The sequence below is a fragment of the Notechis scutatus genome, chromosome 3 (genome assembly GCF_049901735.1).
Source record: "Notechis scutatus isolate UNSWTSFEM ecotype Mainland chromosome 3, rNotScu1.2, whole genome shotgun sequence".
NCBI classification, from domain to species: domain Eukaryota; kingdom Metazoa; phylum Chordata; class Lepidosauria; order Squamata; family Elapidae; genus Notechis; species Notechis scutatus.
The window spans coordinates 145565442-145709620 of record NC_142011.1 but is presented as its reverse complement, the minus strand read 5'-3'; the positions used below and the strand labels follow the sequence as shown (position 1 = coordinate 145709620).

At 38.8% G+C, this 144179-nt stretch overlaps 5 protein-coding genes across 11 annotated transcripts in view; 3 read left to right on the top strand and 2 right to left on the bottom strand.

Annotated features, from left to right (window-relative positions):
- The window catches only part of RNF144B (ring finger protein 144B), a 52371-nt gene extending 6849 nt beyond the window's left edge, over positions 1 to 45522 (bottom strand). The window contains exons 1-4 of one of the 2 annotated variants that reach the window (XM_026669988.2): positions 44941 to 45522; positions 22745 to 22932; positions 12473 to 12577; positions 1 to 16 (exon numbers count right to left, since the gene is read on the bottom strand). The exon at positions 1 to 16 is cut by the window's left edge and continues 45 nt beyond it. In XM_026669988.2, the coding sequence (XP_026525773.1) occupies positions 1 to 16; positions 12473 to 12577; positions 22745 to 22909 (286 nt within the window). In that variant the 5' untranslated portion in view covers positions 22910 to 22932; positions 44941 to 45522. Of the gene's footprint in view, positions 17 to 12472; positions 12578 to 22744; positions 22933 to 31306; positions 31500 to 44940 lie in introns of those variants that run through there. The other variant, XM_087961382.1, reaches the window with a different exon arrangement.
- A 21414-nt stretch (positions 45523 to 66936) lies between these two features.
- Positions 66937 to 85013, top strand: DEK (DEK proto-oncogene). 3 transcript variants are annotated; one of them, XM_026669993.2, is made up of 11 exons: positions 66937 to 67180; positions 71444 to 71589; positions 75627 to 75728; positions 76001 to 76110; positions 78159 to 78253; positions 79237 to 79357; positions 80782 to 80967; positions 81436 to 81571; positions 82775 to 82923; positions 83114 to 83182; positions 83586 to 85013. In XM_026669993.2, exons 2-11 carry the CDS (start codon positions 71457 to 71459, stop codon positions 83595 to 83597), a joined length of 1113 nt encoding a protein of 370 aa, XP_026525778.1. In that variant the 5' UTR covers positions 66937 to 67180; positions 71444 to 71456; the 3' UTR covers positions 83598 to 85013. The 3 variants fall into 3 exon arrangements, with proteins under 3 accessions (XP_026525778.1, XP_087817506.1, XP_026525779.1); XM_087961380.1 differs by having other exon boundaries at positions 83505 to 85013; XM_026669994.2 differs by lacking the exon at positions 83586 to 85013 and having other exon boundaries at positions 83114 to 83209.
- A 2016-nt stretch (positions 85014 to 87029) lies between these two features.
- On the bottom strand, positions 87030 to 122832 carry KDM1B (lysine demethylase 1B). Of its 4 annotated transcripts, none has more exons than XM_026669992.2 (22): positions 122720 to 122807; positions 121958 to 122002; positions 119849 to 119942; positions 117608 to 117732; positions 115511 to 115600; positions 113548 to 113659; positions 112935 to 113051; positions 111703 to 111741; positions 107826 to 108030; positions 107351 to 107529; positions 106114 to 106290; positions 105706 to 105780; positions 104841 to 104978; positions 103762 to 103933; positions 100269 to 100396; positions 98644 to 98775; positions 97029 to 97103; positions 92652 to 92768; positions 91851 to 91976; positions 91234 to 91356; positions 89941 to 90093; positions 87030 to 87553 (listed from the first exon to the last, which is right to left on the bottom strand). In XM_026669992.2, the coding sequence occupies exons 3-22, from the start codon at positions 119936 to 119938 to the stop codon at positions 87470 to 87472; spliced, it is 2457 nt and encodes an 818-aa protein (XP_026525777.1). In that variant the 5' UTR covers positions 119939 to 119942; positions 121958 to 122002; positions 122720 to 122807; the 3' UTR covers positions 87030 to 87469. The 4 variants fall into 4 exon arrangements, with proteins under 4 accessions (XP_026525777.1, XP_087817505.1, XP_087817504.1 ...); XM_087961379.1 differs by having other exon boundaries at positions 104781 to 104978; positions 122720 to 122788; XM_087961378.1 differs by lacking the exon at positions 121958 to 122002 and having other exon boundaries at positions 104781 to 104978; positions 122720 to 122832.
- Positions 122833 to 122845: 13 nt separating this feature from the next.
- On the top strand, positions 122846 to 137036 carry TPMT (thiopurine S-methyltransferase). The gene is made up of 9 exons (XM_087961381.1): positions 122846 to 122981; positions 125559 to 125710; positions 127393 to 127485; positions 129541 to 129673; positions 130338 to 130390; positions 131843 to 131917; positions 133573 to 133658; positions 134637 to 134681; positions 136702 to 137036. Exons 2-9 carry the CDS (start codon positions 125571 to 125573, stop codon positions 136821 to 136823), a joined length of 747 nt encoding a protein of 248 aa, XP_087817507.1. The 5' UTR covers positions 122846 to 122981; positions 125559 to 125570; the 3' UTR covers positions 136824 to 137036.
- A 4848-nt stretch (positions 137037 to 141884) lies between these two features.
- Positions 141885 to 143593, top strand: NHLRC1 (NHL repeat containing E3 ubiquitin protein ligase 1). The gene has a single exon (XM_026669898.2). The coding sequence runs from the start codon at positions 141970 to 141972 to the stop codon at positions 143170 to 143172; it is 1203 nt and encodes a 400-aa protein (XP_026525683.1). The 5' UTR covers positions 141885 to 141969; the 3' UTR covers positions 143173 to 143593.
- Positions 143594 to 144179: the final 586 nt, after the last annotated feature.

The window sequence follows — 144179 nt, the reverse complement described above, 5'->3', positions numbered from 1 at the left end:
ACACCAAGCTGGCTATCTGGAATGAAGAACACAACAACAAAATGTTAAAAAGAAAATATAGATTACCATTCATTTTTAAAAAGATTTTAGAATCAAGATTCTCCCCGAAAAATTGCAACACTAGTGACTGAGGTGTATTTAAAAATAAAATATGCAATGCAATTGAAAGCAATTATTAGTAAATACTCTCAAAATATCAGTGAATACTTTTTTAAAAAAAACATGTTTCTCTTTATCAAATTCACTCCAGAGGACCACATGGATTTATTCATATTGTTTTCTTAGCAAAAATATGAATTTTTTTGAATTTTACATCTAGTTTCCTGCTCTGATTCTTTTTTATGATTATCCAAAAACTAACCAGGTTTATGCTTTTGAAGATTATTCAGTCAGCCAGATGCTGCTATCTATACTAAGCCAGAAATGGTAACACTAGGAATTTGATCTATAAGAGAGAGGGCGGGTCAACAATTTCCCATTAAACTGGGGTTATTTTCATTAGTTTGCTTTAATAAAATGTGTGCAACTGAGGATGGGGGAACACCGGAAAGAGGGATTAACAATTAAATATCAACCCTTTAATCAAAAAGCAGAAAGACCATAATATCTGAAGGAATTATATATCTCAAAATGTGTACAGAGTCCCAAACAAATCTCTAGGTCATTCACATTTAAATAATGTTAAGACACCTACTTCAGGTCTAGCTATGTAGAATCTCTTCTGAAAGCTTTGAAAGACAAACCACATTTTTCAGTATTCAGTATAATTTGCTTTGGTTTTTTTTTCCTGTTGACAGTAACAACTCTAAGGTGATGACTGACTGTGTGCCAGTATAGAAGATTCAAATGACCAGAACTGCCACATGATAATGATCATAATAACTAAAACATCACTTGCTGAATATACTCAGATTATTCCCCTGTGCAAGATTCTAATCATTCCAGCACTCAGCTCTTTTCTTATGCAGAGCAAATGTATCCCTAGGCAAAACGGATTTATTATCAGACAGAAAGGGCCCTGTTAGCATCTCCCGCTGATATTAATCATTTGGACTCTATTCTGCTTTCCATGGCAGCAGTAATAACATATGTGATTATCCTAAATTGAAACACTGTTCTAAGGCATACCCTTTGATTCTGACATCTGAGGATCAGGAATTGTAGTTATTTTATGTGTCAGATTTTTATTCCGCCCATGTGGGTATAATTTAAAAACCAGATATTTGGACTTACTTGGTGTGGGTAATTTAATGTAACAATAGCAACATACATACATACATATACATATACATATACATATACATATACATATACATATACATATACATATACATATACATATACATATACATATACATATACATATATATATATATATATATATATATATATATACAGCCCCCAAAAAAAAAACCTACTCCAAAGAAGGAAATGGGACAAAGATTACAAGATAGTATTGTAGTAAAAACCCTGCTGCTATCTGCCACCATATACTTCAAAAGGGAACAGGATATACTAAAATTGCCTCAACCCCTACCCATATATACATGCCATTAACTTCTTTAACTCTCACAGGAATAGCTAGTTTGAGCATTCTTGTTGTTTGAAAAATTGTAGCTCGCGTCTAATAAAAGTGCCTCATCAAAATGCTTCTCTCCAGAAAATAATGTTAGATAGTAGTATTCCTATCTTACTCTTTTACTGTTTTATTACTGAAACAACTTCAAAATATTTTCTCAGGAACATTCAGTTTCTCTTGAACGTGAATATGTAGTAGACAAACACAACTGCCTACAGATAAGTCACCTAAAGCAATCCTAATTTAAATGTGAATAATAAGTAATGGATGCAAGGCAATGAATGCTATTGACACTGTGATTCCAGAATCATGTTTCTGCAAATCAGGATGACAGATTTAATGTGCTTTTTCTCTTACTCTTTCTTATATCACTCCTATTTTTGGTTTCCAGTGGATGTCAATTTATTGCTACCCCTACTCTAGCAAGAGAGTGCATGTTATTCCTATCATAAAATATTCATTTCTGTTCATTAAATACCTCCCTCGTCATCTCATACAAGACTTTTAGGAGCAGCAGAAAGAAAAATGAAATAATTGGGTATAAAATGCAAACATCTTTGAGCAGTGTTTCTCCTTTTTGCTATGGAATATAAAAATAAAACAAGTCCAAATCAAAACAATGGAATGGTGGAGAGCTATCACACAAGACAGTATTGTGTTGTTATTAATAATAAAGAGTTTGCTGAAGTACATACCCAGAGGAGGAGATTGGTCTTCCCCAGGCAATGAGGTTATATAATGCAAAATTTTATAGCAGTCATTGGAAAGCAGGTGTTTATTGTCAGATCATATTTGTTGCGATAGGAAATAAATGCACAACTCTCCCAAACAAAGCCATTTATCTTCCAAAGATCTCTCATTACAATACCATTACCATTGCTCTCAGAAAAAAAAGACAGCTAATGACAGGTCACTGGGAAGTAAATATATAACTAAATTAAGATGGTGTTTCCTTGTTACCCTATTCTCTAAGCCCAGGACAAAGGCTTTTCAATGTCTCAAGCTTCTTCCCTCTTGAACCTGCACAAATCTTACTTGCTAACAAGGCTTGTGAATGGTTCTGTTTTAAACTTTTACTGCAGGACAATTTGAAGGAAATGATGGGTAAACTTCCCACGTTTCGATTGCTTTCTCACCCAACATCACAAGCCAACAGAGAAGGAAAAAAAAACCATCAGCAATTGACGTCAGCGGCAGGTCTGAGCAGAACGGTTAAGTCAGCATTTTTCAAGCTGAGCAACGTTAAGATATATGTGGTCTTCAACTCCCAGGATTCTCTGGCCAGCATGTTGGGTAACAAGTGAGCTAGGTGCCTGGGATGGAAACTACAGCCATGTTTCAAGTTCCCTGTGCAAGAAGTTGTCACATCAAAAGTGTTCCATGAAGTAATTATTACTTGAATTCTTGTATAAACATGGGCCTATTGGTCTTCTGGAAAACCAGTCAATCTGTCTCCAAAAATAGTCCATCTGATAGGTTGGTGGGGCAAAGAACAATTGTAAAATTGGAGAAAATTCACTCAGCACATTGAGGGAGCTTCTCATGCTTCACCCTGAGCCTCCTCCCTTTCTTACCTCTGTCCCTTTCCTTTTATCAGATGAACTAATTTTGGACAGAATTTTACCAATCTTCCAGAGAAGTTACTTCACTTTTAGTAGTAGCCTGGATAATAGGTCACAGGCTGTGAGGGCATGGCTCATGGGCCCTGGGAAAGCTGAAGAGGAAACAGGACTTTGCACAAGAAACACCATAGCAAGGGGAGGGGGAAGCATGAGTAACTCTGGCTTAATTATGCTCGGTATAACCTAAGCAGGAGAATTGCTTTGACAGGCTTTCAAGATCCTGTTATATTACCTTACTAGCAATACACATCTTTTCAGAAACCTAACTGCTTCTCATTTGTTTCCCCTTTAGAAAGGGAAAGTGGCTAAACGTTAATTTAATATCCTCCAGCACTGATGGTGTTACCTAGTTTGGTAAGGAAATGTCTGCAAGAAGAGCAGAGAGCACCAGGGACCCTCACAGTTAATCCCAACTTCCAAAGGCACTAGTGGAAATGAGTAGTTGCAGAAAGCAGCATCTTAAAGTATTCTATGGAGAATGTAAAATGTATGTGTGTAAGAGTAGAGTAGAGTAGAGTAGAGTAGACTAGACTAGACTAGACTAGACTAGACTAGACTAGAATAGAATAGAATAGAATAGAATAGAATAGAATAGAATAGAATAGAATAGAATAGAATAGAATAACAGAGTTGGAAGGGACCTTGGAGGTCTTCTAATCCAACCCCCTGCCTTAGGCATGAAACCCTATATACCATTTCAGACAAATGGTTATCTAATCTCTTCTTAAAAACTTCCAGTATTGGAACATTCACAACTTCTGGAGGCAAGTTGTACCACTGATTAATTGTTCTGTCAGGAAATTTCTCCTTAGTCCTAGGTTGCTTCTCTCCTTGATTAGTTTCCATCCATTGCTTCTTGTCCTGCCCTCAGGTGCTTTGGAGAATAGCTTGACCCCCTCTTCTTTGTGGCAGCCCCTGAGATATTGGAACACTGCTATCATGTCATCCCTAAAATGTAAAATGGAATGGCCAAATTTATTTATTTATCTATTTTAATTCTGCCTTTATTATTTTCAAAAATAACTCAAGGCAGCAAACATATACAATACACTTTCCTTTTATTTTCCCCACAACAACAACAACCCTGTGAGGTAAGTTGTGTTGAGAGACAGTTTGTGGCCCACAGTCACCCAGCTGACTTTCGTGGCTAAGGCAGAACTAGAACTCAGAGTCCCTCTGTTTTAACCAAATTGATGTTGCCTTAACCAAATTGATGTTCTCCCCACCTGAAAACAATAAAAACAGTATAAAGTATAGCTACACAAAAGCCCTTGTTGGCTAAGTAGTGGAAAACTTGTACAGGTAATCCTTGACTTACAATAGTTCGTTTAGTGACCATTCAAATTACCATTATTCACACTTATGATTGTTGCAGCATCCCCACAGTCGCATGATATACATTCAGATGCTTGACAATGACTTACATTTATGATGGTTGCAGTGTCCTGGGGTCAGGCCAGTGCCCCTTTTGTGACCTTCTGACAAGCAAAGACCATGTGGAAACCAGATTCACTTAAGAACCGTGTTACTAATTTAACAACTGCAGTGATTCACTTAACAAATGTAAGAAAAGTCATAAAATGGGGTAAAACTCACCTAACAAATTTCTCACTTAGCAACATAAATTTAGGGCTCAATTGTGGTTGCAAATTGAGAACTACCTGTACTACCAATTTGAGGCAAAACCTACAACACACATCTGAAAAAAAACAGTTTTTTCCCAGTTTAAAATGACCTTACGTTCAGGGAAATACTATTTTAAGTTGGTTATATTCATTCTAATTTAGAAATAATTGTTTCGTTGCCTTCCGTTTCCTCTTGTGGTGACAACAATTGTTACCTAATGAATTCAAGTCAAATATTTTGTTTTCACAAATATTATTTTATGCTTCCTTTGAACTACAGAACTCTTGAAAAAGGAAACACATATTCAAAACAAGTTAGGCAATACCATAACATTTGGCTTAAGCCCCATGAAGACATTTTCCCTGGTTGTCCCTGTTAGATATTAAAAACCTGACTTAGGAAGTGAAATGCTATTTGTTATACTCAGGGGTGGGATTCTACCAGTTCTCACCTTTTTGCTAGAACCAGTTGTTAACATTCTAAGCAGTTCAGAGAATCTGTTGTTAGAAGAAATTACTGGCCTAATCCTGTAAGGAAGGCAGGAAGGAAACATTCTGGTGTTGCTTACAGTAACTGCCTCTCCGTTAACCCTTATTACATTCTTGGCAGGACTAGACTTCCTGTCTCAGGAATGTCTCTGGAGTTTTTTTCCCCTCCTTTACTGGTACTTTGCTTGTGTGGATCATTCAAAGTTACAATGGCACTGAAAAAAGTGACTTATGACCATTTTTCACACTTATGTCTGTTGCAGCATCCCCACAGTCATGAGAGGCCAGGCGAGGAGATGTGTGCCTCGATGTGAGTGATATTGAGTTGGCCACACCCAGCCAATACCATGACCACCAAGCCATGCCCACCAACTAAGCCACGCCCATAGAACCAGTTGTTTAAAATTTGAATCCCACCCCTGGTTATAATTCATGCAGTAAAATGTGCTGAATGATATCTACCTGGCAACCAAAAGGAGAGAGTTTTCTATAAGATTTTCATCTTTCAATTTCAGCATCCATCAGAGTTCCATTATAAATTATTGTGATTTTTCCACAGAAGCATTAGTTTTGCAGTGCATCTACTATTTCTGCTTTTATTCAATACAACAGAGGAGTATGGAGCAATTGTAATTTGAAGATAGATTTCTTTTTAGAAACATTATGAAATATTGACAAGGCTAGATTTGGTTTCTGGATTGTTTTTTTAAGTGTTTACTATTTTACAATAAAGACAGGTAGCTAATGTTGCTGTCTCTAGGTCCACACTTCTATATGTGGCACTGAAATTATGACAAAAAATATCCCCTCCTGATTGCCATTCCCCATCTTTGGTATGGTGCAAGCGAGTTCTATGTGGCAAAGGAAGATATACAAAAGGAAGAGAAAAGAAAAAAGTTCCTTACTGAATGTTTAAATGATTTGCACACTTGCTGGAGAAACAATTGCAGCATCTTTGTGCTTGAAATATAAATGGCTGTGCAATAGCTTTGTAGCAATTCTTCATAAAATATAATGGACTATACCACCATTCTGGGTTTATATTGTGGAATTTAGATGTCCATTAAGCTTTATTGGGCATATCTCTTCAGTTTATGTATTAGTATTTAGTAATTGGTTGTCCATAGTTGCCAACTGTTACATCCTTCAGTCAATATAATTGGATTCATATGTTGCTGTAAGGCTGGGTTGTTAAAATGATATGTTGCTATTATATTAATATTGTCCTTTGATATGTGCCATGCTCTTTGCCCCACCTGGTTTTTTACATTTTAAAAAATATATTATTTTCAAACAGAGAGCTACAAAGTCCCAGTCCCCTTCATCAGCTTTATTTCCAAAAATGCACCCTCTATGTTTTTATGGAAAATAGAAATAATGTACGCCTATAGCCCTGTTCTTCCCTCCAAAATATAGAGTTACCCAGAAAAAGGATAGAGATATGCAGTTGTCATTCTGTAAGAGTTGATGCTAGAGGAGAAGGCAGGTGGCCTCCTGATAAATCGGCACTTTTTCAGCTTAGCGTATTTTGTGAACTCAGTTATTGTGGTTTATAAACTTTGGTTTTAGGGATTAGTACAATGTGTGAACCAAGCCAATCAGGGGTTTTCTACAAATCATGAGGAAGCCAATTATGGTTTACCACAATATGTAAACAAGATCATTTTTCATCCTGTTTTTTTTTCTCCTTCTACAGGTTCCTTGGATTATTTGAATAGTTCAATCTTAAATTGTCTATTGCTTCACACTGCTCTACCCATCTATCCTTTCGGTGCAACTTGCCAAATAAAGTTGTATTCAGTTGAAGGCAACAAGATGTTAGTCATGTAAGAATAAGCTCCCCTGTTCTATACTTACAATTGCCAGCTCTTTGCCTGCTGCTCAACCAAGGCAGCATCAAAGTAAATGTTCAAGAGAGCCATTGCAGACACTTCATTCCTTCCTAGCACTGTGTTGAGGTAATTCCCCGTTAGGAGAATGAGCGCATACAGGGAGACGTATTTGAGAGAAGTGTTTGAATAATACACACAGAGTACACAGATACACTGTACAGTAAATGTAGGTTTTTATTTCCAGAAAGGTTTAAGCAAAGTCCAAAATAAGCAATCCAAAATCATTCACAGGTAAATCAGTCAGTTTTTCAATCCAAGGATAATCCAAATATCAAAGTCCAGTGTCAAAAACAGTTCAGTAGTAGACTTACATTAAACCCAGTAATATCAGTCAATTAGAAGAAATGGAGCAACGGCAATACTTTCCAACAGAAGGAAACAGAGATACTCACTCAGACACACTCTCTTCTGAGACTAAGACTAAGACAATCCAGGTTTCTGGCTCCATCTTATGGCTGTTTGAAAAACCACACCCAATTGCAGTTTTTGCAATCTCTTAAAGACATAGTACTAAAATGTTTATCCTGGTTTATATATTTCCAACCCAAATACCTGTTAGGTGACTTATATTCCTAACACACTGCCAACAAATCTTTTAAAAATGTACTCAAAAATAAAGGTAGAAAAAACAATCAAGCTTGTCTTTTAAATGTCACCCATCATTCACTTGCTGTCTCATTTCCCTTCCACACAATTATCCTCCTACTTCTAATTCCTATTATCCCCTCAAATTTAAAAGAAAATGAACAGGGCTCAAGAGGAGCCTTAATCACCTGGCTGTGTTCTATGAAAAGACAGGATAAGCAAACTAAATAGGAGTTGTGTTACTATTTTTAGGCACTGAGTACTATTCAAATCTTGCTTCAGTTGCCATGGAAGTGTTCCAAAGGCTTATTATAGTTGTTTTTGAACAGAATTTATTCCAAGAAAACCTATGTAACCAATTTCAGGTTTCAGGTAAATGGATATGGAGGGGAAAGTGTTTTTCTGCTCTAATGGGTAATGTGGAAAGACACTCAAAACAATGTTATTCTTGTTGACCGATTTGTTCCAGGATACCAAATGGGACTTGCAAAGGTATGTCAAATAGACTACTTCCAATTCACTCCTCACAATATACTTGGAGTACATATATAAAAACATCTTGTAGGTCTCTGCAGCTAACAAATTACTTCAGACAAGAAGGGATTTTAAAAGCTTAGATTATCAAGTGGAAATCTGGGGTTTTAAGACCCACACCATAAAGTTGCACTGCATACTTTTCCATAGCAATTTGTATTTATCATTTGGGCACCGGATAGTGCACGTTTTGTGGAATATGCAGACATGACTTCCCCCCTCCCCCAAAAAAAAAGTTATTAAAGGACCATAAGGATAATAACCATGCAACCAGATTAGAAGCTACAACTAGTTTGACTACTTCCATCATTCCTAGTCATTTACTGTCTTGGGCTATTCTTTCTGGAGTTACCTAGAAAGTAAGTTAAAATGGTTTATATTCCCTCAGTTATAGTACATTCCCATATGCAAAAACATATCTTTTTCAACTAAACCTTTCATAGAGCTCTCATTCTTCTTAGTTCTAATGCAGGTCAGCGGGCTGTGCCTCTTTTTGTTGATCTCTAGGCTGTTTTAATCTAAATGTCTTAAAGTAAGAATTGGTTTTACCATCTAATCCAAAAAATACTACTGAATTTCAGGGCACTTATAAGCTTGCACCTTATGAGTCTAGTGTCCAAATAACAGAAACATGTAATTACATGTATCAGCATACAATGACATCCATGCTTGGAGAAGTTCCAGGTGAGAAGCCCCTGAGTATTAAAAAAGAGAACAGTTTGAGGCAATCTTTTAAAGATAGGTCAAGATCTCTAGGCAAGTGGAACTAAATTTGGGAAGAGATACGGGTACCATATACAGTATGTGTCCACTCCAAATATCTCCAAATATCTTTATCTGAGAGGGTTCCTTGGAGATCTTCAGGTTCTTAGCATGAAAATCTGAAATGATGTATAACTGATAACCCTGACAAGAAATTATCTTGAAAGTCCTGCTAATTATTCTAACCAGCCCTTTTCAGATATTCACAATTTTATACCAAGAGTACAGGGACAAGTGTGTATCCTTCCCTCTCTGCACCCTCGAATACCTCCTTCCCCAGTGTGCTGCCAATGCCATGTGTTACAATGTGCAACACATCTATCTATCTATCTATCTGTCTGTCTGTCTGTCTGTCTGTCTGTCTGTCTGTCTATCTAATATATAATCATGATGATATATCCACTTAGTTGTGTCAGACTCTTGGAAATTGTATGGACCAGGTCTCTCCATGTCTTCTGATCTTGCACTATTTCTTTGAGTTGTTCTATGCTCTGTCTGGTGTCAGCTTTGATGGTGGAGTAATATATAAACCTGCTTAACAAATAACATACAGTATTCCCGAGCAAGTATGATCAAAGGCCATCAAGGCTATCAATGCAACATTTTTGGTGGGCAACAGGATAAAGATGATCTTCAGAATAGATAAAATTCAGAAATATAATCAGAGCATCATATGAAGTTATCTATAGCAGCAAACAGTAACATACCCATACTGTTTATTCATTAAGAGAGCTAAAAGCTCTTTACTGAAGTTTTGGCCCAGCATAGATCATTTTAAGAGCATCTATTCTGGTCGGAATGATTACTCGTCACTATAATGTATCAGTGAAGATGAACAAATATATAAGGAACAAAACCCATAACAAATTTAAGCGCTTCCCATCATGCATGATCCATTAAATAACTTCCTCATTATTTATTCATTCAATATTTAGGGTTGCATACTAAAGAAAACATTAATGGCTCATTAGATGTGTACCCTAAAGTGCCCTCTTGCCAGGCTAACTGAAAAGCTTAGATTTCAGAAGCTTTGCAAACAAAAATCTTGGAACACGCTTCTATGATTTTCATGTATACTTTAGCACTATATTTTCTCTACATTCAAAATGCCAAAAGCTTACTATTATTTCAGGTCTATGTGAATAATGCTGGAATGTTGACCTAAGAAGACAAAGCAACTTTATCCCTTAACAGATTTTCTAACTGTACAATTCAAGGTGAATATGTGCAATGTACCCATTGAAAATTCAACCTGAAAATCATGCAAATTCTATGCAAATGTGGAGATCTTTTATTTGTATAACTTTGGAGTTGATTTAGTACGTTACAGCACTTTAAAAAAAAAACACCACTTCTCATATGTCAAGAAAGCTGTGTGATCAGGCAGTTAAAAGTGGCCGATGGAAAAAAAATTATCTTCAGACTTGAAAGATGGATGCAGGGGTGGGCTGCTGGGGGTTTGCAGGGGTTTGGGCGATCCTATAGTTAAGATTCTGCACAGTTCGGAGAATCCCACTGGCTGGCCCCACCCACTCCCCTCCCAGGAGTCCTCACACGGCCCGTTTGGGAGGCAGATAAATGCAGGGAGGCTCAGGGAGGATGAAAAATGGGCTTCCCAGAAGTTTGGGAAGTCTGAAAACGGGCCCATTTCTGGCTTCCAGAGAGCCTCCGGAGCCCAGGGAGGGCAAAAATGCCCCCCACTGCCATGATGCAGGAGGCTGATTAGGCCACACCCATCAGGCCACACCCACCGAGCAACCGGGCAGAGAACCCCTTGCTAAAATTTTTGAAGCCCACCCCTGGATGGATGTCAGCCTTCCTGGATAAACCAGATGTTTTAAAAAACATGACTAAATGAGCTAAATCTACTTTATTGTAAGACTACATTAACAGAATCTTGTGAGTCTGAAGATATAAACTTCCTTCCAGCACTTTTAATCACCCCATCAATTAGGCTAAGTCTTTCCTAGGTTTCTTCCTCTGACCACTAAACCATTGGGGGCTCCTGCCTCTCGTCTGATTGGTTCCTAGGCAGCATTTCTTCCCTTCGTCCCCCAAGGTTAGCCACACATCCCATTGCAACACTTTCCAAGGGAGGATAGCTCTTGTTCCATTATTGTGTCAAAGCTTTTAATGAATTATATTAATATTTAATGTCGAGACTACTCCTAACCTTTTAACCAACTGATAATCCTTGCATATTTGTAATCCTATTATACATCATCCAGGGGTGGGATTAAAATTTTTTAACAACCGGTTCTGTGGGTGTGGCTTAGTTGGTGGGCATGGCTTGGTGGTCATGTGACCGGATGGGTGTAGCCAACTCAACATCACTCACATCGAGGCACGCATCTCCTCACCTGGCTTCTCATGACTGTGAGGATGCTGCAACAGTCGTAAGTGTGAAAAATGGTCATGTCACTTTTTTCAGTGCCATTGTAACTTTGAATGGTCACTCCACACAAACAAAGTACCAGCAAAGGAGGGGAAAAAAACCTCCAGAGACGTTCCTGAGACAGGAAGTCTAGTCCTGCCAAGAATGTAATAAGGGTTAACGGAGAGGCAGTTTCTGTAAACAACACCAGAATGTTTCCTTCTTGCCTTCCTTACAGGATTAGACCAGTAATTTCTTCTAACAACCGGTTCTCCGAACTGCTTAGAATGTTAACAACCGGTTCTAGCAAATAGGTGCAAACCTATAGAATCCCACCCCTGACATCATCTTAATTTAAAATTGGCAAATTTGCCATCTGGTCAGTTATCCTCAGAAAACTCTGTTTGGAATGGCAACATACAAGTAATTTGCATAACAACAAGGGGTATGATACGAAGCATGGCATGAATGTTCCATGAAGAGATTTAATAAAAATTGGCCATGTGAATTTTTTTTATCCTGAGCTTTTATTAACAAGAACTGCATAGTTGGGTACACATAACACTTCAGACATCCAATAAACTGCAATTGGAGTTCATACATACCGTTCCAAGTATGTATATACAAGCATTTTCTCCGTTTCCCTCCCCAAAAAAATATTATCCTTCTCAAGCGACGTGTAACATTTCTACCACTTGTGTTTTACAATTCTGAATGCCATAGTACATCTTCCAGAATGTATTACTAACAAAGAACTAGGGACATTCAAATTGAGAATGTTCTTGTTGCAAGCAAGCAATTCTGAGACTGTCTGGATGCCAAGTAAACATTTCCCCAGGAAAGGGAAAACAAGTGAAAAACCACCTGCTTGTTTCTAGTTTCTCCTGTGAAGTGGGCTTCTTGCCAAGTAGTCATTAGAGTAATTAAGGAGGAAAACAATCTAATATATTCATTATGTAAATGAATGACGAAGATTAAAAGGCAATGAGAGAGGAACTAAATATAAATACCTCTGTTTCTTGCAGCATCCCATGGCCTAAGCAGACCATGTCTGGACAAGTGATGGGAGAACCACACCCTTCACGGATGGCCAATTGTACGTATTGCTTTAGACACTAAGGAAGAAGAAATACGTAAGTTATAAATCATATGTAAATTATAATATGTAAGTATTATATTCCAATGGATGGAAACTAATCAAGGAAAGAAGCATCCTAGAACTGAGAAGAAATTTCTTAACGATGAGAACAATCAACCGATGGAATGACTTGCTTTCAGAAGTTGTAGGTGCCCCACCACTGGGGGCTGTCAAAAAGAGACTGGACAGCCACCTGTCTGAAATCATATAGCCTCTCCTGCTTGTGCAGGGAGTTGGACTAGATGACCTCCAAGACCCTTCCAACTTCTGTTATTCTATGTCCTATGTTATAAACCATAAAATGGCATAAGGCACCTCCACCAGCTGTTGGAACTAACTCACCTCTTTCAGCACCATTGTAAATTTGAACTGTCGTTAATCAAATAGTCATAAGTCAGGGACTCTCTCTCTCTGTGTTACTATGGGAGGATTGTAGACTTTTTGATAAACAGGACAAAGAGCTAGACTTTAGAGGAGTAGACTTTAGACTTTGTATCTATTGGTTGCCATGTAATGGTTATACAAATTCATACAGTCAAGCTATAGCTAGTAAGTAATGTATAGCTGATGAACTAGAATATCAGAAAGTGACTATGTTGTTGAGATTGGGTGGGAGCTCTAGACTACCCTAATAACATTAGATGAGCAGAGGAAATGAGACCCAGGACTTCTCTGGGAAGCATCCACTGAAAAGGCAATGCTCCCTACCCAAGAGCCAAATCATTTCAGTTATACTTGCAGTTCAATTACATGTATTAATCTAGGCACATTGGTTAGTTTAGTTAGTTAGTTAGTTAGTTAGTTAGTTAGTTAGTTAGTTAGTTAGACCTTTGCATAGTCTAGATCAGGGCTCTCAAAGTTGGCAACTTTAAGACTTACGGACTTCAACACCCACAATTCCCCAGCCAGCTACTATAGTCACCTATTGCTGGGCCTGCTCGGTGGAACGTGACCCTGGAGATTCAGGTGGTCCGGGGCAAGATGTATTTTCCTAGTTTTCATCTCTGGTCTTTTTCTTTTAATGGGGTGGATATAATTTGCATGAACTGATGCATGGATATACTTAGCAGTATAAGACCATTATTTAGTAATAACTCTGAAGCAAACAAATGAAGTTAAAGATGAAGATCTACACAGGGGTTCTCAGTCTTGGCAACTTTAAGACGTGTGGACTTCAACTCCCAGAATTCCCCACCCAGCATTAATCTTGGTGAAATTGCCAAGATTGGGATGACTGGTCTATAACCTTGATAAAAAAAAAATCTCATCGTTTATTTACCCTTTCGATAATTTCACTTTAAAAAATCATTCACATACATTAATGCTAATTTGTTAATATATTCATGTCAAGGAAGTGCCATCCTTGCAATTTTCAATTAAAGTCAGATAAGTTCACTGAATAAGGGTTCTGAATTCCCATAAGTAAATAAACTGAATTCTATTCTTTTAAGCTTTTATGGTGAGCATTTAAACATTCTCTTGCAATATATGGTAATTATGACTGTCAGACAGGGGTGGAATTCTACCAGTTCGCACCTATTCGCTAAGCAGTTCGGAGAACCGGTTGTTAGAAGAAATTATTGGTCTAATCCTGTAAGGAAGGCAGGAAGGAAACATTCTGGTGTTGCTTACAGAAACTGCCTCTCCGTTAACCCTTATTACATTCTTGGCAGGACTAGAATTCCTGTCTCAGGAACTTCTCTGGAGTTTTCCCCCCCTCCTTTGCTCGTACTTTGCTTGTGTGGAGTGACCATTTAAAGTTACAATGGCACTGAAAAAAGTGACTTATGACCATTTTTCACACTTACGACTGTTGTAGCATCTCCACAGTCATGAGAGGCCAGGTGAGGAGATGCGTGCCTCAATGTGAGTGATATTGAGTTGGCCACACCCAGCTAATAACATGAGCACCAAGCCACATCCACCCAGTCACATGACCACCAAGCCACGCCTACCAACTAAGCCACACCCACAGAACCAGTTGTTAAAAAATTTAAATCCCACCCCTGCTGTCAGAGATATAAATGTAGGTTGAGGTTTAAGATGAGCTGGAAACATGAGCTGGGAAATTGATATCCCACAAATCCATCTCTATTTTGTGGAAACTACACCTAATCCAAAGTATTAAATACACATTCGATGTTAAGTATTTTGTATTACATAAAGCCCTACAATAGATGGTATTATGAAATGTTATTTACTTGTTTTGTCATATTTAAGAGCCGCCGATCTCCCTCACATAATGTGCTCTGCTCTTATAACCTCACTATAAACTGCTTCATCAAGTATCACAAAAGCTATCATTTAAAAGACTTCTATACATTATGTTCTCCCACAGAAGTGCTACTGCAAACTAGGATTTTAATCTTCTGGAGTAAAAGGTACACCTCAAGGACTGCCCACATTTCCAGAATTTCACAGAAAATTTAAGCGGCATCTCTAGCACAAAGTATGCTTTTCAGCCAAATACTAAATAATCAGTGTCTCTTGGCAGCCCATCCTGATCAGAAATAGTCTAGGTAAGAGAGAGGCAACTGTTCTGCGCAAGAAGGCTCTTCGAAAACAAATCAGGGTTGCCAGGGGTTTGGTGGCTTGTTGCCTATTCGCAAAATGGCCATTACAATAAAAGTGGCCCATCAGAAAACATCCACTAACCAGAAGGTAATCTGGTGAAGTTTCTCTTTGACGCCCTCCCTATCCGAGTGAAGGAATGTGAGAGAAAGGAGAAGTCATGTTTAATTCAGACTAATTCAATTTAGGCAGTAACTCATCCTTATTCCTTTTGTGTCCAATCACACTTGGCCAATAAACAATTATATTCTGTTCTGTTCTATATAGGAAACTAGGAATTGCACTGCAGACAAAGGTATAATGTATGAAGGAAGGTTCTGCTCTGTTCCTCACATAGGAGTTCTCTGTCTTTCCCTCTGCCTAGTGTCCCATGGTCATTCCACATAGTTTTGAGTTGGCTTCACCCTTTCCATGTTGGTCTGTTCAATATTTACCTGTTTTTTCCCCACCCCTCACCTCTCCCCGGGAGAGTTCTGAGTGCCTTGTCCATGTTTATAAAGAAACTGACATCTGTGGGACAAGTGAAGAGAGAAGCACAAATAATTTGCAGCTGATGACGACAAGGAAAGATTTAAGTGTACCACTTGCTGCCAACCGTCTGCTCAAAATGTTCATTTCCAAAACCTTTAGGGATTTATTTGCACTCAGTATGTAGCTCAACCCATCAGGCGATGGAGGTTCAGATCTCATGGCTAACTAATGGCTTAAGAAGGCATTTTGTACTTCCTTTCACCTCAAATCCATCAAGGCCACTTTTAGATAATCTTCCTCGGCATTCACAAACAAAGGGCCGTCTTGTTCAGGTTGCCATTTCCACCCTTGATTATCCCTGTGATTCAACACTTTAAAGGGATTCCAGCTGATTTGTTTCAATTCTTACACATTTTCAGAACGCAAATGGAAAAAGGACAAAAATGCTATAGCAATATAGCAAATGTTAGTATGGAAGATAAAGGAAGCTTATACAAAACATAGGACTATATGCCTGTATAAACAAACATACTTGGTTTATTTGGGGCAAGAGGCTACCCAGGTAATCAGGTGAGGGTCATACAGCTTACAACCATTCGTTTAGTGACCATTTGGAGTTACAATAGCACTGAAAAAGTGACTTATGACTGTTTTTCAAATTTACAACCACCGCAGTGCCCCAGGGTCATGTGATCAAAATTCAGTTACTTGGCAACTGGTTCATATTTATGACAGCTATATTCCTCCCAGGATCATGTGATCACCTTCTGTGATCCTCTGACAAGCAAATCAATGGGGACACCAGATTCACTTAACAACCATGTTACTAACTTAACAAGTACAGTGATTTGCTTAACAGCGGTGGCAAGAAAGGTCATAAAAATGGGGCAAAATTCATTTAACAACTATCTCTCATTCAAAGGCTCAGTTGTGGTTTAAAGTCGAGGACTACCTGTACAACTTTTCAAGACTTCATTACAAAACAGTCCTTTTACTTTTTACTTGGTGGAGATACAAGGTGATTTTTACTAATTTTAACAGTACTGTGACAATCTCCTAAATGTATACAAACCTTAAATTTCATTGCATAGCTATTATGTTCATTTAGAACTGTTATTTCTTTTATAATTAAAGTATAGAGTTGTTAATTAAGTCAACTAACAAATAAGTGAGCGTCTGATTTGCTGGCTAGATCTTTGATATCATTTATGAAATATATCACACCATTGGACAAAATAACAGTCTGACTCCAGTAAGAAGATGAAAATATTCCCTAAGATAGTGACATTTTACTTACAATTTTAGATTTTTAAAAAGATAACTAGGAGATAATCTTTCTTTCTTGGACTATTTTCTCGGCAATGAAATCTAGTCTCTAATTCTATTTAAGCATTCACATATACACCAGATCACTTTATTATCTTATTTAAGATATTATTAAAATTATTTAAAATTCTGTGGATGATCATTACCAACCAAACATTAATGCTTATGTTTCTCTGTCTGCCAAACACTTTGTTTGTACTTGGGGTTTTTGTCATATTGTTTTAAAAAGGGAAATATTTTTGCTACGATCTTTCGTATTTGCAAGATAGCCTTTTTTCTTTGGAAAGCTTTTATCTGACATTTCTGGGTTTGCTCAAGAAAATGCAAAAGTTTGCAACCCCCTCTCGAAAGCCGGGTAAAATATCCCCCCAAAAATTGACAATACTCTGTGAATTTTCCTCCTCCACTTCAACAGAAGAGCCACTGCACAGGTGCCAGAGAGTTTTAATTGTAACTTAACCACCAGGTTACTCATTTATCAACTGCAGCGATTCACTTAACAGCTGTGGCAAAAAAAAGTCGAAAAATGGGCCAAACTCACTTAACAAACATCTTGCTTAACAATAGAAACATTGAGCTCAATTGTGGTTGTAAGTCGAGGACTACTTGTACTTCATTTCACCATATGATATATTAAACTTAAAACATTTTAATAAAAACTCACATATAAGTCAGACCTTCTGGCTATGGTGCTTACTCCAAGATAAATTCATAGGAAAGCAGCCTTAATTTGTCAACTGCTCCAAACTAGAAAAGTCCCATTTATTTTTCTGGATGTATATATCCACTAATTCGACCTCACAGCTCCTTTGCTATATTTTCCACTGCAATTATTTTGCATCTTTCTCAAATCTGTCTTGGCATGCTGCCTTTGAGCTATTTTTGCCAAGAAGCTGCATCCAAATGATCACAACCACCAATCCCACTTGGGTTTCAGCAATCATGCTATTTGCTCTTGATACAGCTATAGTGATAAAACATCAGGATCTCTTATTCTAGTGTGAAACAGAAGTAACACAATTTAATGATCTAGCTAAATTTGAAAAATGTTTTGCTGTTTTATTTTTAAATCAAATACTATACATGCAGAGATCTGGAGCCTAACCACTGTTACAGGTACACTTGCCATTGGCATTAGAATCAGTGGTGGGATTCAAAACTTTTTACTACCGGTTCTGTGGGTGTGGCTTGGTGGGCGTAGCAGGGGAAGGATACTGTAAAAATCTCCATTCCACCCTGTTCTATCGCCAGGAATAAGCAGACTCGAAGACTGGAGTTGAATTCAGCTCTTTATTAGCAACCAGTAACTTCAACTAAAGTCGAGCCGTGGCAGCCCTTTTTATAGAGGCTGCTCGCGGCTCGCAACCAATGGCATGTATTTAAACTTCCCGCCGCTTTAGGCAGCCAATCGGAAACTGTTGTTCTTAACCAATCGTTAAGCTATGTTGTTTAACCAATAGGAATGTGGTATTAGAAGTCTATACGTGAATACACTATACACCCCACTCCAGGGGAAGAATACTGTAAAATCCCCATCTCTCCCCACCCCACTAACCTGCTTTCCAGCTCTGTTCTCCCATGCACAGCAACAAAAGATGGCCCAGCCAATCAGCTGGGACTCAGGAGACAGAGAATAGCTGGAGGAAGGGCCAGTCAGAGGTGGTATTCCAAACTACTCAAAATTTCCAATACCGGTTCTGCAGAACTGGTCAGAACCTACTGAATACCACCTCTGATTAGGATCCTGATAACTCTATCAAGAGAGTTGCCAACATACAGCTTTAAAATGGTTCTCAGCATGGTTCCCATAATATATCACCTTTTAAAGCAGGCTCATGTACTGCATGTTAAACAATAATTAGTGTGTGTTGCACGTAATCCATTACATGTGGTCTGCTATTGTGCCGAGTTGCATGTTTCCTGGCTCTGTCAACAATTTTAGGAATAAAACACAAAAAAAATTAACGTATCTATCAAATCAAGTCCATCTTCTTCTGATGTCATGGATACTACCAAGTCATTTTCTTAAGAACAATAGATAAATGTTTGCTCTGGTCATTTTCCAGTATGTTTTTTTTTTTCAATTTCCCAGTCCTGGCAGTTCTGGCTGTTCTCCCATCCATGTGCTAACCAAGTCTCTGAACCTGCTTAGCTTTCTGAGATCAACTGTCAGTTATCTGGCCCTACAGAAATTGAAGTGTTTCAAAAAGTGTTTGCTGTTAGATGAGAAGTGAATACAAGCATTTTAAATGACAGAGCTTAGTTCAAAGGGATCAAATAAGAATAGAGCGAAATGTATGTCTAACCATAATGGGTCTCTCATAATACCATTTCTAGAGGCACACAAGCACATTCCACATAAATCCATTCATCCTTAGTTCACATTCTTCTTCTCTGCATAGGTCTCAAGAATAGGGCATTGAGAAACAGGATAAACAACTGAAACCATGTGTTGCTGCATAGCTCTATTTCTGCAAAAGAATTTAACCTAAAACAAAGAAAGGAAGTAACAGATGAGTTTACCTTCCAGTTCTCAAGAGACATATTCAGAACAGAAACTGGATACAAACCCGCACTGTACTATACAGTATACAAGATAAAATAGGTTTATAATGTTAAGTTAACCTTTTGTGGAGGTCACATTCTCCCATGTACCGCTAGTTAAATGCAGCTGATCAGACTAGACCAGGAAAATGGCAAAAGTCTCTTATTTTTATTAAAGAGAAATGTGTATTGTTTTAATTTAAAACATTATAATAGAACTAGTCTTAGTGTCATACCAATGCAGAATTTATAAAATTCTCCATAAATGGTTAATATCTCTGATTTATAGCAAATCAAATGTAAATTTATGTTCGTCTCCAAGCCACCCCAAAGCATAGCACTGAAAATTCAAATAACTAACTTTATCCCTGCTGAAGAGCAGTTCTTTTGAATCAGACCAAAAGCCTGTTTAATTAAGACGCACAGAAGTCAGCCAGCTAACTATCCAAAGGCCATAAATCAGATATGAGGATAATGATTCTCCATATGCTGCCTGTAATTCAGAAGGTAGTCGTGTAATCAAAATTCAGATGCTTGGCAACTAATTCATATTTATGACAGTTACAGTGTCCGGGGATCATGTGATCACCGTTTTTGACCTTCTGACCAGCAAAATCAACGGGAAAGCCAGATTCATTAACAACCACGTTACTAATTTAGCAATTGCAGTGATTCACTTAACAATTGTGGCAAGAAAGGATGTTAAATAAGTCAAAACCTACTTAACAACTGTCTTGCTTAGCAACAGAAATTTTGAGCTCAGTTGTGATTGTAACTCAAGGATTATCTGTATCTTAAAAGTTATTTGGCTGGGTAGGTTGATATACATTGGACATGCCACACAGGTAAATTGCTTAATATTTGCAACCTCAATCAAATACAGGGTCCAGATCTCAGTCATGTAATATGTTAAACAAAGTAGAGCCACAGCTGGTTCAGACAGATTCTTTTTTAAGAATACAAGGAAAGTCATACACCTATTATTACAACTATTACACTGTCTTGTGTTTATAAATGTCTGATATATCGCTAGCTATAGTGAACCTATGGAATGACCTTAAAGGACAGAAAGATGAACCACTATCAAGACAACAATTACATTAAGAGGGGCTTTACCTGGGCCAAAAAAATAGTTTCAATAAACATCTCAAACAGGCCCCACCCGAGTGCCCAGAAATATAAAATAAGGGAGGGGAATGCATCTTCCTTAGACTTCCAACATTCTGTTACTCTAGCTGTTACAATAAAAGCAATCCTAACCTCTACATTCTATGATTATAATGAAAATACTTCCCTTGAAATGAAACTTACAAAAAATACAATTAATGATCTATAGATATTATCAACTTAATTGTAAGATTAGATTTTGTAAGAAGTTATTAAGACTGAGACAACACCCAAGGTCTTCTCTTGAATTCTAATTTACGTAAACAAAAATGATTTTGAAATAATGAAATAATTTTGAAAGGTTTCAAAATAAAGTTTACAGTATCAAACTCACTCCAAACAAATTTGTTAAGAGTTCACACAAATGTTGTAAGAGGTCTTGTAAGCCACAAACATTTTGTGAAATATGAAGTCTATGCACTGAACTTCAGTTGCTACAATCTATTTACTATTCCTGGCAAATAAGATTACTAGGAGGCCATTGTTAAGACTTGAAGGATTTGTAATTCTGCATTCCTTAATGTGCATGTTAAATGAGTAGTGCAATATTTAGCCCTTTTTTTACTACTATCTGGACAATTTTATACCAAAAAATTATTGTAAAATTAATAAAATTAATAAAGAGCAACTTGACTCAAATTAATACCTTATTAAAAAATTCTATAATTATACAACCAGGTTTTCAAGAATTTGTTGTTATACATCAAAAGTATAACCAACATTGGTTTCTTCACTAGATCACAGCTATTGGCAGCCTTTTCTGGCTCAATTCACAAAGAGTCCCAGCACTCAAAATATTTATTATTTAAATATTTACTCAGATGTATATAATGTGCCAGTCACATGCATATATATCCATTAAACTGCACTTTTCATTCACATGTTTGGGTCCTTTGATCAGATATTGGAATCTGAATTTTACTTTACTCATATTGATATGATAGCTGAGTGATAAACCTTTTTTCACATCTGATAAAAAATAAATCTGAACACTATTAATTCCTTACCTCTACCACTATTGCAGAATTTTAATTAAAGAACTAAATTCCAAAATTAGTTAAGGAAAGCATGAAGACTATAATTTCTGGAGTTCTTTCTAATCTAATTTGTCAGCACCTGCCATAGGAACCATCTGTATTTTCTTATGTGTAACAAAGCAATGCCTGGCACCTCATCTATGCCTCTCTATTCCACTTGCATCTGTGTGCTTTTGTGCATGTATGCGCACTAAGAAGCATGAGTGGGGGTGTGTGTGGATATGCTCTGTGATCAGCAGCCGGATAAGGGTTTAGAATGGAGCAGGAGCTACCATTCTGAGTCACTTCCATCACTACCCATCCTATAAGGATTCTCTCTTTTTTTTTTTCTATACTTCTATTTTTTTTCACCTCAGTCCAAACTTTGCCCATTTTCAAAGTCAATTTTTTTTCATTGATTTCTTCTGACACACCGCATTTGGACCTGTTCTATTTTCCGAAAGTTGTTCCTATTGACAGATAGATTGGCAGAGTTTTACAATCCTTTACATGATTTTTCTCTGTCCTTTCGCTGGGTTAGTAGGAATAAAAAAAAAAAGACCTGCAGCTTGGCAGACAAGCACATGATTTGTAGGGCTGGATTTTAGTTTATCTGTAAGAAGTCAGCAAAAGGTTGGGAATGTTCTGTTGCAGAGGTACCAGAATGCTGCAATTAGAACAGACAGCCCTGAGCCTACAGAGTTCAATGTAATAAAGCATTATAAAAATCAGAAAAAAATACCAGCTGTATATTTATTACTGATGGGAAAGGTCAGGGCTTTTGCAGATGCCAGTTTTCTCCCTATTTTTTTTTTTAAATTGAAGTACCTGAAAAAAAGAAGTATCTAAAAATAAATAAAAGAAGATGAAGGGAGTTGGTTTAGAACTTGGTGCAACAAGGTCATTGGCGACCATGACTATCATGTCTACCCTGCAATATGGAAAATATCATTCTTAATTACTGCAGTAATCTGATAGTTAATGTCAGAACATTGTTTTTCAGCTCATTCTTTTCTTTCAACAATAGACAGATTGCTGTCCATACTTACCGAGGTACAAAAGATGCAGTTGCAATCCTGAAGTGCGGTCATCTTATCCAGTGAATATTCAGATAAGCACAGCTTACAAGTCACCAAAGACTCCAAGGGCAATCCCCCAACTTCTGCTACTCCGGTTGTCATGGTGCTGAAGCAGATTTCAGTAGCAGAGGACATCAATTTAAATACACCCGGCAATACTACAAGATATAAATCAGAATGTGCCAATGAGAATTATTTTGCAAGTTAAAATTTAACATTGTGGAATTTTAAGCAATGTATAAGCGACGTCTTCCACAGCTCCGTCTTTTAACCTGTTCTTTTATTCATCAATATAGACTGTCAAATGATATGATAGGGCTAACCCACTTATATTAGTGCAAGACAACACAAGTACATTTCCTCCTCATTCTACAGCAGCCTTCATCAATTCAGGTGAAGAAAACACATTCAGATAAATCAATAATATAAATTTGCCATAAATGATAGAAATAAGCGAGTAAATAAACAAGGAAGGAATAGTTTAAAGAGGTTAATGTATGGGAAATAACCAGGAATATGAAACATGTATTGGAACAATAGCTGGTATATAAGCACTGTCAAAATGATTTGTAATGTTTATAGTGTTTTTCATTTTAATGAGTTGTATTGTATTTTGTATTTATTCTTTTTTATTAATGTTTTAATGTTTAATAAAGGTTTTTCACACACACACACACACACACACACACACAACCAGAAATAAATATTTTCTATCAGAAATGTTCATAACATGCCACAGAAGCTATGGCATTGCCCACAACTGGACAAAATGAGCCATTTCCTCAGACTCTAAGCTCAAAACAATCCCTGATGATTCCATAAGAAATTGCCCTGCTCATCACCGTAGACCAGGCTTGCCAATATGTAGCTTTCCAAGCAGACCTGCACAGCCCACAGACATTTTTGAAAAGTTAATAAATTCACCATTGCTGCCCCAAAAGATGCACTGTCAAGAACCTATAAAAGCTTCCAGGCCACAGTGCCACCACCAGCTCCAGCATTGCTGCCATTCCATCAGCTGCCCAATATACTAGGTATCCCTTTGTAGCCTGCAATGACTTTTAATTTATCAATGTGACACTTCCCTGTGTACGAATTCTGCAGATCCGCTATGGACTCTGTCCAGTTGGCATCCATCCCAGACCATAAACCCCTAAGGAACCACATCTTCAACCTGTAGATCTATTGAAGCACTTCCCGGAAAGATTCAGATTATTCAGTCTGATAAACAGTTCGCCTTTAAGTTTGGGTGACCTATGTAATATGGCCAGAGCACTTGATAAAATAGCACAATTTCTCTCCAGTCGCTAATCAGAAACAAATGTTTTGTTTACTGAGGAATTTGAGGGAAATGAAGTGCCTGAAGAGATGTTGGCATAAAACTCAAAGAGGACACCACCAAGTACTGTTAAGAGTTCAGGCCTCAGCCTACACACTGGTGATAAGAGTGAAAAAGTGTCGTGTCCGTCGCGGGAAGGAAACTCGGAGTCAGTGACTTAGTTCAGCTCTTTATTGGCTCCGGATACAGCTTAAGCTTGAAGGGAAAAAACTGCGGCTTTTTATTTCCGAGCCGCGGCGGCCGCGGCCAATGACACCGCTTCGAATCTCCCGCGATTAGTTTCCACCAATCGCGGGGGATTCGCAACGGGCCAATCAGTGCGGCTCGCTCGACCAATCCGGTCGCCGCGCGCTTTAGCCAATCGCGACGCGGGGCTACGAGTATGTAAATTGACTTGTACAGAACACCCCTCCCCTCTTGGTTCGGTCCTCGTAACGTAGTCCCGTGGTAGGCGGGGCTTCGTACTTGTCTACTTGACTTGCGCAGCTTAGTTGTTGTTTGGCTCCCGGCCGGTTCGGTCGGGACTTCTGTTTCTCTTGGCCCTGTCGATGGAACCCCCTGGAAGGTGTCGCTGGGCCTCTTGTTGCAGCTCCCTCCTGGTCTACCCGGGTTGGTCGAGCTGCGACTTTCGCCGCTCCTGCCTGGTCTTTCCGGGCTGGTTGAGCTGGCCTGGCTGTTCCTTCCTGGTGAGACTTCGGGTTGGCTGTTGACTGGTGAGTATTGCTGGTTATTTCCTATTTGATCCCCTGTATCTTCCCTCCCCTCTTGGTTTGTGTTATCGGGGTCGTCTGTGTTTGGTTGCGTGTCGGTTGTGTTTTTTGTTCTTGATCTTATTTGATCGATGTGGCGTTTCCATGTCTGTCCATCGGTTGTCTGTAGCCGGTAGGAGTGGGGTCCTGTCAGTTGGGTTATAGTTGCCGGTACCCATAGTGGGTCTCCGGTAAGGTTTTTTGCATAGACTGCGTCGCCTGGTGCAAAAAACCCGGTGCTTGCTAGATGAGTCCGGGGGTTTTTCCGGGTTGTATGTGGGGTGTAGTCTGTCGAGTGGTGACCTTAGTTTTCTCCCCATTAGTAATTCTGCCGGGCTTTTGTTTGTCGTTGTGTTTGGGGTGATATGTTGTATTAGGAGCATTTTATTTATTTTTTCTTGTATGTCCCCGTGTTCGATCTTTTGGAGGGTTCTTTTTGTAAATTGAACCATCCGTTCTGCCCTACCATTGGCCGCCGGATGCGCCGTCGCTGTCAGTGCGTGTCGTATGCCTCGTTCCGCTAGGAATCTTTCGAATTCCAGCGAGGTGAACTGGGGTCCGTTGTCTGACACGATGACATCCGGGAGACCGTGGGTTGCGAAAAGTTTGTTTAAGACCTTGGTTACTGCATCTGTTGTGGTGGTCTTCATGTTGCTTACCTCCAGCCAGTTGGAGTAAGCATCCACCGTGATTAGGAATGTGTTCCCTTTTGTGGGCCCGGCAAAATCTATATGGAGTCTCGACCATGGTCCCCTGGGCGTTTCCCATTCTAATATTGGTGCTGCGGGGGGATTTGGTCTGGTTTCTTGGCAGCGCGAGCACTTGGCTACCCAGGCCTCGATCTCCTTGTCCATACCTGGCCACCAAGCATAGCTTCTGGCCAAAGCTTTAGTCCTTACAATCCCCAGGTGCCCTTCGTGTAGTAATTTTAATACCTTCCCTTGCAGTTTTTCCGGTATGACCACCCTGTCCCCCCATAGCAAACAACCTTTCTGTAGTGACAGTTCTGTTTGCCGGTTTCGGAATGTCCTGAATGCTTCATCGTTGTCTTTCTCTGGCCATCCCTTTTCTACCCAATGTAATACCCGCGCCAGACGCTTGTCTTTATTAGTCTCTCGGGCAATGTCTGACGCGGTTATGGGTAGATCGGGCAATGTCTCTATGGTGAGGGTGGTCGTCGTGGGAGCTGGATCGTTGTCTAGGTCGGGAAGCGGCGAGCGGCTCAACGCGTCTGCATGGGAGATCGTCTTACCGGGTCTGTGTGTGAGCCGGTAGTCGTAGGCGGCGAGGAACTCAGACCACCTTGTCATCCTGGGGGATAGGATGTTCGGGGTGGCCTTGTTCCCCGCCAGGATGCCCAGCAGCGGCTTGTGGTCCGTGATGAGGGTGAAACGGCGGCCGTAGAGGTACTCGTGGAACTTCTTTACTGCTGCGACGATAGCCAGTGCCTCCTTATCTAATTGGCTGTAGTTTCTTTCGGGTTTGCTGAGTGTTCTTGAAAAGAAAGCGATGGGTGCTTCTTTTCCGTCTGGGAGTGTATGGCTGAGGACGGCGCCGACGCCAAATGGTGAGGCGTCGCATGTGACGGCGATGGGTAGGGTCTCATTATACTGAATGAGAACGGCATCCGAGGTGAGCAGGTCTTTGATATTCTTGAATGCGGTGTCCTCCCATTTCCCCCAGGTCCATTTGGCCGTCCTGTCCAGGAGCCTATGCAAAGGCTCTGCCGCGGTCGCCTTTTGGGGCAAGAACACATTGTAAAAATTTAGCAGTCCCAGAAATGCCTGCAGCTCTGTTTTGTTCTTGGGTGTGGGGGCTTCCTTTATGGCTTTGACCTTGCTTCCGGTTGGGTGGATGCCATGTCGGTCTAGGAGGTACCCCAGGAACTCGACTTGCTCTGTGCATAGCTGGCATTTCTCTTTTTTCACCTTTAGCCCGGCCCCTTTGAATTTTTCTAGTACCTCCCTTAGGCGACCCTCTAGTTCCTCCTGGTTGGCTGCCGACACTAATACATCGTCAAAATAGGGAACCACCCCCTTGATTCCTCGCAGCAGTCTCTCCATGAGGCTCTGGAAAATTCCTGGGGCTACGCTGACTCCAAACTGGAGTCGGTTACAACGAAACGCTCCCCGGTGGGTGACTATTGTTTGCGCCTCGGCGGTTTCTTCATCGACCGGCAGTTGCTGATAGGCTTGCGCCAGGTCGAGCTTCGCAAAGACCTTGCCCCCCCCCCAGCGAGTGTAATAGGTGTTGCACTACTGGGACGGGGTAGGCGCTTTGCTGCAGGGCGCAATTGAGGGTGGCCTTATAGTCCCCGCAGATCCTTATTGACCCATCTGGCTTGACTGGGGTGACTATGGGGGTCTCCCACCGGGCGTGGTCGATTGGCTGCAAAACCCCCTGCTTGAGGAGCTTGTCAATCTGCTCGTCTATTTTCTTCCGGAGTGCAAAAGGCACCCGTCTGGGTTTTAGGCGTATGGGGGCGACATTTGGGTCTAGGCTGAAAGAGATAGGGGGCCCTTTGTACTTGCCTAGGGTGCCGTCGAATACTTCTTGGAAATCCCTCACCAGCTGCTGCTCCCAGTCGGCCTCTGTGGTGTGGTTTATTCCCGTGACCTCGATCCCGAGTGGCGCGAACCATTGGAGTCCTAAGAGGCTGGGTCGGTTCCGGTCCACGATAGTCAGGGGAAGTTTCGCGGTGCGGTTTTTGAAAGTCACCTCGAACTGTCCGGTCCCAATGACGGGGATGCGGTTCCCCTGATAGTCCTTGATGATCAGCTTCTGGTTCTCCAGTCCTCTTTTCTGGATGTTTGGCACCAGTCGCTTGAGTTCTTTCCAGGCGACCATGGAGAGGTAGGATCCGGAGTCTACCTCCATCCGGCATGGCTCGCCCTCGATGCTCACCTCCACGTAGACCTTCCGGGCATCCGTGGTTTCGGCATGGCCGATGGTGACCGTCTGGTGGGTTTCTTCTCTCTGGCGGCCTTCCCCGCTCCGTCGTCCTCGGTTGTCTCGGTTCCAGCGATAGTCGGCTTGGCGATCTCTGGTCCTCGGGGGGGTGTCGTCTCGTCCCCGGTTGCTTGGTTCTCGCCGGCGGGGGCTGTGTGTCTTTCTGAGTCGGCAGACTCGGGCGATGTGGCCCTTCTTGTTGCAATGCCGGCAGATCGCGTCGATAAAACGGCACTCTGATCGAAGGTGATTTCCCCCGCACCCGGCGCACTGGTTCCCCGACTTACGACCCCGTTGATCTCGCCGGTCCCGTCCTGTTTGTAGTCGGTGGACGTCTTCCTCCTCGTCCGTGGTATCGGAGGCGGAGTCCAGGTCCCCGTGGTGTGTGGTGGTCTCTCGTCGGCTTGTCTCGGGGGTTTCAGTGCGGTCCCCGTTGTCTGCCCTCCGAAGTCTGGCTGCTGACTTCCGGGTGGCTTCGGCTGCGGAAGCTTCGGCCAGGGCGTCCCCGAGGTCGATGTTGCCTTTTGCCATCAGTCGACTTTTTAGTGCCTGATCCCTGAGGCCTAGGACCACGCGGTCTCGGAGGACATCGTCCAGGTCCCTGAACTCGCACATCCCCCCTAGGTCTCGCAAGGCGGCTATGAAGTCGCTAATGCTCTCGTCCTGCCGCTGGTTCCGCCGATAGAACTCATCCCGCCGGATGAGGATGGGCACAGCGGGGGCGTAGTGGTTCCGAAGGAGTGGCTCGAGATCGGCCCAGTCCATCGCCTTCACATCCTCGGGCTTCGCGAGGGCTTTGGCCATCTTAAACACTGCGGGCCCGCAGTGTGTGAGGAAGACGGCCCTTTTCTTCTGCCCGTTCGCATCCTTCAAATTGCTACTTTCGAGGAACATCAGGAATCTATCCGTGTACGATTCCCAGTCCTCGGTAGTGGGGTTGAAGGGTGCTGGTGGGGTCATGCTGGCCATCTCGTCGGTCTTTGTCTTCCTCGGGACACGTGCTCGGTGGTTATTCTCTGGATCCCACCTTCGTCGCCAGTGTCGTGTCCGTCGCGGGAAGGAAACTCGGAGTCAGTGACTTAGTTCAGCTCTTTATTGGCTCCGGATACAGCTTAAGCTTGAAGGGAAAAAACTGCGGCTTTTTATTTCCGAGCCGCGGCGGCCGCGGCCAATGACACCGCTTCGAATCTCCCGCGATTAGTTTCCACCAATCGCGGGGGATTCGTAACGGCCAATCAGTGCGGCTCGCTCGACCAATCCGGTCGCCGCGCGCTTTAGCCAATCGCGACGCGGGGCTACGAGTATGTAAATTGACTTGTACAGAACAAAAAGTGTCAATTTTTCTCCATGGCGATTGTATTCTGCAGACTTCTGAGTAAAAGTCCTGTTTCATGTGTGGACTACTACAATACACTGTACATAGGACTGGTCTTGAAGACCATTTGGAAGTAAGGCTGGTCAAAATGCAGGAACAAAAGCAGCTGTGCCTGCATCTTGGTGCACTCTTGTAACACTCTGTTACACAAACTGCATTGGTTACCAATATATTATATATCTATACTAATAAGTCCTGGAAATAAACTATATACCTCTTTATAGCAAAGACCCTGGCATTCCGTGGGTCAATTTTTCTTCTGACATTTCTGCCAGCCCTGTAAAATCTGACAGAGCGGGTGTCTTTATGTCCTGACAATTAAGTGTTAGTTGAGGTAAACAGTTTATTCTATCATGGCTCCTGTCCTTTAAAATGGCTCCTCCCCAGAATTCAGAGTGCATAAAACCTGCCAGCCTTCAGAAGGTCTTTAAAAACCTTTTTTTCCACAAACAGTGGAGCAGGTCACAATATGTCAATTTGTTACTTATTATTTGTTTTGTGATATGTGTTTCCTGATATGTGAGTTTACTTTGGGTTCATTTTGTCTGGTTTTTTTAGCATAAAAACACCTCGAGTTTTTAATTTCCACTCCCCCTATTCAGTTTCAAGTTGGGGCAGCCTTATAAATCCAAATTATAAAGAAGCATAAATACATAAATACTGTATAATACACAGCAAATATTTTGGCAATCCCAATTGGGAGTTTTGGTGGGCTGCAAATCCAAATAGTTTGCCAAGTACCAGAATGAAAAAGCCTAGTTTACTGAAATGCTAGTACCTTGGCATGAAATCTATTAATGCTGCTGCTTTACTGCATACACTGTACATGGTGAGTTTACAGAAGCATATATTTTATGAGAAGGGGCCTAAAGACCTCATAAACATTTGCAAACCTAATCAAATTAAATAATTCATAGGTCTGTCTTGCCAGCAAACTTGTTTACTGCAATAGCAAACCAACTTTGAAGTTCCTCAAGGTTTTTCAAGCCTGCTAGTTACAGACAAGAGTCTAGGAAAGTACCCTGACAGAAAAATGCTGCTATAAAGCAGAAACATGTGAATGTTTTCTGCTTACAGACACTTTGATTAAATGTGTTTTATCCAATAGCTTAGCTGCTTTGTTTTCACCCATTATATTTTTCCTTCATGAATACTGGAAGCCAGAACATACATTGCTTTTAAACTTTCTGCAAAGTAGGAACTTGGCACTTAGCCATTTATCCATTTATCCAAGTATGATATTCATGCACATAGGCCTTTTCATATTAACAAAATGCAATCTGTGCAACAGGTCTCTCACTATTCATCAAAGCACCAAAGAACAATAATTGATGTTTGTGTTGCATCAATCAGCCACTTAAACTTTGTATATGCATATATTACCAGATACTAATCTTTTTGCACAAAAAAACTAACAATTGTGCTCGCTTTCAAATGAAATTGAAATGAAGGCTCATTGGAATCTCTTTCTATAAAAGTAATTGTCTTCCTCTAACTGCGTACAATAACAACTCTTTTACACGATAAACTATCCCTTTCAAACATTACCAGAAATTTTGGCAACATCTTTTAGCAAACTCACAATCCACAAACCACTGTTCTATAACTGCTGCAGCTATTCTTATTAGTGAAGCATCAACGGTACACCACACATCAAAGGTTTTGTTTATTTGGGTTGATAATTTATTTTCCATTTGATCCATTCATCCATCCATATTCTTCCTGTCTTCTTCAGGCTTTCTTCCTGGCCCTGTAAAGTCATGTGCATATTTGCTAATGTTTTATTAATATACACATAAAAGTAACATTTCCCTTAAGCCAGCCATGACTCCTGATGACATCAAGAGCAAGACTTGATGTCACCTTTTTCTTTTTTTGGCAACCATACAGAGATATAGGCTCATGAGTAAAAGGAGAACAGAATGATCTGGATGAAATTATTGAACCAGCCATCCCAGTTCACTCTTCATTACATGATGTTTGTTCTTCCTAACTTAAAATAAGCAGCGAGTTAGAATCAGAACATTGTGAAATTCTATTTCCAGAAATATTGTGGTACAGGGACCATATGACATAAGACACAATTGTGTCTTGGGAATTCTTAATCAGTATAAAGATACCTTCAAAGAGAACATGGCGTCAGCTTCCAGTGAAATAAGCAGGAGACTCATCATGGCTTCATTTTGTAGGCTCTCAGCACTTATCTAGCATCAGCATTTCTGTCCATTCTACTTAGCAGAAAGCTATTATTTTATCCTGTTGATCTCTGGCGTCGTTGAACGTCTTAAGATATCTTGTGCGCATCAATGTATAAATGACTCTTTGTTTTGCCTTGTCTAAATAAATGCTGTTCCATCAGCAGAATGACATGACTTGATGCAGTCGTATATAATATACAACCAGGATTAACTAGTTGGCTGTCACTAAGTTTTTTTTTATTATCTAATCAAGGCATTTATGATTGAAAATAGTAGATTTTTTATCAGAAAATAGAACTAAATTAGAATTGTCCATTGACATTCTTTATTTATAACATTATAGTACATTCTTTCTCCATATGCACATACAATTCCCTTTTGTGATTTTCTCCCAGGGATTGGCCAGGATCAAACCTGCTTAACTTTACAGCTAAAGTATATAAAAATATTCAGCACGCTGCCTGAGTGAGACTCTAAGTAGTACAACTCTTAATGTTAAAACAGTAGCCTACTTTTTGAAAAAAATCAACGTTTGACTAAGAACTTACACTTTGAAACCTGTTAGTCTAAAAATCTAAGTCCTTAATATGAGCTAAAGCAATTTTAACCTTTGAAACCTGTTAATCTAAAAATCTGAGTCCTTAATGTATGATAAAGCAAACTTCTTTTTTTATTTGTTTCAGGAAGTTTTATCTTCAACACTGCAAGACAGTGTTTTTCTTTCTAATCTTTCAAGAGCATTATGTGTATAGATTGTAACGAAGTTTATTTAAAAATTAATTTCCCCACAGAATATTGGGAAAGACTAGAAGAGATAAGCAAATGCTAATGCTTCATCCATTTTAAAGGTGCAGAATATTTTATGTTGCTTGGAAGCAATAAAACACAACTAACAGGAAAGAGGGGGGAAATTGAGTGGCAGTATGATGCAGGTATTCAAAATATGTTTACCATCAAGACCTTTGTTATGCATAAAATGTGTTACTTTCCAAAGGCCAACAATGTATTAAAACAGCTTTTCTCAACTTGGGTGTCCCCCAGAAGTGTTGGCTCACTGTCTCAAGAAATGAAGCAGATTAAAATGCCAAACATTTTAGGGCATCATGTAAGAGAATGCTGTTGTTGCATTGAATGACATTTCAAAGCTGAGCAATTAGAATATAAATTAGAATATAAAACAATGTTAAGAGCTGATACAGTTATTCCCTGGCTTCTTTATTGGGCACTAGCTACATTCATGTTGTGGTTCGCCGGCAGCAAGTGAGGACGGCTGAGGTCTCAGAGAGCAAGGACTCAGATGAGGGGCCTGCATGTGATGAAGGGATGGGGCCAGGACCATGAGGGAGTGGAATACTGCCTTCGGAGATTGTGGAGGCTGGCAGCAGTGATGAAGAGGTCCTCGAGGAGCCTGTGCCCAGTGCACTTGTATGCAGGGCTGCTCGAAGGAAAAAGCAGCTCAGCATCACGGGCGACTTGGGAGTAAAGCTGAAAGATAATGGTCCTTCCCTTAAGAGATAAAAGTCAGCTGAGAAACCGGAGTTCTTTGCAGGAAGCAAATAAATTTTTGTACTCAAGCCTTGTGGACATTCAGAATATCTTGGTTGGTGTTTGGCGACTCTTTGTGTTTGAAATATTTCTTAGTAACTTTATCTGGAGTTCTTGGCAGCCTTGAACAACCTTGGCAAAGCTCGTTCTTTATCAGAGACAATTAGTTTGAAACAGCCTTTTAACCGTGAAGGAACGGAATTCGTAAAGAATCATTAAAAGGTTTTGCTGTTACCTCTGTTTCATGTTTGTTTCCTTGGAACAAGGTTCAGGTCAGAACAATTCATGAATTTTATATACATTAGCTACAATGAAAGCCGAAAACAGCCTATCAAAGATGTCAGCTTCCCTCACCAACTAAGAATAAATAAGTAGAAAAGAAATTTTACAGCATCATAACAACTGTACCATAATGGATGCATAATGGAATCAAATATATAGCTAAGATATGATACAACAAAGTGAAGGGAGATGACTGACAAGATCAATTTTGTTTCAGGGGTCTACTGCACTAACTATGAAAAAGGAATTAAAAGCCAGCAAAATCCATTATCCTGACATGGATTCAGTTTAATTGGTTTCCAACACTAAATGGAAACTTGAGTAAGATTTTGTCCAACTATGCAATAACAATCCAATCTTTGACAAAGCATGAATTCTGATCCCACATATGAACTCTTTGTTTCGGTTTTCATTTGAACAGTGTTTCTCAACCTTGGCAGCTTTAAGGTGTGTGGATTTCAATCCCCAGAATTCCTCAGGCAGCATGCCTGGCTGAATAATTCTGAGAGTTGAAGTCCATATATCTCCAAGTTGAGAAGGTTAAAGAAATACTGCTTTAGAGGCTGGCAGAAAGGAAGAAGATCCTGTGACAACAGTCTGGGAGTTGAAGACCATGCAACTTAAAGTTCCAAAGTTGAGAAAGATTGCATTAGATAGAAGTAAAGCCTTTGACTGGAATCATCGTACCTACACCAGAAAGAAAGAAAGAAAGAAAGAAAGAAAGAAAGAAAGAAAGAAAGAAAGAAAGAAAGAAAGAAAGAAAGAAAGAAAGAAAGAAAGAAAGAAAGAAAGAAAGAAAGAAAGAGGGAGGGAGGGAGGGCTGTCATTTCTTTCATTATTTCTTTATCATTTTTATCCCATTTTATTATTTATTTATTTCTTATTTAATTCAAGTTGGACACTGCCTGACTCCAATTGACAATGGGCATCAACAGTAACATAAACTAACACAAATCCCCCCCTCAAAAATAATATCCCTACGCACATGACAGTCCGAGAACTGTGTACAATTTTCAAAATGACATCCTTTTGTAAGGCGGCCAGTTTTGCACAAGCGACATTGAGATATTTAGAGATCTAATGAAAGTTGGCAGAAGCAGGAGGGATATGCCACACTCACGGCTACTGAAAATTAAAAAAAAAAGTGTCAGACAGTAAATATTACATCAGAGCATTCCCAATGCTGCCTTAGATCTATATTCAGAAGCCCTACTGGCCTGAAATCTGCTGCCCATTTCCCCAAACCATCATTTTCCTGTGAAAAAGCTTCCATTTTTCTCCCTTGCTGTCCATGTAGCTTAAAAAAAGAAAAATAATAATGTTCTTTGGCATGTTTTACGGTGGCAAATAACAGAGGATGTCAGTTTTGCTTTCCTTTGCCCAGCTCTTCATTATTGTATGACTTCCTTGGCTGACCCTACTTTCCTGCCTGCAAAAGGTTCTTGGGAGACGTACCAGGAGAAAGTTTTATGCCGAGATTTATGTGAAGGAAGGGGAGCCTGCCCACCAGTCAAAGATGATTGTGTGGTCAGAGGCAGAGGTGGTATTCAGCAGGTTCTGACCAATTCTGGAGAAGCGGTAGCAGAAATTTGGAGTAGTTTAGAGAACCGGCAAATACCACTGGCCCCGCCTCCATCTATTCTCTGCCTCCCGAGTCCCAGCTGATCGGCTGGGTCTTCTTTTGTTGCCCTGCACAGGAGAACGGAGCTGGAAAGCAGGTTAGTGGGGTGGGAGGGAATGGGATTTTGCAGTAAACTTCCCCCTGGAGTGGGGAGGGAATGGAGATTTTACAATATCCTTGCCCTGCCACGCCCACCAAGCCACACCCACCAAGCCATGCCCACAGAACTGGTAGTAAAAAAAACTTTGAATCCCACCACTGGTCCCAAGGTCAAGCAATCCCCTTTTGCGACTTACTGACCAGCAAAGTCAGTGGGGAAGCCAGATAATTGCGCTAGTAACTGTGCAGTGATTTACTTAACAACGGTGGCAAGAAATGTTTTAAAAATGGGGCAAAACTCACTTAACATCTGTCTTGCTTCGCAAGAGAAATTTTGGCCTGACGATTTTGGTCGTAATTCGAGGGCTAGCTGTATTCATGAAATCCATGCCATATGGAAAACCCAACTAAGCAGAAGCTGCCTTATTTTAATTTCAACCCCATTATAGGTCCTCAGCTTATGACCACAATTGACCCCAAAATTTCTGTTGCTAAGCAAAACTTTTGTTAAGTGAATTTTGTCCTCACTTTACAACCTTTCTTGCCACAGTTGTTAAGTGAATCACTGCAATTGTTAAGCCAGTAACACGGTTGTTCAGTGAATCTGGCTTCCCCATTGACTTTGCTTGTCAGAAGGTGGCAAAGGGGATCATGTGACCCTGGGACACGGCAACCGTGATAAATATGAACCAATTGCCAAGCCTCTGCATTTTGATCACATGACCATGGGGAGGCTGCAGTGGTCGTAAGTGTGAAAAACAGTCATAAGTCACTTTTGTCAGTGCCATTGTAACTTTGAACAGTCACTAAATGAACTGCAGTAAGTCGAGGGCTACCTGCATTACTGATCCATTGTTTCCTTACCCATTTTCTCCAAGTCTCAATTGATATCACCTCTCTTAACCTCTTCCACTTGCATTAGAATGACATTTTCCAGAATTCCCAGGCTTGCTACATTAGGTGAAAATTCAAGGAATTACGGTTGCAACAAATTTGAAAAGTTCCAGGATTGGAGAAGGTTTTTTGTCGGCCTTGCATTGCGAGGTAATCCAGACAAGAAGCACACTCAGAACTATTTACTCTATTTTATTGTAAGATTACTTTAGATTGGAAGGGCAGATGCAGCTCGCTTTAGCCGCCGAAACCCTATTTTGTCTATCCTAGCTTTCATGTATTTTCCTTCAGGCCCCTCGCTTTGCCCTGCAAATTCCTAGAATGGTCATGTGGTGATTTGTTGTTGTCAAAGAGCTCATACAATCCTGACTCAGAGCAGCAACAAGCTCAAGGCTAACTCCCTTTTCTTGTTGTAGATATCAATCAGATCTTTATTAAGGACACAGACCAGCATAAGGAGAGTGGAATATAAACAATAATTTTTAAAAGGCTAAAAATATTATACACCTACGCAAACCACCCACACGCAGCAGCGTAAGGAAGATGGCGTCTGCAAGATAAAAGGTCAAAGTCTGATTTAAAAAAATAGCTAACCATCTGAAAAAAAAACCTTTTAAAAATGTTTAAAAACAGTCTTTACAAATCTAAAGGGAGAGGTAAGAACATGCTATGGATTCAGGAGAACTTAAAAACTAGTATAGGGCAGACTAAATCTGTCACAATGCAAGGAATCCTTAAACAACAAAATAGATGCTCGTTAAGATTAGTTTTAATCTTAAACAACAAAATAGATGCTCGTTAAGATTAGTTCCTCAGTGATGCACTGCTGCCCAGAACCTGACAACATTATGTGTTGTAACAGGATTTGGATTTGCAAGCAACAGGAAGATGTGGAATTGTCCTATGCGCTCGAAGTATTTATATTGTAATAATGAGATGACAGTAGTATGGATACTCTCTGTGTAATACAGGCACTGGAAAAATACGTGCTGTGTTTCTCCAGTGTGTCTCGAGTTACAAGGGCATCTCTCTGGGTAAGGAATTTTCCTGTTATCAGTCTTCAAGGAAAGCTGAGGGCATGGCATTGTAGCAGGGTAAAGGTCTCTGGTGGTTAGGTATTTTTAGTTAAGTATTTCGGGGAGGGGGTGGGAGGCAGAGTACCTATTGGATTCATTGGCAATAAAGTTTGGGGGCCTGGCTAGGCCCAATTAGTGCTCTGTGTCTGCTACACACTGTTTAATGAAAGCTTTGGCCTGATCGTCCTAACCCATGCTGAATGGAAAACTTGGAGAGGAGCCCAAGGATGAGATTTTACTTGCCACTGGTTTTTTTTCAAAGTGGACCGAAAGTCATCCCTCATAATTAGTGAGGCGAGACCAAAGGGAGGGGGGAGGATAGGATCCAATCGAGGTTGGTTGCCAGGACCAGTGGTTTTGTCTTCTGAGCTTTCAAACTGGAGCCCATCTTCAGTGCACACACTCTGCTGGAAAGAAGTTCCCTATATGAGGCCAAAAGTTTGGAAGACAAAACCTCTGGTCCCAGGGACTGACCCAGATTGGATACGGCAATGTTATCCTGTTATGCCTTCATTCGTGGAAAAACAACAGAGTCTGAGCTTATAATTGAGTATGTCACCCACACTTTAGACTCCACTTTCATGAGTCTCAGGATGGCATTAGAGACCCATTTGGGGACTTGAAGGGCCGTTCTTAGAAATTTAGATTGAACAGGTTCTATTGATGCAAAATTGGGGAAGGAGCTCAGGAGCACCATCAAGTACGTTGGTTGTGTTATTGGCTTAGCTTCAAATAGTTTGAATGCGGCAGGAGTACAGTAGCCACCTCTTGAGTAGTTTGAGGATGACATTTTCAGCAGTATACTCTCCATGGAGTTTCCCTGTGGTTGGCAGAATGAAGGACTATTCCCAGGTACTTGCAACAGGAGACCTGCTCAACCTTATCTATCCTCCAGGAGTGGTTCTTGGGCTTTTTGGTAAAGGTCATGATTTTGGCTTTTTGATATTTAAGTATCAGCTGGCCTCCTTGAATTACTATGTTAGTGCTCTCAATGTTCTTTTAAGGCCAATAGATGTTTTTGAAAGTATTGCTGTATTGTCTGTATAGAGTAAAACAGATGTGTATGTCTTCCAGCAACTTCTGAGTGTTGGTTAGGGTATGTGTGAAAGTTCATGTTGAGAAGATGGCCCACCATGAAGTTAATACAGAAACTGAATAACACTGGGGTCAGTATAAAGCCTTGCTTTATGCCTTACACAGTTCCAATGGCACTGGTGAGATGGTCCCAGGATTTCCATCTTACGTTGAGTGAAGCCCCTTCATGTAGCACACCTATTAGAAGAAGTAGATGTTGATCAATCAAGGAGGCTTCTAGTTTTTCCCACAATTTATCTTGGGATATAATAGAATTAAAAGTTGTTTTGAAGTCTGTGAAAGCAGCATATAGAGAAGCTGTATTGAGGGAGAAGTATTTTTTAATCAGATGATGGAATACTAGGCCAATCTACCATTGATCAATAATAGATTGACCTTCCCTAAAGCCAGATTGCTTCTCTGTTCCAGCCAGTATTGTGGTGTCTTGCATAAAGTTTGCTGATTATGTTGAGGAGGCTAATTAGTCTATAATTGACAGGCTCATCCTTTACATTATAAATAAAGAAATCCATTTCCCTAGAAATAACATTTCCAGAGGTGATGAAGATAGAGATAAAGCAAGGTCTTCACAATTCTTCAGAAGCCTGAGAAAGTTTAAAGGGAAGTTAGCAGTCTTCGATACAATTTTACTGAAGCAATAATTCAGCAACAGAGGTTAGTTTTAGAATTTAGAACTGGATTTAGAACCAGATCAGATCCAATAAGTTAATAGTTAGGATTTCTAGTCAAAAACAACCTTTCGTAAATTCTTCTCTTTGAATTTTCTCAACAGTTATCTGATTCAGGGATAAAGAAAAAGTGGATGTGTATGTATCTTTATGCCTGCTGAAATTTTCTCCCCAGGAGTTTAGATACCTCCAAATTCTTTTCAAAGGCACTGTGTCATTGCAGTGAAAATCCATTTTAAAGATGAGTGTGTGGCATCTGAACATAAATAGGGCAAGACTGATAATACACAGATCATTCCTGTCCATAAAAAGATGAAGCTGGTATACTAATATATGTTGGGAGGGAAAGTATTTCCAGCCACCATTGCCACCTGGTTCAGGCTAGTCAAGAGCAGAAGTATAACACAAGTAGTCCTTGATTTACAACAGTTCACTTAGTAATGGTTCAAAGCTACCACAGCACTAAAAAAAATAACTTACGACTCTTTTTCACATTTATGACCATTGCAGCATCCCCATGGTCACCCAATTTACATTTAGATGCTTGCAACTGGCTCACATTTATAATGGTTGCCGTGTCCCAGGGCCATTTGTGACCTTCTGACAAGCAAAGTCAATGCAGAACTTGGATTCGCTTCGCAAATTAGCACTTGTTACTAATTTAACAACTGCAGTGGTTCACTTAACAAATGTGGCAAGAAAAGTCGTCAAATGAGGCAAAACTTACTTAACCAATTTATCATATATAGCAAGATAAATTTTGGGCTTAATTGTGGTCATAAGTTGAGGACTACCTGTATAGTTCTTTATTAGAGTTATGGACCAGAATTCTGTAGGTTAATAAAATAAATGAATTCGGTTTCAAATGAAATAAAATGTAAACATACAATCGTAGCTACATCTTCAAGGAAATTAAAACAATGGCAGGTTTTACATATGGTCTTACACTGTTTTGCTCCATTCAAGGAAACTAAATTATATTAATCTGACAGGAGCTGAGCAGCTATACATAAAGGCTGTTAAATTAAATTTTAAAAAGCAGGCATAGCATACCAAAGCAGTTTCAAGTCACTGACTTCTATCTAAAGTGGGAATAACACATTGTCCATATACGCAAACAACATTCTGCCGCCTCTTCCCAAGAGGAGCAATCTTCTTAATGGATGACTCATATTTGTATATTTCTAAATGCCTCATTAACCCCATGACTACAGTAGAGGAAGAGAGACAAAATAATATATCATTCCTCACCTTTCCAATATTGAAATGTCAATATTTAGAAGTGGGAGTAAGCTTGGGTACAAAAACCAAAAAGCTTATAACAGTAAGGCTACCATTCCATAATGCCTCTTTGTGATCATCTTCAGCTCGAGACCCAATAAATAACAATAACAGCTCCAAAAACATTACAGGTAATCCTCAACTTGCAACCATTCGTTTAGTGACTGTCTGAACTTACAACCCTTTTTACACTTACAGCCATTTTTCACACTTACAACCATGGCGGCATCCTCATGGTCAGGTGTTCAAATTTCGGATGCTTGGCAACTGATTCATATTTATGACGGTTGCAGTGTCCTCGGGTCACGAGATCACCTTTTGAGTCCTTCTGACAAGCAAAGTCAACGGGCGAAGCCAGATTCGCTTAACAGCAGTGTTACTAACCTAACAACTGTGGTGTTTCACTTAACAACTGTGGCAAGAAAGGTCATAAAATGGGACAAAACTTACTCAACGACTGTCTTGCTTAGAAACACACATTTTGGGTTCAATTGTGATCATAAGGGGAGGACTACCTCTAAAGAGATCCTTGCACTAGACTAAAAGTTTAGTTCAAGGAGCCACATAGTTTTTATAAAGCATTAGCGGTAAGCAAGAGCCAAGGCTCTGGACTTCCCATAAACCAAGTTCAAGGCTGCTACTATAACTGAATTTTCTTCTCACAAAATTTCCACTAGTTTAGTGTGGTGGTCAGAAGTGGAGGGAAACAACAAAAACATTGCATCCAGTGTGGACCAAACCCTGACAATCTTTGTAAGGGAGCCAGGACATTGTGGTATTGGAAAGGAATGTAGTATTATCTATGCCAAGTCTTGTGGATATCATAAATGCTAGTGTCTCCAGATAAAGGTCAACAGCACTGTTCAGGTTCACTAACCGATTTACAGAACCGAAACTCCTGGAACAAAAGGACAGCCATTCATCAAAGCAAAGACTGCAGGACTCCTTTGTGCCAAGGAGCACATTCAGTCTTGTATGGAATGTCAAACAGTGGGCAGGGCCCAAAGAGAAAGAGGCATGGGCACAACTATCCCCCAGTGCTAATTTTGTAGCTGATTAATCACTCGTTTATTCAAATGACACCAACATTTTATCCTGTCCCGTTCTACATCACAATAAAACCCTAATTCAATTTCCCCAGCAGTGAAACTGGGCTGGGTAGATTATGATAAACCAACTAAAGACAAAGAAAAACAAAAGAAAAAAAATTATAGGATCAAAATACTCTAATTTCATCCCTTTTCATTAGCATTAGAGTGCAATCGACCAAACCAAATGGGCAGAATAATTACATGATGATGTAGCTTCCTGGACTTTATTTTTCACCAATTTTACCAAGAAAATGAAGAGGGGGGGCTGTATCTGTAGGAAAAGATACGTTTAGCCCCAAAGTTGCTAAAGCTTGACCTATAGCTTAAAACCTTTTCTGGTCACATAGTATTTCCTACATTACTCAGCTATAGGCAGCTTCCATAATACCAATGGAAAATTTACCCTATTGTTCATCATATAAGAATTTGGAAGTATCACAGCTTAAGCCAGTTTAATCAAAATCACACACATTTTATGATCCGGCATTCAAACAAATGAGTATTTCAAGACAGGAACTTCACCACTACGCTTGGCCATATCATTTTCAAATTAAATTTTAGATTTATACTTTCTTATTACCATACAGTAAAGATCAATTAAGTCCCTCTTGAAAGACTCTTTTATATAAAAAAACAAAGACAGCAAACTCTGAGCCCAGAGTTATTTGGCACAAGCAACTGAGTCAACATTTGGAACCTTGCTACTTTACCTACTGCTGAACAATCCTCAGAATTGTCTCTTGATGAGGTTGAAAGTACAGGGGATCCCAAAACTTTTGTGTTCAGAAATGTGAGCGGAGAATAAAATAAATATCATATTACTCCTGGATTTATTGTTTAAGAATATTTGCCTTTGTGCCTCACAGTTAGGTACTCTGTATCTTATTTCGGTAAGTTAAGGACTGTTGTTTCTACTCACCAAACCTTAAAGAGATCAAAGCCCATTATCCAGAGTGAGCCATAGAATTATGCTTTTTAAGACCTAAAGTCCTAATTAATTTAGTGCCTCCCACTTGGAGGAGGAGCTGATGATAAGTAGTGATAAAGCAGTGTGCGCTAGGATTCTTGCTTATAATCAATAAATTAGGAACCAGAAACATTCTAGACTAGCACTTTGAGATTGAGTCAGCTGTGTTTATTTCTAATTCCCATGTCTTGAGGGGGAGGGAATCCTCTTTGAGAAAATTCCAGGCTGTTTTTGGCTTATTCAGAGGCAAAAAGAGTTTCTGTAATCAGTTATGGATGTGTTGAAGTGGAGACTAAACAATAATTTGCTGTGGATGCTTTTAATTTGTATTCCTACACTGACCAGTATAGGGAATTGTTAGCCCCTTTTAATGATTCTATTCTCATCTGTAACAATGTCTCCCTTAGTTCATACAGGCTTTTTAGTCTTTTTCCAATTCAGGCTTTCTTCCCTTAGCTCTACCAAAATAAACACAGATCTGAACCACATGCAAAAAGAAAAAGAAAAAAAAGGAAAGACCCCATCTGTTATTCAAAACAATTGGCAAAGCTGAAACTGTTTTCAGTGTTGCACCTGAATGAAAATGAGCTCAGTCAAGTTTACTGATTGCAGGCTGTTAGCCACAATTTAACAGAAAAAGTCTGTGCTCTTCATATCTCAATATTCCAAAGTCCTTAGCTTGTCTGCAAACTGAATTAAGGACTTCACTTAGTCATTTTATCTTTGGTCATTGCCATGCAATGTGGAACTTACTCATATTAGCATACCTCTACTGAAAGCAATGGATTGATAGGAAAGCTCAGGAAAAAAAAAATCCAGCTCTGCAGGGGTGAGGAAGATAGAAGAGAGTTCCAAGTTCCAAGGTTAATAGTAATATTTACAAAGCGTTCTCAGATAGAATTTAAATATTCAGCTTGCCTTGGAAACTGAAGAAATGCCAGGAACCACACACTAAACTCTTCCAACCATTTACCAGGGATTGTCATTCAGCTGCTTTCAAAGCAGAAAGCAGAAAAAAAGACAAGGTTTTATTGGGATAATATCATGAACCCTGACTGTCAGCTAGAACTAGTCCTTCTTTTTTTTTAAATAAACTTTATTAAAGATTTAAATATATATATACAATACATAATGCAACACATTTTGTTGGAAATGAAACCAATGTGAAAAACAAAACCAATAAACATGAAACATATATGTTTCTAATCACTTAGACGGTGTGAACTAGTCCTTCTATCAGTCCGTTTCACCTGTTTCCAGCTCTAGAGGTTGTGATACACTGTAATTTTTAACTTCCCCAGTCCTCTTATTTGCCAGATAATGATACCTGTCCTGCCCTACTATATTGTAAGGTTGCTTGTTGTGGGGGGGAAAGTGGATATATAAATTAAGCTTTGAGAGCATTGCTGATTTTCAAGAACAAATAAGAAAGACTGGGGGTGACATGATAGGAGTGTTCCAATATCTCAGGGGCTGCCACAAAGAAGAGGTAGTCAGTCAACCTATTCCCCAAAGCATCTGAAGGCAGAACAAGAAGCAATGGAAGGAAACTAATCATTAGAGAAGCAACTAGAACTAAAGAGACATTTCTTGACAGAATAATTAATCAGTGAAACAGCTTGATTTCAGAGGTTGCTGGTGTTCCATTACTGGAGATTTTAAAGAAGAGATTGAAAAAATGTTTGTCTGGCATCTTCTGAGTAGGAAGTGGGACTAAAAGACCCCAAATTCCTTTCAGTTCTGTTATTCTGTACAGTAGTGGGTGAGGACATTAGAGTGGGGTGAGGGTCCCTGCCTGAAACCCGACCTCTGGCCCTCAGTTTCTGCCAGCATTACAGTATCTAAGCAAACATTCATCCAAAGAAGGTAAACACTGCACACATATTGTATACTGTGCAGAAATGGCAGGTAGCAAGGGTTACAATTAATGCCTGACGGTTGTGAAAATGCCAGCAGGTACGATACTAAATCTCTCTTACTCGTGCATAAATCCAGTATGGGTTATCCCAACGAGGCTAAGATGAAAGTGAGGGAACCAAAATTCCACAAGCATAGGCTGTACGAAGTCCCTGAAACCATGTTTCCAGAAGTAAACCAATGCAGAAAACACATTTTAGACAAGTATTAAAAAAAAAAAAATTCAGGAAGTTCTTAACTGACATTCAAACTCTGAGGGTTTATTACCTCCTTTGTGACACACAATAATGTTTCAAAGGCAAAGCGGAAACAACTGCTTTGGTACTAAGAGCATCACACAAGGATTTGGTTTCCAAGAGGTCTATAAATATGTAAATACACATTTGATTTTCTGCTTAGAAAATGGTAAAAATGTGTTAAAAGACAGACTTCCACATACTACTTATTCAATATTTGCCAGCCTACCTACCACTGTACTGTACTTTCGAATTTACTGAACAAATAATATGTTACTTTTAAACTGGTGATTTTTTTTCACAGACAAGTTACAGATAAACTATGCTGCCAATTATATCCATGAGCCACAATAAATGGTTATGTTTCAGGCAGACCCCCCTCATTCATCCCTTTTATATTATCTTTTTGCATAAATTGTTAAGTTTCCATTTCAAATGGATGAGCCTGTAACCTAAGCCATTTGAGTTTCATCTTTCCTACAGATAAAATTACTCTTTTTAAATGCTGCACTGATCAAATCAGCATCGTTTTTTTTCAGAGAGATGTACAAAGACATATATTTACAGGCACACAACTATGTTACAGTTTGAACCCTGGCACTGAACATCTAAAAACAATATATTTTTGCCTCAGTTTTCTTAGAAGTACACTACCAACACTTTAAGTTTAAATTAGATAGCAAGCATGTTTAAGATTCCCCCATCTGAAAATATAAAAAAAAAACCTACATAGCCCTGAATCAACAGTCCTTTTTCTTAAGAAATGCATTTCTTTCTGACATACCTTACGAATGGAGAGGAGAACTCCCTCTTCGGCACTAGACTTTTCAACAGCTTCACTCACATTTCAGTAGTTCCAAGACATGTCACAGCCAGCAAGAGCTCAGAGAATGAAAAATAAAACAATTTCCCCCTTTCCGTCTTTCTTCCTTGCGGCATGGGAAAGCTTTACACGTTATAGATTTGAAAGCGCACTCATCTCCCTCCCTCTCCTCACTATGAGAAATAATCTCCTCCCTGCTATTAGAAGCATGTTACCATTATCTGTTAAAGCACATGTCACCACACATATGCAAAAGCTGTGTGAAAGCTATACTTATTTATACAGGAAGCACGAGCCACAGCACTTCCTAGTTCCCAAGTCCCATTTCAACTTCAGGTGATTATTTTTAACCCTCCCAAAGGCTGGCTGATGTCTAACTTACTTTTTTTTTTAATTAAGAAAAAATCTTCCTGAATTCTAACTGGGTAGTCCAGGAAAGCTATCAAAACATTTTGTTCCTAATTAAAGAGCTGGATCACAATTGATTTGGAACACACGCACACACACGCGTGCGCACACACGCGCGCGCACACACACACACACACACACACACACAAAGACAAAAGCATCAAAAGCTTTTGATTAGAGCTCCTGCTTTTATTTCCTCCAGGGTTCTTGGTCTTTAACTGCTGTGAGAGAAGCAGAAACACAACAAAGGCTATCTATCCTGAGAGCTGCATCCACCGCATTTCTTTATGTTATACACATCTATTAATGGTACAGCCAGTGTGTTTAGAGATGGGTTGTGCTGTTCAGAATTCATTCTTCTGTTGTCTTACGCAGCACCTCAAAGTTTAGGCACTGTAGATAAACTACACTGAATGTAACACACAAAAAGCAACATTACACTGATGTAGTGCAGGGGTGTCAAACTCGCATCACTTATGCTATCGTCATGTGATGCATCATGACTTTTCCCCCCTTCGCTAAAACCGGGGTGGGGGTGGCCAGCACGTGACACATCTGGCCCGCAGGCCGCAAGTTTGACACCCCTGATGTAGTGGTTAAGATGCTAACTAGAAACTGGGAGACTGAGTTCAAGTTCTCCCTTAGGCATGAAATCTGGCTGTGTGACTTCGGGCAAGGTACTTTCTCTCAATGCAACCCACCTTACAGGACTGTTATTGTGGGGAAAGTAGGGACCAGGTGCATTATGTTATGTCTCCTTGAGTTCTACAAATTAAAGGTGGGATAGACATATAATAGATAAGATAGATAGATAGATAGATAGATAGATAGATAGATAGATAGATAGATAGATAGACAGACAGACAGACAGACAGACAGACATTATCAGTGTAAAAATGTATAAATAATGCTGCCATATCCTGAAATATTGAACCATACCTATGAGGCTTTCCTATTGCTAAACTGAAATGCTATCTTTCCTCCCCTTATTGAATCAGCATGAAATTTGCCTTGCCTTGGAAGTCTGAAATAGCATCAAAAACTACCCTAAACTTTTCCAGCAGTTTACCAGTGATTGTTGTTCAATTGGTTTTAGAGCGGGGGAAACATCTTTAACACATTCTTCAGCTCAGTATTTGTAAACAGCAATGGATCATGCCCAGTATTTCCTAGCCGTACCACAGATAACAACAATGATCTAATACATATCGATTTTACAGAAGACAATGTTGAAAAAGCACTACACAATCTAAAACCATCTCTATCTATTGGACCGGATGGAATATGTGCCTACTTCTTAAAAAAGCTATCCACTGCCATAGCCAAACCTCTAAGCATAATCTTTGAAAAATCTTTCAGGACCAGCTCCTTGCCTAACCTATGGTCACAAGCCACAGTCATCCCCATCTTCAAAAAGGGAGACCCAAGCCTAGTTGAAAATTACAGACCAATCTCCTTATGCTGCGTCACCTGTAAAGTCATGGAATCAATTATTAACCAATCCATCATCCTCCACTTAGAGACAAACAACCTACTCTCCAATAAACAATTTGGTTTCAGAAAAAAACTATCCTGTAATCTGCAACTCTTACACTGCAAAAACATATGGACGACACAACTCGACCAGGGCAAAGCAATAGACGCAATCTACATAGACTTCTGTAAAGCCTTTGATTCAGTGGTACACAACAAACTACTCCTAAAAATAAAATCCTATGGTATCTCTGGACAACTGAATAACTGGATAGAAGCATTCCTGGCAAACAGACAACAAATGGTCAAAATTGGGAGCGTCCTATCAAATTCTGTACCTGTCAATAGTGGTGTCCCCCAAGGCAGTGTTCTAGGACCAACTCTCTTCATACTCTACATAAATGACCTCTGTGATCATATTAAGAGCAATTGCATTCTTTTCGCTGATGATGTAAAGCTGTTCAATACCACAGACAATACTGCTACCCTACAAAAAGATCTTGACTATGTATCAGAATGGTCAAACAAATGGCAACTTCAAATCTCAACAAATAAATGCTCTGTCTTACATATTGGCAAAAAAAATCAGAAAATAAAATACAAGCTGAATAGTCAAGATCTTGTTGATGACCCAAGCTCTGTAAAGGACCTTAGAATACTCACCTCTAATTATCTAAGTGCTAGAGCCCACTGCAACTATATAGCCAAAAAGGCATTAAGAGTTGTTAACCTAATCCTACGTAGCTTTTTCTCTGGTAATATCACACTACTAACCAAAGCATACAAAACATTTGCTAGACCAATACTCGAATACAGTTCATCAGTCTGGAACCCACATTACGTATCTGATATTAGCACAATTGAGAAAGTCCAGAAATATTTCACAAGAAGAGTTCTCCACTCCTCTACTCGTTGTAGAATACCTTATGCCACCAGACTTGAAATTCTATAACTAGAAAACCTTGAATTACGCCGTCTTCGGTCTGATTTAAGCATGGTATATAAAATCATACATTGCAATGTCCTACCTGTCAATGAATACTTCAGCTTCAACCATAACAACACAAGAGCACACAATAGATACAAACTCAAAGTTAACCGCACCAAACTTGATTGCAGGAAATACGACTTCAGCAATAGAGTGGTCAATGTCTGGAATACTCTACCCGACTCTGTAGTTTCTTCCCCAAACCCCAAAAACTTTAACCTTAGACTGTCTACTATTGACCTCACCCCTTTCCTAAGAGGTCTCTAGGAGGCGTGCATAAGCGCACCAACGTGCCTACCGTCCCTGTCCTATTGTTTCTCTTATTCTTCTTTTATTTTTCTTATATGTACCCATTTCATGTATTCACAACTATGTATACACTTATACTTATTATCTTGTAAACAATTGGCAAATAAAATAAATAAATAAATAAATAAAATAAAGCATATGCTTAAAGAGAAATAGGAGCATAGATGATTTTGCACTAAAATGTTCATGTTGTTCTAAGTCACTTATAATTGGATTTCTGCAATAAGCCATTAAAAAAAACTGATTTTTTTTCATGATTACGAGTCTGATATCCCTTATTATGAAAACAATCCATTTGCCAGGACTGAGTATCTTTCAGAACTTCAGTATAACATGACTACCTACAACTGCTGCACATCAGACTTTAGTACATAGTAGTATCATTTCTGGCAGGCAAACTCCAAAGCATCTATGTATATAAATATGGACCATGCAAATCTGCAAAATGTTATATAATTTATTATTGGTATGTAAACAGCCCAGCCTTAATTTCATGCAGCCTAATTCTATTATTGTTTCTTAATAATAGGCTAACGTGTTCATTGGACATTCTTCCTGAATACACATGAAGTAGTATTGTAGTGTTATTGTTATTTAATCACAGGTTACAACAAACCTTCCATGCCGTGTTAACTTAAATGCTTCCATGCCATGTTAACTAGGTTTGAGCTACCTCTATAGAATCTAGCAAAATGTGTTAAGAACTGTTACACTGAATTTGTAGGTGAGAGTGGTTTTTCTCCTGAATTTTCTCCTGAATTTCCAAGTAGAGAGAGAACTTTAACCAGCTACAATAACAACATTGTAGCTTCTCTGTAGAGTCAGTGGAATGCATGGGAAGAAGGAAGCAGATTGCTTATTCCCTTTCATGAGTTCAAGCTGACCATAGAAATGGTGTATAGAAACACAGAAAATCTTTGAGTATAAAGGCCTTAGGTGACACCCCTCATCCATCCTGAAGGTACATCTTTTTTTCCCCTTTCACCTGGAAAAGTGAGGGACTGGCTTGTCAATCAGAAAGGTCGTCAGTTTGGCGGTTCAAATCCCTAGCACCGTGTAATGGAGTGAGCTCCTGTTACTTGTCCCAGCTTCTGCCAACCTAGCAGTTTGAAAGCATGTAAAAAATACAAGTAGAAAAATAGGGATCACTTTGGTGGAAAGGTAACTGCGTTCCCTACGGCATTTAGTCATGCTGGCCACATGACCACGAAGACGCCTTCGGACAGCACTGGCTTTGTAACGGAGATGAGCACCACCCCCTAGAGCCAGAAACGACTACCACGTATGTGCAAGGGGAACCTTTACCTTTACCTAGAGAACGATGATACATTTCAATCCTAAGCACAGTGCTAAATTGGTATTGATCACACTTAGTGACAACCTAGGGCAAGGCCAGGATGGGAGTTGTGCATCCATTCAGGCCCTCCTTAATTTCTCAACAGCTTGATCTACCATCAATCAGAAATTAAGCTTAACAGGAAATCAAACAAGCTTTAGCTTTGAGAAGAGAATGGAGTACATCAGGGTTCCCCGACTCCCAGACCATGGACTGGTACCGGGATGTGGCATGCCAGAAACCAGGCCACACAAATAAGCGAAGCCCCACCTGCAGGATACAGGCAGCATGCAAAACCATGCCCCCTCCAGTCTACAGAAAAATCACACTCCACAGAACCAGTCCCTGGTGTCCAAAAAGTTGGGAGCTTCTGGAGTACGTTACTCATTATTCAAAGAGCTGAACAGAAGTCACACAGAAGATCTATATCTGCCTTTTTATTTTCAATAGAAATTCTCTCATTTCCAGAGTACAGGACATGGAATAATAAATTTCAATTATAGGAAGGCAGATTCCTATAGGACAGTTATCCAGAATGAGATAGGCTTCCCTTTCCTGGATATGCTTAAGCAGAGGCTATATCTGTTGTGACAGTTTTTAATTTGGATTCTTGCTCCAAGCAATGGAGCGGACCACTGGCTGAGGAACTCTGAGAGTTGAAGTCCACAAGTCTTAAAGTTGCCAAGTTTGGAGGCTCCTGGAATAGATTCATTGGACATTTCCACCTGTATGATTTGATAAGCCCATAACACATACACACACATTTTAAAACACGTTGAAAATTCAGTACACAGAGGGGTTTTAAAGACCCTTGTTCTACTACTGGGTATTATAGTACCAAATGCACCTCTTTCTAATTTAGAGCAGGATCAAAGGCTAATCAAATTAATCCCTTTGGAATATGGAATTTCACACCCACTATTTGACTACTGCATTGTTATCCCAAATTGCACAAAACTGGAACAGTGGGTAGAATTCTATTTTCACTAGCACTAAAATAATGCCAGTCTTTCCCTTGGTTTGAGATGCTATTGCTTTATTTTGATTCAAGTTACTTTCTTTGTCAATTTTCTGCTCACTTTTGAAACAATTACAACATTGCAGTAAATATCATTCATCATCTGGCCTTGACATCAGCAATAGATTACAGTTAAAAAAAAATCCATTGCACTGTACTGAAAAAAAGGAAATCATTGCTTAGAAAAACAGGGTGATGAATCTTCCTAGAACCCTAAACTTCTCGTTTTCCACATTATTAGCAATATACCTGATAAAAGGACCTTCACCTGCTTCTCTGATCGATGATAGGGATCTTATTCTGAGTAGAGCGAGCTATAGAAGCAGCAATATGCCTGCACTGTCATAATATAATTGATTTGATTTGATTTGTTAATCACTTACAAGATAATAGGTATAAGTATAAACATGAGTAAGAATACAGGAAATAGGTACAAATAAATGGGGACAATAGGACAGGGACGGGAAGCACGATGGTGCACTTATGCATGCCCCTTACAGACCTCTTAGGAATGGGGTGAGGTCAATAGTGGATAGTTTGAGGTTAAAGGAGTGGGGGTTTGAGGATGTAACAACAGAGTCAGGTAGTGCATTCCAGGCATTGACCACTCTGTTGCTGAAGTCGTACTTTCTGCAATCAAGTTTGGAGTGGTTAACATTGAGTTTGTATCTGTTGTGTGCTCTTGTATTGTTGCGATTGAAGTTGCAGTAGTTATTGATGGTAGGACATTGTAGCAAATAATTTTGTGTACTACGCTTAAATCCAACCGTAGGTGGCATAGTTCAAGATTGTCCAAGCCCAAAATTTCAAGCCTGGTGATATATTCTGTTGCAAGCAAAGGAGTGTAGTACTCTTCTCGTGAAATACTTCTGGACTCGCTCAGTTGTATTAATGTCTGATATACAGTGCAGATTCCAGACAGATGAGCTGTATTTGAGTATTGGTTTAACAAAGGTTTTGTATGCCCTAGTTAGCAATTCAATATTTCCAAAGGAGAAGCTTTGTAAGATTAGATTTACAACTCTTAATACCTTTTTGGCAATGCTGTTACAGTGAGCTCTAGTGCTTAGATCATTAGATATGAGTACTCCGAGGTCCTTGACAGAGTGAGGATCATCAATGAGGTCATATCCACCTAGCTTGTATTTGGTGTACTGACTTTTTTTACCAATGTGTAGGACAGAGCATTTGTTGGTCAAGACACCATCCCTTGATTAAAAGAGCCTTATCCTCTTTTACAGCTAAAATTAAATTGTAAAAACAATTAGTAGACAGATATATTTATGGTTCTAAGTGTAACTTTTGGACAAAATAGGACAACTCACCCCAGCTGTCTTGCTACAACCAACTCGCCACAGGACAACTCACCACAGGACAATTCAATGTGAGATTACTCAAGATAGAGACAAGTAAAATTGCAGCTCACCCCAGCTTTGAGGACTTCTAACTTGAGAAGGTTCAAGCCTAAAGCAAGACAAGGTCTCTGCAATTCACTTGTCCCTCTCTTGAGTTATCCTCTTGAATTGACCCACAGCAAGTTGGCTGAGGCGAGTTGTCCTAGACCCATTTTTGAATGGTTTGACTTTAATGTATTATGTAAATGCTTTGTAAGCAGTGGTTTATGGCTTAGAGTGATACATGAAGTCATCCAGCTATGCCTTAGTCAACAAGAAAAGGTGTGGCCTATCACAATGGGAACAAAGGCAGCAATCTGAATAGCTCATCACCTATGAGGACACAATCCATCCACAGAATGCATGTTGATTATCATGTTCTGAACAATTTGTACCTGCCTATTTCCTACAAGGATGCAGGCTGTGCAAATTGCAGAATGTACCCATTCCTAATGATGGAATGTTACAATCCACAGTTTTTACAACCTGAACTTGATGGTCTATGTGAGAGAAAGACAGTGAGCAAAACTTTTAATTCTTTCAACCCACGCAGCTCTTATTTATTCATTTACTTATAATTTATTCATCTCCCATCTCACTGTTGCACAACTCTGGGCAACTTACAATCGGATAAAACTATAGTATAAACATTAAAAAAGCAAAGGTGAAGAGTTCCCATTTCCAGTTATGTCAACTTTAGAGGGCAGTACTCATCTCTGTTTCTTAGCTGAGGGAGCCAGCATTGTCCAAACACATTTCTCTGATCATGTGGGCAGCATGATTATACGTCGAAGTGCAAGTGTTGCCTTCCCACCAAAGTGGTACCTATTAATTTACTTGCATTTGCATGCTTTCAAGCCAGTAGGTGGGCAGGAGCCGGGGCAAACAATGGAAGCTAAACTCATTGCACAATGCTCAGGTCTCGGGCTATCCGCTTTTCAGCATCTCAGCATCTCGCTGAGCCACCACACCCTCTCTTATACAAACTAACACAGTAAAGCAACAAAACAAAATATCAAAATTAATAAGAAATTTATTTATTTATTTATTTTATTTTTATGTATTTATTTGATTTGCCAATTGTTTACAAGATAATAAGTATAAATGTATACATAGTTGTGAATACATGAAATGGGTACATATAAGAAAAATAAAAGAATAAGAGAAACAATAGGACAGGGACGGTAGGCACGTTGGTGCGCTTATGCACTCCCCCTACAGGCCTCTTAGGAAAGGGGTGAGGTCAATAGTAGACAGTCTAAGGTTAAAGTTTTTGGGGTTTGGGGAAGAAACTACAGAGTCGGGTAGAGTATTCCAGACATTGACCACTCTATTGCTGAAGTCGTATTTCCTGCAATCAAGTTTGGTGCGGTTTACTTTGAGTTTGTATCTATTGTGTGCTCTTGTGTTGTTATGGTTGAAGCTGAAGTATTCATTGACAGGTAGGACATTGCAATGTAAGAAATACCCAAGATAGCTGGGAGGAGGATAATAGAGCGGAGGTGAGATCTTCTAGTTAATCCAGGAACCAGGATGACACTCCCCTACCTGGGCCACAAGCCAATTAGCAGACTCAGGTTTTAAGACCTTTCCTATGGCAGGCCAAGAAGATGGGGACAGCTCTCACCTGAAGGCTATGATGTTCCAGAGGGTAGGTGCTGTGGCAGGAAAGGCTTTGCTTGAACATTGCCAGCTGAAATTGCTTAGCTGATTGGGGTTCTCGGCATGCCCCTTCTGCCGGTGCAAGTGGAACGGACCAATCCCATTAGGGTGAGACAGTTCTTCGGGTATAAAAATAATGCCATAAAATAATAACTAACACTTGAATTGGAGATTATATTTATTTTGTAGAATTCTATTTATAGAATTTATACACTTGTATTTGATCACACTAAAGCAAGAGACATCACACTAAAGCAAGAGACATATATTTTCCTGCTTTTTGAATGTATTATTTTCATTGAATAAAATATATAGTAGGAACAGTTTACAGTTTAGTTACAGAGTGTCTGTAACTAAACAGGCTACTTTTGCTGTGCAAATAAAGCCAAGGAGATGCAGATATTATTCTCTTAGGAAAGTCTGAGTAAATATTTTTGAAACCGAAACATGAAGAAATCCAGTAATCAGTGGTGGTTACTGAATTGCCTCTACCAAGCACGAGTCACAACAAGGAGCATAAAATGAGAATGCTTGCAGTTACCTTGGAAATAACATACAAAAACTGTAGTCAACAACAAATGGTACATGCACCAAGCAATGGCTTTGTGCACTTTTGATAACTGTCACCAAAACACAGCTACGGGAATTAGTAAATCATAATTCATGGCTTAAGTGCAGGGGCAGGCAATTTTGGATAGTGTAAGAGCCACGCCATATTTTTGTGGTATGTTAAAGACAAGAGCAGCTGTAGTAGAATTGAACATGAAGCGGAGCACTTTTTTCTCATTTTTATGCTTACAATGTATTTTTGCTATGTTGTTTTAGGTGCAGTAATAGCAAATTTCTTTTAAAATGTCACTTTTCTATTAACAGAGGGTGCTGCGATTTTCCATGTTACAATCCTCACTTCTTGAAAGTGACATACGATGTTTACATTTCTGGTGAAGAACAAACAGACGCATAGCCCTCCTTCTTTCACGAACTGAGGATACCTCACAATGCACTTCCTCTTCGTTTTTCCCACCACCACAATCTTGTGTAGCAGACTGCATGTAGCACTGGGATTTCCCCAGTGCCAACTGTAAACTGCTACTTGCTACCGTGTTATTAGTAAAGCTGATGTAATTGAATAAGTTTACTTGAAGGAAGGGGGGAAAACTACTCAGACAGGTTTTACAAAATAGCCTGCCAGAAAAGAACAAGATTAAACACATTCCTACCTATGCCAAAACAAATATTTGAAAATGAGCACAGGTGAAATTGCCTTTGAAGTCGCACCTTCCTTTTTCCTATCTCAAGAACAAATGTGATATTCCAGAAAAAAAGGGGGTTTTCTTTTTTAAAGCAGGAAAGTAGAAAAGACTGTAATCTAAATCACACATTTTGACACATGTAAAATGTTGATTTAAACTTGTTTTCATTCTCTCTTGGACTACTTCACATAATGTTATATTTTGTTTTGTTTTGTTTTGATTCAGTTGAATGTTCCCACCCAATTTTGTTGATTCAATAAATAATTGTAGCTTTGGCACAATAGATTAATCAGACCAAACTTCCTTATATTAGTATCAGCAGGATCTCCAACTTATTGGAGTGGGTGGGGGGGGGAAGAAACACAGAAATAAAATAAAGTATCACAGAAATAGAAAAATAATCATTCTATTTATTTATTTTATTTATTTGATTTGTCAATTGTTTACAAGATAATAAGTACAAGTGTATACATAGTTGTGAATATATGAAATGGGTACATATAAGAAAAATAAAAGAATAAGAGAAACAATAGGACAGGGACGGTAGGCACGTTGGTGCGCTTATCTTGATGATACCCTGAGGTATCTCTACAAAACTGGCCTGCTAATCAGATGTTTCTTTTTTGGTAATTTTATTAAAGATTATAATTTACAACAGTAAAAACTAATGCAAACTGAAAAAAGAAAGAGTTGAAGATACAGAAAAGAAAGAAAACAAGGGGAAAGTAGTAAAATAAAAAAGAAAATAAGAATATCATAATGAGAAAGAAAAGAAATATACTGTATAAAAGACTTTCCAACTTCATTACAAATATAATTTTAGTAACTTATTGCCTTCTCTTTAAATCTAACAAATGATTTCTTCCATATTTCATGTCTAATCAATAAACAAATCCATAAAACATCATTTCAGTCCTAATGTCAGCAAAAGTCCATAAAGGGTTACCAGAAATAACAACATATCTATTTTAACTTTGATCAAATAAACCAACTTTGGATTTCTTTCTTTTACTACTAACAATCTTAATATTTTTTTTCATTTTTATTGCTTCTAAAATATTAACAGAAAAATGAATAAATACAAACATAATTATAATGCAGATACATGCATTCTCAAAAAAAGGAGAATATATAAAACCTGCTTTAAAAAGGGAAGAAAGAAAAAAAACTACACTGTTGTAACATTTACAGTGTTATACGAGGTTCTTTGAAACATTAGCAAGCCTCGTTTGTAAATCCAATATAGGAAAATTTGTCCAGGTGACTCTCTTGATTTATTGTTTGCATGTCTCTTTTAATTTAATAATTAAGTATATCGGTTTCATTTATATGTCCAGCGTAACACTTTTCCCATGTCACATCTATAGCCTGTCATTTGCAAATCTTTCAACTCAGTCTTAATCTTTCAGGTAGAACATGTTCTTCTTTCAAAACAACTTTTAGACATAGTGTCTCCACCATCTAGAGCACAAGTGGGTGATTTCCCATACTCTCCTTATCCAAAGAAGTTCCAAATGCTGCTTATAAAAGAAATGTTTCCAAATTATTATTGTGGTGATTGTTAACTCCGTGGTTATTATATCTACTCAAAGAGTGCTAGTGACTGGTGGAATTTGGATAATACTCTGAAACATACAGTACCAAAACAATTAGATCAAACTATTCTTTGGGAAATAAAGTTCTTTCAGGAATAATTATTCTAGGCTGAGTGCAACCCACACATTTGGGAAGTACTAGTTTAGAGAAGTCTGTGTTAATCCTTGCACAGATGTAATGTTTCTAAAGCTTTTTTTAAACCTCTGCAGGTAGTCTTTGTTTAGCAATCACAATTGGGAGTGGCAACTCAATTGTTAAGTCAAGCTAAGTGAAAATGTGACTGTACTTATGATCTTATTTCAGCTTTCCTTTACAAATCTATGAGAGTAGTATATGTGAAGATTAAAGTTACTTTTTCATCAGTTTTGTAACTGCAAGTAGTCTCTAAAAAAGGACTATCTGTACTTTAGTGGATATCCATATTTACTGCTGCTGATTCACTAGTAAACATTCAACTTGATGAAAAATATAAAGATCATTCCATTCCCCACTATCCTGTCAGAGCTGAAGAAGCTTCTTGAATGAGAAGCGAAACATCTTCAAAAAAAAAAAACATCTTTGGGATAAAGATATAAATGCTACTATCTTTTCTATTTTTACCAGACACTGGAGAATATCTTCTATAGATATTGCCAAACAGTAAGGATAATTTCCTTTTCAACATTGTTCTGCTGTTAGGCCCACAATGCTGTTGGCATTCTTCAACTTCTCTATTTAGAGTATCAATGTGTTTGAAAAACAGTTTCAGGTCCACCATCTTTGACTTGGCATCTTGCTGGCATCCTATCATCAAAGCATCGGGAAAGGAGGGGGAACAAATGGGCAATAAATCTATATGTGCCAGTGGTGGGATTCAAAATTTTTTACTACCGGTTCTGTGGGCGTGGCTTGGTGGGCGTGGCAGGGGAAGGCTACTGTAAAATCTCCAGTCAGAGGTGGTATTTGCCGGTTCTCCAAACTACTCAAAATTTCCGCTACCGGTTCTCCAGAACTGGTAAGAACCTGCTGAATACCACCTCCGGTATGTGCCTATGGTGGGAATTAGAGAGGGGGAAAAGGTTGAAGAAGAGCAGAGCATTTTGGAATCCGGTCCATGCCTCAAACTGCCAAATGACAGAATCATCCTTTCTGAGGATGGAAATGCATCAAACAAATATTTGGGAATCAAGCTGTATACTCAAAAACCACACGGAAGCTATAAATAATATATGCCTTCTTTCTCAAGTTTCTGTCTGTGAGATTATAAGATTAATGAATGGATGCTATTCCTTTGCGTCTGTTGTCTCAGTTAGAACATGAAAGATGGGAAGGGGGAAAATCTCAGTTAGATACAAAAATAATAGATCATAATGCATTTGTAGGATCAGTTTATCTCTGCTTATTTTCTTATGAGCTCCCAAAGAGGGAGGAAAGGACCATAAGGTATTCACAAAGGAAAACAAAAAGTAATATATGATAAATTTGTTCATAGAGGATTCATTATTTAGCATGGAATCACAGCAGAATATAATTATAATCATCAGGGCCTCAGGGCCTAATAACACATGCTAAGGATCATTGCCCCCACCATTAGGTACATTAGATTTCTGTCTATAGCAGAATCTCTACATGGAAGACAAATCTGATCCAATAGAATGCCAGTTGTGTCACTAACACAATATGCTATATTCTATAAAAAATCCTTACATCTAAAAAATATCCAAGTTACCCAGGAGCTTGCCCTTCCTGAAACCATCATCTGTGAACTATCCTCAAATATCACAATTCGATTCTTACTATGTTACAGAGCACCTGATTATGACATCGAACATGTAAACAAGCTAAATACATTACTAACATGGGCTGCATCCTGCCCATACCCTTTTATCCTTCTTGGTGATTTCAATCTACCTCATATTAACTGGACCCTAAATGATTGTACAACTGAAATCATACACACAACCTTCTACAATGCTATTACAAATCTGGGACTGGAACAACTAGTAATCAACAACACTAGACTAAACAACTGCCTCGATCTCATCTTCTGCAACAGTTTGAACCTAATTTACGGAATACAAACTAAAGAACCCTTTTCCAGTAGTGACCACAATATGATCGACTTTTGTCTCAACATACATCCACACAAAAATCACCACAATGATGTAATCCCCTATTGTAACTTCAAAAAAGGCAACTATGATCTTATAGACAACGATCTCTCATCCCTTGATTGGCAATCTCTATTCACTGGATGCAATACCGTTGAAGACCATTATAACATATTTTTACTTGAAGTCAAAAGAGTCATCAAACTATATGTTCCAACAACAACTCCCAAAACAAAACAAAAAAGCAGATTACCCATATCAATAAGGAAACTTCAATCCAAAAAGAGATCACTCTGGCGGAAAAACAAATCTGGTCACGTTGCCAATTTCAAAAACCGATACAAAAATTTATGCCACCAGATAAAGACCGAATGCACCAATTATCACATTAAACAAGAGGAAAACCTTCTAAGCACCAATTCCACCCGAGCTTTTTACAATTTTGTAAACAACAAACTAAAAGACTCAAGGTCCATCCCTCCCATGATAGGACCTGATGGTAAAGACTGCAACGACGACACCATTAAAGCCAACATCTTTAACACATTCTTCGGCTCACTATTTGTAAACAGCAATGGATCATGCCCAGTATTTCCTAGCCGTACCACAGATAACAACAATGATCTAATACATATCGATTTCACAAAAGACAATGTCGAAAAATCACTACGCAATCTAAAACCATCTCTATCTATTGGACCGGATGGAATATGTGCCTACTTCTTAAGAAAGCTATCCACTGCCATAGCCAAACCTCTAAGCATAATCTTTGAAAAATCTTTCAGGACCAGCTCCTTGCCTAACCTATGGTCACAAGCCACAGTCATCCCCATCTTCAAAAAGGGAGACCCAAGCCTAGTTGAAAATTACAGGCCAATCTCCTTATGCTGCGTCACCTGTAAAGTCATGGAATCAATTATTAACCAATCCATCATCCTCCACTTAGAGTCAAACAACCTACTCTCCAATAAACAATTTGGTTTCAGAAAAAAACTATCCTGTAATCTGCAACTCTTACACTGAAAAAACATATGGACGACACAACTCGACCAGGGCAAAGCAATTGACGCAATCTACATAGACTTCTGTAAAGCCTTTGATTCAGTGGTACACGACAAACTACTCCTAAAAATAAAATCCTATGGTATCTCTGGACAACTGAATAACTGGATAGAAGCATTCCTGTCAAACAGACAACAAATGGTCAAAATCGGAGAGCGTTCTATCAAATCCAGTACCTGTCAATAGTGGTGTCCCCCAGGGCAGTGTTCTAGGACCAACTCTCTTCATACTCTACATAAACGACCTCTGTGATCATATTAAGAGCAATTGCGTTCTCTTCGCTGATGATGTAAAGCTGTTCAATACCACAGACAATACTGCTACCTTACAAAAAGACCTTGACTATGTATCTGAATGGTCAAACAAATGGCAACTCCAAATCTCAACAAATAAATGCTCTGTCTTACATATTGGCAAAAAAAATCAGAAAATAAAATACAAGCTGAATAGTCAAGATCTTGTTGATGACCCAAGCTCTGTAAAGGACCTTGGAATACTCACCTCTAATGATCTAAGTGCTAGAGCCCACTGCAACTACATAGCTAAAAAGGCATTAAGAGTTGTTAACCTAATCCTACGTAGTTTTTCTCTGGTAATATCACACTACTAACCAGAGCATACAAAACATTTGCTAGACCAATACTCGAATACAGTTCATCAGTCTGGAACCCTCATTACGTATCTGATATTAGCACAATTGAGAAAGTCCAGAAATATTTCACAAGAAGAGTTCTCCACTCTTCTACTCGTTGTAGAATACCTTATGCCACCAGACTTGAAATTCTAAAACTAGAAAACCTTGAATTACGCCGTCTTCGGTCTGACCTAAGCATGGTATATAAAATCATACATTGCAATGTCCTACCTGTCAATGAATACTTCAGCTTCAACCATAACAACACAAGAGCACACAATAGATACAAACTCAAAGTAAACCGCACCAAACTTGATTGCAGGAAATACGACTTCAGCAATAGAGTGGTCAATGTCTGGAATACTCTACCCGACTCTATAGTCTCTTCCCCAAACCCCAAAAACTTTAACCTTAGACTGTCTACTATTGACCTCACCCCTTTCCTAAGAGGTCTGTAGGGGGCGTGCATAAGCGCACCATCGTGCCTACCGTCCCTGTCCTATTGTTTCTCTTATTCTTTTATTTTTCTTATATGTACCCATTTCATGTATTCACAACTATGTATACACTTATACTTATTATCTTGTAAACAATTGGCAAATCAAATAAATAAATAAATAAATAAATAAATGACCCACTGACTGTTCTCGTCCCCAAAATCATCATTCGTAGATGGCCCAAATGAAGCAAACAAAATGTTAAAAAGCGGTTATATTTATATAGTTACTTACCAAGCACATCTAAATTATATTAAAGTAACCAACATATCTTTAAATCCCCAAGGCATGTCACAACTTCTGAGCACTCCTAATGTTTGGAAATTGAAAGTTGAAAAATTTGACCTACTCTAAAATTGGCCCAATAGGAAGAGAAAGAAAAATGCCCTCAAGTTCCAACCCTTCAGATGGCCTAGAAAGACACCATGGTCAGGACTGTTCCCCAAATGTCTTCTGATAACAACAAAAAATATAGTTGCTTCTTTAAATCCAGGACCCATGGAAGACTGAGGGAATCACAGGAATTGTTAAGGAAGAGCTGCAGGGGAATGTTTCATGAGAAGCAGAAACAACTGGCAGTAATTCTTTCTGGTGCTAGAAAATGGCACTTTCTCAGGCTGCAGATGGTGTGTGGTAGGGATTGTCCCATCTGATTAATCAAGTAGCATCTGGGAAAAGATGCCCAGCCTGGTTGATTTAAGCACGCTCATTTCACATTCTCACTACTGCTTGGACGTGAAATCCTTTCTTATCATGGCTGTACATTTCACATCAAGGAGACATTGATCACCTCTCTTAACCATGAGTCCAATGACCCCATGGGCAATTTAATTACCCCGCAGGAGCAAGCATGAGTATTTACTTTACATTAAACTTCTTAAAAGGTGATGATGATGATGATGAAGAAACTGAGAAATGCTGCAGATTAACGAACAAATATAAATATAGTACAAAAATACTGGATTAACCATTTCAAGAGAGTTCTATTTCCCCACCCCGACATGTTTGTTTAACAACAGATTACAGATATTCCACAAGTTACGATGATTCATTTAGCAATCATTTGAAGTTCCAATGGCACCAAACGAAAACACATACATTTGGTCCTTTAAGTTCCAACTGTTGCAGTTTGCATGTAGTCACATGAACAATATTTGGGATCTTGGCTTTCACTTATGATCAGTTGCAGTATCCTGCAGTCATGAATTGTCATTTGCAGCCTTCCCGGCTGGCTTCCCACAAGTAAGGTAAATAGGAAGTTGGCTCAGGTAAGTCTCCCTCATCCCACCTCGACCTTTTTTCTCCCTCCACTTGCATGTGTGTGCTACACCCTCCTTTCCCCCTTTGCTTGCACATCCACTCACATCCACCTACATCACCTGGATTTCTCTTGCACACATGCATGCACCCACCAGTGCCTTCCTTCCTTGCCCCCACCCCGTGCTTGCACATACACATGTAACCCATGCTCTCTTTCTTGGGCATCCTTACATTCACATGCACTCTACATCCTTTCTGGGCTTCCCTATACTTGCATGCACCCTCACACAGGTCTCTCTGAACATACCATGAGCCCTCTTTCCCAGGCTCACCAACACACACTCCCTCACCAACACACACTATGCTCACCAACACACACTCCCTCCTTCCCTGGCCTCACTGCATTCCTATCGGTTGAGCCACACCGCAGCAGCCCTCTTTCTCAACTCACATATGGCTTGTGCTGGCCCTCTTAGGATCTCCCATACATCCTAAGTCACTGCCACAATTCCTTACCTGGGACATCCATGCTTTCCACTTAATGATTGACACATCTCAGGCGACAATGGCACCGGGGACTGCCTGAATTGCCACCACTAACCAATGTGGTCACGTGACATCATGCTTTATGACCACACTGTTTAGCAATGGTTCCCATTGCCATCGTAAGGACTACCTGTATTGCATTTTTGAGTTTTTTTTAAAGCCTATTATTATAACAGAGAGGAAAAATAAGGAAATGGAAACAATGGGTTTTATCTTGTAGGAAGCTTTTATTATATTTAGATGTTTTGCAAGTTTAGCTCAAATCTTATAAAAACTTTTCCCAACATTGCTCACATGTGCATAGAAATGGATCCTGAAAATCCATTTTAACTAAACCTGAGGATTATAAAAAGAATTGTTCCACTTCGATGCAAAGCTCCCTCTAGCGTTCACAAGAAAAAATCCATTTAAACTATTCATAAACACAAAACCAATGTCAAAAATTGTTCCAGTGCCTCTTTCTGTTGTTACAGGTGGTCCTCGTTAACGACCATTCATTTAGTGACCATTCAAACTTACAATAGCACTGAATGAGTGGCGGTTTTGACTGGACCTTATACTTACAGATGGCACAGCATCCCTTTGTCACAAGACCACAAACCAGATGCTCATCACACAGATCATGATCATGTTACAGCATCCCACTGTCCTGTGATTGCAATTTGTGACTTTCCCCGCCAGCTTCCCACAAGCAAAGTCACTGGGGAAGTTGATAGGCTGGAAGTCACAGTCAGGTAAGATCCTTGGTAAACAAGCTTCATGGTCCTTGCTTAATGACAGCAACTGGGATTGGCTGAACTGGTATGGCTGAGCAACAGTCCATTGACTTTTCAACTTTATTTATTTATTTTATTTTGTCAAGCAATTATAAGATAACAGGTATAAGTATAAACAAAGCTATGAATACATGAAATGGATACATATAAGAAAAATAAAAAGAAACAATAGGACAGGGATGGTAGGCACGTTGGTTTACATGCTTTACAACAGAGTTCCTAGTCCCAATTATTTCCAGTAAGTAAGTAAGGAAAAGCTGTATTACTAAGCACAATGCATTGAATGATATGTACTATGAAACTGTTCTGAAGGGCCTGGAAGCCTAATAGCCAAATGAGAGGTTGATGGAACATGTTCAGCCTTAGTTAAAGAGTGAGAGAAGGATAGCTCTCTTCGAGCACAAGAGGGATCACATAGAGCAAGGGTGTCAAACTGGCGAGCAGGATGTGTCACACTCAGGATGTGTCACACACAGGCCACACGTTTGCCAGCTCTGAGAAGGCAAACGTCATGATACGTCATGTGACATCAACGTGATGCAGCAAGTTTCACACCTGTGACATAGAGGAATATCAAGACCTTGAAACATAGGATAAACTGTTTAAAAAGTCCATGGTAAAATGGAAAAAATGGATAATAAATGAACTTCAAATTTTGCTTGCAAATATAGATACATGGGAAAATGCGTGAAACTAATGTTAAATTTGCACCGTGTCATAATTTAAGATATATTTTTAATAAAATGATATATCGTTGGACACCAGTCAAGCTGTGAAAATTGTATAAAGGAATACCAAGCCAGTGTTGGAATGGTTAAAAAATAAAAAGAGGATCTTCTCTCATGCATGCTGGACCTGTGAAAAAGCAAAGAGATTTTGGGTACAAATCCTAATTAGTATAGCAAATTAATATTATGATGAAACCATAATTTTTTCTATTGAGTTTTATGAACATTGAATAAGAAAAGAAGAATGAGAAATCAACATTGTGTACTGGCATTTGTGGCAAGATTACTCTATGCACAAAAATAGAATAATGAAATGTCCAAAGTAAAAGATTAGATTATAAAACTGGCAAAGGTGATCAGTTAGTTTAGGGAAAAACAATAAATACTTTTTGTTGAAATAAAAGACTGAGTTGATGATTTGGGAACCAGCTACATAGTTCTATGGGCTAAATCAGCAACAATAAAATGATAAGAATTAGGGTAAAATTAAAAATCTAGACATTAAGAGAGGAAGGGTTTATGGCTCCTGCAAAAATATATTCTTTCTCTCTCTGTCTCTCTCTGTCTCTCTCTCTGTCTGTCTGTCTGTCTCTCTCTCTCTCTCTGTCGGTGTGTGTGTGTGTGTGCGTGTGTGTGTGTGTGTGCATGTGCGCGCGTGCGTGCTGTACCAATTTGGTTATTCTGAATGTGATCCAGCAGTTTTCTGGAAATTAATTTCCATTTCTGATCTAGAAAATTAAATACTGAAATGTATTATAGTAGTAGGGCCTTATTCTGACTGAGGAATATTCATTACAACAACTGCAAATGGATATTAAGAGATATCATAAAACATACACATGAAGATATGTCCTATTATATATTTCATCTTAACTGCAAATGACAGTTCAAATCTGGCTACAGTTTTGGGTCCAGACAAGAATATATGTGCTTGGGTGTAATAAGACTGTCATAAACTAACAGCACTGGAAAATCCCGTCCTCAGATTTCTTTGATTTGAGATTGACCACTTTAATGAAACCACAACATACTTTCATTCTGGAATTCCTGACACTCCTTGAGTCTCAATATTCTATTGGAATTAAGCAAATGCAACATTATTTTTTTTGTCATGCAAGTTAGTGAGGGTATAAAAATAAAAGGAGTGTCAAGAATTCCAAGAGGAAATAATGTTGAAGTTTCATGAAGGTGGTCCACTTGGGTATGATATCTGAATGTGCTATGCCCATATTTAGGTTTGGATAAAAGATACAGTAGACACAGCTACCCTTTTTATTTATTTTATTTTTATTTTATTTGGTCTGTCAATTGCTTACAAGATAATAGGTATAAGTAAAAACATAGTTATGAATACATGGATACATATAAGAAAAATAAACATTAGGACAGGGACGGTAGGAAAGTTGGTGTGCTTATGCACGCCCCCCTATAGACCTCTTAGGAAAGGGGTGAGGTCAATAGTAGAAAGTCTAAACAAGCTCCCCTTTAAGGTGCAGGTGGCTAGACTTTTGGTCAGAATGATTACCTGTTCTGTTAGTGCTTGTTACAGCCAGTCTAGGGGATAAGCCTTGTTGTGGCTTATTTTAGTTCAATGTGCCACCCAGAATAATAAATTTTGAGTTGAGCAGCTTTCTAAATCTTTAAATAAACAAAGCCAAAACTTGTCTCATTTCCTTGATATCTAATGTAAATTCAGGCAATTACAGGTAGTCCTTGACATACAACAGCTCATTTAGTGACCGTTCAAAATTACATCACTGAAAAAGTGACATGACTGTTTTTCACGCTTATAACCATTGCAGAATCCCCATGATCACGTGATCAAAATTTGGATGCTTGGCAACTAATTCATTATTTATGATGGCTGCAGTATCTTGAGATCCTGTGATCACCTCTTGCAACCCTCCAACAAGCAAATTCAATTGGGAAGCCAGCTTCATTTAACAACCGTGTTACTAACTTAGCAGCTGCAGTGATTCACCTACTAACTGTAGCAAGAAAAGTGTTAAAATGGTCACTTAACACATTCTCATTTAGCCACAGATTTTTTGGGCTCAATTGTGGTCATAAATTGAGGACTACCTGGTACACTTTATTCAATAAACTGTGATCCAAAAACCAGGGCACATATTTAATAAAGATTCCTTTACAGAATAAGAGTTGGAGATCTTCTAGTCCAGCCCCCTGCTCAAAATGTATAACATATACATTTTCAGACAAAAATGGTTGTCCAATCTCTTCTTAAAAACCTCCAGTATTGGAGCACCCACAACTTCTGGAGGAAATTCGTTCCACTGATTAATTGTTCTGATTATCAGGAAATTTCTCCTTGGTTCCAGGTTGCTTCTCCCCTTGGGTTAGTTTCCATCTGTTGCTTCTTGCCCTGCTTTCAGGTGCTTTGGAGAATAGCTTGACTCCCTCTTTTTTATGGCAAACCCTCAAATACCTGAACACTGCTAATCATGTCACCCCCTAGTCCTTCTCTTCACAAGACTAGACATATCCAATTAATCTTTGCTTTGTGCAACTCATTTAAGCATAGACCAAACCAAGAATTCACCTGTCCACCTCTTTGGGATAAGTGTAATTTCCCAAGCTATTATCTGCTCTACTTATTTCACTTATTTCGGGTAAATAAATCATATGCTCCCCCGCGGAGTTTAAGGGGGGGGCGAGGAAGCTAAGCTCTGAGAAACGATACCCTGCCCTCCTCCATTCTCTGGATTTGGGAGGGAATGCAACTTCCACCTCATAATTAAGGCGGGGGGGAAGAAAACACGCGCGAAACTGCAGGTCGTCTCGCGGAGTCCCCCCACCCGCTTCGGCCAGCGTTCCGACTCTGCGCATGCTCCGCCTTCTTCCCTCGAAAATTCATGCCTTTGACGTGCTCTCCTGCCCATCACTTTCTAACCCCGCCTCCTCAGGACTACGCTTTGAGCATCTATTGGCCGGCACTTTCCCGCTTCCTTCTTCCCCTTTGACAACCCGCCATTTTGAAACGTTGTTGATTTTCTGTGAGGAAAGTCAGTAACGCCAATATCACCCCCCCCGCACCCCTCTTCTGGTAAACACGGGTCGTGCCCTCCTGAAGCGTTTTGTTTTGTCGCCGTCCGAGGGCCGCCTCCGTCGCTGCTGGGCCCGTTTTCTTAGAAGCGCCCTGAAGTATCCGAGGTGGGTGTTTCGGTGTTGTCGGGATAACGGCCGAAAAGAAAATGCTTATGACAGGCCCGGCCGGAGGGGACGGTGTGCTAGTGTCCGAAACTCGGCCGGGGGTTGGGGGAGAGCCTAGCGCGGCGCCCCACAGAACCGTTGGGAAAGGGGAAGAGTCCCTCAGCGCCACTCTTCCCTGCTCCCCTCAGAGTGGACTTCAATCCCGGCCAGCGCGTGGCCTGACGTTTTCCGCGGCTCCAACTGTTATTTTCCGCCGGAATTCTGCTGCCTGTCACAGTCCCCGCCGGCTGCCCGGGGCTCTGTGCTCTGCCTTCCGAGGCTGCAGGAGCCTTTGGTCTTTAAGCAAGCAGAGGTAGTAAAATGGGAGAGAGGAAGGCGCCTCTTGGGGACGCTGTGTAATTCCTCGGCCGCGATATTGTATTATTGTTCTCCATCTCCTCCTTCGTGTAATTCCGTAGCCTCGGTGCTCTTCCTCTTCATATGCATGTAATTCCATGGCTGCAATCTCCTCCTTTGAAACTCAGGCGAGCAGACTTAATATTCCTACCTCCAGTTTTCCCCATAACAACAACCACGCGAGGTAGATTGGGCTGAGGAAAAGGGACGGGCCCAAAGTCATCCAACCGACTTTTCACAAGTTGCTGGGGTTTGCAATTCTGAGGGGAAGATGGGAGTGTTTTGATTGCCCACTTGTAGTGCCTAGATTTTGTTGTTGTTATTACTGGTATTATTATTATTGGTATTATTATTGGTATTACTACTACTACTACTACTACTACTACTACTACTACTACTACTACTATTGGCAGCCTATCTCACCAATGTGCTACTGCCTCCAGGTATTAGCTACTGGAGAATTTGTTTCAAAATAGCTGCTAAAAGTTAAAACATTGAAGCTGAAAAACACTGTGCAACTCAGGTCTTTTTTGGTGTTATTCAAAAAAGATATTTTGTTTCTATGAGCTAACAATCTGCAAACATCAATACTGCATCAGAAAACGACCCACTGTATTTTAGCCTGAAATGCTGTGGGAAATGTACCGGGATGATTAGTTTATGGTATAGCATGGACTATTATGCAAGACCAGATTATTGGTTATTTCCATTACATGTTCCAGTTGGTAAGCATGTTGTACACTTGCTCCACCAACTACATGAAGTGGTCTCTTAAAATAGTCTGTTTATATCTGCAGAGATAGCAAGAATTGCCTCTTACAGTGAAGAAAACAAGTGTGAAAATCAGACACAGAATGTTGTATTGGAGTTTATTATTTAGCATTATGCACTGGTGTCCTTATTCAAGCAGCTTGGTTTGCAGAGCTAGTAGTTTGAGTTGTACTGCCTTATCCAAAGTAACTGTTGAATTTAATGGCTGAATAGTGTTTTTAAACTTGTATTTCACTTCTCAAAAATTCTGAATATTGTAAATAAACTACATTATTAATGCAAAGCTTCACTAACTTAGGCAATTTTAAAAGGGGATAAATGCATTCAAAGAACATAAGGCTCTCATTGCTGAAAAACAGTATCCCTCCTGACTAACAATTTTTGGTAAATGCACTTGGAAGATTCTACTCTCGTTTTCTTGCACGGTGTTCATATGTATTCAAGTGATCATGGTCTAAATTGATCTTTATTATGTTCTTATGTATAATAGTGATTTGGTCAAAATGAACAAAGATTTTATACAAGGTTGCTATATCTATACATCTGAATTTTTTTGGTATTGATTATATACATATTAGTTATATTAACAAAGCCAAGAATTGATTAATTTCAGCATTAATGTCTATTTGGAATTCTGTCTGTCTCTGTATGAAATTTACCAAGCAGATATATACCAAATGCCTATTTAAAATATGTATTCAACATAAAATATTGAATAATCCAATGTATTGAGTGATCCGTTGCCATTTTTTATAGGTGAGACTAAGGTCTGTCTAGTTCAGAAGTATTTGCAAAGCTACACTGGGTCATTCATTCCATATCAAGTGGTCTGGGGGTCCCTTCTCAACCATCACGGATTTCAGTGAAATTTTGTGTGAACATGCACACATGTCCCCAATGAACATTGGTAAAATGTTACGTTTGCCGATGCAGTACTTGCAGAGATATAGTCATTTGTTTGACCCCATACTGCAGTCTTCTACAGTATGACTTTGAGGTTCCAGCAACTTTGAGACATAATATCTCCGGCAATATTTTGTTGAGAGAAACAAAACGTAGCCATCTTATACAACTTTTTGTGCTCTATTAAACAAAATAATACAAACGTTCTCATGAGCGATCTCCATCTAGATAATTTGGAGCAAAGTTGGCCAAAAATATTGTGGCTCGAAAAAAGGTTAAAGTTTGGCTTTTTATATCTCTGGAAGGAAATGTATGATGAATGTGAAACTTTGTGTGTAATAACTTAGCAATACAAGGTTTTCGTATATACAATTTCATTCTCCTACTGCTTTCCAGTAGTTTACAAATTGAGTGTAAAGTTGACGGTTTTTGTAAAAATTCCAAAAATAGGGTATTTCAGCCCGCTTTTACAAAAACAGACCTTCTGGAAACTCTGTTAAATCATTCTCATTAGAAAGACCATGTTTCAAACTCCCTAAAAAACTAGGGTTTTTCATCACTGATGTTGGGAAAAAATTGTTATCAACTTACCACCATGGTTCATTTTATTCTAACGAAATTGGGCTGCATTATGTGCACAGTTTGCTGCCGAAGAAAAAATACTCATTACTCGGCAATCGGAGGTTGAGCTCACAGACAATGACCAAATCTGCTTGTATCACAAAGCGATGTATCTGAAAAAGTACGACATGAAGCAAAAGTCGTGCTGCAACCCAAATTCACATAGCTAAACATGGGCTGTTGAAAGCCATGTCCAATGATTTAACAAACGTGGCGAAAACAAATGTGAAGCTGGGTCAAAAGATTTGTTACAAGTGTAAAGCCAAACACATTTCCAAGGTCCAAAGCATGGCAGACTCTTCGTCATCAGATAATTATGATATGGACATTTCGGACAAGTATTCTAAGTCAATTTTGATTAATTTCATATTGTCCAATTCTATTTAAGTAAATGGAAATCTCTAGAATTGGGATATAATAATTTGAAATTGTGTGCTAAAAATTATGGAAAGCATTATTTTGAATGCATCTTTCTGTTGTTTAGTGTGTTTAATGCAGAATATATTTTACTTAATTTGCAGAACGGCTTACTCTAGAGCAAGATTTCAGTTTTTTGATTCCATGGCAAATTTGGGTGCTTCCATCTTCCTATATGAGAGGATATATGCATGAGGTGCCTTAGCCATTGAAGATAGTGCTCATATTTTTTTTTTTTTTGTCAACTGCATGCCCCTTTTAGGCTTAGATATTTTAAATCCATATATGAAAAGATTGCCCACTGGGACCTGAATTTACATGGTCCTATTTCCTCTTAGGCTCTAACATATACATTTTTAGCAGAACTGCTAAGTTTACAGAGGCAGTTCAGCTAAGAATTATACTGAATAAGTCAGGGTATCATGTAGAACAGTGGTCACCAACCAGTGGGCTGGGGACCACTGTTGGTCCACAAGAAAATTTTGGTGCTCCGCAGAGAAATGTCACCCCCAAAGCACACCCCCCCCAAGCAATTAATGTGGAGTGTGAAGGATGTGTGTTTGTGTTTATTTTCATGATGTGCACTGAAGATGGTGTTTGATTTCGTTGTATGAGATGTAATGACAATAAAGTAAACTAATTAATCCAGGCTGCGTAGGAACACAAGGCTGTGCTGCCCGCATGGCCCGCAGGAACACAAGGCTTGCATTGCTTGCATTGCAAACAACACGAGGTAGTGAGGGGAGGGGGGGGAACTTGCCCCACTCACCCAACACTCCTCACCTGGCCACGCAAGGAAAACAGCAAAAGTCTTTCTCTCCCCCAAACTCTGCCAGAAATGAGTCTTTGGGACCCTGCAAGCCATCCTACTCCAAGAGGCTGTGCTGGCACGATAAGTCTCACAAAGACACACTCTCTCTCTCCCCCCTCCCCCTTTGATGTGGTCATAAAACTATTCAATGGATTATCCATCTGCTTATTTACCAGTAGTTTGTCTTTATCTGCGTGTTTATTAGCTATATGATTTATCTACCAGATAATGTTGAATTTATAGCAAAATATTCGCATGAGATTTGTGTTGAAAGTCTCAGTAGTAGTAGTAGTAATAAAATGCTTCATACTAAGTTGATATTTTCCCGTATATCGTCTATGCAGAAAGAAAGCAGATATGTCTTCTGTTTCTGAAAAAGATGATTTACTTTCTACTGAACAAAAAGAAAAAAGAGAACCACGAACTGAAAACAAAGCTGAAAATAGTGAGGATGATGAAGAGGAAGAAGAAGAAGAAGAAGAGGAAAAAGGTGAGTGGAATTTATTCTAAACAGAGATTCAAATGACTGTATAGAAGCAAGCTATTTTCAGATCCCATCTTCCTCTGGCTCCTTGTCACTTTCAAGTAGAAACTCTCCAGAATGGAGTTTATTGTAGAGAACAGTTAATAATTTTTTTAACATTTATTTTCTGTTCATGATAAATTAAGATGGAGAACTTCAAATTGAGGGACATGACCCTTAGTAGTCACATTTAAAAGGGGATCATGCTCATTCTTTGAAGAAACTGACTGTCACTTTGTCCTGGCTGAGTGGAAGCATGGTTTGGTATTGATAAAGCTGTTCATTTACAAGCCAAGCTTGCACAAAGAGAGGGGATAGAAAAGAGAAATAGTAACAGTAAGTCTCAGTGAACCTCACCAGATTTGCCTGAAATGGAAATGCACTTCTCAATGTGAAAGAGAACATACTATTATTTTTGCTTACATAAGAGAAGCAAAGACAAATTTCTGGTACAACTCCAGCAGTCTCATTTCACTGTTGATGCCTGTAGATCTGCCATAGGACCAAGAAAAAAAAGCTACAGTGTTTTCCACAGGCGTTTTCTGTTGCTAAGTTACTATCATATTGCAACAGGTACTGGCATGCCCAGTGCTTATACAGCCCAGGAGTGGAGACAGGCTATCTGGGAAGAAATGTGCTGAGGAGAGTTCTGTACTGTCCATATGAGAGTTCTGTACAATCCATATGTGCAAGATTCACCAAGTTGTCTATCTCAGGTCAGGCATGAGACCTGGCTCTGATTGCTGTCTTAAGATTGCTTGCCTGTGTGGGACTGACTTCTAAGCTAGTGTAGGAAGTTGTCCTGCTGACTTAGATTCCTCCAAAGGGGCTTCTGGGATTAGACACCAAAAAGATTCCCCCAGAAATAGGCAAAAGAAGCAGCCAATATTAGCTGCACCATATTACAGGTAGTCCTTGACTTTCAACCACAGTTGACCCCAATTTTTCTGTTAAGTGGTTAAGTGAGTCATGCCCTATTACCTTTTTTTGCCACAGTTATTATGTGAATCACTGCAGTTGTTAAGTGAATCATATGGTCGCAATGAATCTGGCTTGGGAAGGTCACATATGGTGATCATATGACCCCAGGACAGTTCAACCATCAGGAATGCATGCCAGTTGCAAAATGTCTAATTTTTATCACAACCATGGGAATGCTGCAATGATCATGTTAGAATTGGACAAAAGTCACTTTTTTTAATGGCTTTCGAACAGTCACTAAATGAATGTAAATTGATGACCTGTAAATAATAAATAAATATATATAACTCCACTCTCCCTGAATATGGTTGTCAGACTATACTTTGACAGGGCTCCCATTGTCTGGGCTTGTCCAGGCATATGGACCATGTCACTTTGTTGTGATAGTTCTGTTTATGGAATGGACTTGTCACACAAATGCATTTAATTTAGCAGGTCATGGCACCAAAATGTTTGAGCTTTGCATTAAGTCTCTAATAAGTTTAGTACTTTTATTAGAATTATTTATGTAAATGCTTAGTTGAATGTCAAGCAATATTTGATGACATATTGGGAGGTAATATTTTCATTTCCAGGGATTTAATTCAAAACATTGTTATTAATTATATTCACTAATCATGCTTAAGAGAAAAGAAGCATGACTATATACAATGTATTGAAAAATATTTTGTTGCTATTTGTTCATTGTCTTCTGCTAACTAAAAAAGCTTTTGAATGTATAGTAATTCATATTTGTGTTCAGTATTCATTAAATACCTGCTGGTCAATTTGCGATTAAAGATTCATCTGTTGAGATTGCATCTATCTACAAAATCCTTTGGTTCCCCCAAAACCAATGCACTTCCTAATTTGCAGGCAACAGTGAAGAAAGTGTAAATATACTTGGGGTATAAAAAAAAATAGAAGTACCAAGACAAAGTAGAGAGTTTTACCCTTATAGAATTGTTCCAAATTAAATTTATTCACTTTTAACACCTGGAAATTATGTTGTATATTGTTAGTTATGCAAATATAATAAAATTATTTTTAAAAGCTTATTGATATTTTTACTAGCATCTCCATTTTAACTTTTTAACGTTTCCTACTTTAAGTTATGCTTTTAGTTCCAAACTTCGTAATAAGAGACACTATTTTTAATGTATGCTTTGACATTTTCAAATGTAAGAACATATTTGATGTTAAACTACAATCATTATTTTTTATACGTATAATGTCAATGTTGAGTCATGCAGGCAAATATGTTGATTTTCATTTATTTATTGCATGATTCTCTGGTTGACAGTCATCGTACTCAATGGATTCATTCTATGGTGTAGGATGCAAATAGACAACCAGAGGATATGTTACTTGGTTAACATCATAAATTATGCTATATATTCATGATTTTTGTATTGAAAGTGCTTGATAGGAGATAATGCATAAACTCCCACTGAATCATCAACTGAATGTGTTCTACTGTAGGTCTGAGAGGAGATCACTGTCATCTACTGCTGCCTTCCCCACCTCATATATACCAACAGTAGCCAAATTTCCTACACCTATCTCTATCCCTCTGGGCTCTATACCTCTGGTGATCTTAGAAAAATATGTGTGAGGTCCATTTCATAGGCAAAAGGTTAGAAAAGCACCAGCCTCAAATAGTAACTCCTTGTTTGAAAGCTTGTGCTGAATAACTAGCCCCCCTCTTCAGGCCGATCTTTAATAAATCACTGGAGATGTGTTATGTCCTTTCTTGCTTCAAACTCTAGTCTATACCATTATCCCATTTCCAAGTAAATCCTCCATCAGGAAGCTGAATGACTTTAGTCTAGTTGTTCTGATATCTGTTCTAATATCTGTAGTTATGAAGACCTTTGAGAGGTTAGTGCTGACCCACCTGAAGGTCAACACGGATCCACTGTTAGACCACTTGCAATTTGCCTATCTAGGGATTCCTCTGAAATTTGCAGATGATACAAGTGTCTTGCCTCACTTGAGACTGTGATGAATGTGCATATAGATTGAACAACTGGCCATGTGGTGCAGCTGGAACAGTCAAGCTAAACAGGCTTAAAACTAGAGATTTTAGGTGATTCTGTTTCTTTGCATGTACACTTAGAGCTTCTGAACCAGAGACAAATTCCTTGTGTGTCTAATCATAGTTTGTCAAATAAACTTATTCTATTCCATTCCATTCCATTTGTGGATTAATTGTTAAATTTTTTGAGCATCTGACTACATCTACTTTGCCAGTATTTTAGGTCAGAATGCTTTTTCAAGTGACATATACACTTATTAAGCCTACATATTACCCTATTTTCTGGGTTATAACATGCACTTTTTCTACCCCCAAAAGTGGGTGGAAATGTGTGTGACTTATATAGGGAATGTTGATGAAGCCCCGCCCACCCTTCGGCCTCTGCCTCCCAGCAATTTGCCTCCTTGCAGCAAACAGCTTGGTCAGCTTCAGCACAGCCTGATTAGCACAAACTGCTGATTGTCGGTAGGATCGGCCTTCCAGTGATCAGCTGTTTCAGGCTGCAGGAATTGCCATCACCTATTGCCGCCTCTGTGTGCCCCATTTTCAGGCTCTGCATCCCATTTTTTTGCTTCCGCGCGCCCTGTTTTCGGCCTCCGTGTATCCCATTTTCTACCCATACTGATCCCTGCCACTCTGAACAGGCCGAAAATGGGGCGCACAGAGGCTGAAAACAGGATGCGGAGGCTGAAAATAGGGTGCGTGGAGGCTGCAATAGGCGATGGCAATCCCTGCAGGCTGAAACAGCTGATCGTCGGGAGGCCGATCCAACCTATAATTAGCTGCTTGTGCTAATCAGGCTGTGCTGAAGCTGACCAGGCTGTTTGCTGCAAGGAGACAAATTGCTCAGAGGCAGATTCCCCCCGATTTCCTCCCCAAAGGCTAGGTGCGTCTTATACTTCGGAGTATCTTATACTCTGAAAAATACGGTACTTTATTTTTGTTATTCTGTACAGTAATTTCAACCACTTTCCTGACTGCATGAAACTTATCAATTGTCTTTCAGAAAAGAGCCTCATTGTTGAAGGAAAGCGAGAGAAGAAGAAAGTAGAAAGATTGACAATGCAGGTGTCATCATTACAAAAGGAACCTTTTACAATTACACCAGGCAAGCTATTTATTTTACATATTACACTTTTCTTTGTTTGAAATCAAACAAATATTAATTGAAGAGAAAACCTTTGTGCATATAATATGAAAGATCATATTTGTAATTTTCTAAACTATCCTATGTTCAGTATTTGGGACATTTAATGTTTATTTTGAATCAATATTGCAATAAATATGGGGATGGGCTTTGGTTAAAGCAAATAACAGATTGGCTAAAATGTAATTAAGTAACATTGTTTGAGTATTATAACATAATATTTGCCTTTTCAGGAAAGGGTCAAAAACTTTGTGAAATTGAAAGAATACAGTACTTTTTAAGTAAGAAGAAAACTGATGAACTTCGAAATTTGCACAAACTACTTTACAACAGGCCAGGCACAGTAAGATATCTCATAACATATTGTTTTCAGTTGATATATAATGATTCTATGAAATCACACCATTTCTTAGATTGAGCACATTTATAAGCTGTATATTACCAGCAGCCTACAGCAATTTGTAATATCCAGTATATTCCAATCACATCCAAAATTTGAAAATATAATATATAATGTAAACAAAATAACAAAACCATAAATAGTTAAAATTATCAGAAATTGGCTTATAAAAACATGGCTTCGTTCTTAACAGATTGAAAACAAGTCTTCTACAGGGGAAATGCTAAGCTGTAAAAGTAAAAGTTATAAAAGTAGGCAGTGGAGGGATTCCAAGAATATTGGAGGCATTGCCATAAGGTCTGGTAAATACCAGATGAGCCTGTTCCTGGTGAGGCACATATTTTATTTATGGCTCTTAGAATTAAATAAATTATCTTTTGGTTAACAGTAGTCCTTGACTTAGAATGGGTCACTCAATAACATTCAAAGTTATGAATTTAAAAAAAGCTACTTATGACCCATTCTCAATGTTACAACTGTGGAACCCGCACCCCCATGTTTACATAATCACATATTGGGTGCTTCGCAATTGGCTCACATACACTGCTGGTTGCAGAGTTGCCCAATTGTGTAACCATGATTTGCAATATTTTCCAGCAGAAAATGGCAAAAAAAAAAACCTCGCATTGGATTCTGGATTCTCTTAATGACCACACAATTCGCTTAATGACTACAGTTACAAGCTTTACAACCATTGTAAAAATGGTCAATACAGCTGTTATGTATGCTTCAACCTATAACTACAACAACTTTGACCAAAATTGTGGGCTTAATTATGGTCATAAGTCAAGGACTATCTGTATTTGATCCCAGTTTCCTTTCATTTCCAAAACAAATAGTAATTGCAACAAAATTGCTGTTCAAGAAAAGTAAGTGTTCATACCTATTGGCAATGGAAAATTGGCTACAGGTTTCCTTGAATCCTTGTCTCAGCTTTCAAATAAATATTTTTCTATTTATAAAATATTTTTCTGTTATTAAGTGTCATTTTGATAAATATGGGATCTGCTAGTGCTGGGTCAAAGTACAATTCATTTTTTGTTACAGATCCCAAATATTTTTTATTATTATGGTTCGTCACACAGCTAGATGTTTAGACTGGATTTGGCATTTTTGTCCACCTATCGAGTCCTTCCCACGGTTAGGCAGATGTTGTTTGATTATATTAAAGGTAAAAGGTATTATGGCAAGATGTAAGCTGTTCTGAGTAAGGTTGCCTTTTGCAATTGGCTGGTGGTGATTTTGTAAATGCTGATCCTGTTCTGTTCAATGGTGTTTTAGATTTTCTGGTACTGCCCTTAAGGTGCCTATTACTACTCTTAATATATTTGCTTTCTTTTGCCAGTCATTTTATTTCTATTTGCATATGTTTGTATTCTGTTATTTTCTCTAGTTCTTTCTCTTATTTTGCTGTCTCCAGGCACTGCCATGTACACTATCCAGACATTTTTGTCTTTTTTTATCGACAATGTTTATGTGGCAGATGTCTGCCAGAGCACTTTAACTTCTTTTAACTTTTTCATTTTCTATTACATTGTTTCTTTTATGGTCCTAACAATTCTTGCGTGCAGGCAAATGGTATTTTTTGGAGATCTTCCAATGCATCATTGTTGTCGTGTTATTTGTGGTCAGTCTGTGTCATCTTTTTGCAACAGCTAATTAGGTGGCCCACAGTTTCTTCAGCTTCTTTGCAGAGGCAGCATTTGCTGTCTTGCTCTCTTTTGAGTTGTTGCTTTGTGTGCATTTGTTCTTAAGGCTTGGTCTTGTGCAGCCAGAATTAACTCGTCTTGTTACAGATGGGCAGACTCCATTATGATCGTATATCAAGGACTACCCTGTAGTTTGATTGTTACATATTTATTCAAAGCTGACATGAATGGTTTGCTGTCTGATTTTAAGGCTACACATATGTACTTTGATATTTTGACAATTAAATGAAATAAAGAATATTGCAACGTTGTTTTATACTGACCAACTCTATTCTTTTTTAGGTTACTTCATTGAAAAAGAATGTAGGGCAGTTCAGTGGCTTTCCATTTGAAAAAGGAAGTGATCAATACAAGAAAAAGGAAGAAATGCTGAAAAAGTGAGACTTTAACATGTTTAATCAATATAATTAATGTTCAAAATATTCAGAGCCTAATGTGCATTTCCAGGACAAAATTCAATTAATAACTTCACTGTACAAGTATTTCAAGTCATATCTGTGAATATAATTTAATATAACTTGACATTATACTCTAACATAGCAGATAAACAAAATATAACTATTACCTTAAATTATACTAAAACATATTGTTGCTGGTATGTTTATAGCATATTAGTTACCCTTGTAGTAGCTTTGGAAATTTTAGCTTTGGAATTTAGCAATGTAATCATTGATATTTAAGGATTTGATGAAAAACCAACTTTTATTTTGGAGGAAATATTAAAAGTCCTCTACTAACAAATGTTAATGTTTTCTCTGTTTATTTGCATTAACTGTAAGGTCTTCCACAGGTATTTGCTATTTATGATTAAGAGAACTTTTTATGTAATTTTATTTCATGTATAGGGCATGTAACAATCAGAACAATAGTCAGTATTTCAATTTTCACTAATTTGAAGACTACTTGATTCATGTAAGTGATTTGGATATGTTGTGTGGAGACTAAAACAAAAAGAAGCATAAAACATATTAATCTAATTGTCTATCTGCAAAATGATGGTAACACTGATAAGGAGTGTTGATTAAAGTTTGAAAGGACTTGAAGGCCTCTGCATTTTAAATACATTGGTCTACCAAGGATTAGATTAGATTAGATAGATAGATAGATGGTAGATAGATAGATAGATAGATAGATAGATAGATAGATAGATAGATAGATAGATAGATAGATAGATAGATAGATAGAATAGACAGAAGAAAGAAAGAAAGAAAGAAAGAAAGAAAGAAAGAAAGAAAGAAAGAAAGAAAGAAAGAAAGAAAGAATATATGTATCTTTGTGTGTGTATTAATATATTGTCTGTTTTTATTACATATTTAGTAAATACTTATAAAACATTTTTAAAACTTGTGTTTCTCTGCAGATACAGAAATGCAATGCTAAAAAGCATATGTGAAGTTCTTGATTTGGAAAGATCAGGAGTTAACAGTGAACTGGTAGCAAGAATCTTAAATTTTCTAATGCATCCAAAACCTTCAGGCAAGGTGAGAGCTATGCTTAGATCGTTGTTTTAATCTAAAATAAAATGGGGTTTAGGACATAATTTGAATATATTAACATTGTTCCCTATAACAAAAAAGATATCAGAGTTCTGATGGATGCCCTAAGGATGTTGTGCCTGATTTTTTTACAGCTGTTCCTCCTGAGCCTTGCTGTAAGCACAAAATTACACTAATGCTTTACTTATTTTATGCATACTCATGTGCCATGGCTTAGGACAGTTATACAGGTGAGATATTTGAGATATTATTGATATTAAAGTTTACCTATAGTAACTCTCAACAACAAATCAAATGCCCTTTTAGCCTCGGTAAGGTTATTAAAAATCGTTACTTTCAAGAGTTGCCTTGCATCTACAAATGCTTATTTGAATGGGTTGATTGTGTCTTCATGATTCCATTAACAATAGAAGTATATGATTTGAAACCATTTTAATTACTGTTCATTTTAGATATATTTGTAGGATCATATTTTCTGAAAGCAAATGCAACAAACTGATAAGTTACAGTAGTTGTGGTGAGTGGGAAGTCATATAAATATTGAGAGCATGTGAAGCTTTTTGGGTTCTACTAACATGCCTTGAAAATTAAACCATTTTAGTTGGGCTTATTTTCAAACTATTAGATTATTTCTTTATTTTTCCCTTTTTAAAAAACAGAAAATAGATGCAAATTAAAGTAGCCAATGAGAACAAAACCACAGTTCGTTAAGAGTTTTTAAAGATTTATTCAGTAATAACATTTAAATTTTATAAACCTGTATTCTCCTTACCTCTTCAATCTTCCCTAATCTCTATAAATAATATAAAGTATCTGAGATCAGCAGAGTCCATGAGACTGAGGACTAAATGTAAATTGTAAATAAATAATCCTCTTCAATCAGGGAATAGAAATCTTTAAACTCTGCTTTCAAGAATTTTCTGCTGAATTCTGTGGGACCAACTTTCTGGGAGTTACTGCCCACTTACAGAGCACCTCTGAAAAATGTATCAAAAAGGTCACAAATATGTAACATTTAATATTTAATCTGAATGGGGACTAAATTCTTACTCAGTTCTATTTCTTTTATAAAAATGCATGTGTTTACTCATCTAATCCGTATCATGACTTTCCATTGAAAAAGAATTAGGAGTCTTAATGCACAAAAATAAAAATAAGTTGAGAATTTAAAAAATGAAAACAAAATACATAATATATATTGAAAACTAAAATTAGCACAAAACAATTTATAAAAGTCAAAAAATGTTGATTCACTTAAAGTAAACTTATCCTATGAAACTATTTTCCCAACAAATTTATAAAAAAGGAAGGATCATCAAAGTTAGTTAAGTTACAGTATTTCCTATGGTACGTATACATTATAAAACTATTTGATTTTTTTTAATTACTTCATTTCTAATATCTAATAGCCATTGCCAAAATCCAAGAAAACTCCCAACAAGGGTGGTAAAAAAGAGCGTAGTAGCTCTGGAACAGCACGGAAAGCCAAACGCACCAAATGTCCTGAAATCTTGACAGATGAATCTAGCAGTGAGGACGATGAAAAGAAAGGGAAAGATGAATCATCTGAGGAAGATAAAGAAAGTGAAGAAGAGGTAAGAACTTCAGTACAAATAATATATGCTAAAGAATTATACTCTCGTCAATAATTTAATTTAAATGGCAACAGCATGGGATCAGATAGTTACAGATAGTCCCAAAATTCCTTAAATTTATCACTTTTAAGATATATTAATGTTATAAATTATTCTTAAAAGAATTGGCTGAATAATGGCAGTTATAAACTGCAGTTTATAAACATTGTTATTTTAAAATTATCTACATATCAGATTTCTAGACACAACTCTATTTGTTCTATAATGTATCTTTTTGCATACTGAAAAAAAAAATAGAAACACCTGTTCTAATAAGCCACTGATATTTGGGACAGATAAAGCATACAAAACAGTGTTTAAATGGGTTACATTTTTATTTTATTTCTTTAGCATTAAATTTGCATTAGTTCAGTATGTTTAAAATTGATATTGAAATAGATTTTACTGTGTTTTTTACCTAACTCACAGCCACCTAAAAAATCAACAAAGAAAGAAAAACCCAAACAAAAAGTAGCTTCAAAAAGCAAAAAGGGTTCAAGAAGCGCTTATGTCAAGAAAGCAGATAGCAGTACAACCAAGAAGAGTCAGAACTCTTCCAAAAAAGGTAAGTTCACCACTCAACAAATCTCAGTTATATATAAGCTGTCAAAAAACTAAGTTGTGTGTGTTTTTTGAGGAACCAGGTATCCTTAATGTCTCAAAATATTTTGTACTCTTTCATGGCTTTTAATGTTCACTTTGGCTCTGGCATGAAATGTTCTGGCAGACCAGTTGGAAATACTGAACTCAGTTTCTATTAAACAACTTCAGTCACATGGTTTGGAGCTATTGCATGGAATCTAGGGCAGGGGTCCCCAACCGCCGGTCCGCGGACCGATACCGGTCCGCGGAACAACTCTTACCGGGCCGCTGGTTGCTGGGCGCCGCCATCTTTTTGGTAAAAGTGCTTCCGGTGAGCTTTTCCGGTAGAAAGCTCACCGGAAGCACTTTTTCATCAAAAGATGGCGGCGCTTAGCCTCGATGAGCTTTTCGGGTGAAAGCCATTTCTACCCGAAAAAGCTCACCGGAAGCTTGGCGCTACCATCTTTTTGACAACGTGCCCGGTGAGGTCACCGGAAGCACTTTTTCATCAAAAAGATGGTGGTGCCCAGTTGATGCCGGACCGGGCCGCGGCGCCCAGCTGATGCCGGTACCGGGCCGCGGCGTCGAAAAGGTTGGGGATCCCTGATCTAGGGCACTTTTTAATTTCATATTTTATACAAAAATAATTTGTTCCTATGTTCTGTCAGGTTAAGAGGAATTCTTTTTTTTTTTTTTTTTTTTAGCAAAATCAACCATATTAGAAATCAAATATTATCTTGATTATCCTTTCTCATCTATACTGAGTGAAAAGAACCCAGAGATGACTGGGATAAGAAATAGTAAAGTTGGAGTATATGAAAACAGGTGAAAAAAAATCTAAAACGGGTCACCAACCGCTGGGCCGCAGAAGCGGCAGGCAAGTGTGTGCGCCCCTTACATGAGCATCGGGCAAGCGCAGGCATTCCAAATGGAGCTGCTTGTGTCATGTGTTTGCCTGCCACTTGCATGGAACCATCCCCTTCCTCTGGCCGGTCCACAAAACCAGAAAGGTTGGGGTACTCAGATCTAAAAGATACCTTTTTACTACCTGAATCTTTCTCTGAAAAATCCCAGTTTTTAAAGCTTTCTTTAGTATAAACTAATTTGCAATTTTATTCAAAGTTAAATTTGACTGGTGGAAGGAAAAACCAGTTATCTGCATTTTAACAAAATATTTTTCATTTAGAAAGTGAATCTGAGAATAGTTCAGATGATGAGCCTTTAATTAAAAAATTGAAAAAGCCTCCCACAGATGAAGAATTGAAAGAAACTGTGAAAAAACTACTTGCTGATGCAAATTTGGAGGAAGTTACCATGAAACAAATTTGTAAAGAGGTATATATTTGCCATTTATTTTGTATACTATTTACTGTGTAAATTTAAATTTCAGGGCTGCCAATAAAGATCCATATACAGTATTTGTGTAGTTTTTGCAAAACGCACGCTCACCGAACCAGTTGTAATGCTGGTAGGATCCCAGCCCTGATTTCATCTGATTAAACTTGTTTTAAATTGATCATTGCAGGTATATAAACGCTATCCCAGTTATGATTTATCTGACAGAAAAGAATTCATCAAAAAGGCAGTGAAAGAGGTAAATACTTGATCAATGAGATATTTTATTAAAAATATTTTAGATTTCAATTATAATATATGCCTTGCTTCGCTGAGATGGGTTTGGTAAATAAATATATTTAAATTTTAGAAATCTTAAATACGGAATAATAAACTTAACTCAGTTCTCAAAACCAGGCCCAAATTTTATTCAACTCTATGCTTAATTGCATCTAGTAATTTTATTTTAATGTTTGTTTAATCATTTCTTAACCCTATGCTATAAATGTATAATAACATAGCAAAAATGTTAATCAATGTTAATTGAAAATCCTGTTGATTTTTTTGAACTTTCTCTAAAGATGTTAAGATTGCAGCCTGAGCAAAGTGTTCATGGAAAGGTGGATTTACATAGAAGATGAAATATTTTCTTTTCTTTGTAGCTCATTTCATGATCTAATGGGAAGAAAATGAAGGCTACGGACTTGTTTTCCTGGATTTAAATATTTTACAAAAACCAGCAAATTGTAAACTTTATTATTTTTGTTTTACTCTTGGTATAACGTAGTATTAGTTGGAGATGACTATTGGCTTAATGTTCTGAGTGTTAATGGGAATTACCAACTTTTTCAAAATTGAGTTTAATATAATTCCTAAATTTTGCATGGTAATACATGTTCCCTACTTTTCCTTTGTACATTATATTTCTTTGTAAAAATAGTCATATAGCTATTGTAGGTTTTAGTGTTTGTAATGTAGAGATTTTTTTAAAAGAACAATATGAAAGCTGTTGTATTAGTAGATACACATGCAGAGACTGTTAAATACTGCAGTATTGGGCATTACATTTATTTTGAATACACCCATTTTCTACCAGGAGCTAGTCATGCCCTGACTAGGACTGCTGTTATGTTTTACTATCTTGCATGTGTATACAACTGAAAGTAATAAAGCATGATCAATCACGAATAGATATTATTTTTGTACTTTTAAAGGCTTTTGTATATAAGCTTATTTCAGATTTGCTTAAAACCAGGTTAAGAAAAAAAATGTGTTTTAGATTTATGACCAGTATCAGTGTTTATGAATCATGTTGTGATTAAGTAGGAAGTAAGTATACAAACAAAAGATAGCACATTTGATTTTTTTAAGGAATGTCTTAATTGCACTCAGTCTTTGAGTAAAGAGAAATTTAATTTTTCTTTAACTGAGTGCAGAGAATTATAGCTCTGAAGGCTTAATGTGATATCCTATATTGTTAATTCATAAAAAATAAATACAATTTTGATTTCTAAAATGTTTTTTCCAAGGTGGTTAGTATTGACCATTTATCTGGTGTCGCTTGAACAATGTAGTATTCTTGCAAAACTGTACCCTTGTTTTAGATTCTCAGAATCTATAATTGGAAGAATATATACTTAAATGCATTAATCTTAGGTGACTCCTGCTTAAGTACTCTAAAATAAAATCTCAGTTCTGCAAATAATTATTCATGAAATTTTTATTCAATTCCAGAATGAAGTACCTGTTCACAAAAATCCTTTAAGGGATCAGATCATCATGTGTTAAAATTTCCAGCAAATGCCAAATAAATGTGTCATAAAGTGAAGTCAAGTATAATTAACTTCTCCAAGACTGTATTGATTAAAATAATTGCAGGTTTTAAATAATGTATTAATATGTAGTTATGGAATCATAGATCTATATTCCAAAATATTGTTAATTGATCAACTTATATCATTTTTATCACTTTCTTTGCACGCAATCATTTTTACTAAGCTGAATGTACGTTTTTTATTCAATAAATGTCTTTAAGGAAAATGTACACTGATATTTTAATACATGTACAGTAAACTTGATACAGAATCAAAGGTGCCTGTGTGTGTCATCTAGACAAAATATTCCTTGTTCATGCTAAATGAAGAAAAATTTTAAGAACCTTATTTTTGTGTAGACAATGAGTATACATTTCCCTAAGCAACAATTATTCTAAAGAATAAAAAAGAATATTAATGATTAATTATCCAAATATTTCTAAGGAACTGTGAGTTATAGGATTAATTAAAATCAGAACTTCAAGTTGATTTATAATCTTGGCTTTTAAGTATGTCATTCTAAGAGAAACAAAAATCATATTTCATTCATTTGACTTTTTGGTCAGTAAACAATGATAAATGTTCAGTTTGGAGCTACAGGCAAATTATACTTAAAAAAAAAAAAAGAAAGCTACCTTGCATGGTTACACCAGTATGCTCAAGTACTACTATATCCAACTGTTTTCGAGTCCCTCTCTAGTCTTTAGTTTTCTATTTTTATGAATTAATGCCAGGTTTTCTTTAAATATCTAAGAAGCTGGTTGACTTCTTATACTATTTCTATTTTCCAAACAACAAGCAGAGAACAGGTACAAAGTCACATATTATATGCAGACACTGAATACAACCATTACAACCATTTGTTTGGTGACCATTCAGTTACAATAGGACTGAAAAAAGTGACTTATGACTCTTTTTTCACACATGACCACCGCAACATCACAATCACGTGATGAAAATTCAGATACTTGGCAAGTGGTATGTATTTATGAGAGTTGAATGCCCTGCGGTCATGTAATCACTTTTTGTAACCTACCAAGCAAAGTCAATGGAGAAGCCAGATTCACTTAACATTAACTGTAGGGATTCACTTAACTGTGGCAAGAAAAGCAGTAAAATGGGGCAAAACTCACTTAACAAATGTCTTTTGGGGTTCAATTGTTGTAATTCGAAACTATACCTGTTAACATAGATGAGCATTTTTTTCAGTTACTATATTGCTATTAAGTCACTTTACTTACGATCAGTAGTAAATGCTTCAAAATGTTTTACAAGACATAAGTTGGTATATGTAAATAAATGAGCAAGTTTCAAAAAATCTTTGGGATTTTTTCCTGAATATTTTAGCTCATTTAAATAAATGTGAAAAATATATCTGATCTTTCCTTGTACAAACAATTTATACAGTGATTCAATATTTAAAGCAGGAGTTCCACATTAATGACAATAAAGTACCTACAGATGCCTATTCCTCACTATGTAAATATTCCACATTATATCATTTGGGTTTAAGATGTGTTTCCTTTATTTGCTAATACATTTGTTATTTGTTAAAAACTTCACATAAAAGGATTAATAAGTATCAATAAGTAAGAAAATAAGTTTAGGTAAAAAAAACATAGCTAAACTGCTTTAGATAAATATTCACATACTTTGAGCATTTTAGATCAGAGAAAATTTCCAGAAATCATATTTATTTTGTTTTTTCTTTATATACGTTTTCATTATTATAGTCCATTTAATTTAGTAATATTTACAATATTAAAACTTGTCTATTTTAAAACAGTAATTCTTTTCCAGTCTGTCCTCTACTGTGTAAATCAGATTACTCTTCGTGTCTTCATAGAATCACAAGACTGGATGGGACCCTGGAGGTCTTCTAGTCAACCCCCCTGCCCAAGGCAGGAGTCGTAATACCATCTCAGACAAATTGTTGTGCAATTTTTCTTGAAAATTCTCCAGCGATAGAGCACTCAAAATTCCAGGAGACAAGGCGTTCCATTATATATTTAGAAAATATTGCATATTGCATGTTTGTAGCAAACGGTTTTAAAATACATCTAAGCAATGTTTTTGAAAAATAAAGAAAAGGTGCTGATGCTGACATACTGAAATTGTCACTGTACAACATGTTATTACATCATCTTAAATTTGCTTCTGGATGTCATATCATTTAACTTTTCAAAAACAAACCAACCCCAATTTTAAGCCAAACTTATTTTTCAGAGTTGCCTATTTCTATTATATTTCTTTAATTAAAGTTTTGATTATTAAAACTAAGTGCACAGAAAGGAAATGTCCATATAATATTTTTATTAGGCCATTTACATGAACAAATACTAGCTTCATACAGTTCTTTTTATGTTATTTTTTGCAGGTCAATAATGAATGTTGATTGTTTATGTATACTATAGAACTGAATAGTACCAAAGGCCCGCATGTTTGTATTTCTAATCAGTTCTTGGACATTTTTTCCTCACCCTATACATGATTAGAGAAACCTACTATCCTTTTGAAATATCTAACTACTTATGAGCTATTTGACAGTCCATCTACTACTATTTAAGGTTCATTACAATTCCATCTTTCATAATACAGACTTCCTAGTGAAAAAATAAGGGATGAAGTGTGTGAAGTGCATCTTCAAGGCATAAACAATGAAATCACTTTTGTCTTCACAAATTTGAGCACCATGTGGATTTGGATTTGTTTTAAAATGTAAACTTTAATATTCAAAACGCTGATATTTTGCTTGCTTCTCGAACGCCACTCAAGTAGGCTCCTGTAACTGTCTGTGGAAAGTGCCGGTTTGTGGCCTGTTTAAAAAAAAGTTTCAGATTATATATTTTGAGAGAAATACAATTAACAGAATTCTTAAAATACAGGATATAGAATCCCGCAAAGAAAAAGTTTTCCTTACAAAAGACCCAATCTACAATTAGAGATATTTTATAGAAATTTATGTAACTTCCTTATCAAAGCAGAAATCAAGCAGCAAGCTATAAAAATAGATCTACAATATTGCAACTAAACAATTGGGGGAAACTACCAACATGCTGTGGAAGGTGTTACAAACCTTTATAAACAAAAATCTCGAAACAAAATCAAAAAAGCCTTCAAACTCCTGAAAAAAGGACGGTGACAAGGAAGTTCATCCCTGAAAGAAATACATTAAAGGAGGACTTTGAGGCAACAGAGGGAGCACTACTGTGTTTCCCCGAAAATAAGACCCAGTCATATATTTTGGGGGGGGGCTACAAAATAAGCACTAGGGCTTATTTTTGGGGAAACACATTTTTCAGGGTGACCAGCCCGGCTAGGTTCCCAACCCCAGTGTGCTTCAAGAGGCAGCAAGTGCATGAGCACTCATGATATCTGGCAGCAGCTGCACCTCTATGGTCCTTTGGCTGGTGCACACTGGCTGTGCAGCACAGTTGATTCCCTGTCCGAACAGCAGATGGAGGCAGAAGTGCAGGGTAGAAGGCAAACAATCCTGACGCAATGAGCCTCCTGCACTGGCCGCCCACTCTGGCCCAACGACACTTGGCTTTCCCACAGCACATCCAGATTATCTGCTTCCACCCTGCGCCTCTCCCTCCATTTGCTGTCGATGCCACCACATGAAGACGACTCTTCCAGTGGCATGTACGCAGATCGCGTGCCTCCTCTCACCTCTGCCTCCACTTGTTGCTTTTAGACTGGTAATCAACTCACCTGCGCTGTGTGGGCTGCCGCTGCTGAACACTGTCGGCCCGTATGGGTCCTCACTGCCTCCTGTGCTGTCCATGACCATCCCCCTTCACTAGGGCTTATTTTGGGGGGTAAGGCTTATATTAGGCACATGCTTAAAAATCAGGGTAGGTCTTATTTTTGAGGTAGGTCTTATTTTGGGGGGGGGATATATCTTTGGTACCCATGGTTTAGACCATGGGTCTCCAACCTTGGCCACTTTAAGACTTGGGGACTTCCCCAAGTCTTAAAGTGGCCAAGGTTGGAGACCCATGGTTTAGACTAGCAGCCCCCAAACTTTTGGATATCAGGGATCGGTTCCCTGGAGAGAGGTTTTTCCATGGACTGGAGGAGGTGTGGTTTTACATGCTGCCTGCAATCTGTGGGTGGGGCAAAGCTTGTTAGCATGGCTCGGTTTCCAGCATCCCACAGACTGGTGCATGTCCATGGGCCAAGGTTTGGGAACCTTTGGCTTAGACTATTATAGGTAATCATCTTACGACCATTTGTTCAATGATTGTTCAAAGTTGCAGCAGCACTGAAAAATGGGACATATCACTGGTTCTCAAGGTGCTGGCCATCTCAGCATCCCTGCGATCAGACAATTGTGGTCCAAGCACTTGGGTGCCCAGCTCAAAGCATGATACTACAGAAAAGCCATGGTCACACGATCAACATTTGCAACTTTTCCACAAAGTCACTCAATTGGAGAAGCTGGCAGGGAAGGTTACAAGTCACTCCAGTTTCTACTCCCACCTGCAGCATCTGCACCCATCCCTTCGTAGCCTCTACTGACTTTTCCATGGCCTCCCATGACTCACATATGGCCTCCACCAGCCTCCCCAATCCTCCTGTAGCACCCACATGGCCCACCTCTTTCTACATTTTCAGATTATGACAGCAACTGGTCTGCCTGAGATTGCTGTCACTAAGCAATGCAGTCACACGACTATTTATTTATTACGTTTATATGCTGCCTATCAGGTTGTCTTAACAGTACAACAAAAATATAAATATAAAAAAGCAATTTAAAATAAGAAAAGTTAAGTACAGACTAAGAACCAGGGGCTCAAGCAATGCAGAGGTGGTATCTTTGTTGCTGCACCAAGAACATGTGGCTTAGAGCATACCTATTGGGGCCCCAAGTCAACCAGCAGAGCCAGGATATAAGATCTTTCTGGAAGGCCAGGAGAGTGGGGGGGCGGCGATCTCACCTCAGGGAACAAGATGTTGCAAAGGGTTGGGGCTACAGCAGCAAAGGCTCTTCTAGACACTGCACTTTTATGACTGCATTGCTTAGCAACAGTAATTCCAGTCCCAATTGTTCAAGGACTACCTGTAATAATTTCAGAAATCCTCCCACAGCCTGTAATGCCTATTCAAAGCAAATGCGTTTTTAGTCTTTTCAAACTTATTTGTGATTCGAACAAGTCTGGATTTTGTTAAAACAATGTTATGTAATTTGAGATTTCACCTCTCCAGCGAAGAAGATTTTTCCCTGTATGTCTTCAGCAAGTATATCATATGCTTCACCGCTGCCCCCTGTCTTTACAAAACTATATGCCATTTGGATCCAAGGATCTTTGCTCCATCTTGTAATGAAATATTTGACTGGATCTGGCACATCCTGAATTACAAAGATAAGCCAAATGAATAGCAATAGAATGAAACCACCATGCGTGTCCGAATCTAGACACTTGTTTAAAACACATATTGAATGTTTTAACATCTTGTTAAAACATAAAATGCATAATTGTCCTGTGAATAATTAAACAAAGCAGACTTCATTAATCATGTGCTCTGAGGTGATTCTTAATTGAATATAAAATACAGGAAACAGTAGTATAATTCTTGTTATAGTTATGATGCATGAATTCACAATTTTGGCTTTGTGAAAGACCCCTTGTGAGACAATATGCTGGTGCAGTTGGCCCTGGGTTCCTCCTAATGCAAGACAATGCTAGACCTCATGTGGCTGGAATCTGTCAGCAGTTTCTGCAAGACGAAGGCATTGATGCTATGGACTGGCCCACCCGTTCCCCAGACCTGAATCCAATTGAGCACATGTGGGACATCATGTCTCACTCCATCCACCAACGCCACATTGCACCACAGACTGTCCAGGAGTTGGGGGATGCTTTAGTCCAGGTTTGGGAGGAGATCCCTCAGGAGACCATCCGCCACCTCATCAGGAGCATGCCCAGGCGTTGTAGGGAGGTCATACAGGCACGTGGAGGCCACACACACTACTGAGCCTCATTTTGACTTGTTTTAAGGACATTACATCAAGGTTGGATCAGCCTGTAGTGTTTTTTTCCACTTTAATTTTGAGTGTAACTCAAAATCCAGACCTCCATGGGTTGTTAAATTTGATTTCCATTGATAATTTTTGTGTGATTTTGTTGTCAGCACATTCAACTATGTAATGAACAAAGTATTTAATAAGAATATTTCATTCATTCAGATCTAAGATGTCTTATTATTTTTTTGAGCAGTGTATATATACAGTATATATATATATATATATAATTATGCTAAAATGACATGGTAAAATGGTCTTTTCCCTAATATGCTAAAAATATACACAAAGTTTAAACTGTGAAGTCATGTAGAGGTGGAACAAAATAAATTTAACACCAAACATTTAGAAAATGACAGATCATATAATAAATTCATCCATCCCTAATTTTTTAAAAAAGTCCTGGGAAGTCTCTGCTTTCCATCTGTATGGGATGGATGTTGTTGTCTTTGAGAAAAAAAAACTGACCTGTTCCTTAAACAATTCCCGAAGTACGGTCATGCACTGTTGCAGCACTTCCTTGTCATCTAATTTCCTTATTGTTCGCACAGCATCTCCAGTTATTACAGACATTAGAACACTGCATTTACGCTGAAAACAAGAAAGGAAGGATCATTGGTTGTTTCCTCTACTGGTGCTCCCTTGAAAAACCTCTAAATCAGGGGTGTCAAACTCACATCGTCACAGCGGCGTCATGGGACGTATCAGGTCTTTTTCCCCGCCTTCACTAAACCAGGCATGGGCGTGGCCAGCGCATGATGCATCCGGCCTGTGGGCCAGGAGTTTGACAGCCCTGCTCTAAATAAATGCTGGCCAGCCCATAAAACTGAACTACTTAGAACATGTGCCAGCACAGAATAATTGCAGTACCATTTTTTAAAAAAATGTTTGCCTTACAACAAAACCCATTCATTTTAGATGACAAAAATCAAAATTGCCAAAAGTTCTTAGCATAAAATATACCGTAAAGTACTGAAGTTTTTATGTTAGAAAAATGCCAGTTTACATTAAAACAAACAAGAAAGGTATTCCGAAGGTAATCATTTTCCCCCCCCAAATCTGAAGAACAGAAAGAGACCGGATACCTGTGGATCCATGTCGTAAAAAACACTGAAGAGCCCACGTTTGCTTGAATTAGGTGGAATATGGCCAAAGTAATCAGCTCCTTGAATTTTGCTCTCCCAGAATCTGTAAGGAAACTGTAGTGCAATCTAAACAAAACAAAAAAAAAGCAGCATTTACCTCTTTGCTCACATGGGCTGTCATCCTGCGTAAGTTTAGTATGTAGCAGTAAGGAATAAAGTCCATCTCTTTCCATAAACATAGTCCCGTTATAGGGGCATAGGATCAAGCCATTACTTTCAAAGAGTTTTCTCTCATCCAAACTAACATCTCCAACAAATAAAAATAATTCGAATAGTACATATTTAACATCTGAGTATCTTACACATTTTAGAAATGTATATAAAGAAGTAATTGATCTTAGCTTAGCTCTAACTTATACCAAACTAATGATGTCAAGAAGTCTCAAGGCTGATTTTGAAAAATAAAGGGTATCCTCCTACTGATGGATTGTTTTTATGAATACATGCATGTGGAATCCATTCTTACTGGAATAAGCTTGTTTAACCAGATTGTGTAAAGAACATAACTTCTAAAAAGGTTATGAAGGAGGCCATAGGAACTCAAGACTCAAGTTTTAGGACCTTTTGCCAGAAATATTGAAACAAGTATATGGATGTATATCAGCATTCAAATAATAATTTCTCTACAGAACAGACTTGGAAGGCCTTCACTGGCCTCTACACATTTCTATTGGAAAACATTCCCTGCAAATATTTGCTCTTTGCATTCTACTTTTTATAACAAAAATACCAAACTCTTACCTTCTCAATGACTCCAGCCCCTAAACTATTGATCGCTTTCATTTTTCTATCTGATAAAGCTGGATTGAACTGAATTGCTGGTTTTTGAAGAATAGTTAAAGGTACAGCAACCAGAACCTTTGGAGAGAAAAAGAGCCCTAATTATATTATAATAGAATGCTAAAGGATCCCATATTTCCAAATTTTCTAATTTATATTTTGCTGGGATAATGTGCAAATAAGCACGTAACAAACACTCAGAATTTTGTATCTTGCAATGTTCTTTTTTCACATTCAAATTAATAATTTAAATTAATATAATTGGCTATCAATGGATCTTTCTCGTGGTAGTTATACATTATTCTATCTCAAAATTTTCAATATAGATAAAAATCAAAAAGTCTAGTTTAAGCAATATATTTGATAAAAATCCAGAAGGATACGGTTTATAATTCAAGTCTGAGTTGAAATTTGTTAGAAATATTATTTAAAATGTAAGAAGGCGGAGCCTCCTCGCTGACAGACTGTAGATCGTGACTCTCTGCGGCTATGGTCCGTGCTCTTTCGTTGGAGAGCCCCGATCATTACGATTAGGGGCTGAAGCTGCCTTGGAGGGGCGGTGGAATAAGGGGAAGCCACAAGCCAGGTTGAGGGGAGCTGCATCTCCCCCCCGGGCTTGGTCTTTCCCACCCCCCCGAAGATGACTTCAGCGGTGGTTTAAAATGGCCACCCCGAAGAGGAGGACTCAGCTGGATTAAGATTTGTGCAGGAGGGAAGAAAGAGGTGGATAACATCTGAACCGGGACAACTGGGCAATACAACTAAACAAAAGTACCCCAGGATTAAGGTAACATGGAATTTTAAAGAAAAGAAAAGTGAGCAGCAAAATTACAAAGGGACAGGTTAAAAAAAAAAGAAAATATTTTTGACAGCTAAGTGGGGCTTCGAACCGGGAAAGGAAGAAGCTGGAACTAAAGATTTAATTAAATTGGACTAAAATATTTTGGGAATAAACAGGCATAAAATAAAGGTGGACTTAAGATTGTCAAAAAATAATAATAATAAAGTTTACAAATTGGAGACTGGACTGTGCTGGAATATTGAGGTTCAAAAAACCCTAAATAAAAAAATGGGAAAAAGGTGAAGACTTTGTATAATGGAGAGTGCCACCTTTTGACAAAAAGGGAAAGCATCCTGTTTCTGAATGAACTTGTGTGGATATAACATTAAAGAAATATTGAAACAAAGTAAGAATCTTAGAAAGTGAAAGCAGAACCAGAATAAAGAAAAAAGCAAGGAAAGAGTGACTGTGAGATTGATTGATGTTTTTGGTATAGACCCTGGGCTGGAATAATTGAGAACTTTAGAAAATTGAAAGAAGAAAGAAGGAAAGTAAAAGTGGTTTTTTTGTGGACTTTAACAATCATAAAATATAAGAGTGTGTAATGATGATATCTCTTCGGGAATTAAAAATGGAACTTAAAAATATGAGAGAATTACTACAGGAAAGAGGTGAATCACTTTACTCTGTGTTAGAAAAAAATGGAAATGGTGATTGAAGAACAAGAAGAAAGAGCTTCAGAGGAGGAGGAGTCGATTCAAGGAGAAGACATTTTAAATAGACAATTAACACAAAAAACACTACAAAGAAGTGGGGAAAGAAGGAAGGTTAAAAAGTTGAGATTTAAGAAGGCAATCAAAAGGGGGAATACCTGTGAAGTCAGGAAAGGCAGAAAGACCCAGCAGAAAAGGGGAAAGGAAGATATTAAGAAAGAGAGGGATATAAACTGGAATGAGAAAAGATATGGGGAAAAGAGGGGGAGGAGAAGCAGTAAGAAACAGGTGCATGAAATAAAGAAATACGGAAATAGTAAAATGTTGAAAAGAAATTGTTTTTTTTCAGAGATAATGGTTGATGAATTAAAAGGGGGATTCTGCAGGGTGACAAGGGGTAATAAGAATATTTCTGCAATTAAAAATATTTAGAAAATAGGGTAATATAGATACTAATAACTCTTATTAAAAGTCAAGGGGGGGGGGGAAATATGCTGTGGAATCTAAGTGAAAAGATGTAATGATTATTGTTGTAACTTCCTAAAAATAATGGTTTATTGGGAATTAAGATGAGGGAATAAAGGTATATTTTAATCAATGAGGTGTCACACTCAAAACAGTAAAAGGGGGGAAACCTATACTTGGTTTTTTTTAGTGTTAAAATTTGTATTAATCTAGAATTTATAAAAAGAATGTGTAATGGAAAGGGAATATGACACACTAAAGAACCAACTAAATTAATAAGTTAATATAAACTATTAAACTATTAAAAAACTATTAAAAACATTGATAACTTTATTATTATTATTATGCAACCACATATTGTTTATCTTTATTTTTAAAATAAATATTAAATGATTATATTTGAAATAATTGAAATGAAACAAAAAAGATGTTTCGATTGAGATTAATGAAAGAGGCTACAATTAATGTGTTTGTTTCTCTCCTTACTGAAAATTTGGAATGGAAAAGGTAATAATAGAATTAAGTATGCATATATCAATGTATAATTGCTGTCATATTTGTATGTAAAGGTGATGACCCGGAAACATGTTGCCCACTAAAAAGAGATTTTTGTTTTTAATGTGAAAAATTGAATAAAGTTTGTTAAAAAAATATATTATTTAAAATAACTTCTTTGGTTTTTGTTTTTAATTTGCAGGATTGGGGAAATGGCACAAAAGGGATTTATAAGGAAATAAATACATGTGAAACTGAAACTGATCAAACTGATTAATCCATCCCTACATTACATTAAAATAATTTAACCCAGTATATTCAATAGATTTGTTTCTATATTCAAAAGAGGAAATAAAACACAGGAAAAAATTATTGAGCCAACTTTAAAGAAGTACTTTAAAGAAAAACTTTCAGTGGCTTTTTTCCAGCAATAAATTTGATCAAATACAGAAAGGAACAATGCCATGATAACAATGCAGAAAAACATGTTAAGTAGGAAACCACCTAAAACAATAAATATTCTCTTTCGCTTTTAAAACACTTCAAAGACACAATCTATCAAGGAAACTTTTCTTGTCCTTCCTTCTTTCAAATCCTAGTAATTCAAGGACACGAGCAAACATTTCAACTGCCTTTCCACCCCCAAAACCAAACAACATTCAATCTTCCCTCTATTGATAGAGCCAAACCCAAAACAGATCCAAAAGAGGAAGTGAAATTGGTATTATTTACTTCTGAATTATTCTGTGTAATTTTCATGCAATGTCTCCTATTGCCCTACGATTGTGTTGGTGAACCTATGGCACCCGTGGCAGAGGTGGCACACAGAGTCCTCTCTGCTGGCCCGTGTGCCGTCGCCCCAGGTCAGAAATCCGTGGCGTTTCTTCCGTGAGCTTCTGTTTCCCTGAAAAGTACAAAACAGAAGCTCACGAAAGAAAAAGATCTTACCACTTGCCGCGCTGCCAATGTTGGGATGTCCCGCCTCCCACTGGCCATCTGGTCTTCGGGTCTCTGCTGCGTATGCGTGCATGTCCACGCATGCGCATGCACTTTTCAGTTTGGGCATGTGTGTGCATGCAGTTTGGGCACTCGGTGTCCAAAAGGTTCGCCATCACTGCCCTATGACCTTCCCTAACCTTTGCATCCACAGATTTCTGTACTGAGATTTCAACAGCTTTTTCACTGGAAATTGAAGTCCACACATCTTGAAGACATCACACTGGGGAAAGCTTATCCTATAATCTTAATGCTGAAGGGTTTTAATTTGGAAGTAACCGAGCAGAACTGCTTTGAAAGAGAGTTAATGGATAACCAAGGCAGAACACTTAACAGAGAGCTTCCGAGTGCCACTGAGGCCATACATGTGTCTGAACCTGCACCATCTCAAATGCCCTAGCACTACTTCAAATTCCCAAGAGATGTTTCTAAATGCCACAAAGATTAGGAAGAGGATGCATAATTGGACTAACAAATTGAAATAATGAAAATAAAAGGGAGAGTGCCACAGAATGTGTTGGTCTACCAGCCATTTCTCTGGTTTATATTTGTGAGGGCAGGTTGCAGGATTTTGAAACACAATAGACACTAAGATCCGTAGTGTGTACTTTCTGCTTCTTGCCAAAACATTTCTCAAAAGCATAGATGACAAATCAGAGGCACACAATATTTGCTCTAAAAAGGTTAAAAAAAACATTTAATTCATCAACTGCATTTAACTCCCCTGCTCCTCCACCCAGGACGGAAGGAAACAAAACCATTGGCTCCACCCAAACACGCCATCTTCAGCTGTCAAAGGCAAAAGTACAGTAATAACAAAATGAAAGTGTCCTCCAATGCTGAAAAAAGTTGCCGACTCCAACACAACCCCAAAGAATGAGATATCACCTTTTGTGCTGTCACCAGAGCTCCATCCTTTGTGGTCACTTTGACTGCTTCCCCTGAGTAATCAATGCTACAGACCTTTTAAGAATGAAAGGGGAGATTGTAAAATACTTATTTATACATCTCATGACATTAACACAAGTAAAACCAGAGTTCTCTTCCTTATATATTTCAGCTGACATTAAAGAAGCTGAAACATCGTTCACAAAGCAGCAAAGAGTATTTTCAGCAAAAGGCACAAGAACAATACAAGGAAGACCTGATTTAGCAGTAGTACAACAAAAAGGATCTGGGTGTTCTAATATAACATATGTTGAACATGAGCCACCAGTGTGATTCAGCCGCTAAAAGAGCAAATGCTATTTCTGATGAATCAGCAGAACTTTTAACAACGGAGAGACAGTGAGAAAAGTCAAGAGTTGAAGTTCGGAACAGAGTGGAAGAGGAGAACTAGCAGGCTAGTTAGGTTTGAGGTTGTAAAGGCAAGCAGCATCTATAAGTTGGCATGGGAATACACAGCGAATGCAGACTGTAGACCAACAATGGTGAACCTTTTGGGCTCGGCATATCAAAAATTCAGAAAATGTCAAATTTGACTCGGCATGTCACACACATGCCCATATATGAACAAAGGAAAACAATTCTCTGTCTCCTCTCCCCTCCCCCATCTAATCGTTGCCAATTATAGGGGGCAGCACTCATCTCCATTTCAAGGCTGTTGAGCTAGCACTGTCCAAAGACATTTCCGCAGTCATGTGGCCAGCATGACATCGCGGAGCATTGTTTCGACCCCACCAAAGTGGTACCTATTTATCTACTCTCATTTGCATTCTTTCAAGCTGCTACGTGGGCAGGAGCTAGGTGAAGACAGCCACTCAACCTGTTGCATGACACTTGGGTCTCAAAGTAGAGGTCTTGTAGTAGAGACATGGGCTTCAGTTTCAGCCCTAGTGCCACAGCTGTCATCGAAAGGCCACCTCATACTGTTTTCCCAGTTCCCAGCACTCCCCAGGATCTGCCACGTGCCACTTACTTTCAGGTAGCCCTTGGAGCTTATCTGAGGCTGCTCTGGGTCTCACAAGGCCTTTGTTCCTAAAGTGGTTTCAGAAAATGCTCTTATGCAGCCTCTACAAACTGCACAAATCATGCCCCATTCTCACATGATTTCTGGAGACTCCAGAGGCCTTGAGAAAGCAGGGCCTTCCTGTGCAACTTCTGAAGTGTCCAGAGGCTGCATGGAACCTCACTTATTCTCAAGCAGCCCCCGCAACCACAACAATTCCCAAGAACGGAGTGTGCTTTCGAGAATAGTTATCAAGTGTTGATGAATGCTGACTTCCCACCCAAAACATCATGGTGGGTCACCTTTGATACATATTGTTATATGTTCGTCATCACTGCTGTAGACTATTAAAAGGTCTAGTATACATTTCAAATAGGCTCTATAAAGTCCTATTTATATTTCTTCCAAAATGTATATTAAATTGGGCATCCATACAAGCAGTTTGAAAAGGTCAAGTATATACTACAATTCAAACAGAACTAAACTGAACACCAGTGAGATGAAATACTCCATGACAAAGCAAGGAAAATGACTCTTCCATGTTTTGATACTTACTGGAACATTTAACCGAATATCCAGGTCTTCAGCTAATTTTTCAGTTAGGGCTGAGTAACCTGAACTCAATAAGGTGTGGTCACCAGCAAACTGCGCAAAAAATTCATTATGATCCCAAGACCGTGCAGAAACCTGTTTGGCGAGACAATTTCTTCATTCAGTTGCAATTCAAGTTAACTCTTTTTAACATATTTTCTTTTCCCATGTACATAAACGAATCTCCCCATTCTCCTATCTGTCCTTTATGTGAAAGGGCTAATTGTGCCACGTTGCAGCCATACCATCCCTTCTTGCAAGCCTAGCACTTAGCACATTTAACACTGCAAGCCAATTACCTTCTTCCAGCTTTATCTGAGAATGAATTTTTTTTAAAAAAACCCTTTCAACGATTAGTACTGTTCTTTAAAGCATTTTTATCCTCTTTCACCCACAGAGGCTCCCAAAGTAACTTATATATATAGCCAACGAAGGGCAGTTTGAAAATAAGAGGGTGAGAGAGAAGCCCTTCCAGTAAGCAAGCTTGACAATGAAAGGAAAAACATGCATAAAGAGAAGAAAAACATCCCAGCACTCAGCCACCAATAGTCATTCCTCTGTAATGGGTGTCAAACTCAATTTCATTGAGGGTCACGTCAGGGTTGTGTTTGCCCTCGGGGAATTGGGGCGGGCGTGGCCAGCTCGATGTCACTTGTGTTGGGGGCACCTGTGGTGGCCAAGTGTTAAGGCAGGATTTCCCTCAGACCCTCCCTCCTCTCATTATAATCTCCCTCCCTCCCTTCCTTCCCTTCTTTTTCCTTTCTTCTTCCTTCCCCTTTCCTTATTGCTCCTTCCTTGCTCTCTTCCCATCTTTCTTTTTCTTTGTCTTTCCTCTTTCCTTTTCTCCTTTCAGTCCCTTCTTGCATGCTTGAATGAAAAAGGGGGAAACATTTCTCCTTTTGTTTTATTTTTAGTTTGTTTTGCTAGCCCTCTGCCAGCAAAAATGGAGCTCGGGGGCGGCACCCATTTTCAACCACAACGGCCTCCTGCAGCCCTCTGCCAGTAAAAATGGAGCCCAGCTCCTGCAGGAGGCCTTTGCAGCTGAAAACAGGACCCGAGAGAGTTGCACGCGGTCCTCCCAAGCTCCGTTTTTGCTGGCAGAGGCACCGCAGGCCGGTCCTTTGCTGTTTCCAGGGTGGTCCCATGGGCCAGATCTAACCCGGATCCATCCCCTGGGCCTTGAATTTGACACCCCTGCTCTATAAGGATCAGCTGAAGTTCAAGGAGAACAGGACAGTTTGATGTGGTTTTTTGGCAGGGCAGATACAATGACCTGACCTATCATATCATCTCCCTTTCTTTGCAAGGGGTGAAATTTTCACTTGCCAGAATTTTGCAGTCATATAAAATAGATTTTACTGCTTACTAAGCTCTGGGAGGCTAGTCCGTTAACTTTCCCCATCCAAACATTTCATAATTTTCTTTCAGGATGTACAGTTAGAATCAGTTGGGTAGCAGTTTAATTAAAACCCTGAAACTTTTATAATTTGGAGCCAGAATATATGGAGCTGGATACATTGTTACGACAATTGGCCATACATATTTTAAGCACATTGTTCTGTCATTATAAGAAAAGTATTTTCACTCACTTCATGGAGGTTACTGCCACAGGCATATTCCAAATTGCTAACATGGAACTGCAGCACTTTTTCCTCTAGTTCATTGAACTGGATACCAGATTCCTGAATAAAAACTTTATAGATTTCTTGAATTTTATCTGCAAATGTTTTAACAATTCAATAGTTAGTAAAAAGTATTCATTTATCTCAGTGTCCGGTCATTTCAGCAACGTATTTAAATAAAGTCCATACACACATACATATTCTCTCTACAATTAAAATGTAAGTAATTTGAACACTTAAACTGCAGACGTTTCAAAAAGAGTTAAACTCACTAACCTGATATTTATACCAGAATTTTTAAAAAAACTCTCTGGTCTTATCTAGTGAGCACTTTATGGTAGCATTTTACATGCAGATGGACAAGTCACCAAAAGAGATAACTACCTCCTACCAATACACATTCATGTGTTAATCTGGTCAATATAAAGCCCTAGTGAACCTAATAAATGCAGAACCTTGCTTATTTTCAAGTTCAAGATACTTGTTACAATTTTCCCAGGTCCCGCATAAAAGTGCAATTCTGCACTTACAAATGTTGTATATCTTCCTATCAATACAATAATTCAATGAAACCTCTTAACAACTGGACGGGTTGAGTTTCAGCTGTTCATACATGCAAATGATGAATAAAATAAGTTTGAAGAAGAGACCATTTTAATTTTTTCCTCAATGACCAACATATGACCAAGCTTGTATTCTAGGTATTAAAAATATTTTTCCCCTTAGTACATTGTATAAACTTGGCAAACTGTCCTTATTCAATAAACCATGTACATCTAGCTAGCATTCAAACTGGTCCAATTCATGAGTTCCAAGTGACTGCGCAAACATATAAATTAGACAAGTTAATACGTAAACAAATACCGTGTTTCTCACATAAGGCCGGGCCTTATTTTTTTTTGACCCCCGAAAAACCGGCTAGGACGTCTTTTCGGGGGTGACTTAATTTCCCCCCCCCTTGCATCCTCGGGTGGGCGGGCGGCGACAGCTTGGATGTTCGGGAGACCTTCCGCCACCGTTAATTTCCCTTCTCCCTTGCTGCCGTAGCGTTACAGCAACGCCGCGTTGTTTGGCGCAGCCACGTGCAGCCAGTCAGGGCTCCTCCCTGCAACCGGAGCCCTGAGGAGGACTTGGCTTCAGGCGCTCCTGTGGCCGCCTTCCCTTTGCCTTCGATGGTAAAGTGAATTATTTTAAAAATCTCCGCTCGTCCTATCAGGGCTGTGCGAGCTGAGCAGAGCCGGGAAAGCAAGCCGGGGGTGTTTCCTGGTTCTGCCCAGCCCGTACGGCTCTGCCGCGGCCCTGGCGGGATGAGCGGAGGTTTTTAAAATAATTCACTTTACCTTCTAAGGCAAAGGGAAGCGGCAACAGGAGCGCCTAAGCAATATACCAACAACAAAAGGCAAATCCTCAAGGTGGGCTGGAGGGAGGTGGCTACATGCCCCCGGGCTGCTTCAATGCAAGGTCCTGACTTGCAGCATCCTGCCGTTGCCGCCGCGTCCTCCCTCTCCGACTGCAAAACTCGTGTGCTTCGCCAAACGCTCCGGCGGCGAGCTCTTTCATACATAGAGAGAGAGGGAAAGACGCCGGCGTGCTCCGAGAGGCTGGCTCTTTTCTCTAGCCGAGGCTGACAGGAAGTGCCTCCAGGGCCGTGGCAGGCAAGCCGCGGGTGTTTCCTGGTTCTGCCCAGCGCACGCGGCTCTGCCACGGCCCTGGCGGGACATGGCGGAGGGCCCGGCGGGGAGGCACTCGTTGCCTTGATGACATTTCGGGTGCCTCCGCCGCCTCCTCGCCCATTGCAGGTGGCGGTGGCGGCGGCAAGCGGCGGCGCTTCGCTGAGGGAAAAAGAAGACAGCGCAGCCACCTTGCTTGCTTTCCCGCCTGCCCGCCCCAGACGGCCTCAGGAGCGGCAGCAGTGGCAGCAGGCGCGCACACTCCTGCCGGCGAAGGGAGGAGAGGCGAGGAAAGAGAAGGGAGTGCGGCAGCAGCGGCTGTCACAGTATCGTCTCATAGCGGGGCAAGGCTGGCAAGCTGAGGTGGCCGCACCAGAGATCGTCACTGCCGACCCCGTCGTGAGGATAAAGGAGCGGGATAGAGATTCAGTCAGAATCGGCTAGAGAAAAGGGGTCGGCAGTGACGATCTCTGGTGCGGCCACCTCAGCTTGCCAGCCTTGCCCGCTATGAGCGATACTGTGACAGCCGCTGCTGCCGCACTCCCTTCTCTTTCCTCGCCTCCTCCCTTCGCCGGCAGGAGTGTGCGCGCCTGCTGCCACTGCCGCCGCTCCTGAGGCCATCTGGGGCGGGCAGGTGGGAAAGCAAGCAAGGTGGCTGCACTGTCTTCTTTTTCCCTCAGCGGCGCCGCCGCTGCCACCGCCACCTGCAATGGCGAGGAGGCGGCGAAGGCACCCGAAATGTCACCAAGGCAACGAGTGCCTCCCCGCCGGGCCTCCGCTCATCCCGCCAGGGCCGTGGCAGAGCGCGCGCTGGGCAGAACCAGGAAACACCCGCGGCTTGCCTGCCACGGCCCTGGAGGCACTTCCTGTCAGCCTCGGCTAGAGAAAAGAGCCAGCCTCTCGGAGCACGCGGCGTCTTTCCTCTCTCTCTATGTATGAAAGAGCTCGCCTCGCTCGGAGCGTTGGCGAAGCACACGAGTTTTGCAGTCGGAGAGGGAGGACGCGGCGGCAACGGCAGGATGCTGCAAGTCAGGACCTTGCATTGAAGCAGCCCGGGGGCACGAGCCACCTCCCTCCAGCCCACCTTGAGGATTTGCCTTTTGTTGTTGGTATACTTGGCTTCAGGCGCTCCTGTGGCCGCCTTCCCTTTGCCTTAGAAGGTAAAGTGAATTATTTTAAAAACCTCCGCTCATCCCGCCAGGGCCGCGGCAGAGCCGTACGGGCTGGGCAGAACCAGGAAACACCCCCGGCTTGCTTTCCCGGCTCTGCTCAGCTCGCACGGCCCTGATAGGATGAGCGGAGGTTTTTAAAATAATTCACTTTACCATCGAAAGCAAAGGGAAGGCAGCCACAGGAGCGCCTGAAGCCAAGTCTCTCCTCAGGGCTCCGGTTGCAGGGAGGAGCCCTGACTGGCTGCACCTGGCTGCGCCAAATGCCGCGGTGTTGCTGTAACGCTACGGCAGCAAGGGAGAAGGGAAATTAACGGTGGTGGAAGGTCTCCCGATATGAAGTGCTCCACCAACGCAGGCAGCACCATATCCGGGCATGCAACAAAGTACTTCCTAACGGCAAGCCCCCCCCCCCGCCATTCCCCCCCCCATTTCGCATGTTTAATATGGGCCTTAATTTGGGGGGAGGGGCTTAATTTGATTTTATGCCAATAAATCATGCTGGGGCTTCCTATTGGTGGAGGCCGTATTGTTGGAGAAACACGGTATATACTTCTATGGATGCAATATTCTGCTGCCATTGTTGCACCTTTTTTTTACACTTTCCTGATTCTTTCTTACCTCCAAGAGGAATGTCGTGATGTTGACTTTTATCTTTTCTCCAATTTGACACAACATCAAGGATAGAATTGAAATGAAAATCCATGCGCTTATCTATTGCAGGATCAGTTATTCTTCCACCTTCCTGGATCAAATCACACTTCTCTCCAATTTTGTGCATTTTAATGCCCAACTTTAGAAAAAGAAATTTTAAAGGTGGAACATGTGAGTAATTCAAACTTCATTTTCATTCATAGTAATACACAACAATCCCAACCAACAGCCTTTGCAACAAAATATCGGTATTTTAAAGACAAGTAACCAGATTGGTATCAAAACAGGCAGCAAACAAAAATTAAGGAAACTTTTGAAATCTTTTCTATTCTCTGAATCAATCATTTAATTTATCATAAAATATTTGTTAGCCTAGTTCCATGTGTCATGAAGGATAGGCATTCTAAATGACAAGGATTATTCATTGAAAATGAATAGTCTGTTGTTTACTGCAAGAGTGGCATAATCCATTATAAATTTAAATCCATGATGCTGGAAGAAACTTTGGATGCAGAGGAGCCACCGTAGCACAGTGATTAGAATGCAGTATTGCAGGCTAATTCTGCCGACTGCCAGGAGTTCGATCCTTACCGTCTCAAGGTTGACTCAGTCTTTCATCCTTCCAAGGTCGGTTAAAATGAGGACTCAGATTGTTGGGGGCAATATGCTGGCTCTGTAAACTGCTTAGAGGCGCTGTAAAGCACTATAAATCAGTATATACGTGCTATTGGTATCTGTAGCTTAATAGCAAATGCTAAAATTTTAAAATATGATTTATTTGCTCTTAAGAATTGCATTTGCCTCCTCAAATCCTATTCCCCCATTTGTCCTTCAGACAAATCCTTGCTCTTTTCCAAGTGATAAAACTAAAGAAACATTTCTCAAATTTCACAATAAACCTACAATTAGAATGCCTTCAGACCAAATCCTTCAGTGGAACACAAAAGTCCTTGCAAAATGTATCCAAAATAGAGATGTACATTTACAGGATCAATATATACTAAGCTTGTTATCTGCAATGTGTCATCTTCAAAAGTGCAACCCACTTGCTCACACATTAGTGCTATAGGATTATTGATACAGCCGTTCACAATCTGAGCTCCTTTCCCCACAATGATCCCCTTGAAAGTCTTATCATCCCAGACTCGTCCGCCAATTCTATCCTTTGCTTCCAGCACAAGGACCTGTAATATACAAACGAGGTAATGGAAGTGGTAAGAAACACTTTACTCCCGATTTTTTTTAACAGTTAGTATAACATCCCAGAGTCAACAAGAGGATAAAAGAGTATTATCTAATTATGTGGGTTCTTTAGCAAGCTTTTGATATAATTACAAAAAGTGAGGTGAGACCTAAATAGGTGAGCCGTGGTGGTGAATGAAGTATTGCAGGCTAATTCTGCCAACAGCCAGGAGTTTGATTCTGACAGGCTCCAGGTTTGACTCAATTTTCCATCCTTTCAAGGTAGGTAAAATGAGGAGCCAGATTGTTGGGGGCAAAATGCTGACTCTGTAAACCGCTGTAAACTCTGTAAAGCACTGTGAAACGGTATATAAGTCTAAGGGCTATTGATTTTGCTAAATGTGGGCTCTTGAAGTGTTAAGCACAGACATGCTCATATGAAGTTTTTCTTTAAAAAGGAAAGTGTAAGAAGACAGTTGAATCTATCATATCTTAATGCTGGCTAAACTCTACATTACACAATGAAACCACACCATAATAACTTCAAAGTCATCTTATTCTTTAATCTCTCCAACTAGATACTAACTCTGTTCCAAACTGTTCAATGGAATAATTCACTGGAATACTTTCTGGATTGTAAAGGTTCATGTTCAAGTGATTGGAATGTAATAAAATTATGCCAGAAGACAGCAGTATTACAGTATCTTGATTTATATGAACAGGTCTTACTTTAATTCCAAAATTTTGAAGTTGTCTTGCAGCTGCTAATCCTGCTGGACCAGCTCCAACCACAATTACAGATTTCTGCAATGAAGGAAAGATGGAACTATTACAAATACCATTTCTCTAAAGCTAGTCAAATAGACCGTACAAGACTTTGTACCAGTTGCATAAAATATAGAGATAATATTCCCATTGAAGCAATCTATTGCCAACTAGAGAAGTAATACAGGTAGTCCTCAACTTGTAACAGTTCATTTTGTTTGGGCTCAATTGTGGTTGTTAAGTCAAGGATTTCCTGAACTAAGAACATCCCAGAAATATAGTTTTTACCAAATATCTTTGTTGGGATGTTTCTGTACTTTCAGAATATTCTGAAATATAACCAATTTAATGATTAAATTTTAAAAGACCTACATTGTGGTAGTCTTTGGGAAGCAGGGCTTGGTCTGGATTAACTGACAAAACTCCTGTATTAATCAGACCTTTCCTGGTCATAAAATGAAGAATTCTTTCTGTCTCCCGAACACAGCGAATGCGTACAAGTCCTCGAACAATTATGTGATGAGTACATTTCTGCGGCGTTAGAGGTTCCTGTAGATTGAGGGAAGAAAACCAAACCCAAAAAGAGAAAAAGAGTCATGAAGCAGATCCAAAGCAAACCATGCAGCAAATTGTCTTGCAACCAAAGAATACTGGCTTATAATTATTTATACTTCTGAAAAATAATGACAAATAATCTTATGACACACTCAACAGTTTTACTGCATAATAATGACATCACCAACTAGATGGGACCAATGTTTCCTGACTTTTGGAGCAGAAAGGATGACCGAAAAAGCAGAAGGGGAAATTAGCCTGAATCTGAATGTTTTCAAGAAATGAAATCAATTCCTTAAGATTGTGAATGACTTAAAGCACTTTTTTTTCTCTCTCTTACAATCCCCGTTTCTCTTCCCTGGGAAACCAAATTTTGGTTCAACCGATTCTAGAGATACATTGAAAACTTCCTTGCAGTTTGTAAAGCCATGGGTTGCATATCTATAAAACAGACCAACTATAGACCTGTTATCTTCCAAAGTTGTGATAAAGCAGGGGTCCCCAAATGTGGCAACTTTAAGACTTGTGGACTTCAACTCCCAGAATTCTGAGGAATTGAAGTCCGCAAGTCTTAAAGTTGCCACGTTTGAAAATCTCTGTTATAAAGCATTACTTGAAGTTGTAGGAATCATAGCTCCCACACATGTGGAGGACATCGGGTGGAGGAAGGTCGTGGTGTAGCTTTCATGTGAAGAAATTATCCAAGTATGTAAAGTGAGATTATCAGAATTAAATGAGTGGAAAACACATCCTTCAGAAAACAGTACTTTGCATTCCTCCATTTCCTTTTCTAAATATATATCCACCATATAAACCTCATGAATAAATTAATAAAGTAACAAGTGAAAAACTTTTAGATAAAAAGCCCTAGGTTTAGTGAACAAAGCACAAAGGTAGGAGAATTAGCTTGGACTTCTTTGCAAGAAGTTTTAGAGCCCAGGAACAATCGCTAAGAAGATGATGGCATGACAGAAAAGTTTCACAGTCCCACAAAGTTATCAAAACATTAAACTGGTGTTACTTGATAAATCTTTTGAGAATGTGTAAAACGTACTTTGCAGTTTGTGTACCACAAAGCCAGAATGAGATTTCGCAACGCTAAATACATGGTGGGGTCCCGGGAATATTCTGGAAACTCATAGAGTTCATCTAATTCCATGACGTCTGGCCTCACACACAAGGCTTTACCACACTCATTGGGCTGATAGAAAGGCTGGAAGTATTTGTTCATCCCTGAAACACAAGAAAGACTCAATAGAACAGCAATGAGTTTTCATTCAGTAAAGGTAGAGTGTAACATTTCTGCAGTGCCACTTCTGAAACCAATAAAGGCTGTGAACTGGCAAAGCCAAGCCAGTTCACAACTATAGACACAAAAAAACCAAAATCAACTGCAATGGAAAACACACAATGGCAGTATTGACTGATCATTGGGAAAATAAATCTGCTTGAATCTACAACTGATAATGCCTACTCTCAGTCATAATTCAATTCTAAATGCAGAGTATTTAAAAGAAATCCTGACTTACCAGCTATGGAAGGTGGAGTCTTTAAGTTGTCCATTTTCATCGGACTGGATTCACTAACCAATCGGTGAGTACTAGTACAAGAGGGACTCATACCCACACAGTCTGGGTAGTATGCAGACAGTAGTGGAGCAGCCACGCTGTCCTTCAACAGGGGAGGGAGGATAAGCATGGAATACCACCAGTGATCTGAAACTTCAGCAACTCTCTAAAAAGAAGCATTAGAGCAGAAGTCGAGAAGAAAAATCTTAGCAACAACTCAAGCTTCTTCCCCATCCCCAATATTGTTTCTCAATCCTGATGGACCTTTACATTAGAAGATAAATTGGACATATGTATGTTTGTGTATATAATTACATATGTATGTATGTATGTATTCATCAATGTGTGAAATTAGGCATTTTATAGAATGCCTTGGAAATTTATAGAATGCCAAAAGTGGGATGTCAAAGTAAGATATGTTTATTATCTCATACATTTCCTGGGCATTCTATGCAAAAGTGGCAAAATTTAAAATACTCCCACTAAAATCCCATTCTAGCCTTCCTTGTTGCAACAAATAGGTCAATACTCATCATTTTTTTCTTGTTTGTCTTTTCAGTAAGAAAGTCCTGTACTTTACTTTGCATTTCTTCTTTCATTTTAATATACATCTTTTCAATATAGGATTAGAGTTAGGAATACTCTAACCCTAGCCCTTTTCATGATTCTCTTTTCACACTCTGCCTAAATATTTCTTGCCATTCTGCATAATGCCTAGGTATTATAAACAATGCCTAGGGAAAGTATTTGGCATATTAAAATAATGCAGACATTTCCTACTTTGCTTGTCATATGTCATATGTTCTATAGTTTTCCTAGGCGTTTTATACAATGCCAACTTTTTACACGTAGCCAGTAACAAACCAACATACATACATACATCTGCCAATTCTATCAGTGCAAGGAAAGGTCTCTAAATAGGTCTTAAGGTGTACAGATTACTCATTTAAGATGGTTAGAACTAGTTGAGCTAGTTAGCGTATAACAGATCATCATCAATATGAAAGGTTCAAGATTTTGTTGGGAAGGTAGACGTGCTCTACTTTCATTTTTCTAAAACAGAAATAACATGCAGACATAGAATAAGAATACTAACCACATCACTTTAATTCAATGGCTCCGCATTCTCAAAAAGTGATCAGTTCTAAAATACAGGCAGCGCTCGACTTACAACAGTTCATTTAATGACCATTCAAAGGTACAACAGCATTGAAAAATGTGACTTGTGGCCGTTTTGCACACTTAGAACCACTGCAGCATCCCCATGGTCATGTGATCAAATTTCAGATGCTTGGCAATTGATTCATACTTATGATGGTTGCAATGTCCTGGGGTCATGTGACTCCCCCTCTTAGCCATCTTCTGGCAAGCAAAGTGAATGGGGAAGCCAGGTTCACTTAACAACCGTGTTACTAACTTATCAGCTGCAGTGATAACAACTGCAGTTGATAAGTTAGTAACAACTAACTTAACATGGCCAACTTATCTGTGGCAAGAAAAGTTGTAAAATGGGGACTTCCGGTTTGAAGGGCTTCGGCGACAGACAGAAATCCGCGATCATGCGCGGTTTCTGTTTGGGCTCACTGCTGGAGTGCCCCGAGCCAGCTGGTTTCGGGGCTAAGCCACCCCATAGAGGTGGTGAAGAGGGGGGAGACCGCCAGCAGGATTGAGGAGAGCTGCATCTCTCCTCCTCAGCTGGCCATTACTCCCTTTCCCGAAGGCAGTTGCAGCGGTGGTAAGAAATGGGCACCTCAAAGAAGAACTCGACCGGAAAAGAATGTGCAGGAGGAAGATAAGAAGTGAAAGTTTTGGCTGACTGGGTTAAATTGTAAAAGCAACAACTGTTACCCTGGAATTTAAACTTACAAAAAATAACATCGCTCCCAAAGAAGAGTCAGAAGCAGCGAAGGAAAGTGAAAAGGGAAAGGTTTGGCTTTTTTTTCTTCTCTCTCCTTCCCTATACTGACAACTAAGAGACTTAAATAAGAAATTGGAAAAATCCGCTTTGACATCAATAGGCAATTAAGCTGAAAATAAAACAAAATGCCAAAGGGATAATAAAGATTTCTGGACATTAAAATTTTTCTTTTTCATAAGCAGGAAGGAGAGAAAAAGAATAAGGGCAGGATCTGGAAGAGGGAGGAGACTGCCTGGAATTAAAAAGAATCTACAGTAAAACTTCAACAAGACTTCTAAAAGATACATTTTAACTGAAACTTTGCAACTAAATAGTAACCCCAGGAAGAGAAAGTGAAAAAAAGAGCAAAAAAGAAACAGCTTGCGTGTATTTGGATTATTTGGTGATCTTTGGATTCTTGGTTATTATATTTGAATGACTAAAATCAATTGGGTGGTTGTTTAAAAATTTATACAATGGCACCACTTCTGGATGAATTGAAAATGGAACTTAAAAAGTACAAAGAAGATGCACAAGAAGGGAAGGGTTCTTTTGGCTTCGTTTTTCAATTCTTAGAAATGGAGATTTGGAACTATGAGAAACAACAAGAAACGACTGCAAAACAAGAAGACTGGGACAAAGAAGAAGCCATCTTTAATGAACAAGCAATTTTATGTGGGGAAGAAAAAGAAAAGGGGGGAAAGAGAATGGAGAATTTAAGACTTAAAAAAACAACCAAAGAAAAGAAAAATAATTCGAAAAATAAGTATAATACTGGAAAGCAACAGAAAAGGGGAATACAGAAGAGAGAAATAGAGATAGAGAGACAAAGGGGTAAAAAGGGGAGAGAGAAGAAGAGGGGGAAGAAGGAAAGGAAAAGAAGTTGCAAAGGACCGGAGCAAGATATAGAGAAACAGGACCTATTTAGAGATAATGGGTGAAAATCTAACTGAAAAAGGGATTCTATAAAGGTACATAAGATTGTATTGTTATATTAGTAATAGAAATAACTTTAGAAAATTGGAAACAACGTATGATTAAAATGAGGGATAAAATAGTTAGTGTAATTTAGTGAAATGTTTGTGAATAAAATAAGTGAAATAAAATAAATGAGGAAATTGAATTAGGAAGGAACGGGAACATTTTAATTAGTTAATGTTTTATAAAATATAAGTGAAGGGGGGGAAAATAACTATGGAAAGCTTACAATTGTTCCCATAGAAGTATGATATTTAATTGAAAAGTAATGTTAAAGATGTTAAGACTTTAATGAATATTAATATTAATGATAGAATTGAATTGGAATGGAATGTTGTTTTAATTATATACATTTATAATTTTTTCTTTTTTTTAAGAATACAGTGTGTATTTTAAGAATGTACCAAGCAGAATCCGAATGGAAGTTATGTATTATATTGAATGTTACAACTTTAGGGAAAAGATATAAAGGTGCCATACTCCAATCAGTAACTACGGGAGAAATTTTTTTTAATGAGAAAAGATAATAGATAATTGAAACAGGACAGACAAAAACTATAAATACAATTATTTGAATTGAGATGAGATAATTAAAATAAAATTGAGAAAATTAAAAGAGGGGAGAAGCTATGCAGAAAATGTAAAATAGTAATAAGATATGGAATAGAATATAAAAATGAGCATGAACCTGAATTTGTGTCTGTATGAAGAAATGTAACCCGGGATTACGCTACTTTCAAAAAAGATGTTTTATTTGTATTTTTTTTTCTCTTTGTGAAAACTCAAATAAAATTTACAAAAAAAAAAAGTTGTAAAATGGGGCAGAACTCATTTAACAACAGAGGTTTTAGGTTCAACTGTGGTTGTAAGTTGAGGACTACCTGTAAAATTTTCTGAGCACATCATGGCCAAGCCTGCAGCTTTTATTAATCCATTAATTTTAATATCACAGGCACTGCTTACCAGATCCTCAGGCATGGCGCACTGGTCGGAGCCTTCCACCTGGAATAAATAGAAGGAGTTTGAGTCTTTCCAGCTGGAACAAAATGCCCCCTATGAGCAGCTTTTTAAAAATAATATTCTGTGACTGAAGCAAAGGTATTGCTGATGTCCAATATCACACAACATTGCACCTGACACTCAAAGCTAAGGTGTGCCCTTTTTTTTTCTAAGACACGTGAAGCATTTTCTTCTGAAGGGCAGCATTTTTAAAGAGAAACACTTGCCTTTGACAAGCAAGAAACAGATCAACAATTATGCTCAAAAACAACTGCTGTGCCACAGATGGTCCCTGGAACAAGTGCCAACATAATGTCTTACCACGGCCTTAATAGCGGGGTGATCGTTAAAATCTCACAAGACTTTGGCATCCCAACATTTACAAGATTTCCAAAAGGAACATTAAAATATCTCGGTTTTTCCTTTTGTAAAATTAAAGTAATTTCTTATTTAAGCTGTGAATCTCCTCTAAAATACACATTAGTTGCCTGTAAGTAACACACCATTTATCCCCCAGAGACCCTCAAGAGATATTTGATGCTACAGAAAAGAATTGGAAATTAATACTTTAGTGCAAACTACAGGAGCTGCTCCTGTGAAATAACTGGTATGAATGGGTAGCGAGTATGAAGAGATGCAACAATGCAACTGTTTATGGAGCCACTAAGTATCAGATCCATGTATAGTACATTTCCTGGAATTGGGTATGTCTAGTTTGATGAAAAGAAGGACTAGGGGTGACATGATAGCAGTCTTCCAATATCTCAGGGGCTGCCACAAAGAAGAGGGAGTCAAGCTATTCTCCAAAGCACCTGAGGGCAGGACAAGGAGCAAAGGATCGGAACTAATCAAAGAGAGAAGAACCTAGAACTAAGGAGAAATTTCCTGACAGTTAGAACAATTAATCAATGGAACAACTTGCCTCCAGAAGTTGTGAATTCTCCAACACTGGAAGCTTTTAAGAAGAGACTGGGCAGCCATTTGTCTGAAGTGGTGTAGGGCTTCCTGCCTAAGCAGGGGGTTGGACTAGAAGACCTCCAAGGTCCCTTCCAACTCTGTTATTCTATTCTATTCTATTCTATTCTATTCTATTCTATTGCCATCCACATACATGCAAGCTCACAGAAGCACTGTATAGCTGAGGTAGAAGTAGAAACAACCAAGCCTATTCCAATGCAAATGGGTGTTGAAGGTACCTTAGCAGAATTGTTCAGTTTCATGCCACAGCGATATGCTTTGGCTATTTGTGAGGTAAGTTGAATTTCCTTTGTCAATTGACGCCACTTCCCACACTCCGCCTTTGTGCACTGAACCTATGGGGTTAATAAGTGACATTTTAAGAATTATAAATGCAGGCAATGAAATTGGTTCAGAAAGTTCAAATGAACTTGAGTTATATTTAGCCACTTTATTTCAGAAACATTGCTGGAAACTACTTGAAGCTTCAATGAGAAAACAACACAAAGCAGGCACAAAATATCCAGGAGCAGACCTTCTGCTTTCCATGAAGACGTCTTGGAGTCAGGTCCTGAGTAAGGGCTGAGAAAATTCCCTGCTGGAAACCTTAATAGCTTGTATTAATTATCACCTTTCTTCTGAGAGCTCAAGGAAATGTGGGGATCTTCTTAAATTAATTTTTGCAGAATGTTATTTTATTCAATGGCAAAATTCTAAGACACTCTAGGATTACTTACAGTGACACCAAATAAATGTATGCGGACAGTGTCTATCCAATTCTTATTACATGTTCTAATTAATTGAATGGGTTACCTATTCTGGTTTTTTACTATAGGAACTCAAAATCCTTACCCAGTAAGGAAGCTGTTGATCAGCCATAAAAGCTTTTGGACTGGGTTCACTTTTTCCATTACTAGTCCAGATCCTTTTCCACGCGGTATATTTTTCATAACCATCTTTATGACTAACAAAAGTAGAAAAAGAAAGTGATGAGTATAAGATTTCTATAGCTTATCGAAATGGTCAATATTAAGGGGAAAAGGCAGCCATTAAAATAATAGGACCATAGTCAGTAGGGTTTTCCTGTATGTAGACAGGAAAAAAGTAAAGTCTCCACATAGATTTCTGGTGAAATCACAGAAAGATCTATTTAATTTTCTTGGTAGTAATACAAAAGCACTTTGCTATTGTTGCTTTCTGGCACTTTGTTCTAGACTATAACTGGGAGTCTCCCAGCCAAATATTAACCAGACTTGCCCCTGCTTAGCTTGCAAGCCCAAACAAGGCAACTCAGGTATATCCACTTGCAAAACTAAGCAGACATTCTAACAAGTACTTCATGGCAATGCTATGTTGGTTAATCCAGGGGTGACCTTGAATTACATCCCCTGCAATCATGGACATCTAAATCTACACAATGATTCCACTATCACACGGGTGTCAAACTCGCCATGTCACATTGCCATCACATGACATTTCATGACGTTTTTCCCCTTTGTGGAGATGGGGTGGGCGTGGCCTGCGCATGACGTGCACGGCCGCCAATTTGACACCCCTATACTATTAGATTTGTTTCTTCAAACTAAATCTTGGGTTTTATCCAACTTCAACTATCAGCCAGAACTGGGCTTCCTAGCATAGGGGTGTCAAACTCTTGGCATCATGTTGTCATCATGTGACGTATCACGACTTATTTCCCCTTCACTAAATCAAGGGTGGGTGTGGCTAGCACGTAATGCATCCAGCCTAGGGGCCATGAATTTCACACCCTGTTTTAGAAGATCAGATTCTTTGCCTCCTCTGTAACCAACATCCATATGACCCTATCTGCTGGGAAGTATAAACTGAAGCACCATGGAAAAAATCTATTATAGAACTCTTACTTTTTTATTTTATTCTAGATGTTGCTTTCACAAACAGCCAGGCTTTAAAGCAGATGCTTATCTCCAAATGCTTCCAATTCAAGGAGATACCTGAATACTTTATGGTCCCTCACAAGTTCTAGTTGCAAGTATTCATTATGTAGGGAAAGGTTGCAAATGAAATTAAGCTCTATTCAAGTCACCTGTGAGTGAGTTGGGAGCAAGTGCTCCTTTTCCTTCCCATGTGCATTCAACACATTCTTAGCAACAGAGAGACAAAAAAGACCAAATTCTAAAATATGTTTTGCCTTTAGACATAGTTTTGAAAGAGAATATCTATTAATATCTTAGTATTATTGCACCTTCTAATACAAGATGCTCAGGTTGTCCAGGGCACCCTGAAACAGTGGCTGCAAAACAGCCAAAATTTCTGGTAAATAGCAGATTGCCTACTCTCCTAAGAATTTAACATTCCCACATGATAAAAGATACTAACATTCTTGCATTAAATTCATAAACTGTTAGGATGGGGATTGATACGTTCCCAAAGTATTTATAGCTCTCTTGAGATTTTAGGCATTTTCTTTTTTAATGGGGGTGGGCAGAATCTGGACCTAAATATATTACCAACCTGGTTCTAGAAAGAAGCAAAATACCTGGTTCAAAATCATTAAAATGTTTTGATTGATTGATAACTAAGAGTTGTACAGTACTACAAATATAACAGTTACATTTAATCTCTTTATTAAAAATCCAATCCAAATGGGAAAAGCACAGAACTATGGATAATCAACAATTCCAAAAGTTGCTTCCACTAAAACTCAGTGTGGTTCACTTCCAGGGAGATTATGGTGTAAGTCTTATCAATTTTTCTTGTTTGAAATTGCTAATGACTATAAGATTTTGCTACTGAATGAAGTCGTTTCAGAGTATAAACTCTTAAATAAGATTACCTTCTGTAGTAATGATCAAAGCATTCATTACAGAAATGTTCCCCGCAGGATAGATGATACCACCTTGATGTATAGCCATTTTTAGCACACCTAAAACAGAAAATATTTTAAAACTCTGTTTACCAAAATGATATGCTTTGCTCTACAGCAGGGGCCCCCAAACTTGGCAACTTTAAGACTAGTGGATAGCATAGCTGGCTACAGAATTCTGGGAGTTGAAGTGCACAAGTCTTAAACTTGCCAAGTTTGGAGACCTCTGCTCTACAATTTCAGTTTGCTTCTGACATTAACCATCAATGAAGCACTTCTTCTTATTCATACTTGAAATAAAAGTCATGAACAGGAGCTGTATAACACCCACGTATGACAGATTTGAAACCATTTCATTTACAGGAAGTCCTTGACTTATGGCCTGGAAGGATACCCATTTATCATCCATTACACAATGATTTGAAGAACTCATCTACATTTTGTCAAATATAGAAGCAGAGCTGTGTTTTTTCAAATCACTGTGTAATGGATGACAAATGAAAGATTGCTTTGAAATTTGGACTGCATGTTATTTGCTTGGCTCCCCCTTTTTCCCATGGTTAAACAAAAATGAATTAACTATTAATAATTTAATTATATAACTTGACATGAATACATAAACAAGATTAATTTTAGTGAAATGAGTTCTGGGCAACAGCAGTATAATAACCTACATGTTACAGTCTAGTTTTAGTATACAGGGCAGGTAAACTTTATTTTTCTCCTTTTTGCTTTCCTTGGCGTATAATAATAAAATGAATAGAAAAATAAAATGAAAATTCCTGAATTAAAAATAAGGAAAAATTATTGTTGTCATTATTATTTAAATTTATAGCCTGCTCAGCTCCCAGAGACTTTACAATTGTTAAACCATTTAGAAGCAAAGACCAACTCCTAACTAAGATCATTAAAATCTTACGAACAAAACTTTTTGATATCTTGGCAAAACACCACAAGATTTCAACACTGGAGTTTATAAGATGGCAGCGTTAGCCTTACCAGATAGATGAGACAGGAGACACAACCAGAAAGCCTATTCTATTTCAGTATAAAGCTACATTAACAGAATCTTCCAAATCTGAAAGTACAATTCTCCTGCCATCTCATTTACAGCTTTAGAAACGAGGGAAATTCCCTTCTGAGCCTCTTGCCCTACCCACTATCCATGCTGTCTCTTATCTGCCTGTTTTCCCCAAGTAGCATCTCTTTGCCCTGGTCTACCAAGGCCTTCCCCACATCTCATTACAGGCAACAATCAAATTGCAAATCCCCGTATTGAGAATATCCAAAACTAGTCCAACCTCCAAAAACCCAGGGAAAACAAGAGAGGTCAATCTTACATTGGCTTTACTCAGCAAAGTCAAAACTCAATTTTATCATGCTGAAGATATATATCTTCCTGAAAGATATGAGGACTGGGAGGGGGCAGAGGGTGTAGAAGAAGAAAGAGAATCACCCATGGGTCTTCAGGCTACTTGAAAGACCATGTCATCCCATTGGGATTGACCCGCCCCACTTATGCTGGTAGAGGAGGCATGCTGTAGGCCAGTGGTGGGATTCAGCCAGTTCGCACCACTTCAGGAGAACCGGTTATTAACTTTTCTGAGCAGTTTGGGGAACTGGTTGTTGGATGAAATCATTAGGGCAGAGAACCGGTTGTTAAATTATTTGAATCCCACCACTCCTGTAGGCCCCATCGGCCAGGGTATTCTGGCGGGCAGGATCCAGCACCAGGGCCTCCTCTGCTATTGCACCTGCCCTCTGGAACATCTTGCTCCCTGGAGTGAAGTTAGCTCCAATCCTCCTGATTGGCCAAAAAAAAAAACCTGGCTCTGGGAGTTGGCTCAGAGCTCCAATGGAGAGTCTTCACATTATCCTCTTCTCACCCTACTCTCCATCTTTGTAGTTAGGGCTCAATAATTGGGATCTTTATAGTATTTCACTTATATCATTTAGGTTTTGCTTATATTTAAAAATAAAGTAAGCCTCCCAAGGTTACCCCACGGGAAGATGGACGGCCAATGAATTTGACAAATAAAAATGAATAATAAATAAATAAACCCAAACCTTTCGGCAGCGCTAGCAAAGCAGACCGGGCAAGTTGCAGTACACCCTGCTTTTTCACATTTCCGGTATTTCTTCTCCAATATTTCTTCATCCTCCTCGGCTACCTCTGCTGCCTTTCTCCTCACCTAATGCATCACAGAGAACTTTGTGACTAAACAGGTTTGTCTGTTTACCACCACAGAAGAGATTTTTTTGGAAAAAACAAACAAACTGTCAAGACTTGGTAATATTGTGTATACAGTAGATCTTCCTTTGAGTAAAGCAGTAATAAACAGCAGCCTAATAATCCAAATATCGTAATTGTTCTCAGAGGGGAAAAAGCAGTATTCCAGGCGTCACAAAGGTCAAAAGGCAACCGGACTTCCGTGTTTTTTTTCCTTGAAAAAATGTTTCACCTCTCATCTCATCTATCCCTTGTCTACAATAGAGTTCCCCAATCTTTCCAAGTTGGCGGTCCAAAGTGGGGGGAGGTGGGAAATAGGGGACGGTTTTGTGGGGGGGCAGGCACATGCATGCAAGTGGGGCCACGAGTGCCCACGAATGAGGCTTTGTGCACACATATGTGCAAACTGGCCCGCCTACTCATTCGACCCGGTGGCCAATAGGCAGCGGCCCAGGAGTGGGCTGCAACTCAGTAGGTTGGGGATCCCTGGTCTACAACACAGTCCTTTCAGCAGAAGGGTATACACCCATTGGCACTCTGATTCAGGTGACCCTGAGGCTGTAGGTAAATCCCCAAGTGGCCCCAATGATTCTCAGAGACCTAACAAGTCTAATGACCAGATGACTGCAAACAATATGAATCCTTCTATTCTCCACCATTCAGTCAGAACTGAAGAAGGTTCTTGGATGAGAAGCTAAATGTTTTCAAAGGCAAAAAAAAGGAAAGTCCAGTTGCCTTTTGAAAAGCATCTTTGGGATAACCGTGACATGGATGATTGAGAATCTCCATAGACACTATTCCAGATAGGAAACAGCCCAGTCTGCAACCAAATTATTATTTATTTTAATGGGAGGGGGGGTGAGGCTAGATATCTTTTAATGCTGTAAACTCCTTCAATATTCCAGTTGAAAAGAAGCTGAATTTTTAAATGCATCACAATAGGGGCAACTAAGATTCAAATGCTTAGATTCCAATGCACAGATACTCTTTGAAGAAATAACCTTAATAGGAGTCTCTGCTCAAACATTTGAGCCACCGCAGAATCCAATATTTTCTCTTTCCACTACGTATTCAAAATGGATATATATACGTAAAGTATATGTCAGAGTTTGCAGCAATACAACCAGCACACAAGTTAATAATTCAGCAAGATTTATTTATTGAAGAAACTTGTTATATGCAATAATATAAAGCATGATATATGCATACAATACTGATGCAGCTCTTGCAACATGGTAGCAAGTTCAAGGACAAGAAGCAGAAGCAATCATAACTATCAGAACTCAGAATTCACAGGTCTATATTTATACATACCAGTTACCCTAAGCCATACTCAGCCTCCAAGCTGTCTGACATGGCTTACAACAGGTGCTGTTTCTTAGTCACCAAACAGTTCCCATTGGCTGACTTGTTATGGCTATCCCAGCTCATTTCTTATATGCTGACAATACACACACAGAGAGAGAGTGTACGTGTGTGTGTATATATATATATATATATATATATATATATATATATATATATATATATATATATATATATATATATATATATATATATATAAGTATATATACATATGCATATAGCATGTATATGTGTATGTTATGTATGTGTATGGGTAGAAATATCCTTCTTTTGGAGAGCAGGCAACAGAATTTCATTTTTAATGTTTCTCAGTGTGCTCGCAGTAAAAAAAAAACGACAATAAAGGTTGCTTTATCTTATTGTATCTAATGCAAGAGTGGAGATGAAATAATTTCTCTTGCCCTCTCCATTCATAATTGTTGCCTGGCCTCCTGCCTCTATTTATTTGGCAGATAATGGTCAGCAGCAAAGGGTTGTTTTGCACACACATTGCTGTCCATGCAACATACAACCATACAAACTCAGTGTTTTGAATCGAATACAAGCTTCACTCTTCCAACAGCTGAATAGCAATAGAGCAGTAGACAAGAAGAACACAGACAAATACAGGGGAGGAAAGATGCATCGGAAATGCAAATGTGTGCTCACTATAAAGAAGATTTAAGTGATTGCCATTTCCATTTCATTTATATATTTAGAAGGACATACAGTACCTGTCTCCCTGAACTTCTCAATGGAAGATTATCAGGTGCTTGATCTAAAGCAGTGACCTTTTTCTTCGTTCGGACTCTGCCAGCTGACATGGTACTGGAGGGTTTAAAAAAGAGAAAGAGGAACATTAAGCAGTCTTCTTAAAGGAGAGTTTGAAGTCCCCTGCTATGCTCCCTAGATAAGAGAAAAGGCCATTATTTGGTCTTACTTATAGGTACCATTCCATCAACTGATCCATCTGTCAGCTGAACTGGGAAGAAGGAAACTTGCAAGAATTTCTTTTTAGGAGCACAGTATAAAGAACAAAAAGTAATCATAACAAAGCTCTTCATTCCCATCCCTCAACATACGTAACATCCATGGATTGCCCTAGACCCTGAAGAAAATCTCTGTTGGTCTTGGCAAGAAAAGAGAAGAATGGTTCTTGAAGAAAATGAAAGAAGTTCCTTTATGGTCAACATAAGGTTGCATCCAGTAAAACGCCATCTAAAAGTTGTTGGGAAAATACATATATTTAAAAGGTTCCTCTGCTGAATTTGTTTTCATCTGCCCAAAACCTGCAATTCCCAGGAGATCCTACTAGTAGCTCCCTATTTTTGTAAACCAAAAGGGAACAGAAGCCCACAGACCTCGCTCCTCTGCTGGGATGGTGTTTCGGATCTTGTTCTTACTAAAATTCAACCAGCCCTTGCTTTATTAGTTTGGAATGTATTAAAGGCAGAATAATTTAAGAAGGCCTCAGAATTATGAAGATTGCCATCTGTTTATATTTTCTGACTGCTGTTCTAGCTTTTACTGTATTGTGTTGTGGCTTTTATGTTACTTTGTGAATGTTTATTTTAGACCTAGATTTACTGAAACGTGATTATTGTAACTTGCCAGATGTTTGTCAATTGCAGTTAAACAGAAATCAATCAAGAAAATACTTCAGCCCAAGCAATAGCAAGAAGACAACCTGGCATGACAACTTTTCATCCATCAGGATATTCTGAGATACACCCTAGACAGATAAAATAATCCTCAGAAAGTGAGTGTAACTTAACAGATACTCCGAGCACAGGCTGGGTTTATTAAAAACAGATCCTGCCAGACAAACCTTGTTGCCTTCTTTGATAAAAGTGACTAAATTACCAGATCAAGGAAATGCTTTGGATAGAGTTTACTGGGGCTTCAGTAAGGCATTTGACAACAGTAGATTTAGATTTAGTAGATCACAGCCTACACCTTGGTAAAATAGAACAATGTGAGATGGACTATCACTTAAGCACAAGGCAGCAGCCTGCTGCAGCTGCCAAAAAAGCCAATGCTGTTCTAGATTGCATCAACAGAAGGGTAGCATCAAGATCACTAGAAATGATACCAGTCTATATTGCACTAGTGAAGCCACACTTGGAAAACTGCATCCAATTCTGGTCACCACTACACAAAAAATATGTTGAGACCGTAGAAAGAGTACAGAGAAGAACAATAAAAAATAAGGGATCTGGATCATGAACGGTTAAGGAAAGTAGGTAACGAGGGAAAGAATTAGGAGTGGCAGCTGTCTTCCAGTACTTGAGGGGCTGTCACAGAGAGGAGGGGGTTAACTTATTCTTCAAAGCACTTGAGAGCAGGACAAGAAGCAATGTGCAAAAGCTCATTAAATAGTGATCCAACCTGGAACTATTATAAGAAGAAATTTCCAGAGAGTGAGAACAATTAATCAAGGGGACATTTTGCTTCCTGGAGTTCTGGGTGCTTGGAGGTTTTTAAGGAAAGATTTTGGTTTTTGTCCAGGATGAAATTGACATTCAGCTGAAGTTTTTTTTTTTTTTTTTTTTTAAGAGAACTGAAAAATCAATATACCATAGAAGATTGTCAGGAACATTTACTGTTCATCAACTCCACAATTCCTTATGGACTATACAAGTAGTCCTCAAACTTATGGCCATAATTGAGTCTGCAATGGTCATAAGCATGAAAAACATGTCACTTTTTTCTATGCCATTGTAACTTCAAATGGTCACTAAATGAACTGTTGTAAATAAGAAGACGGGTTGCAATTGCATGAGAAAGAAGAAAAATTATGGTTCCCGTAAGTTTCATAATAGAAAGGGCAGTTTTCTTTTCACCTAGGAATCCAAGAACCCAATTTTCAGAGGTTCAGTCAAGTCAATCTGCAATAATACAACAAAAAAGAAAGAAATCATTGTAAAGACAAAGGAAAGTGGCATAAACCGCACTGAGCTCCTTTCTCACTCCTCCCAATTTCCTCTTTTCGGCAAGAAGTAGAAATATCAAGTCCATTTCCGATCATAATTTTAAAAAAGCTTTATTTATATTCATTCATGCCCACCTGCCTAGAAGGGAAGCACTTCTTTGAATCCCCCCAATTCAACACTTCACTGTCTCCAAGGAGACAAAAACCCGGCCTGGAAATCTTACCCTCCTCTGGTCTTCTCCTAATCCTGATGAAGCTTCGTAGAGTTTTATTTATTTTATAATGCATTTTATTTTATTTTTATTTCCACCCTGCCCCTTGTAATAATGAAAAGACCATGGTATGTGTCTGTCTCTCTGTGTGGAGGGGACGGAGGGAAGGTGGCGCCCCGGCAATGAAACTGCGCTCCGGTCACCAGAGCGAAGTCCCTTTCAAAATTCAGCATCTGCAAGGCAAGAAGCAAAAAAAAAACCTCTTTCTTGCACAAACGCCCCCGATCCACACATGCGGAGGACATGCAGTTTGGGGAGGAAGGAGGGGGAGAGAGACCGCGGGTCAAAGAAAAGCACCAAAGACCCTCAGCAGGGCCACTTTAACGTTCCCCTCCCCCCACCGCAAGAAGGAACGGGCGCCTCGGTTCCTCCAGCCGTAGGATCCCCGTAGGATCTCTTACCCCTCCGAGCCAGAGCCCTTCCCGCCGGCCGACCCAGCACCCAGCTCCACCGCAGCTGCTTCCGCTGGTTCTCAGCGCGGGGCGTGTCGGGCGAGGGGAGGAGACAATGTTGCCAGCCCCTCGCTTCCTCTTTTCTCCGCCCGGCCGGCCGCGCAGCCTGGAGAAGGGACGTCGCGCATTGCAGCAGCTGCGCCTCCGGAGGAGCTGAGCCGCGCTTCGCCCGTTGCCGCCCCGTCCCTACCACCGCTTCCTCTTCGCTCAGGTTGCTGTTGTTCTCGTTTCCCGCCACTTTGTTCCGGCTGCTGTTGTTTTTCTCGGGTTGCAGGTCCGAGGGAAGGGGTGGGGTTGGTGGGGGAGGGGTCATTGGTGCCTTGCTGGTTTTCTTGCAGACGTTTCTTGACCAAACTAGGTAACATTATCAGCGTTATCCCAGAGGTGCTTTTTTTTTTCCAGAGGCAACTGGACATTCTGTGTGTTTTTTTCCTTCTGTGTGTTTTTCCGTTTCGCTTCTCACCCAAGAAGCTTCTGAAGAGCTCAAGAAGCTTCTTGGATGAGAAGCGAAACGTCTTCAAAGAAAAAAAAACATGAATGTCCAGTTGCCCCTTGGGGGGGGGGGGAGCACTTTTGCGACAACCATGAGCTGGGTGACCGAGAATCTTCATAGACATTATCAGTGTTAGGTGAGGGAAGGAGGTGAAAAGGCAGGCCGTCAAATCAAACTTAGCCATTCGTTTATTTCTATCGCTGGTTTCTATCGCTGGTTTCTTTTCCATTTGTGGGAACACAAGGATGGTATTCAGGATAATCTGTGGAGGTTCTCAATCATCTAGCTTAGAGTTGTCCAAAGTTGCTTTTCCAAAAGGCAACTGGACTTTTGTCTTTTTTCCTTGAAAACATTTCGCTTCTCATCCAAGAAGCTTCTTCAGTTCAGAACTTGGATGAGAAGTGAAACATTTTCAAGGTAAAAGCCAAGAAAATCAAGTTGCCTCTTGGAAAAGCACCTTTGGACAACCCTGATCTGGACTGAGAATTTCCACAGACTCTCCTGAGTGAACACTATCTTGGTGTTCCTACAAACCCAGGATAGTTGATATGAAATGTACAATAATAGTGAAATCAATGCGGTGAACAATCAAAATAAAATGACAAACTGATGTATTTTCATTTTAATGTGTGGCTGCATCTGGTTGATCTTGGCTGAAGTTCAGTATTTGAATGGGCGACCACCAAAAGATTTTAGGGAAGAAGGAAAATGGCTTGGAAGAAAGCAATAGCAAACAACATCCCTAATTTGTCAATTTTTACTGAAGTTTCAGTGGAGTCTTCAGGAATTCAGATCCACTCAAGGAAAGTCTATGCTGGCTTACATTGGCTTGATTTCAATTCAGTGACTGCTAGTTTGCTCACGTTTGCTAGAAAATGCAATGAACACTCAGTTTTAATTTTGAGCGGAAAGAGATATACAATTGCAGGAACGTTAGAGCCCAAATGCAGCTTTCAGTTTTAAAACTTTAGAAATGGTAAAGGGACACGGTTGTTCAGTGGCTAAGACACTGAGCTGGTCGATCGGACAGGTCAGCAGTTTGGCAGTTTGAATCCCTAGCACCACATAATAGAGTGAGCTCCCTTTACCTGTCCAGCTTCTGCCAACCTAGCAGTTCAAAAGCACGTTAAAATGCAAGTAGAAAAATAGGGACCACTATGGTGGGAAGGTAACAGCATTCTGTGTGCCTTCGGTGTTTAGTCATGCCAGCCACATGACCATGGAGATGTCTTCGGACAGTGCTGGCTCTTCAGCTTTGTAACGGATGGATCAATAAAACACCTAACAGCAGGAAAAAAACAACCTGAACATTGAAGGGTACAAGCAGTATATTTTAATGTGCTGGACAAAGCAGCATTTGAAAAGAAGTTTAACATCTTCTCCAAAACTAAAGAAAAAAAGACCCATGGGAATGTTTTAAATAATGAAGGGAATCACACAGGCGGAGATGGGTTTTCAGATATTTTGTTCTACAAAAAACATTGAAAGACTGCCACGGTTTTGAAACAAGCCCAGTGAACTTTCGCCACATTGTTCTATCTGAACTTTCTGGATATTCTAAAAGAGTAATCTGCCATCACCGGGACCTTAAATTAGAAAAGCACCCAGGAAAGTAGTGGCTGACATCTATCTCTTTAATGTCGGTTAGGAAAACACATCTATGGGAAGTAGGAAGCCACCCAAGGAAACAGCTGAAAATTAGGCAATAGATATGGTGGATGTGTGCTTTAAACAAATCAGGAAATTGGGAAGCAGTTACTTGAAACTGTCTTCACTATTCAAATGAGCAAGGAGAATTGATCACATTTTGAATCAATTTAGGATTTAGGATGCTATGAAATTTGTTGTGGGTCTGGTAGCAGTGTGGTAGCATTTTTTGTAACATATGGGGTTAGAAATCATGCTGAAGTGAATCATCATGATGATTGCAGCTCAGAGAACACCACTCTGCCCTTTGTCCTTTCCCCGTCTTGCAGACATTCATTAACATAACCATAATTCATGCTCTTCCTTTCCTCCCTCTCTCATACACACACACTACTTTCACTTGTTTAGGGAATCAGCAAACCTGTACGTTATTGGATCTATGCTGTGGAATGAACTACGAGGAAAGCCAAATACAATTCTTTAAATAGCTATTTCCGCAAATAGTAGCTCTCTGCATATGTTGCACTGTTGTTTTAAAAATGATTTTTAGCCTGAGGGTGTAAAACCCTTTATCTTATGAATGTAGAAAAAGGTTTTTTTAAAGGAATAATTCACGGATAGTTTTTGAATATGTCAAACTGTACAAAGGTTGTCTGGACCATGGAAAATTCCTCCAGCTCCTCTAGAAATGAAGATCGTGATGATCCAGAGTTACAGTGGGATCGAGTGATGACCGAAAAAGACTGGCTAAATTTCTGGGAAACAAACAATATTGGATTTCATAACAAGGAAGAACATCAGTAAGTATTCTGCTAGCCTCTTGACTTTCAGCTGATAATCACTTTTATTTATTTATTTTTAAAAAAAACATTGCCACTTTGCAAAATGTCTGAAAGAGGCCTGGCTCATTCACAGCATAGCTGCCAAGGGGCATATGGCCTCTTTTGAAATGCCACTTCATATTTTGCCATCTTTTCTTTTGATTGAGCTGCAGTCACCAATTAGGTTTATGGAGCCCTTTTGGGCTCAGAGATATTTTTGAAATAAAAGTGATACTGTCACTATATATATATTTTTTTTACTTTAGCACATTCGCTTCTGTTTATTGCATTTTTATACAGTGGCACCTCAGTATTCACCGTTAATTGGTTCCAGGAGGTGCAATGAGTACTAAAAATTATGAACACCCAAAAAATTTTTCCCATAAGGAATAATATACTGACTCCCAAGTTAGCCAACACCAACAAATTCTAGCTTGTGCATTGAGTACCCAACAAATGATGAGTACCAGGACAAGATTTGCACGTCAAAATGCATTGAGTATCAAATTTGATGAGTTTCAAAGCAGTTGAGTACCAAGGCACCACAATATGCAGTATGGAAGAGTCTAGAGATGTCCCTGAGCAACACCTTGGTACACTAGGGCAGATTTTTTTTCCCTCTTTCCATCTCTCCCTCCATGCCATGCTTATGATCACAAAAGTTTTATTAACACTCATAGCCATGGAAATATATTTTGAGAACTATTAATTCAGGAGAGTTAATTATTTTGCTTTGCAGAATCATAGGGTAAATGTGTTCAGGTCTGATAAATTCAATATTTCCAGATTGTCAAGGAAGTCCTTTAGGTATTGTTCCAAGGGTTCCAATCACTATTGGTATAACAATGGATTTCTTTTTCCCTAAGCATTCAACTTTGATCTGCAAGTTCTGATATATTTTGTAATTGTTTCCTGTTGTTTTTCCCTCAATCCTAGCATCATCTGGAATAGCAACATCAATGAATCAGATTTTTTTTTCTTTTCAACAACTGTTATATCAAGCCTGTTATGAACAAGATGCCTGTTTGTTTGTATCTTAAAATCCTATAAGATCTTAACCTGCTCATTTTCCAAATCTTCTGAACTTGATGGTCCCAATAATTTTAACATATTCCAGTCCATACCTCTGCCAAAAGTTTCCAATGAATAATTCTGGCAACTCAATCACGATGCTGTTTATAGTCAGTCTGTGAATTTGGCTTCAGCCCCACTGATCAAATGGTCAATTCGTTCATCCTTTTTATTACAATTTTCCCCTTCATGCCAATTAATTGGCAATTCTTGTTCTTGAGCTGGAAAAATAAAGCCTTCAGTTTCTTTCTTTAAGACTCTTGATCTTAACCAACTCCATGTGGGTTTTAAAATAAGTTTTCCTTCTATATCCTTCAAGTATTGACCATACATTTGCTTGTTCTTCCAAATAACAAACTGCTTTGCAATTGTTTCTTTTCTATATTCAGTCTTCATCTTTGTTGTTTTCAAGTGCTTTCCTTGGTTGACTGCCTTCAGCTTTTCTTAATGTAGTCCTTCAGGTCATGCTGAAGAAAGCTCACTATTTGAATTGGTATTTTACAAATTATTAATTGGTTCTATAAGAACCTGAGTGTTGCTGTATGTTCTTTAAAAAAAAATAACATTTACTTTTCTCTTTTTCTCCCCAGATTCCTGAAGAAATACTTGGATATTTTTGTCAATGGCAGGAAGGAATTAAAAATATTTTTTCCACTTTGCGGGAAAGCTGTTGAAATGAAATGGTAAATGATTCATCAGATCATTTCAGTTTTATCTAGATTATGTTATACTACTTCATGGATATAAACAAATAACAACTAATAAAACATGGGGAAAAAGATTGGATATTTTTGCTGAGTCCCTCATGTATTTTCAGCTCTGTGATAATTCTCCTTCACTAGGTAAACTTAAGCCATGTATAATGGTACCTTGAAACTTATTAAATTTGGTCCTCGATGCATTTTGACACAATAATTTTTCCTGTACTCATTGCTTGTCTGGTACTCAATGCACAAGCTAGAACTTGTTGGTGCAAGTTCCTTGTGACTCACTACATTATTCCTTATGGGAAAAAGTTGTTTGGTGCTCATCGTTTTTGGGTCTCATTATGCCTTCCGAAATCGGTTGATGATTAGTACTGAGATACCAACAAGTTCTAGCTTGTGCATTGTGTATTTCAAAATCTTCACCTTGCAAAGTCATTCTCCTCAAGCTGAGAAATGAACCAGCTTTCTTGAACATGCCATCCTCCAGAGCTTTGGACTTTAGCATCCATCATCCACAAACATTAATGGACCAGCTGGGACACATGGAGCTGGAATCCAAACCACCTGAAGACTGTCTAGTTGTGAAATATGGATTAGGATTTAAACGATTCAATCTTAAATCCAATTTAAAAAGTCTTCCTTTATAGCTGAATCAATTTATTGAGACAAGCCATTGTCTGTTAAAACAAGCAGAAGCTGTGCCAAGACTCTAATAATCAGTTAGACCCTTTACAGTCAGCCAGAGATGTTAACTGAGAGTGACACTCAATAGAGAGTTATGATTAGAATAGTCTGAGGCTGAAAAACATGCAACTGTCTAGATATTGCTCAATTATACATGAAGTCTTGACTTACAACCATTTGTTTAGTGATATTCTAAATTACGAAGGCACTGAAAAAAGTGATTTATGACTCTTTCACACTTACGACCGTTGTTGCATCCCCATGGTCACATGATCAAAATTCATCTGCTTGGCAACTGGCATGTATTTTTTTTAAGTCGCGGTGTCCCAGGGTCACCTTTTGCAACCTTCTGAAAAAACAAAGGCAGTGGGGAAGCCAGATTCACTTAACCGTGTTATTCACTTAACAGCTGCAATGATTCAGTTAACTATGTTATAAAATGGGTCAAAATTCACTTAACAACTGCCCTACTTAACAATGGAAATTTTGGGCACAATTGGGGTTGTATGTCGAGGGCAACCTGTAGTTCCTACGTTCCTAAGCCTAATATCCCAACAACATCTGGAGCAGTAATTGCTCCCTGCTCTGAGAATAATCAATAAAATATGAAGGTTTTCCCATTTGTAACGCAACCCATTTGGATGCACATACTTTTTAACATATTATAGTAGTAACATCTTTATGTTGTTCACAAAAATGCTACTATCAAAATGGATTTTTCTAAGTCTGATTGATTGATGGATAGTCACCAAAGGAACCAATGTAATTTGGGCTGTGCCCCATTTTGAACAAAATGGGGGAGGCGGGGGAATCTCATTCATTACATCAGTGCACTGATGGTTTATGATGCCATGTTTCATCAAATGTTCCCATTTTATCAAGGTTCCACCATCTGAGTGAATTTAATCAATGTAGCAATAAACTATTAAAATGTAAGTTAATAATGTAGACCAGTTTTACATTCAAAGCAGATGCTGTACTCCACGCATCTACATCTTAATATTCCAATTTTATTACATCACTATTGGGAAAAAAGGGGGGAGGAAGGCACCCCATGCTTTTAACTTAATGGGGGAAAATCCCTTTGATGTTTAGCAGGTTAAAAAGTCTTACCAAAAAGTAGAACAAAGCATTCAGTGCTGTTTCTTACATTCTTGGTTTGGTTTCTTCAGTTCAAAGTTTTATTTGCTTTAAAGAAATGGAATTTTCCACAGACGATATCCTGATTGTTATAATATGTAGTTTCCCACTAACACAAAGAGGACTTTGATTTATCTTCTTTTATTGTTTAAAAAAACACCTGAGTAACATATGAGTAAACATGGTATGTTTTATTGTTCTGTATAGGTTAGCTGACATGGGACACCATGTGGTTGGTGCGGAAATTAGTGAAAGTGCACTGAAGGACTTTTTCACAGAACAAAATCTTTCATTTTCAGAAGAAATAGTTCCAGAAATCCCTGGAGCTAAATTATTGAAGGTATGTATCGAACCCTCTGTTTTCTTTGTAATTATGTAATTATTTGTACAGCTTAGGCTAAAAGTTTTATCAGTGGCTCAAAATAGATACGTCTCTGTTTATTGATTTAAAATATGGATTTGTGCAAACCGTGAATTAAAATGGCAACAATGAAGATTGGGCATCATTAAAATACATGTAATGAAGTAATGATATTGATTATTCCAAAAGTAGCATAGTAGGTAATTCATAGCATTAGGGCATTAATAATGAAAGTGGAATTAAAATCTGTAATTTATTGAAAGAATAGAATGTCTTGATGATATAAGTGAACTCCTTGATAAAAACTGTAAAATTCATCCCTAATTATTCTTCTGAAGTTCCTTTATTTAAACTGAAATGTTTAAGGCTAGATATTTCACTATTTTTAAGCATTATATACAATATATACATATACACATTTATATTAAAGCTCATCTTAAATGAAAATTAAAACGTTACTGCTTTTATTACATCAATGCTGAATTATTTTAATGCTTAATTTTGTTTTATTCCTATAAAAATAGTATAGCATTGCCACTAAGAAAATACAACTAATAATAAAATAAGATAGAATGTTTAGATGTTAAAAATGTTAATTATGTTTTTGTTGCTTTATCTTTTTTTAATTTATTTTTCATTGCAGTGCACATCTCTGAATATTTGTTTATATTGTTGCAATCTATATGATTTAACCAGGTAAGAAGAAATTAATACTGAGTCTTTCCACACATTTAACATATTTGATGGCTTTCAACTCTACCTGTTAAGCAGCATAGGTAGCATCTATGGGAAATTTTACTCTGGTTCAGGTATGTATATGATGGGTAATGAGCTTTTCATGCCATGAAAATAGACATTGGCTAAGCTCACACATATAAAACAAACCCAGGGATCAATCCTCTTCTTAGGCACTGAGTACTGTAACATAATACAGGCAACCCTTGACTTACAACCACAATTGAGCCCAAAATGTATGTCGCTAAGCAAGTCATTTTCTTAAATGAGTTTTACTCTATTTTACGGTTGTTCTTGCCAAAGTTGTTAAGTGAATCACTGCAGCTATTAAGTTAGTAACATGGTTGTGAAATGAATCTGGCTTCCCCCCTTGACTTTGCTTGTAAAACAGTCGTGAAAAGTGGATCACATGACTCCGGGACGCTGCAGTCGTCATAAATATGAGTCAGTTGCCAAACATCTGAATTTTGATCATGTGACCATGGGGAATGCTACAACAGTTATAAGTGTGAAAAATTGTCATAAGTCACTTTTTTCAGTGCCGTTGTAACTTTTAGCAGTCACCAAAGGAACTGTTGTAAGTCGAGAACTACCTGTATTGTGTAATGGTACAGGCCTCTAAAATATTTTAAAATATTTTAAAATGGCCCAAAACTCAGTATCTCCTGATACTTTGTTGCTTGCATCATAAGGTCTCATGCAAGAATATTGACATTTTATAAGATCTAGTGATCTTGGAAGAGTTTGGGAATTTTTGAGAAAACTTAGTGAGGATTTCCTGGATACCAATTGGGACTTTTGTAAGTGCTATGGAATATGTCATAATGTTCACAAATAATCCTAAATCAGAATGAACACATCATATTATAGCTTAGCATTATGTGCAAAGGAAACTATTATATCAATTCATTTTCTGATTCTTGGACCATATCAAGCATATTATATATTATATATTACATTATATAGGGAGCCTCGGTGGCACAGTGGTTAGAGTGCAGTACTGCAAGGTACTTCTGCTGCAGCCAGCTGCCTAAATTTGGCAGTTCAAATCTCACCAGGCTCCAGGTTGACTCAGCCTTCCATCCTTCCGAGATGGGTAAAATGAGGACCCAAATTGTTGGGGGGAAATATGCTGACTCTGTAAACCGCTTAGAGAGTTCTGTAAAGCACTATAAAGTGGTATATAAGTGTAAGTGCTATTGCTATATTGCAGTAAAATACATTCTCCCTAGTTCTGTAAACCTTTCAGCATCCATATCAAAGCTGTTTCTGTTTCTTGCTCATGTGTATTTTAAAACCTTTGTCTTCTGTATGTGCGTGTTTTGTTTTTTCTAATGCAACATTGCTTTTCTGGTATTACTCAAAATACTACTTACTATGTTTGATGTTATTTTTTTCTCTCCCGCCCTGTAGCTCTGTCACTGGTCATTTTGATGGGATTTGGGACAGAGGTTCTCTAGTAGCTGTTAACCCTTCTGAGAGAGAACGGTCAGTAACTGGGAACTGCATTTTATGTTCATGTTAGGAACTACAGTGTTGCTTGTCGAGGCCTTGAGTGCTGCCACGAAATTGTTCTTTCTTCCCGAGTGATTAACTTGCTCCAGTCATTCTGTATTGGGGATACCTTTACTAAATAACTTTTGCAATATTAGATGAAATAATTATTGGGATACTGACATGACAAGGTCATTACATTTAAATCACAACCGGGCTGTCACAGGTAATATGTAAGGTATGGTTAGGCTTGAATGACAGCAGTAGTCAAATACTTTATTTCTCTTCTGTTGACAACTCCTGGTGTAGCATTGCCCCCATAGGAGTTGCAATGCTGTAAGTTAGTGCAATGGACCAAATATTCCGAGAGAGCCATCGCGCTTTGCTAATGTAATTGTTTGCTTCAGGGTTGGTTTCCCATCAGAACAGCATGGTATCCAAGATAGCTTCTCTACAATTCATTGATTCTTTTCTCCACAATTGTTTCATGATCCTTTTAGCCCTTGTATTGGGTATTGCTCACATCTGGACTTTTGGAGCATTTTGCTTTTTTGAATTTAATTCTTAACCACCTTGGATGATGTTACTTCCTTCTGGAGATATGGGTTGATATATACAAACTCTGATCTGTGCCTTCTCTGGACAGTGCTACTTGTCAGGCTGAGTATAGGTAGTCCTCGACTTACGACCACAACTCTGCCCAGCATTTCTGCTGCTAAGTGAGACATTTGTTCAGTGAGTTTTGCCCCATTTTACAACCTTTCTTGCCACAAGTGAATCACTGCACTTAAGTCGGTAACATGGTTGTTAGGTGAATCTGACTTTGCTTGTCAAAAGGTGACTCTAGGACACTGTAACCATCGTAAACATGAGCCAGTTGCCAAACATCTGAAGTTTGACGACATGACCATAGCATTACTGCAGTGGTCGCGTAAGTTTGAAAAACGGTCATAAGTCACTTTTTTCAGGCCCGTTGTAACTTCAAATGGTCACTGAATGAACTATTTTTAAGTTAATCTGTAGTCCTCCTCTTCCCAAACCTGATGTTAGTTAAGGCTGACTGAGTAGGCTCTTCTGTAAGTAGAGCATGGATCTACTATGGCATAAGCAGGAGTTTAAACATATATATTTTGTGTATGTCAAACTAAACAAAATATGCTGCGTTATAGCACACAAACCCAGACCGTATAAAGCCTGAACCTGAAAATTTAAGTAACACCCTGCTTCTTCTCCTCCCCCCACATATATATGAGTGAGATCCAGTGTGCTGTTGTGGTTAATGCGCCTCAAATGTGCCACAATGTGTATTCATGTGCCACAACCTACCTCACAGGATTGTTGTGGAGATAAAATGGACGCTTGGTATATGTCTCCTTAGGAAGCAGCAGCAGCTGTGTTGTTTCACACTCCATGCTAAGCTGCAGCATAGCTTTTGCTTGGCGTAATTATAGGGAACAAACCTTTTCAGTAAGTCAGTTGTGCTTTAGCATGGTTAGCAAGACAATTTTCTGCATCAACTCCAATTGTTACTTTAAAAAAGTTTAAGAATCATAGCTCATCATGTTGTGTGAATCCAACTTTTCTCATGTTCTGCATTTTTCAATTCCTTCTTTGTAATAAAATATCTGTTTCTTGCCCTTTCCTTTTAGCTATGCCCAGTTGATACTATCACTAATGAACAGAATGTGTCGTTGCCTTCTTGTTACTTTGTTGTATGATGCAAGGAAACACAAAGGTAAGACACTGGGACTAAAGTCTCAGCTAGATATTGGGAGAATCTTACATCCTTTGTAATTGGAAGTAAGGTCTTAAGATTAGTGTGGGATTGGTCTGACACAGTGTTCCTCAAGTTCAGTGACTTTAATATGGGTGGACTTCAATTCCCAGAATTCTCCAGCCAGCAAGGGGAATTCTGGGAGTTGAAGTCCACCCATCTTAAAGTAGCCCAGGTTGAGAGACTGGTCTAGCATGATTAGAGGGAAGGCTAAACAGATAGGGTCCCTCAGTTAATGTTGGTCTGAAATCCTTTCTAATACTTGCCAATACTTTTTACTGTATTTATTCAGTGATTTGCGTCTTTTTCATGTTTTTAAACTAGGCAACCGTGATAATTTATTTTTTAAAAACCCATTTAAAGGCACGATTTAGTGCTAAATATCATAAAAAGAAACCAGACTACTAATGTATAACAATATAATACTGTATAATGAACAATCAAAGTATTCATGACTCTCTAGGGCAGGGGTGTCCAACCTTGGCAACTTTAAGACTTGTGGACTTCAACTCCCAGAATTCCTCAGCCAGCAAAGCTGGCTGAGGAATTCTGGGAGTTGAAGTCCACAAGTCTTAAAGTTGCCAAGGTTGGACACCCCTGCTCTAGGGAATGGCAATGGCAATTCAGATTTTTTAAAATCTACTATTCTAGGACTCTGCCATAATTTTACAACATTCAATTCAGAACTAAAACTGGGAGTACAGTTTTAGATATCAAGAGCAAGCCATTGCATAACGTTTCTCAAGTGACTCCTTTTTCCCCCCTTACATTTCTACTGCCATTCATCCACTTTTCAAAATATAAATAAACTGTTACTGACTTGAATTGACATTAAACTAAGTAAATCCCTGAATTCTCATTTCTTAAAAGTGAACACTTAGGGCTTTGGCTGGGTTTTCTTTAATTTCTGGATTTCTAACTTCATCATTTCTGTTGTAGGGCCACCATTCTATGTCGCTGATTCAGACGTGAAAAGTTTATTTGGTGAGTCAATGAAAAATAAGCTTTAACCTTATGCCGAAATGTGCTTTACAGTGGTACTTGCCCTCTTCAGGAATGAAAATACTTATTTTCATAGACTAGGAGGGATCAGAGCCATGTCAACTGGCCCCTAAGCCAGTACATTAATATGGTACTTGTGGAAGGGGGTGCTGTTACATCCTAATGTCTGATAAATCTAAAAGAGTGGCATTTGTGTCAACTTATATTACTTGCATAATCAATGTAAAGGGCATCATTTGCACCAAAAAAAATCTAGATTGAATAGACAAAACACTCAATACTATGAAACATTTCTCCATTGCATGCAAATTCTCTAAATTGAGGTCTTTGAAATAGAAGGTGTACATCAAATAATGCATTCTGCTGATGTGCATACACACTTGCTTATATGAAGAATCTTTCTCTCTGTGTGTGCAAAAGATTGTCCCGTTTGGAGGTCAACTACTCAGGGTTATTTCTCTGACCTATTTTAGTAACGCATGGGAGCTAATGTTTAAAAACAGATGCAGCATTTCCTATATTGAAAATAGGCAGGGATATTATGTAGGAACGTTTATTTCCTAAACTGAATCTAGAGACATGCAATCCAAAAAAAAAAAAAAAAAGCACAGGATAAATATCAACGACCTCTATTTCTGCCAATTTTTTTCTGCTAGGAAAAAAAGAAACTTGAATATGCACATCTAGCGAACGGATACTGTATCTTCCAGTTCAAGGTTACTTTCCATGCGGAGTTCTAGTAATTCAATCTAGATTCTTGGGTTTATTCTAACTCTTTTTAGATCCCAGAGTTGTACTATAAATCTAACACCCCTTTGTGTTCACCTTTCCTAATTACTTTGGACAAAATCTACTTTGCAGACCTAGGACAGGGACATTTTGTTTTTATCTCAATCCATATCCAGTCCTATTATCTCGACTGTGCCACATGGAAATGACTCATTTCTTTACACTGCTTCAAGCTAGTTGGGTCCAGAGTGATGCCAGTGGAAAACATTCTTGTTGTCATGGCCTTGTGCTTGCAGAAAGCTGTACAAAGGACAGTAAAGAATGCCTCCTATTTGTCCTAGCCTTGTGTCAATATGCCTCATGACATATTGAGCAAAGCTCTGTGAGAACTTGGGAAGTTGGAAGTGCCTGGGAAGTTGGAAGTTGGCAGCAAACGTGGTCCATAAGGGATCAGAACAGAATAACAAGAGTCAGAAGGGACCTTGGAGGTCTTCTAGTCCAACCCCCTGTTCAAGCAGGAAGCCCTATAACATTTCAGACAAGTGGCTGTCCAGTCTCTTCTTTAAAAACTCTAGTGATGGAGCATCCACAACTGACGGCAAGCTGTTCCACTGGTTAATTGAGATGGCGCAGCTCCTTCTACTAGTGTGTATCTTAAAATACTGGGCAAGTCCTTTGTGTGGCATGAATTTTGGGAGATTGCCCAAGGTTGTTTTTTTTGCACACACAGTGATAAGAGGAGCACAGCATTGTTTTTAAATTCTCATTTCTCATGCAAGACTCTTGTTTTAGTTGGAAAATGCCTTCCATTTATGGAGGGGCTGTCCCCTGTTGGTAGGCTACCTCTGAGTCCAATTTTTAGAAATAACATCTCAGTATAAATGCACACAATTTTTTTTTTCTTATTCTTGCCACTATTTGCTATGGCTGCCTGGCTGCATTCATAGTCTTTCATTCAGATTTTTTTTAGCTCAAAAGCATGCAGAGGAAATAGCTTCACCATCATATAACAATATTACAAAACCTATTAACAGCCTCCCTATTAATTAAACCATTAGATGAGAGCACATTAAAGCGATTTTATCATAGCAGCATATAAACTTAGGATTCCTATTTTGATAAGAGTTATTAAAAATAAGCACTTATTCCCATATGAGGCATTTATAATGTGTAGCAGGAGGGGAAACAATGGTTTACGCAAAATCCGAAGGATAATGAGTGTTGTCAAAACCATTAAAAGACATTTTTTTTCTCTCTCTCTCTTTCTTCCCAGGAAAAGACTGCGACATTCATTGTCTTGAAAAAGTCTATAGTTTGGAAGAGCGACATAAGAAGTGGGGTTTAGATTATTTATGGGAGGTTTTATACTTGATTACATTGAAAGAACCAAGATGATTCCTAGACCTACCCCTCGGAGGATGAGAAGAACCACTTGGTTGCCAGACACCATAATGTTTCTGGACTGAGGATCGATCATTCTTCAGATACTTTCTTCGATTATCAATATCTCTGAGAATAATTTTCTTGAAATTTGGATATTAGAGTGGATAATAAGTGTGTCTTATATTTTTCTTAGATTAAATACTATATTAAATACTAATAATTATATATCAACGTATAGTGAGAAATAATATAGAGAATTAATTTATTGCTCTACAAAGTGTATCATAAGTGTATATCTTATTGATGAATTTGGATCTTTGGGGAAAGGATTTAGAACGGCGATTAAGAGGTGAGCAAAAGGTGATAGGTTGAATATTGAAAAGAAAGAAACTAGAGGGAGCATAATTATGGAGAATTGTGGATGGAGAGCAAGGTTAAGTACAAATCAAAATCTAAAAATAATATTTAAATTACTGGATGTTAATTTGGGATAACGTTTATAAAATTTTGAAAGAACAGAACAAAATCTTAAAAGAAATGACAAGTATCACTACAACAACACTGAAGGCTGGGGGAAAAAAAAACAGCAAACCCATCAATGTCAATTGCTTCTCCAGCAACACAAAGATCAATTGAAGGGATGCTTACCATAGAAAAACAAAGTACAACATCAAATGCACCAAATGTGCAAACAACCCTTTTAGCAATCCAAGAAACAATGATTAAACTTCGAGAAACAATGTCCAAAAACCACAGTAAAATTAAAACAGAGATGGGTGAAATGAAAAATCATATACACAAATTAGATGAAAAAAATGGGCTCAATTCAACAGGTGATAGAAAAAATGAATAAACAATAAAAGCTGTGGAGACAAGAACGGAACAGACGGAGAAGAAATTGGAGTTGGTGGATCAGAAGATGATAGAGTTAAATAAAGATCTAGAGGATTCTCTCATCCATTTAGAGATGGACCCCGCGCGCAGTCTTTTATCGAGGTATTGATGGAAGCAAAATTATCGGACTCGTGGAGGGAGGCGTACATCTCTTTAATACAAAAAGAGGGTATAGACAACAAACATTCAAAATTGTAGGCCAATATCATTATTAAATGCCGATTGTAAAATATTTACAACTATAATAGCAGAAAGATTGAAAAAATTATTGAATGAATCTATACACCACGATCAAAATGGATTCCTCCCAACAAGGCAAATCAGAAACAATACAAGAATAGTAATAGATATACTGGAATATTATCAGGCCCATCCAGAAAAACAAGCAGCACTTGCTTTTCTGGATGCACAAAAGGCCTTTGTCAATCTTAATTGGCAATTTATGATACAACAAATTAAAAATATGAAATTAGGAGGCAAGTTCAAGAAAATGATAGAGGCGATATATTCCACTCAAAAAGCGAGTATATTAATAAATGGGGAGAATACAGAGACCTTTACAATAATGAAAGGGGTAAGGCAGGGTTGTCCAATGTCACCTCTGGTCTTCATTCTGACACTAGAAATTTTATCAATTCGAATCAGACAAAATTCAGATATAAAAGGAACCAGAATTTTAAAAGAGGAATATAAAATTCAAGCTTTTGCAGATGACCTGGTATTCTTCATAGAAGACCCATTGGAGTCAGGAAATACTTTAATTCGAGAATTAGAATAATACTATTAGAAGTATCAGGTCTTAAAATTCCTTTCTATGGGAAATGAAAAGTAAGAAGCAAACATATTTTTATAGACATTACATGAGAGATTCATTGATACAGATTTGGAATAAAATTGTAATCATACATTCTACTACATATTTTGACAGCAGCAAGGATAGTATATGCACAAAGCTGGAAACAAAATAACATGCCTTCAGAGGAATTAATAATTCAAAAAATTCTAGATTGTAATGAAATGGACAAATTGACGTTAAAATTAAAAGATAGGAAAGAGTCAGTATGAAATTTGGGACAATTGGTATAAATGGTTGAACAATTGAAATAAAGATAATGGAGATAAGAAAATTATAGAAAAATGCATATGAATATATATAAATGTAGATGTAGATATTCACATGAGATTGTTTTTTATAAGTATGATGACACAGCAATGTTAATATTAAGGTTAAAATGTTTTAAAGTTGAAAAAGAACAATAAAAATTATTGGGTAGGGGAAAAGTCATTTTTTCTCTCTCTTTCCTCCCAGGAAAAGTCTGACATTCAGTGTCTTGAAAAGGTCTATAGTTTGGAAGAGCGACATAAGTGGGGTTTAGATTATTTATGGGAGGTTTTATACTTGATCACATTGAAAGAACTGAGATGATTCCTAGACCTACCCCTCGGAGGATGAGGAGAACCACTTGGTTGCCAGACACCATAATGTTTCTGGACTGGGGATCTATCATTCTTCAGATACTCAAGCCTTACATCAGGATTTGTGCTTTCTCCCCATTTTCCCTTCTATTGGGTTCCTCCTAATCAGCATTATGCCAAGCTAAATGCATTTGTAACATTACACAATATTGACTTTGCTGGAAAAGGTTTCTTGGCTGTAGTTGCTCAGAAAAATGTCTATTAGAGCAGGGGTCCCCAACCACCGGTCCGCGGACCGGTACCGGTCCATGGAACAAGTCCTACCGGGCCGCTGGCTTGCTGGGCGCCGCCATCTTTTTTGATGAAAAAGTGCTTCCGATGAGCTTTTCCGGGTAGAAAGCTCACCGGAAGCACGTTTTCATCAAAAAAAGATGGCGCCAGCGCTTCCGGTGAGCTTTTCCGGGTAGAAAGCCATTTCTACCCGGAAAAGCTCACGAGCGCATAGCGCCATCATCTTTTGATGAAAAAGTGCTTCCGGTGAGGTCACCGGAAGCACTTTTTCATCAAAAAGATGGCGGCGCCCAGCTAATGCCGCTACCGGGCCGCACCATAAAAAAGGTTGGGGATACCGGGCCGCGGCGTTAAAAAGGTTGGGGATCACTGTATTAGAGGCTTTCTGTTGCATGTCTGTTTGTTGGTTTTTGTAGTATTTCTGCCTGGTCCACCACCTGATGTACAGCACACAGCTTTTCTCTTGTATAAGATGAAGACTTCTGTATAAGGCTATACAAGGTAAAGACTTCACTCAAGTCAAGCTTAAAATTAGATGATTCTATGATGTGTAGGTTTTGTATGTGACAAGATTATGGAAGAGGTTCCCCACAGTTGTTTTCCAAGATTATTTTTTTTCCAACACCATTGGGAGATCTTGGGTGATCTCTTATCCAAGGATCAGCAATGATCAGCTTTGCAACTGGCATCTGCTTTGAGGAACAGGTTCAGCCAGGCAATCTGAGGCAGGAAGAGAATGTGCCAACACGAAATTCCAGAAGACAGAATCATTGAATTATCAACCAGTTTGTGCAGATCGTTTCTTCTTTTTCCCCCTGCATGCAATAATACCTATTTCTGATTTATTTTCAAGCTGTGGTAGGCATGCCAAAAGTTTGACCTTGCTTAGGAGAATGAGTCATTTCCTGTGGTAAGAAATCTCCAAAAGGGTGAGGGAGAGATGCATAACAAATTATTGGCAAGGCTTAGAATTCCAGTAATTTCTGTTGATACCATCCTGCTTGGCTGCTATCGCCTGTCAGTTACACCAAGTTGTTTGAAAAAGAGAGAGCACAATACATCAAATGCTGATTCATACTTTATGGGTAATTCTATTTGTGGTAGGTGCAGACCACAGCTAACACGTAGGCCTGGTTTTGTTTGGTTACCAGTTGTTTATTTGAAAAGTATTAGTAGTTTATGAAGGATTTCCAGCAAATGAGATCTGATTACCTGTTTATAATTTGAAAAGAACAATATAAAAATATAAAAAAGATAGGAAAAAGAAAACAAATGGGAGCACTGGGATTTTAAAATACTTCGTTGGAGTTTATTGTAATATAAAATACAAATGGAAATAAGGATCAGAGGGGAAAGAAATGTGAGATGAAAAGGAAAAGGAAAAAAAAAACCAGTGACTTCTGACTCTTTGCTGCAGTTGAGTACAAAATACAGTTATGGCCTTTTTGTTTTATATTTCTGATAGATATAAGCCAGATTCACTTTAAGAACCATGTTGCTAATTTAACAACTGCAGCAATTCATTTAACAACTGTGACAAGAAAGGTTGTAAAATGGGGCAAAACTCACTTAACTGTTTTGCTTAGCAGTGGAAATTTTGGCTCAATTGTGGTCGTAAGTCAAGGACTACATACACTCTACCTACACTCCCAAATCAGACTTTTAAAACAGATTTTCTTATAAAGCATAAGCTTTTGCCAGCACTTGGCTCATCTGATAAGTCAAGTGGAGCTCACATGCCTTCTTCATGCCTTATAATAACTTAGTTTTTTAAAAAAATGCTACTGAACTTTATTCAGTGAAGTCTAAATGTTAGGAAACATTTGTTCCTCTTGCTCTTTTTAAGGAAACAATAGAGAAATAGACTTCTGACTTTTTGCTGCAGAAAATACATAAAAGTGATGTTCTGATCCCCACTATAAAAAAAATGCAGTATAAACTCAAGCCAGTTATTAGCATTTGTACATGGACAAGGTATTTCACAGCTGGGTTTTTTCCCTTTTTAGTCAATCTATGTGGCATATACTATGGTATAGGCAGCTCCTTACTTAGCTGTGGCTATGGCCTTTGCCATCTTTTCAATCCACCCCCCACATGGTGAAATTAGGAATGGAGACTCAATTCTATTTTAAGGTGTCATGAAGGAATTTCACCAGAGAAGAAGGAAAGGTTTAGCTTATATACCACCTTCTTATCATTATTGCACCTTCCCAAACTCACTGCAACAAATATCTTTTCGTGGAGGATATTACCATTGTTGGGATTCATCTTTCAGTGATTCTGGTGCATAGCTCTGTCTCCTTTTTTTCTTACATTACAACCAATGAAGAAAAACAGAATGCATCAATTATTTGCATCCAGATGTTCCTCACGCAAGAACTTTTGTAAATGTCCTCAAGAGGGCAGCAAACATCAACACAAGCTTGCATTGTGGACTGCAGCCATGTAAAGGCGTCTTGTGACCACACCAATGTGACCAGATGGCACGGCACTTCCCCCCCCACACACACACACACTCCTCAGCAGCACAACAATCAATCCTCTTAGACTTCTCCTAATGACTGCCAAAGCCGCTGATCAAACAGAAATCATGACACAGCTGCTGGATCAGTCTGAGAACAATCTGCTCGAATGCAAAGTGTGCTTTGAAAATTTCAACCCCGAGAAAAAACATCGTCCGAAGAACTTACCCTGCGGGCATGTGATGTGCCTGGAGTGTGTCATGTCCCTGGCCCACCCTCGGAACTTCAGGCTGGAGTGCCCTTTCTGTCGCAGGGCTTGCAAATCTTCAGAGACCAGTGACTGCTTGCCGTTGTTGCACCTGATGGAAATCTTGAGTCCTTCAGCCAATCGAGCTCTGGTCGCTGGAAGGACAGTAGGGAGAAGGGAGGCTGTAGCTGTCCCTGGATCTCAGGTCTTCACCTTTCACCTTTCTTTTGGAGGCTGGGGGACGCTGATTAACCCCACGGGGCTGGCTGCCTGTCCGAGATCCAGCTGTTTAGCAGTGGCCCATGACGGCAAGAAACGAATCAAGCTGTTTAGCTTCAGTGGCAGCTGCATACAGCAGTTTGGAGAAAGAGGGCAATCAGGAAATGACCTCAGGTACCCAATGGACGTTGCGGTCACCCTGGATGGCCATATTGTGGTCACAGATAGCGGGGATCGTTCAGTCAAAGTGTTCGATAGTGACGGCAGAGGCAAGATGGTTGTCGCCAAGACCTTTTCCTTGCCGTGGGGCCTCGACACCCTGCCGCAAGACGACATCCTCGTGACCGATTCGGAGGCAGGTGCTCTGTACCGCTTGTCGGCTGACTTTAAAAAGGGAGAATTAAAGGGAGTGGAAAAGTTGTACTCTAACCTGTGTTGCCCAAGGAAAGTGGCGGCTTCGGCCATCTCTGGAGCCATCGCTGTCATCGAACATTTGATGGCCAGAGGCCCCTGCTACGGCAACACCAGGCTGAAAGTCTTCAACAGAGATTTGCAGCTGATCAGTCAGGTGGACAGTTTTGGCCTGAATCTTGTCTTCCCTTCCAAAGTCCATGCCAGTGCTGTGACCTTTAGCAGGGAAGGGCAAGTAATAGTAACTGATGCTTATAACCAAGCCATTTTCTCTCTTGGAAAACCTGAAGAATTCCCTGTGTGTGCACCATTGATAACTCAGGGCCTTTCTTATCCTTTGGCGTTAACGTTCACATCAGATAATTCTCTAGTCGTTTTGGATGGGGGAGATCATTCTTTAAAAATATATACGCTCAGCTAAACAGTGGTCTCTGGGTGAGACTTAACTAGCTCACAGTTTCAAAGAAGAATATACAAAATGCTTAATTCTCCAGCGGGTGGATTTGAGTCTTCTCTGGCTTAGCTGTAGTGGATTTCGGTTCAAACAAGTTGAGACAAAACTTAGCTCTGCCGCTTTGTATCTCCCTCCCCAAATGGAAGGCATGTTAACTTATTTCTGAGTGGAACTGCACTGCAAAATGATCATCCCTACTAGAATTAACATAGTAAAATATACGGAGCCACGTGTGACCTACTTTGAAACTGTATACATTCGGTTCTGGATGGGATGAGTTTCTCTTGAGTTATTGATGGTACAAAGCCAGCCTATTTGATCCTTTCATCAGAAGGTTAAGGTTTCTTAAAACAAAATAAAAGATTATTTTCTTTTCTGCATTAGAAAACAATTCTGATTTCTGTTCGTTTTCCTAACCTGATGCCCTCTAATTGTGTTGACCTTGCCAATCATTTTATTTATTTTATTTTTATTTATTTGTCAATTGCTTACAAGATAATAGGTATAAGTATAAACATAGTTATGAATACATGAAATGGATACATATAAGAAAAATAAAAGAAACAATAGGACAGGGATGGTAGGCACGTTGTTGCGCTTATGCACGCCCCCTACAGGCCTCTTAGGAAAGGGGTGAGGTCAATAGTAGATAGTCTAAGGTTAAAATTTTTGGGGTTTGGGGAAGAAACCACAGAGTCAGGTAGAGTATTCCAGACATTGACCACTCTATTGCTGAAGTCGTATTTCCTGCAATCAAGTTTGGTGCGATTAACCTTGAGTTTGTATCTATTGTTTGCTTGCTCTTGTGTTGTTATGGTTGAAGCTGAAGTATTCATTGACAGGTAGGACATTGCAATGTATGATTTTATATACTATACTTAGATCTAACCAATGTGACTGAGGATTCTGGAAGTTGATATTTCATTTAAATTTGTAAATTTAGAAATATGCCACATGTGACCTACTAAACCTGT

Excerpts from the sequence above, each read along its gene's own strand:
- DEK (XM_087961380.1), top strand. The coding sequence starts at position 71,457 with ATGTCTTCTGTTTCTGAAAAAGATGATTTACTTTCTACTGAACAAAAA. Across the intron at positions 79,358-80,781 it reads ATCCAAAACCTTCAGGCAAG|CCATTGCCAAAATCCAAGAA; the intron begins GTGAGAGCTATG and ends AATATCTAATAG. Across the intron at positions 80,968-81,435 it reads ATAAAGAAAGTGAAGAAGAG|CCACCTAAAAAATCAACAAA; the intron begins GTAAGAACTTCA and ends CCTAACTCACAG.
- KDM1B (XM_087961378.1), bottom strand. The coding sequence starts at position 119,938 with ATGTCAGCTGGCAGAGTCCGAACGAAGAAAAAGGTCACTGCTTTAGAT. Across the intron at positions 103,934-104,780 it reads GCTTAGTATATATTGATCCT|TTGGGCATTAAAATGCACAA; the intron begins GTAAATGTACAT and ends CTTTTTCTAAAG. Across the intron at positions 90,094-91,233 it reads GGGAATTGTTTAAGGAACAG|GATGTGCCAGATCCAGTCAA; the intron begins GTCAGTTTTTTT and ends TTTGTAATTCAG.
- TPMT (XM_087961381.1), top strand. The coding sequence starts at position 125,571 with ATGGAAAATTCCTCCAGCTCCTCTAGAAATGAAGATCGTGATGATCCA. Across the intron at positions 127,486-129,540 it reads AAAGCTGTTGAAATGAAATG|GTTAGCTGACATGGGACACC; the intron begins GTAAATGATTCA and ends TGTTCTGTATAG. Across the intron at positions 134,682-136,701 it reads AGACGTGAAAAGTTTATTTG|GAAAAGACTGCGACATTCAT; the intron begins GTGAGTCAATGA and ends CTTTCTTCCCAG.
- NHLRC1 (XM_026669898.2), top strand. The coding sequence starts at position 141,970 with ATGACTGCCAAAGCCGCTGATCAAACAGAAATCATGACACAGCTGCTG.